This window comes from Equus asinus, chromosome 25 (genome assembly GCF_041296235.1).
Source record: "Equus asinus isolate D_3611 breed Donkey chromosome 25, EquAss-T2T_v2, whole genome shotgun sequence".
NCBI lineage: Eukaryota > Metazoa > Chordata > Mammalia > Perissodactyla > Equidae > Equus > Equus asinus.
Window position 1 is genome coordinate 33,692,680 of NC_091814.1, and position 144,179 is coordinate 33,836,858.

At 39.9% G+C, this 144,179-nt stretch overlaps 1 protein-coding gene across 7 annotated transcripts; it reads right to left on the bottom strand.

The window, feature by feature from the left end:
* Window positions 1–13,140: 13,140 nt before the first annotated feature.
* On the bottom strand, window positions 13,141–90,178 carry LPGAT1 (lysophosphatidylglycerol acyltransferase 1). Of its 7 annotated transcripts, none has more exons than XM_070496833.1 (9): window positions 89,626–89,877; window positions 89,186–89,377; window positions 88,057–88,317; window positions 55,537–55,655; window positions 51,280–51,375; window positions 48,320–48,593; window positions 45,276–45,402; window positions 21,500–21,606; window positions 13,141–19,394 (listed from the first exon to the last, which is right to left on the bottom strand). In XM_070496833.1, exons 3-9 carry the CDS (start codon window positions 88,292–88,294, stop codon window positions 19,243–19,245), a joined length of 1,113 nt encoding a protein of 370 aa, XP_070352934.1. In that variant the 5' UTR covers window positions 88,295–88,317; window positions 89,186–89,377; window positions 89,626–89,877; the 3' UTR covers window positions 13,141–19,242. The 7 variants fall into 7 exon arrangements, with proteins under 7 accessions (XP_070352934.1, XP_070352930.1, XP_070352932.1 ...); XM_070496829.1 differs by having other exon boundaries at window positions 88,057–88,321; window positions 89,626–89,759; XM_070496831.1 differs by lacking the exons at window positions 89,186–89,377; window positions 89,626–89,877 and adding an exon at window positions 90,031–90,178 and having other exon boundaries at window positions 88,057–88,321.
* Between the last annotated feature and the right edge of the window lie 54,001 nt (window positions 90,179–144,179).

Consider the following 144,179-nt stretch of genomic DNA (forward strand, 5'->3'; position numbering starts at 1 on the left):
TCTGTCTTGCACACACATACACACAGTATTGCTGTAGAGGGAATAAAACTTCGATGGGGAAAGAGTGCTGGGGCAGGAATTTAAATCTGGGATCTATTCCCACCAACCAGCTGCATGACCATAGGCCAGTTAATTTCTCCTCTCCAAACCTTGGCTTCCTAATTTATAAAAAGAGAATAACAGTACCTGTCTTTCTTGTTCCACAAGAGTGCGGTGGAGATAAGGTGTAAGAAAAGGGTTGAATAGTGTTCCCTCAAAATTCGCGTTTACGTGGAACCTCGAGATGTGACCTTATTTGGAAAGAGTATTTTCAGATATAATTAATTAAGGCTCTTGAGATGAAATCATCCCGGGTTTAGGGTGGGCCCTAAATCCAGTGACTGTGTCCTTATAAGAAGAGGAGAGGGCACAAAGAGACACAGAGAAAACGGACACGTGAAGATGGAGGCAGAAATTGGAGTAATGCATCTACAGCCAAGGGATGCCAAGGATAACGGGAAGCATCAGAAGCTAGGAGAGAGGAGTGGGATGGTTTCTCCCTCACAGCCCTCAGAAGGAAACAATCCTGCTGACACCTTGATTTTGGACTTCTGGCCTCCTGAACGGTGAGAGAATAAGTTTCTGTTTTAAGCCATTCAGTTGGTGGTAATTTGTTATGGCAGCCCTAGGAGGCCAATACATAAAAGTAAAGTGGAATACATAAAGTAAGATGAAAAGTGTGAAAACTGCACAGTATCATGGGACAAAGGATGTTATTATAATAAGCATAGTGAGTACACAGAAACCGATTAAACTCATAGTCATTGAGCCTTGATCTGAGTGCTGCCCGGATCTGTCCCTGTTATGTTATTGCCACAACCATAGCCTTAACCCAGCCACAGCCAACTCTCATCTGTCCCAGCCTGGCCTGCAGCTTGGAAATCATCACTGACTCAGAGGTGGAAGTTAAACTGGCTCGTACCAGCTCTGGATACTGTCTATTGAGTGCTTGCTTGGGTGCCTCCATTGTTCTAAGCACTCCAAAAGCACACTGTGTGCTAGGTGCAGACGGGGAAACTGAACACAATTAGTAGGTGGCAGAGCTAAGATTTGAACCCAAGTGGTCACGCTCCAGAGCCTGCGCGTTAACTACCTCACCACACTGCCTCCAGGCAATGGGGATCACCCCTTCCAGATTTATTGGGCACACACAGCTATTACCACAGCCTTGGGTTGCCAGCCTGTCCTTCCTCCTCCTCGCATCTCCTCCCACCTCCTCTCCCATTATATAAGGTGACGACAGGCTCTGAAAATCCTCATGTTCTCTAATCCCACTCCTCCTCAGGCTAGGCCCTGCCTTTGGTCTCCTTATTAGATGCTCAGGCCCCATAGCAAAAATCATTTATGTAAGGGAAATGAGCTGGTCAGAAATGTGAACCAGCTATTATCCAGCTTAGGTACTTACTTAGTGTCAGGTGGGACGGGAAAAGGCACTGGCGGAGCTGTTGATGGGTGCCAAGCTGGGCGTTAGATCCTGTTACTCACCTGGGAGCTCGGTCCCCAGCAGCTTCGACAGAACAGGCCTGCAGGGGGTGCCTCCAGTCTCTAAGCCCTGAGCATCTCAGTTTTTCAGATTGCCTTTTTATCACTCCCACAACCACAAACTCTCAGCTACCTCTCAGCCTCTATCCTCACCCCGTACACGCTGTCCTCAGGCTCAGACTCTCCCTGCCACAACCCACTTCTGTCTGAATCCTATAGGGGTTCCCAACCCCCCACCCACCCTCAGTGAGCTCATCCAGTCCCCTCACATTGGCATTTACCTCTCCAACTCCAACACCCCCTCTAAGTTTCAGATTTATGTTTTCAATGACTTACATGACGTGTCCTGGTAAATAGCTAGCAAACGTCTGAAACTTAACATGTTCGTAATTGTCCTGTTCCAGTCATCCCCGTCTCAGCAAATGAAACCATAGTTCATGCAGTTGCTTCAGCCTGAAAACCTAGGAGTCATCTTAATTCCTCTTTCATCTTCTACAGTTGATTCATCAGCCAATCAAGTTTAACTCTTCCTCCAAAATATAACTTGACCCTGTCTCCTGTGCTACATCCGTGGTGGAGGCCACGCCCCTCTCAAGCCTGGACATTGCAGTCATCTGCCAACTGAGCCCTGCTTCCATCTTGGTCTCTTTGATCCATTTGCCACACAACAGCCAGGTATCTTTGAAAAGCCATGTCAGTTTCAGTTTCATTGCTCTGCTCCAAAAGCCTCTGCTTCCATGGGACTCAGAATAAAAGCCTAAATCCTTGTGTGGTCCTCAGGGACCCTCCCTCTGGCCTCCTCTCACACCACCCCCCAGCCACACAGGCTCTCAGTCTGCCCCCAGCCATGCCCAGAGCTTTCCGATACAAGGGTCCCTGGGAATGGTCTGCTCAGGTCTCAATGGCTGGCTGCCTGCTTCTTGTCAGGCAGATCTTAGCTTAAGTGTCACCTCCTAGAGAGGTCTCCCTTAACCAGCCCCCTCCCAATCACACGCTAATCCGTCTCCCTGTGTGACCTCCTTCACAGCACTCATCCTAAATAAAATTATCGTCCTTTCTCATTATTTGACGTAGTTATGTTCTATAGAGTCACCGTGAACAATGAACTAGCAAATATTGAGTCATTGGGGAAACATAGGTTAGGTACCTCTGAGCCTCTGGCCATGGAATTTTCAACAACCCATTAATGTCTCACCTTGTTTTATGTGTGTTTCTGTTTAAAGACACTTTATTTAATACATTTTGTTCATTCATTAACATCCAACTCAGCCGACCTCACTCACGCCTGAAGAGAGCTTATCTGACACTCATCTTTTCTCTGCAAGGTACTTCCCAACCATTTTACAATAATGAAGCTTCAGCACCAGACAAGGCTTCAGCACCATGCTTGGGGGCCATTTTAAACAGCGAAATCACTGAAAAAGGACAAAAATGCAAAAAACATGGCACTCAATAGGCCACAAAAAGGACCCTGGTTGGTAGTAGGAGAACTAAAAAGAGAAGGTTCCACCTCATCTGGGAACGTACACGTCAGCCAACTCAAAATTTTTGCTACTCTGCAGTTGTCCACGAATGACTCCGAAAGTGCTGGACGTGTTGATCTTGGGGTTGCAAATAAGCTCCAGCAAGTAGGTGAGTTTGCAAATATGGAATCTGCAAAAAAGGAGGATCTGCTGCATTTTACTCAGTCATTTTCTGTATCTCCTGACTAGAACGTAAGCACCAGGAGACCTTGTCGGTTTTGATCACTGCTGTATTGCCAGCACTTGGCACCAGTGCTGAGCACCTGGCAAGCACTCTGTACATATTTGTTGATGGAAAGAAAAATTGGAAGAAAGAAAGGAAAGGAAGGAGGGAGGGAAGGAGGAAGGACAGAAGAATAAAGTCCACGTTGCTCTCCACTCAGGATTACTGGTGATGCCTTTGCAGGGACCTCCTGCTCCCAGAAAGACCATGGGGCCGCCACCCTCCTCGTCCCTTCCCAGCTCCCCCAAGGTTCTTTGGCTCCTTCCTCTGTTCAGAGCTCCCCTTCTCTGGAAAACTCAGGCAGAGCCTGCCCTGCTCCTGACTCTGCTCTGCCTAGCCCCATCCGCATGGCCTGTCTCCACCACCGGATCCAGGCATGCCTGCCCCTCGGGAAGTCATCAGCTTCATGCTTTGGAAAGACTGCCAATCCTGGCTTTATATTTTTTCATCTTTCCCTGCTTCCATCTAGGAGCTTCCTGGGGGTGGTGGAGGAACAGGCCACATGCTTCATCTGTCCACCTCCCCGGTCCTGTTCTGTCGAGTTCCCAGAGCACGCTCCTACCCTGGGCTCAGTTCCCCAACCTCACAGCCGACCAGTAGTTGATGATCAGATTCTCTTCTATTCTCCCCTGAGACTCTTCTGGAAGGTGAGAGTACAGAGCTGTCTGACCTTTCCTTTTAGCTGCCTGGAGGCATTTGCATCTCCCTCTGTTTAGCTTCCATTTCGGTCTCTCCCAGGTGGAGGGGAAAGTGTACCGGGCCAAGAGTCAGAAACCCTGACTTCTGATATCAGACCTACCATCAATTAGCTCTGTGACCTTGGAGGTCATTTACCCTCCCTGGCCTCAGTGTCCTCATTTATTTTAAAAAGAGGGTAAGCTCTCTCTTCCTCTTGTCTTTCGTGACCATCAAATAAGGTAAGTGTGTATAAAAGTGCTGTGCAAACTATAACGCTCCCTTCAGGGGCATGTATTTCAGTGTTATTTTATCCTTGGTTCTCTCGTCACTGGAACACTAGAATACAAGTGGCTTCAACCCTGAAGACATTCCTTATCTCACATAAAGAAACCTGGAGGGAATTCCAAGATTCAGCAGCTTGACAACGTCCAGGCTCTGGGTTAGCTTCTCTACCAGGCCCTTGGCTGTCTCCTCACTAGATAACGGCTGTAGCTGCTCCAACCCTCAACCTTTCACATCAACAGTCAAAACAGGAAGGTGTGGGCCACGGGGGGAGCTGGTTAGAAACATGAACCAGTTATTACGTGGCTCAGATACTTAAGGTCACGTGGGACGGGACAAGGCACTGGGGGAGTTGTTGGTGGGGAGGAGGAAAGAGGCTCCCTCATTTCTCTCTCTCTTTTTTTTTAATCAAGGAAGAGGAAAATCTTCCCTGGAAGCCCCCAGTAGACTATCCCTCAGATTCTATTGGCCAGGACTTGGCCACACTAATAAACTGATCACTGGTATAGAATGAAATTCTAAACCAATCATGGTTCATCTGCGGTTCACGGGTGACCCATGAGAAAAATCGGGGTTCTGCCAGCACGGCAGGCGGGGAGACAACATCACCTACCACACCCTCTCCTGGCCTCCTCCGCAGCCCCCCCCCACCGCTCCGACATCGTCCTCTAGTCCCCACCCTGTCCCACACTGTCTCATTCCAGGTTCTGCACTTTAGGCCCTGCTTTGCAACTTCCTTCTGGTTCCTGCCATCTCTCCCAAGACTTCTTGTCATTTTCTTCTTCTATTTCTGGGACTCGAAGTCCACTCCCCTCCTTCCTGTTTCTTCTTTCTGACCCACAACAACCATCACTGTAAAGGTGACAACCGCCTGTACCCCCGGCTAGTAAAAGGATGAGTCTTTCTCTTCGTGCACTGACTTTGTCAGAAGATCCAGAAAACATTTCAGGATCTTATCTGTGCCTCCACATCCACACTAGGCCTGATGGATGGATATGTTATGGCATCAAATCGGAAAGCCTTTTTTCAATAACGATCTCCGACATTTACGCAGCCCTTGAGCATTCTAGCTCAGCGTTGTATAGACTCCCTTACTCCAGCTTGACCCTCAGGAGAACCCAGGAGGCAGACAGGGCAGCATAACAACCCCTTTTGTCAGATGAATCACGCGAGGCTCTAGGAAATCCAGGAGTTTTCCCAAGGCCAAAGAGCTGCTGGGAGTTGGATCTGGAGATCAGGAGAATTCCTGGCTCTGGCCCAGGATTAAGCGCCCTTTTCATCGCACCATGATCTTGAGACAGCTCACAACTGGCCTGTTTGAGCGTCCAGTTTAGATTCCAGATAAGCAGGAGTTTGCCAAGCTAACAAGCTCCACTATGTGTGCCAGGAAGGGAGCGTAGGAACTGGTCCGATGCGATGCCAGGCACACGACAGCAAACAATGGTTATTATGTTACATTTACATAAAATTCCGTTGGTTCAAAATTCCGCTCATTTGATCTCACAACACCCCTGTGAGGTGGATGTGGCAGGACGGATTATTGTGTGCAGATGTGGAAACCGAGGAAATTTGACGTAGCTGGCCAGAAAGAAGGGGAGCTGAGACCTTACCCTGCGATGCCTGTTTCCCAGGCCTGGACTCTTCCCCCTCATGGATCATTGACCATCATAAACAGTGTGCCTCTGCTTGTAGGTTCGGGAATCCCGGCCGGGCAGTTTGTCAATCAGTTGCTCAGAACAATGAGGGAGCAATTAGGGCCTAGAAAGTGGTTTCGAGGAAATGTGGCCAAGGGAAGAGGGCTTGGCACTGAGCCAGCAACCCCGGCTGAGCCCAGGACAGCCTCAGGCCAGCGCAGGGAGAGCCCCCAGCAAGCCTGCGGGCAGGAGGGGACTGAGGAGAAGGGTGGCCGGGGGGGGGGGGGGGGGGGGGGGTCTCCAATGTTCTCCTGCCAGCAGGGAAGTTTCACTCTGAATTCTTCCCTCAGTTTCAAGGCTCCTTCTCTAGGAAGCCTCTAGGTGTTAGCCCCTCCCCTGCAGCCCTTCAGCACGGCCACAGCTAATCTCTGTGAGGCCATCTGGAGTAGGTCAGCATGCTGTGGGAAGGCGGACAGAGCTGTGTCCTTTCTCCCCTCCCTGGCCTCCTTGCCAGTCCACTCAGTAAACAACACACTCAATAAACAACAGCTGACTGACCCCACCCCACTGGCCCACTCTCCTGTGCTCTGGTGTTGGTTCCGTGGTGTGATGGGCAGGGGTCGGGTAAGAGAGTAGCTCAAAGAATGGACAACTGCAGTCAGTGAGGAAAACGGAGGGGGACAGAGAAATCCACAGGAGAACAATGCAAATGACATTTTGTCCACGGATCTTCTTGCCACCCCCCTGCCCCTATATTCTACTGGGAGCTGGTCCCTAGGGAAAGCTGGTGGCCCCTGGACAGACGCCTTCGGTGTCCCTCACTATATTCCCTGGCCTGCTGTTTTCAGCTGCCATTGTGGTGAATGGCTCTGGTTCCTCACTTGGGCACATTCCACCGGAAGCGCTCGTCATGAATCATTCTCCTTTTGGCCTTGGGGCTTCTCCAGTGCCGGGGAAGCCTTTCCCATCCTCTGGAGGGGCAGTCCAGAAGTCTGAGGAAGTTAATGGCCGCAGGGGCAGCTCCCAACCAAAGGGGGACAGGAGGTGGCGGGTAAATGCCCAGACTCCTGCAGAGCTGAGCTCCCACTGCCGACGCTGGGAGTCTCAATAAGGCTCCCTAATATTGGCTTTTCCTCGTCCCTTTTCCTTTCCTGTCCTTTCCATGTTCTCTGCTCCCTAACTCATTCCAGGGACCATCTCTCAAATAAACTACCTGCACCCAAAGCCTTATCTCAGCCTCTGTTTTAGGGGGAACCCAAACTAAGACTCCCCTCAACTGGCTGAGCGCATGGTCATCTCTGCCTGTCTGGGCAGCTGTAGCTCCCGGCGGCCTTGCCCACCTCCCAGGTGGGTTTGGTGAGGTTTTACTAAGGGCAATAAAGGAGAAGAGGCTCTGGGCTGGTGACCCATTTACATTCCTGTAGCAGTTCCCCCTGTGACTGTTCCCCTCTCGAAGCAATTGCACACAACCCCCTGGAAAAAGAGTGAACCACAGTGGCTGAGAGGACAGGCACAAATAGGCCCCTGCCCTCCCCCCGAGGCCCTGCACAAGGAGCACCCACGCGCCTGGCTCTTCCCATTCCTCGTTTCCTCCTTGGCAGTTCTGCTGGCAGGTCTGACTTCGTAAATGTGTGACCTGCACTTGTTTTAATGCTCTGCTGTTGCCATCTTGAGATTCTTAAAATTTTTGAACCAGAGGCTCCGCATTTTCATTTTGCACTGGGTCCCACACACTGTGTAGTTGGTCCTGCCTCATGGTTTGATGCTTGGGGAGAAGCCTCTGCAGGGATGAGAGCAAAATGCACCCTGTCCTCCGGCCAAGCTGAGCTCATTGTTTCTTGCCTCCTCTGAGCACAGCGGAAAATGAAGGCACAGTGGGAGCTTTCATCTCAGGCCCTGTTGACAAGGGCCCATGCAGGGACAGGCCTTAGGGGCCAGCTGGCCCAACACCCACCAAGAGTTGAGTTCTCTCTCCCAGCACCCTTGGCACAGGCTCATCCAGCCTCTTTGTGATTCTTCCAGTGACAAGAAACGCCGTGTTTCACTGCTGATCCTAACTCTAACCATCCCTCACTCTTGTGGAGTGTTTTAAGGTTCTCCAAACCCTTTCACAGGATCATCTCACTGCATGCTCACCAGTCCTCTGTGTGGCAGACATTTCTAAAGAGTAGAGATTGAGAAATTGCAGCTTCCAGATTAGCAACCCTTGCTGCCTTTCCCAATCAGCCTTTTCCTTTCCTTCTATCAGCAATTGAAATCTCACTTCGTCTAGGAAGTCTTCACCCTATCAAAAGAGAACAAAACTCCTTAATCCTTTGTACTAAATGGTTTTCCACCCTGGGCTGTAGGTAATGTAATGCCTTTTCTCAGACATGCTTCACTTCAAATAATAGTCACGAAATGACATGAGCTGAGCAGCCTTTTAATGAACTGAATTTTGTTTTAAATGTATTAGACTTCTATTTAAAGATGGAGGTACAAAGCAGGATCACAGAACCTCCCTCCTGTATTGCTCAAAGAAATGACACAGAAATTTAAAAACAAAACAAACACACAATAACCTCCAACAGCCAAAAAGTCAATCACACAAGGAAAGAGGGTAGAGCGCATGCTCTTAAAAGGGCTAGTCAAAGAAAGAGATGGAAGCTTCTAGAACCATGTGATTTTGTCCCACCCCAGACAGGGGAAATACTTCCATTGAGAAAATCCTGAGCACTTCATCAATGCCCTCCAATTCGGAGGGCAGCCTCCTGAGGCAATGGGTTAGTGCAAAGAACTATCTGAGAGCGGAGGTCCCCAGGACCTGGGACCCGAGTGGGCAGGAAGGGCTGTCCTTGGCTTGAGGTCTTCTTGGTGGCATGCAGGGTTGAGAGGAAGAGCTGGAGCCCATGGGAGGAGCAGCCCAGGTGGAACGTCTCACCATGTGGACCCACCAGTAAGCACACTCTTGTACCACCCAGATGGCTGTGGCTGCGTGTGGCAGGCGCTCCTTGAAGGACATGCTTGTTGATTCTCACTTGCTCAGCAGACCTAATACTTTCCTGCTTCCATGGTTTATATCAAAAAAAGGCCTTTACTTTCATTTTCCTTTTGTCTGTGGTTTTCAGATTCTTTGTACCTATGTTTGCACCCAGCACCACTACCACTCTTCCCCACCCCCCAACCCCAAGAATAAATACCTTTCAAATGAGAAACCCATGGGGCACTTCCGCTTGGGCGGGTCTCTCTGTGTTAGACTTTACCCCTGTGGTTAGACAGGTAGCTACCAGTGGGCCTGGTGAGGTACCCCTCCTGTCGTTCCTTTCTTCCCTCTTTCAGTAAAGAATAAGTCAGTCTGAGTCAACGCTCCTCCTGACACACCAGGTTTCCCCATCACTCAGACATGATTCCAGTTTATTCCAATTACTATTCCTGATCTTAATCCGTGGAATGGATTCTGAAGGTTGAGTAGTCAACTATTCCATTTCTCTGCATCCAAAGAGAAACTGCTTTATAAATTCCATATTCATTAACTCATTCAGTCCCCTTGCCTTTCTTAGTAATCCTTTAGGAAAACAAAGCTAGGTTCTCTTCATTACTGGCCAGCCCAGGACTGCTCCAAAAAGTGTCTTGCCTGGGCAGGCACAGGTCATCTCCATGAGTCATTGTTCATGCCAAGCTTCCCGCCAGATGATGGCTTCTAAGTATTTCCACACCTCCTCTAAGAGACCTGTTTCATAATCTCAGCTTTGCCCACCTTCTCTCTTGTGGAATTGCCACCTTCTGGTGTCGATGCTCCAAAGAAGTTCTGTGAATGGTGGGCTGGACAGCCAGTTGGGTATCAGGCTGGGGAATCAGAGGCTCTTAGGGCCAGTTCAGGCTTTGAAATATCACCTCTTATCACCTCCTCACACCCATCCCCAGCAAAGCTGAGCCTCAAACCCATGCCTGCTGTCCCAGCTCCATCTCAAGTTCCTCTGTATTCCACCATAACACCTCAATAACCATAAGCAATATTTCATTTTCATTCTGCCCACTTCCTTTTGGTACCAAATTCCTAAGAATTGAGTATGCGGCACTTTTGACTGGAAGATAAAATGTCAGTTCTCAAGACATGAACCTTAGAATCTTCTGCAACAAGAAAGGAACAAGTTTTCTAAATTACTGTGGCTTCCTGAATCTTTAGGATGTCCTCAATGTGTCCTTTTATACTTAGGATCACATGAATTATACATAGAGAACTATGGGCTGGTGGATATCTTCTAACTACTGGAAATTGTATTTCCCTCCCTTTTGATAATTAGTTTGAGGTCTTCACCACAAGTGACATCATGTCTCAGATGCAAAAATAGGTCCCTATTCAGACTATGTAATGTCTTCTGTCTGGCAGGTCCTATTTCCTCTTTATACCCTAGTCTCCTTACCTTCCTAATTGGCTCTCTGACCTCAAAGCTTTTTCTTGTTGCTGTCTGGAGCCTAGATAATTAGATATAGTCTGACCAGGTGAGGTTAGGAGTTTGGCTGTGCTGAGAGCGTTTCAGTCCACCTTAGAAACCCAAAGGACCCAGGGCTCTGGCAAATGGGAAGGTGGGTATTACAGCCTATGTGACAAGGATAGAATTCTTCCAAACCGAACCAGTCATTTGGACCTCAGGCACAGCAAGGTGTGGGAATAATTTGCATCCTCTGTTAGACCCAGTTGGGGTGGCATAAAGCAGCCTCTCTCACTGAGTATTCGGTACAGTGTGCTTCACGTACATGCTGTCATTCAATACTGAAAAGAACTCTTTGAAAGTTTCCCATTTAACACACGAGGAGAGTGAGGTAGAGATGATAAAAAACTTGTCAAAGGCTTGAGATTCAAGCTCCTGGGCCAGGTCCTGGGATCTGCCGCCCTTCTGTGGGCTCCTACGTGGGCAAGCCCTGTAACCCAGCAGCCGCTGTGATGGAGGGACGTTTGGGCACCAGAGGCAGCCGTGGCCCTGAATTTATTACCTGCTGCCAGTTACATACCTGGAATTCAGAAATGAAAGGAACTACTATGAGATTGAAAGCTCTATCCTCTTCAGTCTGAAACGAAGGCGTTCTCTTTATCTTCTACCATATAGGGCAAAAATATAAACAAAATACATTTCACTTCCATATCCAAAAAAGATAAGAAGTATGGATTTCAGACTTTTTTAGTGGCTAATTGTATCTTTGCATCAGCTGAGGGGAAGATAAAAAAAAATAATGTAGGGCTTGAGAACTACTATGTTTACTTTAAAATTGAGGAAAAGAAAATTATAGAAGCTTTTGGATCCATCACCTCTTTAACAGGTGTACACAATCCTTTCGATTTAACTCTTATTTACTAAAAACAGAAACCCAAACAGAGGCAATCTGCTGTTTGGAGAAAAACATTTGAAGGGGAATCAAGAGACCTGGTTCTAATCCCTGAAATTCTATTAAGTAGCCATTTGATGCTACCAGCAATGGACCAAAATTGCATCAGAATGAAACGCGCCATCTCAAACCAAGGTGATTTCTAAAGTTCCTACTAGCTCTGAAATTCTAAGGGCCAAAGAGTTATGATCAAGCAATGCCAAAAATAATATAAAGATTACTCCCCAACAAAGCCTCCACGCTTTTAATAGGTGCCCTTTGATTAATGTGATTTATATGCATGAGTGATAGATCAACAGATCTAATTCTCTTAAAGTATTTGGAAACTCAAAAAATTTCCAACTATTGACACTATGGGTGAACTTGTTAAAGTGCGAGAACTCTTCTAGACCCATCTTTAACTATTCAGATAGCTGAGGAAGTTTTTACTGTCATAGTTGGTCTTTAAAGATGGCTCCCGACGGGCCATGGCTCCCGGTACTCACACCCTTCTGTAGACCCTCCCACATTGAATCTGGACTGGCCCTGTGACTCACTTTAACCAAAGTGATGTTGTGCCAGCCCTGCGTCTAAGCCAAGTCTTGGTTACTTCTACTTTTGTGCTTTTTGGGAGGCCTGAGCTGCCATTGCTCTCACTGTCTCACTCTAAATATATCAGAGTTCAAAACACACAAAACAGGCCCAGATGCCTGGTTTCCAATGCCATCCTTTGTCCTTATTGAAATGTGTACATATCAGGGAAAGATAAAAGCCCTATTGTGGGCTCTAGATGCTCTGATTAAAAGAGGCTCCTTGTCACCAATATTTTGAATTGTGCTTTTGTTGGGCATCCTGGAGATGCCTAATGGCTGAGAGGCATGCTTTTCTTCTGCCAAGAGGGCTGAGCACCTGAAATGGCAGGTGTGATCCTGCAGGGTGAGCCCTCAGGGATGGCAGTCGTAGGACAGAGTGCACACGGAAGCCGGTTTCCTTAAGACCATCGTGTTTGAACACTCCCTGGGGTCCTTGTGTGTCAGGGCTGTGTGCACTTCTGTGTAGACAGCAGCCTTTGGCGTTCCCTTTGTCTTCTAACTTTCCTGGGTTCCTCTACCCAGTACTCCAAGCTTCTGATTTCTCCACTTCTAGGTACCTATTTTCTTTTCCCTCAAATGTCCATCAGCTGGTCCCAATACTGTGTTAGTTAACTCGTAAAAAACTGAAGACACTTTTCAGGGAGTTTTTGCATCAAAAATGAAACAAAAGAGGGCTGGACCAGTGGCGTAGCGGTTAAGTTCGAGTACTCTGCTTTGGTGGCCTGGGGTTTGCAGGTTCAGATCCCAGGTGCAGACCTACATACCACTCATCAAGCCATGCTGGGGTGGCATCCCACATACAGAACAGAGGAAGACTGACACAAATGTTAGCTCAGGGCCAATCTTCCTCACAAAAAAAGAAACAAACAAATGAAGATGCAGCGGTTGATATTTTGGGGGAGGTATCCCAGCCCCATGATTTCTCAACGACACCACTAAGACAGCTGCTACAATCTCAGATGGCCCAGTGGTCTCTCCTGTGGGGTAACAAACAGTGAGAACTTGACGACCATCTCTAGAGTGAGTCTCAGACCTAAAAGGCAGAAAGTATTTCAAGGAGAGGCGACAGGAACTTTCCAGGGGAAAACTCAGGAACGAGCTTTGCAATAGGCTCAGGCTTTCTGGTGAAAAACATTGTTGCAATTTCTTCCTTTGTGAAATCGGTTCAATCATACCTAATTAAGAGCAGCTTTCTGCGTATGAAAGGAGCCTGTCTCATTTCCAGGGCTTAGCCAACACTCCTCCCACATTCCATTTCTGTGTGTCTTTATATGTGATTTGGATTACTGATACCTCGTTTATGTTTCTCAAGCCTCTAAGAGTTAGGAACAAGGTGATCCAAGTCCTGAGAGGTAAAAATTTATTGATTTCTATCATATCAGCATATTGTGATATGGTCACACCTGCTCATATAGCTAACTTTTTCTTACAGCCAAAAGAGGAATTTTTTTCCTTTTAAAAATACATGTTTTCAGCAGGAAGAAACATTTTAAAAACAAGCATTTTCATATTAAGTGGAAATTTAAAACAATGGCTTTTTTTCCCCAGCTCATGAGGAATAGGGCTGGTCAGCACTAGATCTCTGAGCGCCTCCAATGTGCTTTCAGGCCTCTGCTTCCAATTTGTTCTTTGTCTTCCACAGAAACCACTTTAAGGGGGAAAAATTACAACTCACCAAGACGGCAGCCTAAATCCAGACACAAAAAGAAGAGGTAGACTGAACCTTAACCATTTAACTTGTTCAGCAGATTGTATAAGATATTTTAATACATTTGAATTCTTTCAGTGGGATCAAATACATTCTTCAAACAAATATCTAAACAATAAATGTTTTAAATGCTCAAAACAAAATCTTAGAGATGGCTCTATCAGTTTACTTAGCTTTGAGCAATGAAATCACAGAACCAACTTTAGAAATATGCAAGCTTCCCACGTACTTCAGGAAAAGTTTGCTTTTGTCAAATTCTTCAAATCGAAAGCACGCTCTGTAGGACTGATGCTAATGCTTTCTCAATCTCTAAAGCCCCCCCGCAAGGGTCAGTGATGGGAATTTCCTGAGAGCAGAGTATAAACTGTGAGAAGTCTATTCAACACTAACGGTTTAAAAAAACCTCACAAAATACGACGGGGCAGTGGTGTGCTGGAGACAGCGCCTACTGGCTCCCAAGAGTCGATGGTTCAATTTCGCCAGCAGTTGTTAAACAGCTGTTATTTAAATTAAATTATATAAGCTTACAATTGGTGCTGAAGCTAAAAGTGGTTCACTTTAATGAGTATGATTTGCGCAAGGATAAGAAATAGTTTAACAGATCACATACCAGACAGAATGACAATATATTTGAGAAATAAGTGGATTAGGATGTAATTCCATTTTTCAAGTCATGGTTGAATTGCAGTCATAGGTTGGCTACAAGAGTTCAGCAAAAATCAATTAAAACATCTTGGGAGAATCAATTGGCTATATGGAATTTACAAGAAAGCATGTTTTATTATTATTATTTGTTAATTGTGTTATATATCCTTGCTATCAGCAAAACTTATAACAAACTTATGTACAATTGTACATATAATTTTTATTCCAAGAGAGAAGACTGTTAAACATTTATCAGTACACCTCTGGATGCGAAAAATGGGGTGGGGCCGGGGGAGGGGTAGTTTAAAGCCACAGAAGAAAGTACGGTGTTTTTTCATTTGGTTTTTCAGTTTACCCTCAGCATCCAGCTGCCATGGTGTGCTCTAAGTACACGCCCACAGACGTTAATGCCCAAACACCTTCAGTAAAACACAAACACTCCCTCCCCACTACTAAGAATTAAAAGCACTTTACTTGAAAAAAATCAACTTTATTTTTTCTAGGTTAAAAAAAAATAGAACCAGCTATTAATTTTTGTCAAGAAAATGCTTCTTTTGGTGTTCACATCTAAATTTCTGAAAAGGTGATCTGGTTACTAAAATAATCCCAAATGCATTCATAAACCAGATCCACATGTGACCAGCCCTTTACAAAAATTAATGACAGTTGCCACAGCCTTTACATTCACTCTCATCATACATTACAACATGCAGATACACAGAGAAAGAAAGACAGGCCAACAAGCTGAATAAACATTACGGCATTGTATAAAATAAATACAACTTTGTAATAACTGTAAAGAAAATGAAAGCACTTAATACGACGATGGCGGCTCCAGGTATAACTGTTTCATTACCCGGTCATGAAATAAGTTACTGTAAAATGCATAGACTCCTTACATGGAAGAATTTGTGCATCACAGTCATGTCTTCAACAGTTTTACACAATAAAAATAAAGCCATTCAAAATATGTGTGCATATTTTGCAACTAGAATACACTTAAAAATTTTTTTTTGCTCTTTCAGCTGTTTTAAAAAAATATTAAATGTAAAAATCCTCAAATGGAAATTTTGCAGAAAAACCCACATTTTATCTTCCATATGGCTAGAGTCACCCTCCCCCAACAGTTCAGCACCCTCAGGTTATTCACAGGGTCCAGTTCCTAATTGCTGGGGATCAAAGCAAAATGATTACAATAGAGCACCAACCAGTAGTCATTGCTACTGCTCCAGAGAACACCCGGCCCCTTTGTGATCTAGAAATATCTAATTTAGGTAGTTTTGGTCCCAAACATATTAGCCTCTATCTACCCCTTATAAAATGAACCAGTACACCTGCTGCCCAGTGCTGCTTTTGACTTTGCCTTGCAATGTGAACAGATGTAAGGTTCACAGCACTACATGGCAAAAAATAACACGAACCACTTTTATCCATCCTTCGTGGACCAGAGCCGACATGCTTGTACTAGTAACTCTGGAGTGAAGTCCTGTGTCATGGCGAAAAGAATTAACTCTTCCTACTCAGCAGTGCAAATACAATTTTCTTAAATATAAAAAGAATCCAATTAGACTATCCATGATTAAAGACTACTTCCTATGATGATAACCAGGTCCCACTTCAGAAGAGTCTTTAGGGAAGTGATTGTCAAAAGAACGTTACTAGACAAACCCACATGAAGTGAGTGACACGAGCAAAGAATGGAGCGGCCTTCTTAACATCAATCACATGGTATCAACACCAGAGTGACCTTCTGACATTTGCATTTGGTGATCTAACTTTTCATTTTCATAAAAAGGCTTGAGAACAACTGCAATACCACTACCTATTCCTTTCCTGGCCTATGGATTATTTAGGTGTCCGTGTTTCCTCTTCCTGAAGCTGTCTGTCTTTCCAACTCTTTTCATTACTCATTAACATAATCATAAATATACAGGCAAGAGAAACTAACAAACAACTCAAATCATTTTTTTTAATTAGTAAGCAACCCTAGAAGAAAAAAAAAGTTTGATGAGAACAAAAACTCAAATTCCTAAACACAATTCGATTTTTTGGCTTACTATGACTTATTACTGGATTAATTATCCAGTAATCTCTAGTTCCTTTACTGTGGAAAATTAAGAGTTGGTTGTAATATTGACAACTACTTAATAATATGACAGCTCTGAACTCATAGCTACATATTTTTTAAAAAATCTACTATTTAGAGTCAACTAATTTGTTTGCCCACCCAGAACATCATTTTCCATTCTGTGACTATTCTTTACCTTCCATTGGCATAGAGGTTTCTCCACAATATCTGTATATTTCAACAACAATAACAGTTTCTGAAGTTAAGAGCGAACTGCTGGGGTGGTCACTTCTGTAGCCGCCGCCCCTGCGCGTGGCCAAGCGGATGCTCCATCACTGTGACTCGCTGAGACCAGCATCCAGCAGCGAGTTCTCAACCCTCGCTGCTGTGGGAATCTAGGCAGATCGGCTGAGACCAAAAAGTGCTGAGATTTTACAAGCTACTGGTATAAAACTGGCAACGTTTTATTTCCTTTCTCCTTGACAAAATGTATATTCTTCAAAACTCCTTTCATCTCACTTTGCAAAGAAAATACAGATTAGGAATTCTTATTCAGTTCTGTACAGTGGCACATTGCTGCTTCCCTGACTGCCATATGAGAACACTGATTCTCTCTCGACATTTCGAACACAGGCAGGAGAACTCCAGTTACTGATAAGGAAAGCACTATCAATGCTCTCAAACAATCGTATTTTGCAAACAGAAGAAAGAGAACATGTTGATAAAGAATCAAAGAGGGATAGGGCAGATCAAATACACATCTATTTACAACTCACAGGTCTATTTTCAGAAATTAACTCACACATCTATTGGTATGTCACTGTGGAGACTGCTGAAATAAGTCTGCGCTAAAAGTAAAGCATCACACAGAATAATTTGTGTAATGTGTCCAGTACATTAAACACTATTATATTCCTTTGGAGCACAGTGATGGTGAGAGTGGCCCTAGGTCACATTTACGTATGCGTTTCTCTTTGTTGATAGGAGAGCCGGCTGCTCTCCCTCTGACTTGCTTTAGCAATGAGAAAAAGGTCTATTAGCCAGAACTGTGCATGCCATACCTGACAATGAGCAACTTATCCCCCAGATGGCTGAATATCTCTCAAATGAATAATTTCAATTCATCCTGTAATCTAGCAGTTTGCTGGGCCTCAAACAGAAGCATCTTTAAGCTTCTATTTGGCCTCCTATCATCATCCATACCTCTAAATGGAGATTGGTTTCACCCACTCACTGTCACCACAAAATACATAAGGAAATGCTTAGGTTTCAAAAAACATTGCATCTTATAACAACCATTACAAAACCAAACATATTAACACTGTCCTCCGCGTTTTACCAGAGCTCGTGTAACACGCAATGAGGTATTTCAGTTAACGCTTCATTCTCTTTCTCATATGCACTGAGTTAACCTAAAGATGAAGCTGCGGTGGGCTTTTATTTGGTGTTGCTTTACCTTTCCCACATAACTGGGAGAAAACTCACATCTTTTTAGTTTTTTTGGTTTATTTAAAAATGAAAACGTTAGCCTTTATTTTTATTTTCTGTCCTACTTCTCAAAACTGTCATTTGTACGATTAGCAGCAACAGGGGAACCTACGCTGCTCACATGACAGGAAACTATCACTGACTTACTAGGATCTTAATAGTCTTGCAATCCCAAACCAGAAAACACACTCTGACTCTACAGTGGGAGTGCAGGAGACGGACGGAGGCAGCGCCAGCACTTTCTGAGAAGAGTTTGGTTCTCCTATGAGGTAAACCACAAGAACAGAGTGACAAAAACAAAAACAAAAAAATGTTTTCTAGAAATAGACACTTAACTTTATCCTCTTCAGGAGCAACTGGAAGAGACTGGGAAGCCTTTCCTCGCTGGTCTGTCTTCTAGTTACACCACCTTGACACGGGCAGCAACTTGATGTGATGCTGGAACAGGGGGTCTGGGGGCGCCATGTGAGAACTTGTCACTGTTCTAAGCCAGTGTCTGCCTCTGGCTCTTATCTTTCTAAGCCTATTTGACCTTAAATTGATCACTTAAATGTTGCACATTAGTTTGTTTCAATCATCCCCAAATACATTTGGTGCTAATATGCCAAAATGGAAAAAAAATGCCTCTGAGCCACAGGTAGAGGCCTGCCATCAGTGTGGCACCCAGGGCAGCGTGGCGCTGGAGAGCATCAGTGCACAGGCACACGTGCAGAGACAAGACAGCCTCTCAAGAGTCCCACTCACTGATCACACTTACATTTGTTTTCAGGCTATATTACTAATCCTTTGCAATATCTGATAAAAGTGCATTTTGTAAAAGACAATTATCCATCTACGATATGTCTTTTATACAAAAAGAAAAATCAAGTGACCCCCTCCTACAAGGGAAAGCACTCGTGCATGTAAACACGGTGTGGGACTGAGCCAGCCTTTTTCAAGGACACATTCTAGTACCAGGATGTGTCCAGTGAACACTGCTTCCCCTCCCCCAGAGCCTGCCTGACACTGAACCTCACTTAGCTGTTGAGGACCAGAGCGTCACTGCAAGCCTCGGGGAAATAGTTCTTCAGAATGTGCCAACCAGCTCCCCTCAAGGTTACTAGTAACACAGCAGGAGTTAGAACGAGGGCACTCGTCAGCCCTGCGCTAATAGAGACTACTAGCTAAGAGGAACGAAGACAGCTTTCTGAGCTTGAACTAGATTATCAAGTATACCTGGTGGCAACAGAATCTCTTTCAGACAGTCTTCTAGGATGATTTTATGATTTCCTCTTCTCCAAATGTGATGTTTGCCTAAATGTGTGGTAGAGCGTATCTTTTTAAAACACAAAGAGTCCTTAAAATATATTAGCAGGTCATTATATTACTGATCCTCATTTTAGTAGAGTTTTAAAATATCCCAAAGGGGGACAAATATTAATCCATCCATTGAATTTCTTTTGCTTTTTTTAAATATTCTGATTTGCACATGTAAAATAATGCACACTTATGAAAGTCTGAACTCCTATGGTGACTTTGACAAGTCCAAGTCAATTCCTAAAACAGGCAATGGTAAAAATACTGAATGATGTTGTACCACATATAGCCTGACAAAAACGTAATAGACTGTATGAGAAATATCCACATATTGCTGAGGGTCATCTCCCTGGAAACAGCTTCTTTATGGCCCTTGAGAGGTGGAAAAGCCCCTAAAAGACAAGATAGAAATATTACTTCGTTTTACTGTGGTTGTAGGTCTCCTGGAAGACAAGTTGAATGTTAGTTTAGAGTTTCTGTTTTTTGTTTTCTAAAGCATCTTCTGTGACTTCCCATTGCTCTTGATGAGAAATCTCATTTGAAACACAATTTTCAAACTGCTGATCTCCTTCCTGCCTCTAACCCTCTGGCCTTCTTCTCTCTGCCTGGCATGCTTCTCCTTCACCTCAGTGAACGGCAGTTCAGCTGCATCCCGTCCACTGCCTCAGTACCACCACCTCCCCTACCCGTCAGTCACTCTCACCTCTGTGTTTATTTCCTTCTTGGCACTTTCCACAGTCTGTAATGATCCCAACCTATCTTTCTTTTTTCTACAGACTTGTCTACTGTCTGTCTCCCACTGGAATATAAGCTGCATGAGAGCAGGAACTTTGGTTGCCTTGTTTCCCACTGTATCCCTAGAGATTTCCACAGTGGCCAGGACACAGGATGCGTGAAATCAATATTAAATAATTTCAAAATAGCATAACTTATACTAATTCCTCCATTTACACGTTAAATGTTTTTGCCACAAAAAAGTGGTTGTAAATCACTGACAGTTTCAAAAGGCAATATGCTTTATGAAATATATCTTAATAACAAAAAGGAGAAACACAGAGTAAACAGATGTCTTCAAATTCTTTCCTGGAAAAGAAAGCCACAGCATTTCAGAGCAATATTACCTAAGGTCATCCTGATAACGCTCTACTGCATTTCAGATAGTCTCTGTCCTCGCTGATAATCCCATAGGGTAAGCTGATTTCTGAGAGGATTTGCTTCTTACAAGCAATCTACAGAGAGGACTTTCAAATTTCAAGGTCTATCATGCAAACAGCTCTCTTATAAAGAGGCTTCCATTACTGTTGCTAAAATTTAGGACAAATACCATAAAGCAAGAGCCTGAGACTGAAAAAGAAGAGAGACCTTCGTGGACTCCTAATCACCTCATGCCTTGTTATACATCCATCCTGTCTGATCTTTAAAGAAAACTTGAGAATAAGACCAAGGACTGCACACAGCGGAGAGGGCCATCTTGTTCCATCAGTCTCACTAGGCATTCTAAAGACACACGCAGTGGCCAACTCCTGTCCCATTAATGTGCACTACTCCACAGCCCAGAGTCAGAAAGTTAAGATCAGGAAGGAATCCTGTTGAGGGCAAAGTGAAACAAGCCTAAACACAAACAAAAGCATTAAGGGTAATTAACAGTATCAGCCTTTGCTCAGCATCTGGCCTTTGACAGTCTGATTTAACATCCACTTTAATTCCGGACCAAAAAAGTCTAAGTGGGAAAAAAATAGGTCCTTCTGTTAATCTAAAACCCCATGGCCAACCTCAGACCTGGGACAACTTTCTCTTCACCTTTTTTTTCTATTGTAGGCTCTAGAAAATAGGCCTACAACACAGCTATTTGTGAAAGGTCTTTGGTAGTGCCTGGAGCTCTTTCCTAACTCCCTTTCTTCCTCCTCTCTCCATCTCCCCTAGGTGTTTTTCACTGCATCATAGTTTCACAGAATGTAGAGAATATGAAGTATAGAAAATAGGATAAATAGACTTTTTCTCCTATCGAGAAAAGTATAAAGGTATATCCATGAACCTTAAAAAATGAACTTTATCCCTAGGTGTAAAGAAAAGAATAAGCATGTAAAAATGCAATTAGAAATGATCTCAAATGACTGCAAGATGATGGTATTATTTCAACAATCAAGTATGTACAATGCCAAAACATAAACCTGATCTGCTGTTTCTTAAAACAGCCCATACAACTGTACGTGCATGATGGCGGTCTTCTACACGCTGTGCACTCTCCTGACTTAGATCCATTTGTACAACAGTTTACTCATCAGTTGATCTTTGCAACACTGGCTGATGAAGTAAGACCCTGAATAAATTCAACACAAATTTTTCTTTATGAAAATTGTAAGCTGAACTTCTTAAATACAGAAATACGTTGATTCCTTTAGGGTATCTGAAGAATTGAAAGATGATTATCTCCCCTAAAGCAGACCTTTGGAACTAGGAGTAGCTTCAGGAATGTATGTAACAGGACACTGTGTACCTGTTTCATAAAAATGCGATAAGAGGTCCTCTTTCTCAGTAAAACGCTGATAGAGCCAGTTGGTAAGGTCATCAGTCTCCAGGGGCACATCTTTAACTGGAAAGACCCTATTAAGAGTTAGAAAAAAAGGGCAAAAACTACTTTAATTCCGAAGTTAAAATCATTCACAACCACAGGTTAGCTTTGGTGATTGAGAAGCAGAAGAAGCTATGGACTCCCTTCTTGCTTTTGCAAAGGTTGGTTTCTTCAGCTTCTCAAGATATCTTGTTTTCTTTTTAGTTGCAGCTGATTATACAAGACAATTCATTTATTTATTCATTCATACATTTACTGGCCTATTATAGGTTAGGTCCAGTGCTAGATGCTGAAAACATACTCTTAGATTATCCTACATCTATGAACAATTATTGAGATATAATTATGCCCTCCCATGTTTGTGAGTTGAAGTAGGAATGATATTCGGAACAGATGAAGTTTTAAAATGCAGCTACTTTAGGACACATTTAGAGTAGTCAAATCCTAGGCCAAATAATGCATCTTAGCAACGTTCTTTTGGTGCGAACGTCTCAGAACCAGACAGCATCTGCCTAAATTGGTGCCTTTTCACTAATTATATCAGAGATACTGGTTTCGTGAGCAGGGCCAACTCTTCCTGATTGGGAGTGGTCACTGGAACGTGATTCTGAAGATTCCGCAACCGTGTCCTGACTCCACAGGAAATAGACTGGGATGGTTAGTGATGCACACACATTGGAAGTGAGAACAGAAAGGGGCAGCGGGACTAAGTACTAAGTATTTGCTTACCTTAAAAAAAGAGTTTCTTTTTCTTTTTTGTTTTCCAGTTTTGTGGGGGGTTTTCTTTAGTCTTTTTTCTTACAAAGGGACACAGGTTAAAAAGTCTGCAAAGGTTTGTTTGTATGAAAAATAGCAGTGCCTTTCATTTCTTCCTCCCCAGAGGAATCGATTTTTACCTCTTTTAGCCCATCATCTTGATATTCATTGCCACGTTTCTTCTTTACATTTAGGGCCTATCTACTGACTTCTCACTACGGAAGACGAGGATTAAGCTCTTTCATCCCCGTTCCCACTACACACGCACATCCTTCCCACCTTCCCAAAGCAGCTGTATGGCTACTTTAGTAATTAGCACAATATCATATATTTATATAAATATAATCATGTAAATATATTCAAAGCTAAGCCATGAGTAATAGCTACTCGTCAGCCATGCTGTGGTGGTGACCACATATAAAACAGAGGAAGACTGGCACAGTTGTTAGCTCAGGGCTAATCTTCCTCATCAAAAAATAAAATAAAATAAAAATACGCAGACTCCTTCCAAGGCCTTTTAATACTACGTAGCATGGTCGTTTGCACACAACTTGAAAAAAATCAGAAGGAACATTATTTAAGAATCACATTATAACCAGATCCCTTTCTCATGTTATCTAAATATTTAAACATCAGACTGGGGGTATTTTCACACCCAAATTTAAGTATTACTGAACAGGAAAAAGAAGAGAGGAGAGAGGGAGCAATGTGGTATGAAAAAATCTATCAAAAGCCAATTTCAAAAAAAAAGAAAAATCACAGTTTTGATTAAAAATTTTGCTTTCAAAAATTTGAAAGGGATCAGAGGTAACCAAAATATAGGTTTATTTACCCAGAAAATAACTTTCTCATTCTTAGCCATCTTTCTATTCCTCAGAATATTGTGCTACATTGCTCTAAAGTAGAAACATAGAAGTGTTTTGGTTTATCAGATATTTTAATGGGGTAGGAGATCCTAAGGTCCAGAAACGTCAAGTTTCAACATGATGCTATAAAATCCCCCAGCAGAATTAGATTTTCTCTTGATTTGAAAGGGCTAACAAAAAAATAGATGAATTAAAGAATGTCATAACTTTTAAAAAGAGAAAAAATGCTGGAAATGCTCACACTACATAAAATCATCCTACAGGCTAGTATTTCTTAGCCCTTTTACTGCCTGTACTCCTAAGCAATCGAAAGATCTCTTTCAAACTAAATATCTCACCTCCACACTCTCTCACATTCCCATGTGCCTCACTAAGTGAGGCAGTGGGGCTCCCTGGCTGAGATTCCCTTCCACACACAGTGGGGTTTTGTTTTTTGTTTTTTAACTCTTGGAGAGTCTTTGCTTTTTAGGAAAATTAAAGTAATACCAAAAGGTAATGTGGCATAGTGATGACGGGTACACACTCTGGAATAAACCGCCTGGGGTTGAATTCCAGCTCCACTACTTGCCAGCTGTGCGACCTTCGGAAAATTGTTTAACCTCTGTATGACTTAGTTCTCTCATCTGTAAAATGGGGCTAATATTATTTACCTTACAAGCTGTTACACATATAATGTGCTTACAACAGTACTTGGCATAGGGTAGTGGCACCACTTGGCATCATTAGCGCTGGTGGTGGTTGTGAAATGCCACATCACTCACGGCAAGCATTACTGTGCTTCAAGCTCTTTGAGTTCAGCAACAGTTGCAGTGAAGAGACCACACCTGAAGTTGTTATGAGGGGTTGGCATTCCATGACTATTTTCATACAGTATAATACTTTACACATACAGAGTGGGTGTTTGTCTGTGTGTGTGTGTATATGATATACACACACATATTCATATACACATACCATTGAGAGAATAGTGAAGCCAGCCTCAAGCCAGCCATATAAAAGTAAGATAAATAGTTGTTATCAAGTACTACAAAGATGAATTCTATTTTTTTTTTCTTGAGGAAGACTAGCCCTGAGCTAACCTCCATCTGCCACTAATCCTTCTCTTTTTGCTGAGGAAGACTGGCCCTGAACTAACATCTGTGCCCATCTTCCTCTATTTTATATGTGGGACGCTGCACAGCATGGCTTGATAAGTGGTGCGTAGGTCCCCACCTGGGATCCAAACTGGCAAACACCAGGCTGCCAAAGTGGAGTACATGAATATAACTGCTACGCCACTGGGCCAGCTCCAAAGACGAATTTTTGACAGAGATCCTAAAGACTCTTTAATATGAATATTGATATAATCAGAGGAGTACAGATAAGGAGACAAAATTTCAAATGAGAAGTCCCTGGGCTATTTAAACAGGTTTGTCTTTCCATCTCTTCAAAGGGTAACTTCTATCCTTTGAATTATAAGAAACTCTCAAATTAGAAATAATATTCCAAACATCTTATTGTTTCCTCTCTCTCCTCTCCCCATTTTAACTAAGAACGCAGATTCCTATGGGGGAAAGTTACATAGGATACACAAGATCCTAAGGCTGCTTGACAGACTACTTCACCTGCAGTGTACATGAAATACGACAGAATTTAGCCGTTAGGCAAACATATTTCTAGGGAAAAATGTTCTCTGTGTTCACCATACAATGCTGAGCTCACATCTCCTCACCCTGCTATGTCTTTGCTCCTCGGCTGCAAAGGACCAGACTCCCTGTCTCAAGCCACTATCTCCACTTAAACTGGGTTCGAAAGGGACATGATTAAAAAAAAAGTCAGTTCTGTGAAGTAGCTTTTCCTAACCTCTTCCCTTCTCTAAGAAATCTCTTTAGGTACCTAAAGCTACCCTAAAGAGCCATAAAACAGCCATTTACATGTAAGGATTGAATGTCTATATTCACCAAGCAATTTTATAATCTTAGTTTGCAGGTATGAAGATGAATTAAAGCAAACAGTGACAATTTTGTTTTTACCTTTTCTATATTTATACTTTCAATTTCTTTTTTTTGTCATATTGTCTGACTAGGACCTCTAGTACAATGTTGAAGAGAAGTTGTGATAATGAGCACCCTTGTCTTTCATTCCTGATCTTTCAGGAGGAAACATTCAACACTTCACTGTTAAGTATGATACTTGCTGTAGATTTTTTTTTTTTGTAGATACCATTAATCAGATTAAAGATATCCCCTTCTATTTCCATTTGCTAGGAGTGTTTTCTTTTTTATCATGAATGAGATTTGCATTTTATCAATTTTTTCCATCTAATGAAATGCTTGTATAATTTCTCCCTTTATTCTATTAATGTGATGAACTAAACTGATTGATTTTGAATGTTAAACCCAACTTTCATTCCTGGAATATATGCTCTCGTACACAATATGATGTATGTTTTATATATCACTGGGTTAATCTTGCATTTATAATCATGTAAGAGATTTTCCTGTAAATTTTCCTTTCTTACAATATTCTTGATTCAGATTTTGGTATCACAGTCATGCTGGTCTCATAAAACAAGCTGGGAAGTATCCTCTCTTTTCTATGTTTTGCAAGAACTGTACTTAATGTTGTTTCATTGTCTTTTTAATGACCATAGGATCTGGCATGATGTCCCCTTTTTCGTTCTCCATATTGGTAACATGGGCCTTCTTTTTTTCTTGCTCAGTCTTACCAGGAGTGGATCAATTTTATACTGTTTTCAAAAAGCCAATTTTTTTATTGTTGTTATTTTTCCTACTGTATGTTTTCTACTTCAATAAGTTCTCCTTTTTATTCTCTGCCTTCTACTATATTTTTGGATTTCATTTGCTTTTCTTTTTCTAACTTCTTGAGATCAATATTTAGATCACTGATTTTTAGTTTTTTTCTTTTCTTCATTTTTTTTGTAAAGAAGATTGGCCCTGGCCTAACATTTGTTGCCAATCTTCTTCTTTTTGCTTGAGGAAGATTGTCACTGAGCTAACATCTGTGCCAATCTTCCTCTATTTTGTATGGGGGATGCTGCCACAATGTGGATTGATGAGCAGTGCTACATCAGCACCTGGGATCCAAACCTGAAAACCCTGGGCCACTGAAGCAGAGCACACAAACTTAACCACTATGCCACCAGGCTGGCCTAGTTTTTCTCTTTTCAAAGAGAAGCTCATTTTAAGGCTATACATTTCCTCTAAGCACAGATTATGCTGTATCCCATGAGTTTTTTTTTCCTGAGGAAGATTCACCCTGAGCTAACATCTGGTGCTAATCTTCCTCTTTCTGCTTGAGGAAGATTAGCCCTGAGCTAACATCTGTGCCAATCTTCCTCTATTTTACATGTGGGTCACTGCCACTGCATGGCTGACGAGTGGTGTAGGTCCGTGCCCAGGATCCGAACCCAGGCCGCCAAAGTGCAGTATGCCAAATTTAACCACTAGGCTGGCCCCCCATAAGTTTTTATAGGTTATATTTTCATTATCATTTTGTTAAAAATATTTTCTAATTTCATTGTAATCTCTTAATACATGGTAAACATTAAATTCCTCTTATTTCCTATTGATGAACAGTTTCTCATCTTTTGTTATTATAAATAATGTGGCAATGAATAACATTGTGCAAATGTCCATTCATATGTGTACAAGTATATCTACAGGATAAAATTCCAGAAGTGAAATAGCTAAGTCAATTGCCAAATACATCAGTAATTTTGAAAGATGCTGCTACACTGTGCCAATTTATATTCTGACTAGCAATTTATAAGAATGCCTCTCACAGAAAGATTTTTAAATCTGGGATATGCCAATTTGGGACATATACTAGAGATTCATCTATGAGTTCTCTTTAAGAATATAGATATCTTGTGTTTTCAATATTAATCTTAATAAAAATATTCTGAATCATACAGATAAACATCTTATAACTAAGTACCACCATGTGATTTCAGTGCCTATATTTATAGTCACTTTGGCACCGTGCAGTGCCACTTGAAAAGGAATATGCCAGAAAAGCGAATGGGGGTACACTTAAGAGCAAAATCTATTCTTTTACCTCTTCTGATTTGAGATTTAGCTGTAACTCTCCCTGTGACTTTTAACATCCATTAAAATAAAACAAGAGAGAGGTTCTGCTGCTTGTTAGTTCACAGGTAACAGCTATAAATTCTGTACAAAACGCACAAAGTAATCAGTGGGAGACTCTGGAGGGTGACTAGAAGGGGCAGATACTGGAGGAGGGTCAGGACTTAGAAAACAGGAGAGGCACTGGGCAAGTGTTCCAGTTTTTACAGCTTTTTACGTGAGAATAGTTCCCAGCTTGTGCTGCGCAGAGAGGCTCCATCTTACACAGAAACATGCAGTCTTACTGGTTGAAGAATCAGAGCACAGAGATGAGGCCGACACAGCAGTTGGGAAAGTGAGGAATGCCAGAAAAAAGTCAGCACAGAGTAGAAGCCGCGACCTCTGAGTAGAAACCCCCCAAACCCCTGACTGACCCCCGAACCATGGTATGTGGCCGACTCCAAGCAAACAAAGCCCCACAACTCTTGGCCAGCACAGTTCTGGACACGAGTTCTTTGTGTTTCTTTCAAATTAAATGTCCGTAAATATTTGGATTTTTAGGAAAGTCAGTTAACTTCATCCTGATACTAGAGGAATGTTTTAAAATTACAAATTTAAATTTGAAAATTAGATTTTACTTTTTAAGTGAATGGCACTACAAATTACTGACTTTTTATTTTTAGATAATACTGTATTAACACAGTTTTGCAATATAAGCAGCACTTTTAAGCTATTCACCTCTATTACACTGAGTAGCAGCCACATGGTTTGGGGAATTATTTGCATTACTTTTTAACCTCTAAAATATACTATTTCTGTAAATGTGACATCAGACACAATCAACCTAAGGATAACTTAGCAAGAGTCATAGGGCTAAAGAATATCTTGAAATAGTACTTAAAACATTTTTTAACGAGAAAAGTAAGGCTAGATTGGGGCCGGCCCAGTGGCATAGTGGTTAAGTTCACGTGCTCCACTTTGGGCAGCGCAGGGTTTGCAGGTTCGAATCCCGGGTACGGACATTACACAGCTCCTCAAGCCACGCTTGGGTGGCATCCCACATAAAACAGAGAAAGACTGGTACAGATGGTAGCTCAGGCACAATCTTCCTCAAGCAAAAAGAGTAAGACTGGCAACAGATGTTAGCTCAGGCCAATCTTCCTTACAAAAATATAATAAAAATAAATTTAAAAAAAATAAGGCTGAATTAAGCAGGAAGTTTAGGTTTATCAATTAAACTACTGAACGACTGTGGTGAGGTTGGTAAAGTATCTACTGCTTTAAATGGGGGGAGTGTGGGCATGGGGCTCTGTTTTGACAGAAAACCTACCCCACCATCTGCCCTGAACAGCCTGGACATTCTCTTGGTGGGAGACGGCCACGAGGGCAGCCCAAGCGCTCCCTCAAGGGCAATCTACTTCTATTACTCCGATTGTTTGGTCACTGTGGGATTAAAATATTAAAACAACTAATCCCCTAACATGGCAGAGTATCAAATGCACTGAATACCAGTCCTCTTGGGATCAAATAAAGGGAGTTCTTGTGGGATATAAATAAATAAATAACAGAAATAAATCTTTCCAATACCAATAGCTATCTAAATGAGAAACTAGCTCCTTATTTTCAAGTAACAAAAATTCTTACTATCAGTAACCCAGAAAGTGCTCTTGAATACACAGTATTCTACCAAAATCCATAGAATCAGATTTAAGAGAACTAGATAAATTACACTTTCAAAAAAGGACATAAAATACTGCTCAGCAGCTGCACCTCTATACATTTGAGTTAGAACAGCTGAATTTTCATGCCACCAAGACTCCACAATGTGAGCTAACAGACAACACGGCTAAACCCTCAATTTAATTATGCCCAGAAGCCAACAACACACAAGGAGCTAATGAGCACTGAAGAAGATTTTGAGATAAACAGTTCCTGCTTTCAAAAACCTAATAATCTAGCGGAGGGATACGAAAAGTAAACAAATAATCTAAAACCAGAATATGGTGAATGTTGTGTAAGGAGGTTAAAGAATTTCTGTGTAAGTTTAAAGGAAGGGGTGTATGTGTCTACTTATAGCACAGGATACATGGACAAGGCATCACTTAAGTTGACCTAAAAGACTAAGGTGGATTTAAGAAAAATTTTTAACAAAGTAACAATATGCATATTGTTTTCAAAAGTCAGAGTACTACAGGGCTCAGGATAGAAAGTAACAGTCCTATTTTTCCCCTCCTCAGACACCCGCTTCCTAGATGCAATCCCTTTCAACTTTCTTTTGCTATTCACCTCCATTCTGCTTATTATCATGCTGATACCACTATTTCCAGATTATCCAATTTAAAATTTATTCACTGACTCCCTATATGGAAGACAAGGATTTGGCTCTATCACACACCTTTGTCTTCTTCGACTTCAGCTTCCTCCTCCTCCTCTCCTACAGAGTTAATCATTCTTTCTCGGTGCCAAATCTGTCCTGAGTAACTAACCTGATTAGTTTATGCTGTTTATTTTCTTATGTGTCTGTTTCCTCTATCAGACTGTGCTATATTCATCTTTGGACAACCAGTGTGTGAATTAGTGCCTGCTCCTTCATGGGAACTCAAGTTTGCTGAACTGAATTAAATTGAGAGTAATCTGCCAGTGTAAAACTTTATGAGGTGCCATCAATACCATGGGCATAGTTAATTGACACCATCAGGGTTAGTGTGACAAAAATAACTCAGAAATGCAGAAACTACCTGTCACCAAAAATAGATTTACAGACAAGAACAGATACTGTCAAATTTAACACATCAGAATATCTCCCAGCATTCAATTCCCAGAAGCTTTGCCTTAAGCCATTGTCCTGGGGAAAGCTGCTCAGCCCTCATCCTCAACAGACCAATATTTATAGCTCCCCTGGATCCACTAGAAAGGCTTAAAAAAACCCCACTCAGCTATCTGAAAACAGTATTCAGCAACTCAGATATAAACTTTTAGCCACATTAATACAGGGATAAAACAAGGCTCTAAGGTAGTGAACCTGGGGTCACATAGGAGAGAATCTTGAGGGACTTCAATGTTGATGTGGAGAGGGAGATGGCCAGTACTCAGCACCTGGGCCACTGCGTCCCTTCACAGTCAGGGATAATGGACCTAGTACCCCCTGCCCAGAGCCTGCTCCTTCTAATAGTCTAAGCCACAGCAAACCAACACGCCACATGAGAGTATGAACAATGAGATGGCGTTGCTCAAATTTATTTATTACATCTTATTCGTGTTACATCTTTTGAGACTCATTAAGATGTTGAACAAATGCTTGCTTAATGAACTGAACTATCCACTAAGTAAAACATGACATTGGTACTTGCTTAAGAGAATCACTATTATGCTTTCCATGAGTCTAATGATTTATAAATTTTTTATTAAGAGTTTATTTTTGTAGAGCAGTTTAAGGTTCAGAGCAAAATTGAGGGGAAGCTACAGAGATTTCCCCGTATCTCCTAAGGACTTTTTAAAACTTTTTATTTTAAAGTATTTTCAGACTCAGAGAAAAGTTGCTAAAATAGTACATTCACATGCATGCTTCACCCAGCTTCCCTAAATATCAAGATTTCCCAAATTTACTTTATCTTATCATTGTTTCTCTCCATATATACATCTACATTTTTCTGACATATAAATGATTTTTCCTGTTTTTGAAAAGTACAGATATTATGTTCCCTAAATACTTCCGTGTGTATTTTCTAAATACAAGGTCAGTCTCTTACATAACCATAATGCAATGATCAAAATCAGGAAATTAGCACTGATAGAATACTATTACCTAATCTACAATCTACAGATTTCATTCAGATTTTGCCAACTGTCCCACTAATGTTTATGAAAAAAAGAAAGAAAGAAAGAAAGTAGGTACCGTGCTTTAGGAAGAGGAATATAGCAGTAAAATAAAAAAGAAAGACTGAAGTGGGAAACCAGTGTCAATAAAGGGATATTTAATAAGTACATATACGCCCAGTAAGAGCTTATGGGGCCTGAGCTAGACTGTGGCATTTAGATAAAAAGAGAGAATACAAACAAACACACAAGCAGAGTGATCTTTCATGGGAACTGGCGCTGAATATGAGAGAGGATAAAATTAAAGAGCAGCAGTGTCAAAGGAACTCCCAAGTTTTCATTCTGGGTGAGGGCAGAACAATGTTAACAAAGACCCCACTTGGAAAGCCAGGAGATGAACTTTGTGTGAAGAAAAATGAGTTCATTTTTAGAAATATTAGGTTTGAAGAAGCAAAACGGTATCCAGGTGGAGAACAGGAAGGTAAGCGAGGGTTTGGAAAGACTGAGAGCCAGGGGTCCACCTAGAGAGGAGCCGTTTCTCTCTTTATACATACTCTCCTGTTACGAACTCAACCTCCACAGGAAAAAAAAAGAGGACTAAAAACAGGATCCTGGAGAAGGTCTATATTTAAGCAATCTGTCAGAGACAGTGTGTGTAAGTTTGTGTGGAGATAGACAGAAAGATAAATAGGGATCATCAGTGGGAGTTATGCTTAACCGTTAATCAATTAAAATTTAAACTCTAAGAATTTTTTCCAACAAAGCTAAATTAAATTAGAAAACAAAAAATATTTTTTTAAAACCACAGCCACTGTGCTTGACCCTGAAGAGATCTGAAAGTGAAGACATCAGGAGCCCCAGGGGGCCAAGGAGGCAGGGAGAGCACTCTTCATTTCTAAAGCTCACTATAGTTCTCTAAAGCACATTATGTCCAGATTCATATATTGAAAATAACCTGGTAAGTTAGATTTATAGGTTATAGTCTTGGTTCTTTACTATATTAACAGTAAAAAATTTGTTTCAAGTATAACTTCTTATCAATATTTGAGAAGAAATTAAGCTTATCTTCTAACTAAAGGATGGAGATTTTATTTTATTTGAAATGATGATTCACATTTTTCAGATCTTCAATTTCATTACAGAAATACATAATTAAATGCACCATATAATCAAACCTCAGTTAAGATCACTTACTTAATGTCTCCAGCCTCCTGAATGGTGCCAAACCAAAATGTTTTATTTTCTTAAAGGAAAGGGGGAAAAAAACTGCTGGTGCAGAAAAGAAAAAAGAACTTGTGGGTGGTGTACATTAATAAAGGCAGCCGAGTAGAACTAAAAACCTGAAGATTAAATTTAATGTGTAACTCTCCACTTTCCAACTGGAAGCTCTGAATAGCAACTGATAACTAGAACTTCCCACCTTTTCCAGGGAAAAGCTAGGACACAAGAGGCAAAGCAATAGAAAACAAGAGATGATAAGAAAAGCAGACCGGAAGAAGAAAATTGTTAGCAGAAGTAGGGGTGAAATAAGCAACAATTATAAGCAATGATAGAGAAAAGCCATAGCATAGGAAAAACTAAAGATAGGACACTGTTTCCTTCCTCTAGAGGAAAAAAAAAAAGCCACTTTTAGTTCAAGAGGCAATCTTAGGACCTCACTTCCAGAAGAGTGATTTTGTGGCTGGAGCTGAGGGTGGTAACCCTCTAATGCATCATTAGTACCTGGCATGAACCACTTTAGAGTTATTCACAGTTACTGGGAAAAGGTGACCTGAAACTAGGTCCCCATTAGGTTGAATAACTGATTTTTACTATGTTAATTTTATTCCACTTTATTCTAACTTTAACACCAAAAAAGTCTAATTATAGAAATTTAAGTTTCTGAAAGCTCACTTTTTTATGTGCGTGAGGAAGATTCGCCCTGAGCTAACATCTGTGCCAATCTTCCTCTATTTTTGGCATGTGGGATGCCTCCACAGCGTGGCTGATAAGTGGAGTAGGTCTGCACCTGGGATCCAAACCCGCAAACATGGGCCACCAAGGCAGAGTGCATGGAACTTTAAGCACTTGGCCATGGACTGGCCCCTTAAAGCTCACCTTTAAATTATGGATAAAACACTAGAATATAAAAACCCAGACTATATAACTCGAATATTTCAAGATCCATGATTTAAAGGGGTAAAATCTATTTAGTGTCTATTAAATGGTATGCATTTTAAATGTGACTTATTAAATTCTTATAACTACATGATGAAAATGCTTTTGTTGTGATTATTCAAATGATTATTTAAACCAAAATTCTAAACTGCAAGCTTTTCCTTTTTCAATTAACTTTTTAAATTGAAGAGTTAATACATTCACATTGTAAAAAGAACCTCAAATACTGCAATGAGAAGTAAGACGCCCTGCCCAGAGGCATTCACTGTTGACAGTGGAATACCAACTATACGGCAGTCACTGCTGCCTTTTTTGGGGGGAGAGGGGACAGGCAGCAATTACTTTTTGGACTTTTGTTTGTTTGAAGTGCTGCATGCTAAATATCCAATTAACTTATAAGTAATGCTTTATTATACTGATTTTAAGATGTCTCCCAATTTCAGAGATGTTAAAATGTGAAAAAAAAATCTTAATTAATGAAATATGGTATAGGATTTCTTGCTTATTGTGTTTTTTAGAACTTAATTCTGGTATCTAAGAAGTGATGTGACTTTATCTCTATGGGATGGGCTTCAAATATCACCTTTATAACCACCAACTATAAGAAATATAATTAGAAAATCATCCTGACTCCACTGTCACGCATTACAGATTTCCAAGGGAAGACTCTCTGGCGAGGAGGGAACAGCCAGTACAAAGAGCCTGAGATGGGAACACCCTTGGCACATTCAAGGACAGCAAGAAAGCGGGTACAACCAAAGTGGAGTGAGTAAGGGGAAGTAACAGGAGATGAGGTCAGAGGGTAAGAGCGGGTCAAACAGGGCCTTAGACACCATGTAAGTCTCCTTGCCTTTTTAGATGGGTAAAGCCATTATGGGATTCTGAACCCAAGATTGACATGATCTGACCTAGATTTTAAAAAGATCACTCTGGATATCACATTGGAAACAGACACTAAGAGGGACGAAGGTAAAAACAGAGCGACCAGTTAGGAGGTTGTGTAGTGACCTAGGAGCTAGGTAGAGGTGATAGTGGCCAGGACAAGGGTGAAAAGAAGTGGTTAGATCTAGGATATATATGTGAATATAGAACCAAAAGGATTTCCTCAGTGAGTAGATGTGAGATGTGAGAGAAAGAGAGGAGCCAAGGATGACTCCATGGTTTTTGATGTGAGCAACTGGAAGGATGGAAGTTGCTATCAATAATGAGATGCAGAAGGCTACAAAGGAGCATATATTGTTAGGAAAATCTACAGGTTAGTTTTAGAGATGATTATTAGTCATCCTACTGAAGAAATCAAGTGGTCAAATACAAAATTCTGTTTAGCTTAGTCCTTTGAAGAAATACAACACTTTATTTAGCCATTCCTCTACTGCTGAATATTTATGTTGTTTCCAATTTTTTACTCTTACAAAAATGCTGCACTAATATCCCTGTCTTTCTCTAGAATATGTAGTCCCAAGTATAACTGTTATGTCACAGAGGACTTAAGATACCGCCAAATTGTTCTTCAAATTGGCTGCACCAATTTGTGTGTCATTTTCCCTACAACCTTACCAATCAATACTTGATAACTGATGAGCAAAGAACAGTATTTTCTCTTATTTTGTATTTCAATCATCTTTTCACATATTTTGATTTCTATGAATAAGGAAGTCTTTTTATATCTTGTCTTTCTATTGGGTTTAAAAATTATTATTGATCTGTAGAAACTCTTTAAATACATATTCAATATTAATCTCTGTTGGGTCTGGCCTGGTGGCGCAGCAGTTAAGTGCACATGTTCTGCTTTGGCAGCCCGGGGTTCACTGGTTCGGATCCCAGGTACGGACATGGCAACACTTGGCAAGCCATGCTGTGGTAGGCATCCCACATATCAAGCAGAGGAAGATGGGCATGGATGTTAGCTTAGGGCCAGTCTTCCTCAGCAAAAAGAGGAGGATTGGCAGCGGATGTTAGCTCAGGGCTAATCTTCCTCAAAAAAAAAAAAATTAATCTTCCTTATATGCATTTCAAACACCTTAACTTTGTTTATGGTGGTCTTTTGCATACTCCAGTTCTTAATTTTGATGCATTCAAATTTATATTTTTTCATGATTTATGACTTACAATTTTTGTGTAAGAAAGGCCTATCCTACTGTGAGGACATTAGGAGTATCTTCTATTTTCTTTCAATACTTTAGAATCTCATTATTGATGTTGAGATAAAAATCCATCTGGGATTTATTTGGGGATATGGTACGGGGTAAAATTTTAATTTTATTTTCCCCCATACATAGAATCAATGGTCCCAAACCATTTCATTTATTGAAAAATTTGCCCTTTCTCCACTGATATGTGCTGCCTACTCAATCATACACAAGTTCCCAAAGAAATCCAGATCTTCCCATCTTTCCATCGATCTGGGTCTGCCCTTATACTATACTGTTTAAATTACACTAAGCCTTGATATCTGGTAGGAAGAATTCCTGTTTCGTTTATCTTCAAAGCTATCTTAGATATTCATTTATCTTTATTCTCTCAAATGAATTTTAGAACAATCTTGTCAAGTTTCCATAAAAACCCTCCTGGATTCTCATTCTAAATCCTTCCAAATATAATGTAATGGAATTATATTAAATTTATAGATTAATTTGGGAGAGCTGACATCTTTACAGTTTTGAGCCTTCCCCTCTATGAATACAGTCTCTCTATCTGCTTATTCAGGTCTTTCATGTTCTTCAATGAAATTTTTATATTTTTCTCATAAAAGGCTTATATATTTTTTAAAGTTTTATTGGTAGTACTTTATAGTCTTCCTGCTTCTGAGAATAGTGTCTTTTTTAAAATTACATCTTCTATTTATTGCCAGGATAAAGGGATACCATTGATTTTTCTGTGATGATTTTCTATCAAGATTGCTGACCTCTATAAATAGATGGTGAACTCAGTGTCTTGGGTTTCCTATGTAGATGACTGTGATGCTTAACTTTATGTGTCAACTTGACTGGAGTAAGGGACGCCCAGAGAGCTCGTAAAACATTATTTCTGGGTGTGTCTGTGGGGGTGTCTCTGGAAGAGATTAGCACTCAAACCAGTAGACTAAGTAAAGAAGATGACCCTCACCAATGCAGGGGGCATCATCCAATGCACTGAGGGCCTGAATAGAACAAAAAGGTGGAAGAAGGGGGAATCTGCTATCTCAGCTTGATACACATTCCTCTTACGCCCTTGGACATTGGCACTCCTGGTTTTGGGCTTTCAGAATCAGAAGGGACTAACACCATCACCTCCCCTTCTCCCTCCTTTCTCAGACCTTGGGACTCAGACTGAATTAACCATAGGCTATCTTGGTTCTCCAGCCTGCAAACAGCAGATTATGGGACTCCTCGGCATCCATAACCATGATAGCCAACTTCTATAATAAGTCTCCTCTTATTGATCTCTCTACATATCCTATTGGTTCTATTTCTCTGAAGAACCCTGACTAATAGAACTATCAGTGTATCAATGGGTGATTTGTAGTTCATTTTTCAATTAAGTTTAGAACATTTCCAACACCTTTATAGTTTAGGACACAGCGGGTGAAAATCCTTTTTAATGGCTCACCAAACAACATAAGACTATGGACCTTCTTATATCATCACTATGACAGTATCTCAGGCAAAACCAATCCTCTTTATGTGTTATTACATGCCAGAAGAGGCCTAAATTTTAAATTGAAATTCCTGACATCATTGTTTGGGGTAAAAGGGCTAGAATGAGGAGGTATCATTTTTTCCCTCAAAGCATTGGATATATTTGTTTTAAGACATTAAACTAATAACAGCATTCAAAAACTATTCTGACAGACAACCAGGCATTATATGCCTGCTGACGGAAGTAAGCATCACCACTTATGAAGCATTTCTTGTCAAGCAAATTCAAACCCCAAACTGATGAAGTTTTAGTATCTACCCAGCAATTTACAGGAAATATAGAAGTCAGGGAAACACACAGGATACAATCAGCAAAACCAAAATTATCAAAACTCTACAGGGCAAATAGTCTCAAAAAATAAACTATAGCCTCAAAAAATAAGCTATAAGAAAAAAACAAAAGAGAGGGGGGGAATCTATAGATAAAAGGAAACAAGAGATATATTAAGCAATTATAATCTAACTGAATCCAAACTGTTCAAAAAAGTCATTTATAAGACAATCCAGGAAATTTGATAACTGACTAGATATTTAATGATATTAATGAATTGTTATTAATATTTTTAGGTATGATAATGTGTAATGTTTTTTTACAAAAAGAATTCATACATTTTAGAGAATACATAATGAAATATTTACAAATGAAATGATATGATGTCTGAAACTTGCTTCAAAATTATCCCATGGGATCTGGGAAATAACACAGAAGAAACAACATTCACCATACATGGATTTAATTAGTAAGTCTGAAATTTTCCAAAATAGAAAGTTTGGGAGGGAAAAACCATTTCTAAAATTATAACCCTTAAAACTTATAAAAACTTGTGACGTTTTTGTTTTCTTATTTTAGGAAGCAAGGGAAAAAACCAGAAAGGAAAGCCAAAATGATATATTAATCACAAATATATATAGGTTTATGCATAAAGTTACTAAAATATTATACTCTGTTTTTAAGTGTTGGTAATTTTTCTCATAAATAATTTCCCCCCATCTCTTTGACAATCACTCTCGCTATTTAGATGTAATTCTAATAATGTTTTCCTATCCAACATTAGAACTAACAGGTTAAATATATCTACTATAAAGGAATCCAAAACATGGATGGGGGAACTATACGTAAGTACTAAGTAATATACTCAGCATAGTATTATTTAAAGTCAAGAATAAAACCTGAAAAGTCTATGATCAATACGGAAATGGGTAATTAAAATGTATCCACTAACCAGGATTTTGGAAAGCCACTAAAAATGTAAAGACTTTATAACAATATTTTCTAATACTTATAAAATCTGTAATCTTAACACCTAGTAAATGTATAGTACATTATATGTTCATTAAAATGCTATGGGGATAAAGTAGAATACTAATAACTTTCATGCATATTACAACTACATTAAAACTACACTACAGTTAAAACTAAACTACAGCTACATTAAAAACATACATAAGAACAAATATTAAAAGGAAATATAAAAAAGGAATTTTAGGTGAACATGCTGGGAAGGAGTTTTTCCCTCTATGAAATATTTTTCATAAATTTATTTTTAAAAATAAAGGCATACAATTAATATTTTATGAAGTATACAATAGAGAACACCTAATAACATTAAAGAAATTTAATCCTTTAACCTCAAATCTAAAATATTATCAACATCCCATCAAAAAAATTATTAATGAGATGTTTCACATTCCTTTTTCCTACTAGTCTTTAAAATCTAGTGTGCATTTTACACTTACAGAACATCTCAATCAGACAAGCCACACTTTAAGTGCTCAACAGCCATAGGTAGCCTTTTGTGCTATAACTGGACAGTGCATGTCTATACCATGAACTTTAGCATTCATACATTCAATTAGTATTGCACTTCTACTATACGCCAGCATTGTTCTAGGAATATAATTGTGAACAAGACAGGTGAAGCATCTGCTCTCATGGAGGTTACTTTCTAGACAGGGAAGGTAGACATCAATGAGTAAACCTTTAAGATTTCCAATAGTGATTGAATTTTTAAATAAACACGCTACCTTCACCCTAATCTTATGCTTCACATCAGCGCATTTTAATATCAGGTTGGAGGATTATCATACCTACTTCGTAAACACGAAACCTGACGCCTAAATAGTGATATACCATCTCATACCTACCAGAGTTGCAAAAGACCAAAGGTGATGACTTTGACAGAGATGTAGAAAAAGGTGATCTCTTACATACTGCTAATGAAACTGTAATCTGATACAACCACTTTGAGAACCATTTGACTAACCCAGTCAAGGTAAAAATGCACATACCCTATGATCTAGCAATTCCACAGCTGGGCACATACAGATCTTGCTTTAACTCTCACTTATAAGTATACGCTTAGTGAAACAGGTATAAGAATGTTCATTGTGACATTGTTTATTATACTAGCTAAAAGACTGAGAAAATAAGTATCCAACAATAGCAGAATGAATAGACAATGTGTGACAATCATATGACAGGAATAGAACAGTTAAATAGTGTTAATAGTTCAAATGAACAAAAGGGAGCCAGAAGTGTAAAAATAAAAAGACCCAGAATGTAATATAGAGTGGAAAAATACATGTTGTAAAATCATATATCATATATGGTAATATACATTTAAAAAATACACACAACAATATTGTATATTATAAATGTATCTGTGTAATAAAAGTATAAGGACAGGAAGGATACACAAATTTATGATGGCAGTGGCGTTGTGGGTGGGAGAGAAGTGGTATGGAACAGAGAAGGGGAGCGATGGGAACTTCACTAGAAATGTTTTGTTTCTTCTATTAATAAAAAAATCCTGAAGCAAATATGTCAAAATGTTAACATTTGCCCATTCTTCTAGTGAGCATATTTTCTTTAAAAATATTGGTTAAATATTCCTTCTCTGAATTAATTTCCCCTCCCCAAATTGAAAATAAATTCTTGCCCCAGTCTGTAATTGAATCCTTCTCCAAAGTAACCAAAGTTCCAATCAAATTAGATCCGAAAGCCACACCTGTGCTGTTAGTAATCTATCTATGCCACTACACTCATGGTTATATCTGCTTTTAAGATTTTTGAAATGAAAATATAAGCTACTTCTGCACAAGAGAACCATCTTCTCTAACTCACTGTCCTAATTTGGAGTAAAGTAGACACTTATATTAAGGACAGGGGTTACTTTTGCTTTTAGCCCTATAAACATTCCATCCCTGTAACTAAAATCTAATTCATGTTTCACTTTCCTGTTAACTCCTTAACAGTGGCACACTGTGCCCATCGCTTCTTTAATAGGAATAAGCTGTCTGCTAGTGGGACAGTGATAGAAAGGAGAAAGGAGGAGGAAAAAGTTGTTCCCCTCAAATGTTTCTCATAGTTAAGCCTTAGTTCCTCTTTTAAAACAAGCTTTACTTTTGAAAAAGATCAATAATGCAGTTCTATCCATACTAATGAAAAATATTTCCCCAGTTAATATATAATTAGGGGAAGTAAAGAATAAGAAAAGACATCCTTTCTCTTAAAGTAATAAGTGGCTTAGATGCAATCCATGGGGAATGCTAATTTACGAATACTGGACTTATCAATAACCCATATACACTTCATGTATCTTAATAATAATTTGTAAGGTGCTTTGTAGTTTTTAAAACACATTTTTATCAGTATACCATTTGGTGCTCAAACAATGCATTCACAGAAGCAGGGGCTACCTCTGGCCATCAAGGTCCTAGGATGGATTGCCTGAGGAGCTCAGTGATTAGCAAAGTGATCTGGGTACTTAATCTTCATTTACCACAAGTTTTCTAAGGAGTAAGCTCCAAACACTTGCCTTAAAAGTTTGACTTTTGAAAGATAACGCTACCTATTTGTAAGATTGGATCTAGTATATAACCGTGTTACAAATTTTTACTTTCTCATTTATGTGGGATTTTAGGAAAGTATTCCACAGCATATAATTACATGTATACTTAGGGTTCTCTTCCAGAAATCCTAAAAATCAACATAAGCCTAAGAAGTTACTTGACAATATAAAGAACTGCTATTGGAAGACAAAATAGTTTATTTCAGAACATTTAAAATAAGCTATTGCATTCTTAGGCTTTTTCCCTAAGCATCAGTACAGAAACTTAAAATCTAGACGAACCTTCTGCTGCACATTCCAGTAATCTAGATATTCTTTTCGTATTTCAACAAAGACCAAGTGTTTTCTCAGCACTTAACTGTGCTGACACATATGACTAGAGTCACTCTGTAGGGAAAACACCTTTCTTGCTCAGAGATCCCCATCCACCTGTCACAGTGTGTTCCAATGAGGTACAGAACAGGTAGCGGAATCTACTTGGTGGCCTTGACGATAGTTTCCAAGAAGAGAAGAGAAATGTATTAAGGAAATAAAAAATGGCCCAACCACTGATTAATGCTAAATAAACAATGCCAACTGTATTGCTTCCCAAGTGGATTCCGATGGTCAGGAAGGTGATCGCCCAATAACAGAGAGCCCGAGCCCTCCAGGGGCACGTTCTACGGCGCTCAGCAGGCACCAGGATGTTTTACATGAGAAAGGACAGTTACTACCTTCCGTGATATGACAGAAGTACCTAGAATATGATAGAAGTACTTCCTGTATGTGGAAACTTAGTACCGATTTAGTACTTATGAATTGTTAAACTTCTTAACCCGTTTGGACTTTCAACGTGGAGTTTCTCTTAGAGTTAGATTTCACTTAATTACCACCACCTCCAAATGTGCTTGGACGTGATCTAAAATGACCGCCCTTTAAGCAGTACTAGCGTTCTAGGATTCATCTATATTAGCTCTTTTCATAACCTTCTACTAACTGCATTATTTCTTTTAAAATAAAGAAATTAAAACACACGGCAATATTCCAAGTGGGATCTGATAAATGCTGAACAGAACAGAATGATTACTTTCTGACTCTCACATGTTTACTCCTCCAGATTATACTGAAAAAAACTAGCAAGAGTACTAACTTGCCCAGCTACACCATAATCACCATGTGATCACTTCAATTAAATTCTCTAAGAATGAGGGCTGCTTTATTAAAACAAAAAAAAAAGTCAGCTGAGGTTACAAAGAAAACAAATACTTTCTACATCATGTGAAGCAAAATTGGCTTGTACCAATTTTGTACCAATGGCTTGTACTTGTACCAATGGCTTAACAGTAATGTTAACTGCGGGGAAAAAAATACATTCATGAATAGTTTTTAAAATCTGCCTATAGGTGAAGATAAGCAGGACAACATTAAGCAAAACTACTATTTTTCAGTGAACTTTACAGTTTCCAGGCCACCTTTTCCTCTCTCTCTGGGCACCCATTCCCCACTGTAAGCAGTCAATGTAGTTTTTCTTGCCAACTTTCCCACATTAAAAGAGGAAGAGATCTGACCCCAGTTATTTATATTATTCACATTTCTGTATATACGATTTCTAATGTTGTATTTTAAATCTATTTTAAATGGAAACATCTCATCATTGTTTAAAATTTTTAAGATATAACCAAATGACTAGAGAGTCTGAATAAAAAACAATCTTTCTGAGAACAACAACAAAAAACCAAAATGAGTAAAGACCATCATGTTTGTTTAAACTTATTTTAATGGTGTTACTCCTGCCAGGAAAAATCGAGGATAAGCAATAAAACAGATTATTTTGGAACTGAGAAAGCTGGGAGGTAAAAAAAAAAAACCAACCAAATGAAAAATCAACCTCTGTTTCCCTATGCCCAGGGTGCCCTGAGGGCTTAGAACAATACGGGAGGAGACCTAGTCGGTCCATGGCTGATAGAGGCGGTCGTGGGAGCTGCTAACGACAGGGCCCGCACCCTCTCGCACAAGCTTCTTGCGAATCCTCAAAACTATGCTAACAGCAAAACACCAAAAGCACCTCTGTTCTCTCTCGCTGCTTTCATTTGTCCTCCCTTTTCCACCTGAACACAGGTCCTTCCCTTTTCCCTTGGTTAGACAATGATCTCTATTAAATTCCTGTGAAGAAAAGAAAATACCTCCTCACCTGTCCCAGCACTCCTAGGGTATGTGTGTTACGTACGTGTATGTGAGTACAAATAAATAATTGGGCATAATTTGTACTTTAATTATTATTTTGGGGTATGATTCTATAACACAATTTAATCTCTGCTAATCTAACACATTAGAATTTTCTTTACTATTTCTGTCTGGTAATAAAGTCTCTATAAAGAAATATATTTCTGAGAAACTTCTATTTTATTAACAGAAGTATTTTTCTGTATTAAATTAACCATTCGTCATTTTCTACCTACTATTTGGTTTTGATTTCTAAATCAAGGGTTCTCAATTTTTTTTTTTAATTTCTTTTTTAAGATTTTATTTTTCCTTTTTCTCTCAAAGCCCCCCGGTACAAAGTTGGGTATTTTTAGTTGTGGATCCTTCTAGTTGTGGCATGTGGGATGCCGCCTCAGCATGGCTTGATGAGTGGTGCCATGTCCGCGCCCAGGATTCAAACCAGTGAAACCCTGGGCCGTCGAAGCAGAGCGTGCGAATTTAACCACTCGGCCACGGGGCCAGCCCCTCAATCTTTTTTAAAATCCTTTACCTATTTTAAGAACAGAGGGAAAGCTATGAACCTTTCCTGCAGAAAAGTGCAAACATACACAAAATATTGCATAGAGAAACGGGTTAAAAACTTCTACTTTGAGTGAATTTAAGAGGCTCGCACTTGCTCCTGTTAAAATAATTTTACTAAAAATGGACATTTCTTCTATTTCTAAGATCTCTTATGATTCCATTAATTTTTTCTGAGTATCTAAAAACTAAAATTTCTTCTATTTATTGGTTAAAAAAGAAAAACAAGGTCTACCATAATAGATGTTTAATGTTTTCTCCCCTGTCTCAGTTCTTTTTGGGTACGACATTCTAGGAAGATCTACATATATCCAATGAGGATACAATCCACATGTGTCCAATACACACAGATCCAACAGCCATGTACTCCTGGCTTTGGCATTAAAATTGAGCTTCATTTATAGATCACAATTTAAAAACTTACTGAAGTCTAGATATAGGAGAAATTCTTTCAGGGCCTTGGACATAATAAGTAAAATGGACAACATACGTGGAATGGAGTCAGAATAATCATCAAGAATTACTTCCTTACCTTACACATGAACTTCATAATTTGGCAAAGCAAGTCACACAGCAGAATCAACTGTAATTTTATGGTTATCCCTCACATAGCAAAAACCCAAACTGTAATATTTAAGTTTCAAAATTTGTTTCAAATTATTCCAACTCTGTACTTAAATTTGTAAAACTCTGATGATTTACACATATGAAAATATGCTGCCTATTTACTATCAATGGGTATGTAATCTGAGTAGTTTTCCTCTAGAATTGAGGGCTTTTATGGCAATTGTGATATTCCTTGGGACCAACTGCTGACTTTGCAACTTAGTTGCCATGGGTTGAGATCTTTGATTAGGAAATAGAACAAAGATAAATAGCTTATAAAGTGATCAAATCTATCCAGGCCTTATTAGCATCATGCTTTGATATAAATACCTAAAAACATTTACACGAAACTCTTTAAAAAAAGAATTCTACATTAAAAAATCTCGAGAAGCTGGCACAGAATATTCAATACATGTTTTCGCTGTTGTTTATGCAAATAGCACAGGCATACTAAAATATTAAAAATTTAGGGGCCAACCCTGTGGCCAAGTGGTTAAGTTAGCGTGCTCTGCTTCAGCGGCCCAGAGTTTCACTGGTTCGGATCCTGGGTGCAGATGTGGCACTGCTACTCAGGCCATGCTGAGGCAGCGTCCCACATGCCACAACTAGAAGGACCCACAACTGGAATATACAACTATGTACTGGGGGGCTTCAGGGAGAAGAAAGAAGACTGGCAACAGATGTTAGCTCAGATGCTAACCTTAAAAAATAATAAAAAATTTAAAAATGTAAGTCACAGCTAAATTATCAATTTAATCATTTAGAAAATCTTACATGACAATGATTTAAAAATAAATTCCATTTCTACTAACACAAATCTACTTAACCCAAATGAGTATATATTTATCTGTGATGTTTGGCCCTTTAAGTTAAATTAGTTTTACTCGAGAGCATCAGGCAATCAAGTAATCATAGGGCCTCAAGAACGCCATTTTTAGAGACTCTTATCACTCAGTGAAATAACTATTCAAATGATATTTTCATATTAAAAATTTAGCATAAGAATGATTTTGAGCCATTTTGGCTATCAATTAAAAATTTAATATTAAATATTTAATTAAATGTTTTAATATAAAAACATTCACACTATCCTGAAACAGTACTTTATGTTGGATACACGCTGAGTACTAACGCAGACTTCTCACCTGTAATGTACATGTGTGACCGTTGGTTTTCTGTATCCAAGGATCCAGGTTTGAATATCCATGGGTTCAGCTTTGGGGTAAGCTATGGTTGTATCTATTACCCACTGGAGGCCTTTTGATTTGCTATCTAAGAACAAATAAAAAAACAACTTAAAATTGGATCAATTTTTATATTATTTATAGCAAATAACACAGTATAGATTACTTGAGGAGTATTAAAGGATACTGACATTCCTTTTGCTTTAAGAAAACAGGATGAACTTTGGTGTTACTGTTCTTTATAAGCAATGCACTTAGGATGAAATTAAGCATTTCCTATTATAAATGAATGAATCTCCAACAAATCAATAAATAACAGAGCACTATTATTTATTGGATGTGCATCATTCAATACAATTAGGCACCATCAAGGTCTAATTTATATTTTATCACTCATAAAAACTGGCCTATAAAAAGCCAGAAGCGAAAGTATCAAATCACAAACTGAAAAACAAACCTCCAAACAAAACAAATCCACACACTAAATATAACACAATATAATACAAACACCAAGAATGTGATACTTGGGAGACTACTAAATATCAGAAAATAAGGAAATAAAGTTAAGCGTTTTATTGATCCACATGTTTGCCAGTTGCTGCTCTTGTTCAAAACAAGATAAAAAAAACTCCTCCCATTTTAGCTAGAGCTACATACAAATAACGCAATCAAACCTGTCTGCCTTTAGCGGGTATAACAGGTAACTATTGTTATGAGAAGGAATGTGGGAAGTTCTGTTTACTTCAGCCCTTTGCATGCTGTCTTTATTTCCAGAATGGAGTACAAAGCTGAGCAAGAACTGAGAGGGGAATCCTCAGAGAGAATGCTGATAGCTAGACTTTAACATGTAATGGTCTATCTTTTGAAGTATAAAGAGATCCCTAAAAATATAAAACTTATTTTCAAACATAAGTCTAAATATGCATTAGGAATCAATGATATTTTACTTTTGTATGTCAAATAATTATAAACTGGTCTTAAATTCTTAAAAAATTTTAGACAACATTCTGAAGGGGAAAAAAAATACCCATAAAAGAAACAAGCAAAAAAATAATAATTTTGAAGTAACATATTGCAAAAAGGAAAAGAGTTTACATAAACACATTTTAATAAGCTACCAGTGAGGTACACACTGAAATGTTCAGGGATCAAGTATAAGATGCATAAAAAAACAAAATATACATAAAAAGATGCATAAAAACGATGCATAAAAAAACAAAAACCAAGATGGACTAACGGATGTATAAGAAGGATGGAGAGAGATGATAATGCAAATATAGTAAAATGTTATAGGATCTAGTTGCTCAGCTCATGGACATTAACTGTAAAATTCTTTCAACCTTTATCTATGCTTGAAAATTTTTACAATAAAATTATGAGAAAAAATCACCAGAGATCAGTTTAATATCTATTAAAACATACAATAAACAAGCAAAAAATACTAATCCTTTTAAAGTTAATCAGACTGGATGAAACCATTTAAAAACAGCAGTCTTTATTAGTGCAACTAATCCTATTTGGAAGACCTTTGCCTTCAAGCTTTGACTTGGCTGACATTGCCACAGTGTCTCTAGCAGAGAAGCTATTCTGAACTTTCCTTTTCTATTAAAAGACTCTTTCAATTTGTCTTTTTAATAGACGATGAAAGATTAAGAGAGCCGACTGCCAAGCAGCTGCTTAGAAAAAAACAAAAGAAAGGAAAACTCAGTGCAATCTCACAGGCACTATTTCTATGTCTAGTCCTTACCGTCATCTAAAAACACATATTTCTGAGGGCCAATAATATCTATTTTTATTTTTTATCTAAAGAACATTAAAGGAAACAGCAAAATGCTACTAAGAAAACAGGCCTCGCGAGTTTCTTTCAGCTTTTTAGTTTACAATTTATCACCAAACTTCCAGCATCTTAGACAAACTTGTTCATAACAGTCTTCATGCTGTTGGCACAAATATTTTCTGCAAATCCTCACAATTCACCAGGCTATCTCTAAGACGGTTGCATTTTTTGGCGAGGTTTACTTTTTCCTGGCCATAAAAGCTATACATACTTATTATAAAAAAAAAATTCAGAGAAGTATTAAGAAACAGGAAAAAATCGTCCATAATGTTGCAACTCAAAGAAGCCATCACTGCTAACATTTTGGCATCTTTCCTTTCATTCATTTTCTACGGTCTGATTGTTTACATATTTGAGCTCATGTTGTTTTCATAAGAGTTGTATGTTCCTCCCATTCCATGAACATTACAGAACATAAGCATTTTTCCAAGGCAATAAAAACTCTCCATAAACATTTGTAATGGCTGTGTTGTATTCTGTTGTATGGATATCTGATAATTACTTATCCGTTTTCCTTTTTGCTATTTCCATTTTTTTGCTATTATAAATAACGCTATGATAAACTTCTCTGCCAGTATTTCAGACTATTGCCTTTGGACAGGTATTATTTGCAACAGAATAACTGAGTCATTTATCAACATTTTAAGGCTCTTAATAAATACTGCCAAACTGCATTAAATTTATCCTTTGTATTAAAAACAAACAAAAACTTTCTAAATTTGATAAATGGAAAAAATATATATTATTACTATTTTCATTTCCATATCTATGATTAGTTTTTTAAATTAGTCACTTCCACCCCTATATCTTTTAACCTAGCAATTCCACTTCTAGGAATCTATACCACAGAAATACTTGCACAAATGCATGAAGATATCTACACGGATGTTTACTGCAGCAATGGGAATGGCTGGGAGAACGGACAGGTAGGGTAGAGGAAGGACACTTTTGACTTCATGCATTTCTTTATTATTTGAGTACATTATTGTAAGCATGGACTACTTTTGCAAATAGAAACATTTAAAAATTATACTTTCATCTTTTCCCTAAGTATTATTTCCATTCGACAAAAATTATAAACATAGAAAAGAACAACAATGTTATCTTCTGGAACTCCAGAAAATCTTTTAATTCCAACAAAGGAAAAACATGCTAAAAATCATCCTACCTAATTCTTTAGTATCTCCTCCTGCTGGACTTCCATTTTCCTGTCGGGCTACAAGTGCACTCAAAATAATTTTTGTTGCCCCAATCCTTGGCAGAGTGACATGTGTAAGAAATGGCAAGTTGTTTTTCTTGGCAAACGTCTGACTTGTTTCTCGCCTTTTCCTGAGGAAGCCCCCTTCTGGGAACAAAACAATCCATTTTCGACCTCTGCTCCTGTAATTATTTTCCAGGTGCTTCTTGAGAAAAACCAGCTGTTGGTCACGATGAGATTTTCCCTAGAAGGCAGACACACATATAAGAAGTACTGGTACATTTGAAACATAAAATTAAATAGAAATAACAGCTTCTAAAGTAAAACCCAATCACAGACTAGAATAGGGATTCTCCTCCACTTCCTTCCCCTCTTGACAATAGAGGTGAAAAGAAATTATTAGCACTTACATAAATAAACCTTCTTTCTAAAGAAAAAAATTGCTCTGATTGCCTCTGAAAGTTCATTCCTGCATCAATTTAGTGACTATGTACTGAGTGCCTACTACTTGCCAGGCACTGTCCTACCCATTGGAGATAGAGAAGTAAGTAAGAGACCCTCGTGGAGCTTAGTCTAGTGGGGAAGACAGTAAACCAGGAGTGACTTGGAGACCGAAAAGAGGAATCCAGAAAAATTTGCAAGAAAGCCTAAACCCACAACTAAATATTACAAAGGTTCTTCCTTTCAGTATGATCAATTCGCTAATAATCTTCCAGACCACACAATTACAGAAGCTCCCCAAAATAATTTGTATGTTTTCAATCTTTAAATTATTCCAAATGCAAAAAAATCCTAAGGCAGTTTCTTAGCTAATTCACTGAACTGAATTATGATTAAGCTTTATTTATTTATTAAGTTCCCAAGACTACATGTAAAATATTTTTAACATTCTTGGAAATATCTTGTCAAAATTGTCCGGGAGCAAAGTCTCAAGAGATTTTCTTTAACATTAAGACTTTTTTTTCTCTCCCCTCCCTCTATGTTATAGACTTTTATTACCCTCTATCAGGGAAAAAAGTGTTGTTCTTTAGAAATGAATTTGTAAATCTCTCTGATATTTTGAAATACAATCTTTAAGTATACAAAACTTTACGTTGTAATAAAAAATGAAAATGTTTTGCAGTACATTATTTTCTACTTTTATCCCCTCAAAGTACAGGGATAATTTAGTAAAATTTAGGCTCTTCTTGATGCTGAGGATCATATTAGGGTCAATTGTTATCCTACACTAGAAATTCAATGACTTCCTTAGACTCTCGCGATGAAGGGGCTCAGTTGGTTTTTCCTCTGGATTCCTCTAGACTGCTAAGCTTCAATTGTTGTTCTGCTGTCTCCCCTTCCCGTCATACTCTGAGACGTTAGGCTAGTTTCTTTGTGAAGTTGTTCTGGTCACGTTTTACTTCATCTCAGTCTTGTGGCCAGTCCCCATTGCCACTTCTTCCTGAGGTTCCAGTGCGTGCTTCTCTTCCTCTCTCTGCTCAGAAGAACCAAGGGTATTTCCAGAACAAACTAGATAATTGCACAGCATGTGAAAAACAAAAATATGTTCTGTACATAAAACTGTCTGGAGTCAAGTATATTGGTTTTGTGACACCTATTTTAATAGAACTTAGAAGTTTCATACAACTTAGGAGACTCCAGCTATTTTCTGAATTTTTGGTTCTTAGAAGAGGCTTAATTAGATTCACCAGTTATTCATTAAGTACTTATTATGTGCAAGGCACTGCCCAATCCAGGTTGAAGTTGCTAAATATATAAATACCAGATAAGTGTGGCATTACCATACATAAAAACTCTCACATATTTCAGTTATCCATTTTTGAGCAAACAAACCATGTGATACTAATAGCATATCAGGGAAATACTATAATGTAGTGCTGATTTGGTAAGAGGATATGATTCTCTTTCCTACACTAAACTATTCCTAATGCTTCGGACCCATTCCCAACCCACATTCCTCTATCAAACCCATACTCATTCTTTAGATTAATGCCGAATATCATCTTCTCCTCTAAAGTTTTTCTGGATTCACAGAAATCTGATGTAATGACTTTCCCTATTATGAATTCCCAAAATATTTCCTCTTATGTATTTATTTAATAATCTCCCTACTGGTAATCTTATTTATTTAATAATCTTCCTACTGCTAATTTAGATACCTTCTGTATCATATAACAGTGACTTGTAAAGAAAAATAGTGTTAATAGAGATGATGATAGTGGTAATCATGATAAAGATGATGAAGAAGGGAACAGGCACTGTTCTGAGTGCTTACCATGTATTACTTCACTTGATCCCCACAGCAACCCTATGAGGAGAGTATCTATTATTCTCATAGCTAAGAAACAGAAGAGCCGAGAAGGTGGCAGGTGCTTGATAAATGTTTACTACACATTGTACTGTTTAGTTGGGAGGAGGAGGGTAGAGAATAGAATATTCACACTATCAGTATTTTAATATTCATGCATACTCAAATTCAGATTGAAATAAATGTTTTGGAGAACAAAGATTCAGAAGAAGAGCTCCGTGAGATACTAGAACTGGCTCTACCTATTACAATTGGGTTTGTTATGACTCTTTTTACTTTAAAGAATCAGTTTGGGGCTGGCCCAGTGGTGTAGTGATTAAGTTCACACGCTCTGCTTCAGCAGCCCAGGATTCACAGGTTCAGAGGCTGGGAGAGGACCTAAACATCACTCATCAAGCCATGGTGTGGCAGCATCCCATGTACAAAAAATAGAGGAAGATTGGCACAGACATTAACTCAGGGACAATCTTCCTCAAATAAAAAGAGGAAGATTGGCAACAGACATTTGCTCAGGGCCACTCTTCCTCACCAAAAAAAAAAAAAAAAGAAGAAGAAGAAGAAAAAAAAGAAAAGAATCAGTTTAATCAGTCTATCACTGTGAAAACAACTGCTCATTACTTACCTGTCTTATAAAGAAGTCTCCATGAATTAGAGAAACAATTCCAAAGTTTGTGTACTTAAAAATATGATCCATCAACCACATAATTTGGGCAACAACCTGAAATATTTCAAAAGAAATAATTAAATGTTAGAGAGAGTAAATCTGACTGTAGTCTAGCCAAGTCTCTAAGTTTTAAATACAATCTTCCAAGCTTACTCTTAATTAACCTAAATGTCTTAAATCTAATGTTATTCCTACACATAAAGTATAGCTATGGATTCTCCATGAAAAATTACAGGTCTTGATTCCAAGTCCTGGAATCCTAAGTTACAGCTATATATATCACTGTTAACAAATGAAGCAGAATTAACTTTTTAAATTTGAACTTAACGATTTCAAATTTGCTCTACCCTAAACAAAGTCTCTGGTAATTGTCATACAACTTGTAAAATTATTTTGAAACAATACAATGAATGGCTAAAGTTATCAAATGAGGGTTATACATTTCATTAATAAGCACTAAAACTTTATAAAATGTGACTTTATCTTAATGGTTAAAATATTAAAAGTTACAAAATAATAATATATATAAATATAATTATATAAACATTTTATATTTATATAAAAATCATATATAAATATATTTTATACAAAAATATAAAAATGTCCAAAATAAAGGAACATTAAAAAATCTCTTTAACAGAATGATTTATACCTTCTATCATGTTATGAAGAATATTTGTTAGCTTATGCAAGGCCATACTCTTTGCCAGGATAAAAATATTTATAGCGCCCTCAGTTCTTAAACACAAAAATATTATCCATTGCTGATAAAAGTTATTACTCTTATCCAGAGCAGAAGACTTTATTTTCAAGCAAATTTCAAAATTAAAAGTCATTGTAAACAGGGGTCTAATTAATGAATTGGTTAACTGTTCTTCCCTGCTGAGAAAACAGCATCCCTTGTGATAAGCCTTAAATAAATAAAGACAAAGCTACGATCTCAATCAAGAATGCAATCGAGCTCTACTTTGTTTCCTATGGGAATAGCAAATGTAAACATCTCTAAGCACTAAAGTATACGAATTTACACATAAGGAAAAAAATAAGCATTGACACCCACGTGCTGCTTTTACAAAAACAGTAAAAAGCCCACAAATAATATAATATTAAAGCTTCTGCCTTAATTTTTCAGCATCACTACATAGTTCAGTTACACAACTCCTCCATCAGCTTCACTATAGAAAATCACTTCTGAAAAATAAAGATACATGCCCAGTGAAGAACTGATTCCCCAAGTCTATTAATACCAAGTAAAATAATCACCAATCTCATTCTTCAGTCTTGTTTTGCTTTGTAATGGTGACTACTTTGTTTAAATGCATTGAGATTTGAACTAAATGGAATTTCTTGAAAAGCACCCCAAGGAACAAAACAAAAAACAAGTGGATTCAATCTACAAAACATTTGAGCTTTATTTTTATTTTTTTTTTTTTAAGATTTTATTTTTTCCTTTTTCTCCCCAAAGCCCCCCGGTCCATAGTTGTGTATTCTTCGTTGTGGGTTCCTCTAGTTGTGGCATGTGGGACGCTGCCTCAGCGTGGTCTGACGAGCAGTGCCATGTCCGCGCCCAGGATTCGAACCCACGAAACACTGGGCCGCCTGCAGCGGAGCACGCGAACTTAACCACTCGGCCACGGGGCCAGCCCCTAAAACATTTGAGCTTTAAACACAGTGTGAACTTCAGCTGCAATCTGTAGGGCTCTGGGTTTAAAACACCAACACTAAAGTCACTAGCTTTCATGTTCAACTTTACATTTATGGTGGATTTACAGCTTCAGTTAGAAGAGTTGCCTAACACAAATAAATACGGTACAAGAATCTAGTTATCTTCTGAGATTTGTATGAATAATTCTGTCCTATCTTATTTTAGGGGAAACATCACAAGTCAATAAATGTTTATTATATATCTAATAAAGTTCTTTTGACATAAATAAAAATTCTTAGTTTTATCCTCAATTGCCATAAAAGGGCAAGACTCTTTACAGATATTTATTAAAAAGGTACCAGCACATTTAGAAAATACAATTAATCCTTTGTTTCATATTCCTCAAAAAAGTGAGTCAGCAGAGAGAAGCTGCCTGGGGCAACACTGTCAATGTTTCCGAGGGCCGTCACTCAGCATTTTGTGAGGTATTTCCAGAGACAAAATTGGTCTACATCAATTATTCTTTATCTGGAAGCACAGATTTTCTAAATATCAAAACCTCTAGAGAGGCTTACATGAATGACTTCCATTCTTTTCCATATTTCTGAAATGATGGCAAAGTCAACGGTTCTCCAGTTTAGAAATCTGTAAGGACAATTTTGGTGGTCAGAATGACTAGAGAATGCTCTTAGCAGTTCGTGGGTGGCAGCCAGGTACAGAGAACCTCTGGCAATGCCCTGGACGGTTCAGAAGACAGTGCTGTCCTACTGAAACGCTAACAGTGCCCCACTGAGAAACAGTGACGGTGCTACAAGGAGTCTTCTGAATTCAACAGCTACGTTACACTCAGAGCACCACTAAACTAAGATTTTTTTAACTGGACTACAATTTAGCATTACCCTTTCTTTCTTTGAATGGACCCATGGAGTATGCAAAAAATCAGGTAAACATTCCTACTTGTAAATGTAAATTAATACTGCTCTTTACGTATCAGGCAAGAGGTAGAGATTATAATGCTTCCAGTTTTATATTTCTCAATTACTCCTTTATGAAAGAAGGTAAAAAATGATTCAAGATTTCAAGTTATTCAGGAATATCAGGTCATCATAAAAAATGTACAATATAACTAATCTGAAAATAGAAACAAAATTACTCTGGACAGAAAAGTGAAGCTAAGACAAACTAACCGAAATCTCTTTACAAAAGCAAACAAACAAATAAAATTCTCCTTTGTCCACATGACTGGCGAATTTCAGATGACCTAATATTCTGGTTGACACAGTTATTGTCTACGACAACTGGAGTTACAGTAGTAAAGTTAGGCATACTTATACTGACCATTTTAATCATTCTTTGAGATTCAAACACAGTGATTCTTTTTTAACAATTCATGATTCTGAATGTAAGAAAGGATTGAATTTATTCCACATTCCAGGAAGATTATGCCTCTGCTTTTCAGATAAACAAGAAAAACAGATTCCACAATAATCAAACGTGTGCTCCTTTACTCTCACCTCAATTTCTGACTGCTGACCTACTGAGGCAAAATCTCTAGCACCTAAATACACTAGGCTTATTCCTGCCTTGGTGTTTCGGCCAAGACTGTTTAACTAAGGAAAAAGGCGCTTCCTTCACCACTCTAAGTAAGTTCTACTCGTCCTTCAAGGCCAAGTTCATGTCTTCTTCCTTCCACAAAGTTTTCTATATCCATCAAGTACACAGCGAGCTCACCCCCCACTGAATACTTCTCACTTTGCTATTAAGTGTTGTTTGCTATACCCTCCCTCCACCTACCATGGGACTGTTGGCTCCTTTAAGAGTAGGAGAGAGTCTTACAGGATGGTGTTCTATACTTGGAGTTACTGACCATGAATATGAAGCACTTAACAAACATCTATTGATCTGCTTCTTTACTATGAGGCCAAATATTAACTCCATTAAATTTATACACTTCCTATTTATTTAGTTTTCTATGAATATAACCATTTTAACTTCTCCTGAGATGCTGAAGATAATTTATTTTAAACCCACCTAGTTTACTGATATATTTTAGTTATCAGTATAAGCAACGTAAAATCAACAGTTCAAACAAAGCCTTAGTAACACTGAATAAAATGAGCCTAATATCTTTCCTTCCAATTTGCTTTGTAAACGAAATTCAAAACAATATTTACTTTATTTTCTTTTGGCTAAAGATCCCCAAGATCACCTAATGCATTGACCACATTTACCAATTTTTTAGTAATACTGCCGTTTGTGTCTGTATTTCCCAAACTGGCAACCTACCACTTCACCTCAAGACAGCCCCCAATTTAAACCATATTTGCTTTCATCTCAGTAATTTTTTTAAAAAACAGCTTTATGGAGGCCACCTTATTCCAGTTATGTTTTTTAAGTCTCTTAATTCCTCTCCTGGAGGGGCTTAGAATTATCTATTTTTTCTTTTTAAAATTTTCTAAATTTTCCGCAAAAGTATACACATTAAAGTTGAAGTCTATGTTCCAAACCATAGTGAGGTCCTGGAATTGCCTCTTTGTTAACCTCCCCTTTCCGCCCTCAGGATGGCTTACCAGTCCTTTGTCCTGGAGGCACATCATCAGAGTGCACACATCTCCTGTTGCCTGATGATTCACCAACATAACTGCTTCATCTTTTGAAATTGCTTTAATATCTTCCCCCCATTCCATCACTGTAAGAATAAAAAAGCTGTCATTTTAAAGATTTTTACAGTACTAGAAACCTTATATTAGAAAAACTGTGTCCATTAATGATGATGTATCACCTAGCTAAAACCTTCAAAAGTTTAGAACTAAGTTTATTTCCTATAAAAGTCAGGACATTGATACAACATTTTCTAGAGGCCCAAAATATCCATTAAAATGTAAAATGGTCATTCCTTTGATCTAGAAGTTTTACTTCTTAGAATTTATCCTACAGACACATTTGTCCAAATAGGCAAAGATATATGAATAAAGAATGTTTACTGCAACTTAAATGTTCAACAGGAGACTGGATAAGAAAATTATGACATAATGGCAGAGTGTAAATCCATTAAAAGAATGGAGGTTATCTCTACACCCTAACCCAAAAGGATTCATTATCAAGTAAACAAAACAAATCACAAAACAGTGATGCCATCTTTTTAACAAAGGAATAAAATCTAAATGTTGTTTAATACATTGAAAATTGTATTCAATTCCCTGGGGGAATGAATTCCAAACTATTATCATTGGGAGGTGGTTTCTCAGAGCCCTTCAAAATCTACTTTATAATAAAATCTGCAAACGTTACAAAAATATTTAAGTATTTCCATTTTAAATCAAGAAAACTAATAGAGATTTTACAGCTATTTAAAATCTCCAGATGAAAAGTCATTGCACCAAAACCTATATGTACACTCTAAGGAAAACAGTGGTATCTCCATGTAGTTACGTCTCTTTTTATAGTAAATTTACTTCACAGAAAAAATAAAATTGAGCATAAGTTTCAAACATCAGGATTCTACAAAGAAGTGGTTAGCGTTCTTCAGATGTCTGACACAAATTACCAGAGGCTGATTATACACTGCTGTTCACTCATCTCACTCACTGCCAAAAGGAAAGCAGTCGAGACAGCTGTGTGTAACAGTGCTGGAAGAAATAGGGATGGGGGGACCCGGGGCCCACGAGCGTCACCTCCCTGAGCCTCCCTCCTTCTCCAATCACCCTTCACTGTCACCCCAATAGAGTGGAGCTCCTCATAACATAGTGGAGCTCACAAGAGCTCATTTGAGAAAAGGGTTCTGCTAATTTTTTTCTTTCTATTAAAACCCATTTAAGCAAGGCATTCATTCATTTTAAGGATCTTAAAATTTTGTATTAAGGAAATTTTCAGCTGGGCTGAACATATATTAAGTTGTGATACCTATGTGCAAAGTGAGGTATTCCAATCATTCTATGAGATGTTATTACTAATACTCAAATAGCTTTCAACGTGGGAAAAAAATTTTATTTAAAATTTTTTAAACAAATGCGGTACGGAAATTACAGTAAGGGATGTCTAATAAGCCTTAAGGAATACACGTAGGACACTGGGAGAGCCTAGCCTCTTGAAAGAGGCAGCAACATCATCTTTCCTTCACAACTTTCCTGTCCCAAGCTCCCTGTTCAGTTCGTCTGACAAGCCAACTTTACTGAAACATGTTTAAACAGCTACTATATCATACACTGCTGGGGGGAGTATAAACTGGTACGACGGTTTTGGAAGTCAATTTGGCAATATATATCAAACTAAGAAATGTGACCATCTTTTTACTTAGTAATTCCACTTCTAGGAATTCATCTTACAGATATACTTATTCATGTGCAAAATGACACATATGCAAGGCTACTTATCGTAGTATTGCTTATAAGAGCAAAGATGAAAACTAAAAAGAGAGACTAGCTCAAATTCATAGAAACTGAATGTGGTTTCCAGAAGGGAGAAATGGGAAGTTGGAATAGTATAGGGTTTCCGTTTTGCAAGATGAAAAAGTTCTGGAGACTGGTTACACAATAATGTGAATATATATAACAATACTGAAATGCATACTTAAAAACGGTTAAGATGGTAAATTTTGCTACGTGTATTTCATCATAATTAAAAATAAAAATGGGAGACTAGGAAATAAATTACAAAATATCTATGCAATGGAATATTATGCAATCATAGCATTTGTATACCAATATGGAACGATACACTATAATAATGGAAAAGTGTCGAACAGTGTGCAAAGGATGCCACCAGTTGGGTTTTAAAAAAGGATGGAGGAGAATATACTTACTAAACGAACACTCCCCATATCATGCCATTATCGACAACCCTTCAATGGAGACACCAGCCCACCCCCCCGCTTCGTTCATTAATTCATTCTTCACTCAATAAATCAGCATCAGGCACTGTTAGGTGTTGTGCATATAAAATAAGTAAGAACAAAATAATAGCAGTTAAAACACTCAAGAAAACTCTAGCTTGGTTCTATAAACATTGGGCTATTAAGATGTAATGTGGAAAGTCTTCTGGCTCCACATCTATGTAAACAGATGTTTCATAACCAAGTATTCCTTTAAGGCAATCTCTGCTGCATGAATGGACAATACTAGATCCTTAGGCCGATGCAATGGGAAAGCATATATGTAAATATAACTGCAAATAAAAATAAGTTTTTTACATAAAATGTATCTGACCTGTTTGCTCTATATAAAGTAGAGAAATCTAGTAAGTGTGTTGGTTTAAATCTCAAAATGGAAATTGAATTTAGAACCCTCTCTACTGGGTTGAATAGTGTTCCCCCCCAAATTTACATCTAGCCAAAATCTGTGAATGTGACTTTATTTAGAAACAGAGTCTTTGCGGATGTAATCAAGTTAAGATGAGGACTGGGGTGGGCCCTAAGCCTAAATCCAATATGACTGGTGTCTTGGTAAGAAGAGGGAAATTTGGCCACCGAGACACACAGGGAGAATGCCATCTGATCACGGAGGCAGAGACTGCAGTGATGTGTCTAGGATCCAGGAAGTATAAACCATCACCAAAAGCTGGAAGAGGCAAGGAAGGATCCTCCCCAGAGCCTTCAGTGAGAGCAGGACCTTGCCAACATCTTGATTTCAGACTTCTAGCCTCTGGAACTGTGAGAGAACGAATTTGTGTTGTTTAAGCCACCTCGTTTGTGGTACTTGGTTATGGAAGCCCCAGGAAACTAAGAGACCACCCCCCTCAACTTTTCCCATCCTTTCTCTCTCCTTTGCATTCTATTCCTCACCAAATTACAGGTTTTTTCTTATCAAATATAGGAAAAGAATAACTGCACTGTACTTTGAACATCTAAACAGACATCTAACATTATGTATTATAAATGGTTCTCAATGTTCATTTCTATAATACTTTCAGGGTATAAGCATTAAGAGTCAATCCAAAACATATTTGATCTCTCAGCCATAACTTTGCCAAAATTTATCTTCAAACTAAATGTCAATTTACTAAGACTCACATGGCATACTAAATCAAACAAGTGAAGGTAGCTGGATTGACTTTTTATTAAGAAATTATCCTGAGGTAGCAATAGAGTCACGTTGAATTTTGTAATAATCTAAATTTTGTTCAACAATGAATTAATTTCCAATATCTGCGGTATTCTTCTTTTACCATACTTTTACCATACCATTACATATTTCAAAGATCATTGTTAGAAAGTTATATAATTAAGAAAATCAAGATAAAAAGTGCCTATAGAGAGCCAGCCCTGATGGCCTAGTGGTTAAAGTTCGGCACTCTCACCATTTCAGTGGCCTGGGTTAGTTTTCTGGTTGCAGAACCACACCACCCATCTGTCAGTAGCCACGCTGTGGTGGCAGCTCACACAGAACAACTAGAAGGACCTACAATTAGAATATACAACTATGTACTGGGGCTTTGGGGAGGAAAAAAAAAAAGAGGAAGATTGGTAACAGATGTTAGCTCAGGGTGAATCTCCTCCCTCCCCCCAAAAAAATGCTTATAGAGAAAAAGCATTTATTTCATGCTCCTTAGACCATATCCTGCTATCCCAGAATCAGTAAGTATAATAATGGAGCCAGTTTCTTAACCAAGGAATAGAATTATTCACATGTTAAAGAACAGAAGCTATGGATGCCTGCCAGTTCTTACAACGTACTTGATTAAAACAAAAATATTTTAACACACTGTTCTGTGAAGTGAATTCTCAAAAAAGAATTGGGTCAGGCCCACTATTCTCAAAGGGAATGAAGGACAACTGAATAAAAGCTGGAAGAAAAGTTCTCTAGCTGCAAGCAAACTTTTAAAATTCTTGTTAAAAACCAAAGCCAAAGATTACCACCTTCTGCACACACGCGCACACACACACTCTCTAACATCTGAATAAACCTCCCCCGAAGTTATAGACTACAATTGACCAGGATAGTTCACATCTCAAAAAGAAAATAAAAACAACAATAATCCATCACAAATTCCTTAAAGACAGTAATGCTAAGTCCATCATACTGTCCCACAAAACAGAACTAATATGAAGACAGGTTGCTTAATACATGACCACAATAGCTTACATTTCAAAGTTCAAAACATTATGCTTGCAAGCTGCTGCCACAAATGATTTTACCATTCTGTGCCTCAGTTTTCTCATTTATGTAATATTAATAATATCGTTAATGCCACTCAAACATTGTGAAAATGAATGAGATATAATTGATAGAATCATAGAGATCCTGGGTAATTGGATTACATGACGAAGTCACTTTTGATATCACTATTAACTGAAAGAGTCATATGCCTACTGTGTCGTGTAAGGTCAGATATTCTAATATGAACAGTAAAGATCACAGAGCAACAAAAACCACAGGAAAGAATCTCATGTAGCTCAAGAAGTCTGGCTTTCAATAGCCCACCTTGGAGGTAGACGGACTGGATTCATCCAAAGTTAGGGGTCTGCAGAACAAATGGGGCAAGACACAAAGGGAGTGAGGACATTAATTAAGGGTGCCATGAGAAAGTATTTTAAGGTACTGATTAACGGAAGGGAGATTGGTGAGGACAGGAACCAGATAAGGGGGTGATTAACTAAAAGCAAACGGAGGGAGGGCTATTATAATAGAGAGGTTGTTGGCGTCATCAAGCGGATTCCAACTCCTAGAGACCCTGAGTACAGCAGAGCTTTTTGTGCCATCCTCTCACCTTCCAGCGCTCTATCAGAAAATGCTCTGCTGCTATTCATAGAGTTTTCCTGGCCAATTTTTTTGGAAGTTGGTGGCCAGGTCCTTCTTCCTTGTCTGTCTTTGTCTGGAAGTTCCACTGAAACCTGTCCACCATGGGCGACCCCGCTGGTATTTGAAATACTGATGACATAGCTTTCAGCATCACAGCAGCTGCCGCAGTATGACAACCAACAGACGGGTGGCTTAGTTCCCTGACTGGGAAACCAACCCGGGCCTCAGCGGTGAGAGTGCCGAGTCTTAACCACCAGACCATCAGGGCTGGCTATGATAGACATACTTGACACCATTCCCCCATCTCCACCCTGAGCAATCCTACTCAAACTCTCAGAAGTAAGCCCAGACATTTTGAGAAAGCCCCCTGGATGAATTTGATGTATACTTGTAAATAAGAACCAGTGGAATTGAAATATTGATGAGTTTTATTTTTTTAAAGCAAGTATACTGAACACACTAGGAAACTGTGGTCAGTGCCTCTTTTTGGCACTTAAAATTTAAGAGGTTAAATTTGAGGAGGCAAGGCTCAAGGTGTAGCTTTTGGAGGGGCTACTTATCTAAAAGAATAACAGGAGCATATAGTATTAAATAAATATACAGTTCAACACTAATAATCTTAATAGCTAACATTTATAGAATGCTTCTATGTGCCAGGCATTAGTAACTAGTAATTTCTTATTTAATCTTCACAAAATCCCAAATGTACAGATACTATCATCCCCAATTTGCAAATGAGGAAAATGAGACAAAAAAGGTGGGGGCCAGCCCAGTAGCATAGTGGTTAAGTTTGCGTGCTCTGCTTTGGTGGCCCAGGGTTCAGAGTTTCAGATCCTGGGCACAGATCTAGCACCACTCATTAAGCCACACTGTGGTGGCATCTCACATAAAATAGAGGAAGATTGGCACAAATGTTAACTCAGTGACAATCTTCATCAAGCAAAAAGAGGAAGACTGACAACAGATGTTAGCTCACGGCCAAGCTTCCTCACAGAGGAAAAAAAACAAGGTTAAGCAATATTTTCAGTTACCTAGTTAAGAAGTAGGGGAACTGGGATTCAAAACCACTGTCTCATGCTGTCACTGTCTGTACTCTACAGGTCAAAGAATCTTGAGGACAGTAACTTGGATAAATTTCCCATATAGCCCCTGAAGTTGCCCATGATTATGGCAGGAAGTAGAGTGGACAATCCAAGTCCCAAAGTCCTCAACAAACATGATTGGTGAATGGTAGCAATGGGGGGGGGGGCGGTACAGAAGCGTATAGACAAAGAATCAAGTGTTTTTTGCATGACAGTTGACTAATAACCAAGAATAAAAAGCCAATGAGTATCTAAGAAAAAAATCAACATTGTCTTTGGGCCCAGAATGCAGGCATCTTAAGTTCGATATGCTCAATACAGAACCAGCTCTTTCCCCTAGTCTTCTCCATTTCAACAAAGGACACTGTCATTCACCCAGTCAACTCAAGACAAAACCTACAACCACCTTTGATTCCTCCCTTTCCTTAATTCGCCACAATTAATCCCTCTCTAAGCCCTGTGGACTCTACCTCCAAAACGCATCCTGCAACCTCTCTGTATGCCCTGCGTTACTACTATCACTCTAGTTCAAGAAACCAACAACTTTCCTGGACCTCTGCAGTGATCTCTTAGTCTTCTCACTTCCATTCGAGCCACTTGCTCCAAAGAAAGCTTCAGGACAGAGTTTCCAATTCCAAATACCAATAAAATCAAAACGAGCACTGGCAAGCATGGAGTAAGGAAGAGCAGGAAAGTTGAAAATAATAACTGAAATTAACTCTGACTGGTATTGAGATTTGCTTTAAGTTAAACTTAGACTGTTTTCAAAAGGGGAGCTATCAGTATCTTGGGAGAAGCAATTTTCCTGCAGCCATTAGCACAAAACTCTTAGCACCCCTGGCCAACAGAGTCTGTTACAAACCAGAACACCCCACCCATTTCAAAACATCCCACCTGCATCTCCACCCCATTTAAGAACCACTAAGTTAGAGAGTTGGAAATGAGTTAGGTCAATATAAGCCTGTATAAAATCAGTGCAAGGCTAAATAACAAATGAGAATAGTACAGACAACATGAAGACTAAGCAAACACATGCCTATTAGAAACAAAGATCCCTGCCTCTGATGCCCACCTTTCACTCGCTCTGCCCCCAGGATATGGAAGCCAGGAGTTAGGAAGAGTCTTCTCTAGGAAATCTAGCCAGCTCTAGAGAAGAGATCTAAAAATACTGACACCCAGGGTTCTCCAACGAAATACTCCAACCAGATTACCCTACAATGAGGCTCAGAGTGGACAACAATCCTCAGACTCTAGCAGTGCTATCAGTCAACTTTTTAGGCTCCTACTCTTAAAAAAGAAGAGATAGTCATGTAGTATCAGATACCCCAAAAAAGCCCTTAATGTTAAAGATAGAAAACAAAACAAACATAAAAATAAAGAACCTGGAGGAAACAGAGACAACACATGAAAAAGAAAACTTCAAAAGACACCATTAATATCTACATTGAGGTCAGAGATGATGATGATGTGATAACCATGAGACAAGAACAAGATGCTTAAAAAAAAAAAGGGACATTCAGAGAAAAAAAAAAAGACCTGTTGGAAATTAACATGATAGCAAAAATGAAAATCTTAATAGAAAGATTGAGAGATAAAGTAGGGAAAATCTTCCAGAAAGTGGACAAAAAGACAAGATGAAAAACAGGAGGGAAAAGATTTGAACATTAGAGGACCATTCTACAAAGTCCAACATTCAAGTAACAGACATTCTAGAAAAAAAGAAGAGAGGGAAAAAAAGTCAAATAAATAATTAAAGAACATCTGAGGATGTAAATTTCTAGATTGACAGGGGGCATCCAGTAACCACTACAGTGGATGAAAACAGACCCACACCAAGGCATACATACTCATAAAATTTCAGAACAATACAGCCAAAGAGAAGATGTTACAAACATTCAGAAAGGAAAAAGAGGAAACATACAAATGGGAAGGAATCAGATTGGCATTGGACTTTTCAACAGAAGTCAAAAAATAAAAATTTATAGAAAGTTAAAAGATCAAGGAATTACGGTTTCAAAATCCTGAAGAAAAACTATTTCCAGCCTAGAATTCTCTACCTAGTCAAACTATCCATCAGGTATAAGAATAGAAAAAATATTTTCAGGTGTGCAACAGCTTAAAAAACAATCCTCTTGTTTTCAGGAAGCTGGATGATGTGCTCTGCCAAAACCCAGAGAGAGGCAAAAAGAAAAAGAATTCTTAAGACGATAGAGAAGAGAGATCCCAGGGTGTTAGCTGCACACTAGACAGTCCAAATTGGAGCAAGTTAGAGGTTTCCAAGAAAGAATTTCCAAAAAGGTGAAATTGACAGAATAGCGTCTGAATGACTTAAGGAGAAACCTAAAGTTGACAAGGAGTTTGGGGTTGAATTAGTGACTGTTTCACAGAAAAGTAAGCAAAGAAATAGATAAAATTATTAACTCTAGAGAAAAGGTTGTGTAGGAAAGGGAAAGTAAACACAATTTTACTATATGGCTCTGCTATGAACAGATTTATATATTCATAATAAAGAAAATCTCTGAATATTGATATAAACAAAATTACAGTAAAATTCAAATACAACCTAGAAAAATTATTCTTTAAGATACTATTTAAAAGTAGAGTGAAGGCTAATTTTTTCTAAAAGTACATGGTTTCTGAGTATTAAAATAATATATGTTCTTTGTAGTAAATTAGAACAATATTAAACAACACAAAGAAGAAAATCACCCAAAATCCCAATATCCAGGGATAAGAAGATACTATTAAAATTTTGTAGTATATCTTCCAGTGATTTTTCTATATGTATAAAGATAAATGTTTTAAGCCAAAAAGGAATGATACGTAATATATCATTTTATACCATTTTAAATTTAATATATCATGTAAAATAGCTGTCATTAAATATTTTTCCACAACATGATTTTTAATGGCTACATAATAATTCATTACATGTTAGCACTATAGTTTAATAGTTTAGTTTAATAATATGGTTAATTCCCTAATGATGGGTAATACCTATCAATTACAGAAAGTACTAGACAAAGAAGTATACAAAGCAAAGAACTATGTGGTTTCTGCTCTAAAAATTACTGTGACTTTCTTAAAACAAAGAGTAAAAATGTTTCTTCTTACAAATGTTAAGTTACCAAAACAAATAAAGTAAAAGCACAAAAATTTATTTGGTGAGGTAATGGAATTGCTCTATATCTTGACTGTGGTGGTGGCCACATACTGCATATGTCTGTCAAAAACTCATAGACTGTAAACTACAGGGGGTGAATTTTACAGTATGCAAATTATACTGCAATAAACCTCACTAAAAAACATGCAAAAATTTAGAAGACACAATGACTTTTCAATATGTTCTTTGAGTCAGTCAGTAAATAAATTCATACAGAAAACTAAAATATTTTTTGGATGTAATAAGTTCTAAATGGATAATACAGTACCAAAAAAATCAAAAGAGCAGAAGTCAATGAAATCAATAAAATGGGTAATGGAGAAAATCAATGAAACCGAAAAGGAGTTCTTTGAAAAAGTCAATACGATTTGTAAACCTCTAGCAAAACAAAGAAAAATATAAACTACTGTCAGGAATTAAAGAGAAGATATCATTACATATACCACAGACATCTTTTAAAAATTTAAAGGTATACTGCGAGCAACTTTACAAACACAAATTTGACAACTTGAATGATCAATTCCTTGAAAATCACAAACTCATCCAAGATTAAATAACTACCTGGAATAGTCTATCTCTAGTAAAGAAAGTGATTTTATAGTCAAAAACCTTTCAAAACATAATTCTTCTGGCCCAGATAGTTTCACTGGAAAATTCTACTAAACATTTAAAAAAGAAATAACGCCAATTCTATACAATCTCTTCCAGAAAATGGAGAAGAAGGAAATAGCTTCAAGTTTATTTTGAGGTCAGCATTACCCTGATACCAAAACCAGAAAAATACAAAAAAACCCTATAGACTAATATCCATTGAAATCCTCAACAAATATTAGCAAACAGAATCCCAACAATATACACCATGACCAAGTAAGGTTTATCACAAGAATGCAAGGTTGGTTCAATATTAGAAATCAATCAATCTAATTCAGCATATTCACAGGCTAAAGAAGAAAAACGTTGTAATCATATTGCTATGGTCTGAATGTTTGTGCCCCAACTAAAATTCACATTGAAATCCTAAACCCCAAAGGTGATGTTATTAGCAGGCAGGGCCTTTGGGAGGTGCTTAGGTCAGGAGAGTGCAGCCATCATGAATGGGATCAGTGCTCTTTAAAAGAGATTCCCAGGAGCTCTCTAGCTCATCCCACCATGTGAGGGCGCAGCAAGAAGGCTATGAACCACAAAGAGAACCCTCGCCAGAAGCTGAGCATGCTGGCACCTTGATCTTGGCCTTCCCAGCCTCCAGAACCGTGGGCAATAAATTTCCGTTGTTTATAAGCTATTCAGCCTGTGACATTTTGTTATAACAGTCCGAGTGGACTAAGACACATATGAATTGATGCACAAAAAGCACTTAATAAATTTCAATATCCATTCATGATAAAAAGCTTCAGTAAACTAAGAATAGAAAGGAATGTGATAAAGTGTTTCTACACAAAACCTACAGCTAACATAATATTTAATTGTAATCATGTATGACTGCTTTCTCCCTAAGACTAAGAACAGGGTAAGGATGTCCAATCTCACTTCTCTTATCTAACATTATTTCAGAAGTCCTAACCAGATCAATAATGCAAGAAAAAGAAATAAAACTCACACAGGTTGGAAAGGACAAGATAAAACTGCTCATATTCACAAATGGCATGACCGTCTACATAAAATATCCCAATTAATCTACAAAAGGCTCCTATTATCAATGTGAATTTTCAAAAGTTGCAGGACACAAAGTCAATACAAAAATATCAATCATATTTTTTATACTAGGAATGAACAATAGGAAATAAATTTTTTTAAATCCCATTTACAATAGCTCAAAAAGTATACTTAGGTATAAATCTAAAACACATGGATAGTTATCTGTATGCTGAAAACTACAAAACCCTGATGAAATAAATCAAAGAAGGCCAAAATGAAATAAATACTATGTTCGTGGATTGAAATATTCAACACAGTAAAGATGACAAATCTCCCACAAGTTGATCCACAAATATAATACAATTCTAATCAAAATCCCAGTGAGAATTTTTACAGGTACAGACAACTGGATTCTAAAATTTATAAAGGCCAACAAACCAGAATAGCCAAAATACCTCTGAAAAAGAGGAATAAAGTTGGAGAAATCATGCTACCCAATTTTAAAACTTACTATAAAGCTAAAATAATCAAGATGGTGTGGTATTGGTGAAGAGACAGACACACAGATCAACAGAACAGGAAAAAAAAAAAAAAACAGAAATAGACCACACAAATATGGTCAAATGATTTTTGACAAAGGTGCAAGGTTAATCCAATGGAGAAAGAATAGTCCTTTCAACAGACAACTTTAGAAAAATATGAAACATCAATCCATACCTTATACAACGATTAATTCCAAAATAGATAACAGAGCTAAATGTAAAACTTAGAACTACAAAACTTCTAGAAGAAACCATAGGGAAAAATCTCCATGACCTGGGGTTAGGCAAAGTGTTCTTAGACATGACATGAAAAGTACAATCAATAAACAAAAAAAAAAATCAGTAAATCGGACTTCATCAAAATTTAAATCTTTTCCTCAGCAAAAGACATTGTTAAGAGAATGAAAAGACTTGGAGAAAATATATGCAATCACATATCCAACAAAGGATTTGGATCTTTGTATTCGAAATATAAACAGAACTTTCAAAGTTGAGCAGTAAGGTAAAAAACCACTCAATCAAAAACTAGGCAAAAAACTTGGACACTCACCAAAGAGGATATAAGGATGGCAAATAACCAAACGAAAAGATGTTCAACATCATTAGCCATTAAGGAAAATACAAATAAAACCGGGATGTGCAACCACTACACACTGATTAGATGACTAAAATGAAAAATACTGGTAATATCAAGTGCTGGCAAAGATGCAGAAAAATGAACTTGTAGACACTGCTGATGAGAATACAAAATGGTACAGCCATTCTGGAAACAGTTTGGCAGTTTCTTACAAAATTAAAAATACACTCACCATTTGACCCAGGAAACCCACTCCTGGGTATTCTCCTTAGAGCAGGGGCCAGCAAACTTACTCTGTAAAGGGCCAGCCACTAAGTATTTTAAGCTTGGCAGGCCATATATAGTGTCTGTTGCATATTCTTCTTTTGTTGTTGTGTTCTACAAACTTTTACAAATGTAAAAGCTATTCTTATTTCACAGGGCCATACGAAAACAAGCTACAGCAAAATCTGGCCCATGGGGCATAGTTTGTTGACTCCTACCCTAGAGAAGTGAAACTTTACGTGAATACAGAAGCCTGTGTATGAATATTTATACCAGCTCTATTCATAACTGCTAAAAACTGGGAACAACCCAAATGTCCTTCAGTTGCAAAATAGTTATAAACTTTGGGACATCCATGCAATGAAATACTACTCAGCAAAAAAAAGGAACATTCTAATGATACATGCAACAACTTGCATGACTTTCAAAAGCACGCTGAGTGAAAGAAGTCAGTCTCAAAAGGTTACACACTGCATGACTCTATTTATATGACATTCTTGAAAAGAAATGATTACAGTGAAAATTATAGAAAAGATAAAATTGTAGTGAAAAAATACCACCTCTCCCTCAAAGTAGCCTGGTTTAAATTAATTTTGTTAAACCATTGAGAGTTGAAGTACATAAGACTTTACATCTTAAATTTCTTTCTACAGTATGTTCCAATAAAAGCATTTCACTCTGTGCAAAATCCTCAATTTTGCTCAAAGTTTTGTTTTCTCAACTTTTTAAATAGTTGCTTTTATTTACCTATAAGTTGACCAAGAGAATGCTGTAATAAACTCAGAGATTAGAATTTAAATCAAAGGTACTTTAATTTGATTCCATGTGCAAAAGTTTAAAGCAATGGAATTAAGTAGAATCTGCCTGAGGTTCCTAAAATGAGTAACTGGAAGAAGGGAAATTCTAACTTCTCCTAAAAATTATACCAAATTGCCAGGAAATAAGTGTGCAATGTGGGTACCTCTCTGATTTGCTACTAGAGCTAGTTTTAGAATCAAACCATTATATTTGGTAGGGATTTTGATTTTAATGAAGTTTAGATCTAGAAAGGAATTCAGAGATATCTGAATCCAAATCCCTCACTTCACAACTATTTTAAATCAAATAAAAGAAACAGAACTCTTAGGCTGCTCCTCACCTGACCGAATTAGCTACAGAGAAAAACATACAGATGGTAGGTATAATTAATTTACATCACCTCCCGCTGACTATCCCCCAAAGCACTTACTGATGTGTTCATTCATTCAGCCAGTTTTATTCTCTTCATAGAGAAATAAGGTTCTACCATTATGGGGGACATAAAAGTACACTGGGATTCCATCAAAGTAACTAACTCATGAAATTCAACTATACGAGCTTAGCAAAAAGAAAAGAAAAAAAGTAAAAGCTGAGAAAAGAGAGAAAGGAAGAAGAAAAAGACTGACACAGAGAACATTTTAAATAGTGCAGGCAATTCTGCCCGCCTTTCCACTCAACAGATGTGTGCCCTGGAGTAAGCCTGAGACTGGAATTGTCAATCTGCTGTTCCTTGTCATTTTCAGCTCTCATGTGCCTATCATCATGCCAGCACCTCGCTGAGCCGTATAATTTTCGTTTTTTGAAAAATACATTTTCTTCCATAAAAAACTTAAGCAAACTTTTCAATTGATTTAATATAATCCCTGCTCTCAAGAAGTTTGCTCACTTATTGGGAGTAAAGACAGACTGGGGAATAATGTATTACACGTGAAAATATGTATCACAGGAGACAGGAAAGGAAAAAACTACTGTGAGCTAAAACATGACGGGAAGAGATACCAAAGACACGGGGGAACATGGCCTGGGGTAGAGACCTTCTGGAGCAGGGTCAGTACTGGGAAGAATGAGAAATAAGGTTATATCTGTAAATATGAGGTCAGATTATAGAGGTTCTTTTAAAACTCAGATACTAGAATTTAGGCCAGGAAATATAAAATTTCTCTTTTGTCACCAGGCAGGTGACAAAAGTGAGGGAAGTGGGCTTCCTCTATGGCTGTAGGGAGAAGTGGGACTGTATTAAAATAGGGAGCACGTGCTCTGCCCCCAAAAAGGGCAGCTACTATCCAGCTCCAGTCTCTTGCTGACATCTGGGAATGTGGACCCAGGTTACCACATCCTCCAATTTTCTAAGAGTAATTGGAAATTTGAGAGTTTTTATTAAAGTTAAGGAAGAGGAGATTAACAGTGGAGGAGGGTTCCTGAGCGAGCAGGAAGGAATGGAATCCAAAGGAACTGGCTCTTGATAGAAAGGACATTATCACTGTAACAGGAAGAATAAAGGAAACGAGCACCAAAAGATAAGGTTGAAAAGGTAGGCTTGGGCCAGGTTACCAGTGCATCAGAATCCTGCATTTTATCTTATAAACCACAGAAAGCCAGCAGGTAAAAGGAACTGACAATATGTGGGATGGAGGGAAGGAAGGAAGGGCTGTGGGAATGAGGCAGAGTAGTTGTTTTTTAAATGGGGGGTATTTTTTTTAAGATGAGAATGTCATTAGTATCTTTATATCCTGGAAGACAAGAAGCCACATGTAAGGACTTGCTAAAAGGCCTGACACATCAGACGTTCAATTGAGCTAAGTTTCTCTTCTCACTGGAGGCATTACCAGCAAACTATGGTTTGCACAGAAGTTAGTCTCCTTGTTGCAGAATTAAGTAAAAAGGCTCGAGAAAGGCTTTTCTTTTCTTTTCTTTTAACAGTAAGTCCTATCAGAAGACAAATAGTTCCTACAGGAATCAGAAAAACCAACTCAGAAAGCAAACTATAAATTGAAGAATCTAAGGTCAAAAGAAGAAAACATCATTTCAAGACTGGTATCAACAGGATGATGAATGTAAGAACATGACATAGAGGAGAGAATAAAGAGACTACATAACTGGAATACGCCATAGGTGTAAGGTTCTTCTCACTGAGCAAGGAATTGAAACCTGGAGTCCATGGGGTCCATATACGGACTTCAAGGGAGTTGTGAGCCCCTTGAAACTATTTGTAAAATCATGAGCATGTGCAAAGGTACTACAGTAAGACAAAAAATGGCCCCTACCCCCACCCCACAAGCTATCTATGTCAACTTCCAAGAACCTATGAATATTACTTCATAGGTAAAAGGTGATTAAGTTAAGGATCTTGACAGGAGGAACTTATTCTAGATTATCCAGATAGGCCCCAAATCAGTGACAAGTGTCCTTATAAGGACACACTGAAAATAGCCATAGAGAAGAAGAGGTGGCAATGTGACCCTGGAGACAAAGGCTGGAGTGATACAGCCAAGCTAGCAATGCCTACAGCGCCGGGAAGCAGGCAGAGGCAAGGAATCTCCCTCCAGGGCCTCTGCAGGGAATGCGGCCCTGCTAACACCTTCCTTGATTTGAACTTTTGGCCTCCAGAAATGTGAGAGAATGAATTTCTGTTGTTTTAAGCACTTCGTAATAATTTGCTATGGCAGTCGCATGAAATTAATACAGGTGCACTTTCATGGGAGGAGAGCCCATAACTTTCATCAGATTCTCAAAGAGGTTCTTACAAACCCCAAAAGGTAAAAGAACTTCTATTGTGAAGGATAAAGCAAAACTGTCTGTAAACAAAGGAACTAGAAATTTTTTAAAAACCTGTAGAATAAGTCATTACTTGGATAAGGTCCCATAGTGAGTAAATGTTGAAATAAGAAAATAATAAGCTGTTTCTGACATCCAATACAATACTCATTTCGTTATCTCTTGCAGTTCAACCCCACAAATGCATTGAAAGGCAGGGATTCCCAAACAACTAAACAGCTTGTTAAAAATATAGATTCCCGGGCTCCATCCCAAGGCACTGAATCAGAATCTCCAGGGTAGAGGAATTCATAAATATATATTTAAAACTCCTCTGATAAATTCACATGTGCAGCCAAATCTGGGAACTACTACTGTAAGGCAGGGGTCAGTAAACTTCTGTAAATGGTCAGACAGCAAAAATTTTAGGCTATGCAGGCCAAGAGACAAAATTGAGGATATTATATAGGTACTAACATAACATATCAGTCTTCCAACAAATTTCTACAAATTTTTTATGGACCAAATTCAAAATATAAAAATAACTGAATACAACTTTTTGCAATACAGGCCTACTAATGAAAAGAAGGGAATTCTTTCTTGGGAGGGGTAACATTCCAGTTAACTAGGGTTCAAAGTCAGTGTTTCCTATCATCAGATCATTGCACATGGTCATCTGTAAAAAGCAGGAGAGGACTTGGAAAACTAAAGCAGTGGGCTGCATTTGGCCTAAGGGCTGTAGCTTCCAAACCTCTGCAGAAAGGTAAAGAAGAAAGAACCACAACCCCTGCCCTTAAGCAATAGACAAGTTAGTTAAAGAGACAGAAAGAGCAAAGGTAAAGCAACAGTGGAATACATGAAGTGGAATTCTGGACGTTTTATGTTGTGGAGCAGTGAGTTCAAGCATGAACAGCCTTTTTCAATGTCAAAAAATGTGGCAGATATCTAAGATAGTAGTTCTTTTAGCACTGAGGGAAAACATCCATGACAAAAAGCAACTATAAAGTCTATAACGCTTTAAAGGGATTTCTTATTAACCAAAACAGCAGCTACATATACTTGAAAAATATTAACACATATTTACAAGACCCATTATTTATTCATCCACAGATGACACTTAATACGTGTCTGGATCCTTGACCCCTGAGAGAACTCTGAAGCAGTGCAGGAAATCTCCACCCAAAGGTTAGGAACCACAATGACAGACTAGATGCTCAAGAGGTTCAGAAAGAAGGAAACAGTGGGAAGTGAGTAGAGGGGAAGGATATCATGGGGTTAGATAAGTAGGTAGATGTTTTCAAAGAAAGTGAAGAACAAATTTTAGGGAAAGGAAGACTACCAATGAGAAAATGCAGAGGGGCTGAGGGAGAGCCGCCTTACTAAGCAAGAGTTTGGAATAGGACCAAATTATGGAGCTCTGCCTCACCGCCTGCCTCTGCCACTGGAGCCAACGTGTGAGTGTTTCCCATGTACGCAGCCCTGATGAGCATTCTCTCATTCAATCTTCACTAAGAACAGCTTCCTGAATACTTCAGCCGTGTAAGTAAATAACCCTGGTTTCATCAGGTACAACTCTAAGTGAGTCGAAATCTAGACTTTTCCATCTTAAAAATAAAAAAAATTTGAAAAGCTTTCTCGTGACCCAATTTCTTTCCTGCATCTATCAGCCTCTATTCCTTCAGGGCCAAACTTCTGGAAAGGCATATGTTCATGTTTGCATTTTATCTCCTCCCACTGATCGTTCATCTCCAACCCGGTCCAATCTAGTTTCCACTTTTACCACCTCAGAGAAGCTGCTCTTGCCAAATGCAAGAAAAGGATGCATCAGCTCTCATCCTACAAAACATAAACTCTCAGCGGCATTCCTCAAGCCCCTGTCCTGAACACTGCTGACTCCTGACACCACACTCTTAGGGCAGGCATTCCCTCTATTTCTCCAGCTGCTCCTTCTTAAGCTCTGCCATCCTCCCCTCCCCTTCCTCCAAATGTTGGCATTCCCTCAGAGTTTGATCCTGGGCTGGAATCACTCAGTACTTAGAATCTCTCTAGGCGATCTCATCCATCTCCATGGCTTTAAATACCACTGGTAACTTCCCAATCTATCTTTCTAGCTTAGGTTTCTCTTCTGAGTTTCAGCCTGCATATCCATATGTCTACTTCAGAGCTCCACTTAGATGCTTCTCACCTATCCTGTGCTAAATTTTTATCTTTCCTCCCAGCATTCCTCCTTCTCTGGGCTTCCCTATCCAACCAGCAGCTCACACCAGAAACCTCAGGGTCATCCCTGTCACCTACCCTTCTATGCATCCTCTATGTCCAATCCCTCAGCACGTCCTGAAAATTTTCCTCCTATAACACTCTCCAATTTAGAAGGTCACTTCTTGGGGCCAGCCCTGTGGTAAGGCGGTTAGTTCGCACGTTCCGCTTCAGTGGCCCTGGCGTTCACTGGTTCTGATCCCGGGTGTAGACATGGCACCACTTGGCAAGCCATGCTGTGGTAGGCATCCCACATATAAAGTAGAGGAAGACGGGCACAGATGTTAGCTCAGGGCCAGTCTTCCTCAGCAAAAAGAGGAGGATTGGCAGCAGTTAGCTCAGGGCTGATCTTCCTCAAAAAAAAAAAGTTTACTTCTTTCCATCTCTACTGCCATCACCCCTAGACCAAGCCACTGTCACCTCACCTGGTTAAGGTGAGAATCTTACAGAGGTTAGCCCCTGCACACTCTCACTTCTTTCTAATCCATTTCCACAAAGCAGAGTATAGAATTACAAGTATGAATCTGATTTCATCATTCCCTTACTTAAGATCCTTGAATAATTTCCTCTTAGGATAAATTTCAAATTCTTCATACACTCAATGGATTTTGCTTCATCAGCTCCCCACCCCACCCCCACACCTACCCTTCTCCTCCTCCTTCACTCCATGCTGTCCCCATCTGACCTTCCCTTAGTTCCTCAGATAGGACAAACCCTTTGCATCCTCTGTGCATGCTGCCCCTCCCCCAGCATCTCTTGGTCGACTCCTGTTTATTCCTCAGGTCTCAGTCTCAAGAGCACTTTCTCAAGGAGCCCATTCCTGCCTGATACCACTGTCTCCAGATTAAGGCCTCTGTTACTTACTCTCACAGCACCCCCCACCTCGTGCTTTGTAGTCCTTTGCACAGTTCTCATTACATGGTTATCATGTGACTCCTATTGTCTCCCACGCGAAAAAGTCAAAAGTCAACTGCAGAAGAACAGGAGCTGTGCTGTTTTATCTGCCACTGCTCTCCCACCACGAGCACAGCGCCTGACAGAGAAGGCGCTCAAATATTCGGTATTAGAATAGGTGGCTGAATTAATCAGAAGGCAGTTCACATAAATTGCTTTGAAGCAATTCACAATTTATAAACATAAAATTTAGTTAATATTTTAGTTAGACTATGGCTTAAAGTACTAACTATACATTACTTTTGAGGGATTAAAGCAGGAACTCTATTGAGCTATAATATTAACTAAACTTGAGTATCCTCCAATATATTTCTAAAACGATCCCATAAGTTACCTTTCATTCACTTATACATACCTTTCCCCCCAAAGTTAACACAGTTGTTTTCCTAGGCATTAATATAATAATAATAATAATAATGTTATTTATAGGTCACCAAACACCATGCTATTCACTTTATAGTTAAGCTTCATCAGAAATAAATATCATAACCTCAATTTTTACGGACGAACTGAAGCTTAGAGAAGGTAAGTAACTAGATCAAAGTTATACAGCTAGTAAGCAGTGGTAGCAGGACCCAAACTCATACTAACTCAGAAGTCAATGTTTTTTCCTAGTACATCATGCTATCTCTAATATCATATTTATTTAGCAGTATCTATTATTTGTTAAAAACACAACATCTCTATATAAGTATTTGAGGCTTAAAAGGCTATAAATGATTATTTAGCCTGTAAAATGACTGCTGAATTCAACCTCTCACATACAGAAACCAATTCTAACCCACTCATAAAAACCAGCAGGGGGGTGGGGGGCCAGCCCTGTGGTGCAGTGGTTAAGTTTGGTGCGCTCGGCTTTGGTGGCCTGGGTTCACAGGTCCGGATCCCAGGTGCAGACCTATATCACTCGTCTGCCATGCTGAGGCAGCAACTCACTTATAAAGTGAAGGAAGATTGGCACAGATGTTAGCTCAGAGCTAATCTTCCTCAAGTGAAAAAAAAGAGGAAGATTGGCAACAGATGTTAGCTCAAGGCTAATCTTCCTCAGCAAAAACAAACAAACAAAATAGCCTAGCCTGAAAAAAAAAAAACAGCCAGCAACTCTTATTCAAAATGACATCCTTGTTCCTTATCCATGTAATCTATACTTCCTTCTACAAAATAAATTTAGCTTCCAGTTAATTTTCTTCTCTGCAAGGACCTCAATTAACTTTAAAAAATGGAACCATCACATTAGGGGAAAATGTGCATATTGATCTCTGTTTTTTAGAAAATGCAGGTGCATTTTGGACACGTAGTTCACAGCAAACTCAACTATTCCAAAAACCATCCATCAAAAGAAAAATTATGCCAAAAATCCTTTTGGTAGAAAATCTAGATCACACTCTTGGGTAGAGTATTTCACAAACCAACAACTTTGCTAACTGGCAATAGGCAGTCAATAACCATTTGATTGACCAATCACACAAGATACTTCTGCAACTAATGTCCTATTTCCTTGAGAGGGCAAGCATTGTTATTCATAATCACAATATTTCTAAGACAATTCCTAGTGAAACACGTAAGCAGTAAGTATTTCCTCAACGTAGAGGTAGGAAGGGGTCATTTAACCCAATTATGAATATTAATTCTTGAAAAACACTGTTCTCAGTGAACACTTTTAAATCCAAAATGGTTTTAAACTAGGATTTCTGATTAATGAACTAACCTCATTACCGAAGTCATAATAACTAACAAAAAGGACCGTGCATTTTTAAAGAATTAAAATATAACAAAATATACTTAATACTCAAAACTGATTATAAAACCACAGTAATAAAGAGAGTGTGGTACTGGCATAAAGAGAGACATATAGATCAATGGAATAGAACTGAGAGTCCAGAAATAAACCCATACAGCCAACTGGTTTTCAACAAGGGTGCCAAGATCATTCAATGTGGAAAGAATAGTCTTTTCAACAAACAGTGATAGGACAACTGGATATCCACATGCAAAAGAATGAAGTTTGGACCCCTACCTTACACTATACAGAAAAATTAACTAAAAATAAATCAAAGACCTAAATGTAAACATTAAACTCTTGAAAGAAAACATAACTGTTAATTTTCATAACCTTGGATTAGGCAATGGTTTCTTAAATATGACACCAAAAGCACAAGCAACCAGTGAAAAAATAGATAGGGTGTAGTATACAGAATATAGAAAGAATCTTATGGGCAAAGGATTTGAATAGACATTTCTCCAAAGATATGCAAATGGCTAACAAGCACATGAAAAGATGCTCAACATCATTAGTCATTAGGGAAATGCAAATCTAAACCACAATGAGCTACCACTTCACATCCACCAGGATGGCGAAATTAAAACAACAACAACAACAACAACGAAAACCCAGAAAATAATAAGTATTAGTGGGGATGTGGAGAAATTGGAACTCTTCTACATTGCTGGTGGGAATGTACAATCGGAGAGCTGCTATGGAAAACAGTTTGGCAGTTCCTCAAAAAGTTAAACATAGAATTATCATATGACCCAGCAATTTGATTCGCAGGTCCAAGAGAATTGAAAACATATGCTCTCACAAAAACTTGTACACGAATGTTCACAGCAGCATTATTCACAGCAGCCAAAATGTGGAAACAACCCAAATGCTCATCAACTGATCAATGTATAAACAAAATGTGGTCTATCCATACAATAGAATACCACTCAGCCATACAAAGGAATGAAGTACTGACACGTGTTACAATATAGATGAAACTTGAAAACATTATGCTAAGTAAAAGACCACATATTGTACGATTCCATTTATATGAAATGTTCAGAATAGGTAAATCTGTAGAAACGGGACATAGATTAGCGGTTGCCAGGAGTTAAAGGGAGGAGGAATTGGGGGCTGACTGCTTATGGTTTTGGGGTTTCTTTTCGAGATAATGAAATGTTCTGTAATTAGCAGTGATGACTGTACAATCTTTGTGTCTACACTAAAAACCAATGAATTGTACACTTTAATATGGTGAATTTTATGGTATGTGAATTATATCTCAATTTAAATACATATATTATAGGGGCCAGCCCCATGGCCGAGTGGTTAAGTTCACACGCTCTGCTTTGGTGGCCTGGGGTTTCGCTGGTTCGGATCCTGGGTGCAGACATGGCACCGCACATCAGGCCATGCTGAGGCAGCGTCCTACATAGCACAACCAGAGGCACTCACAACTAGAATATACAACTAGAATATACAACTAGGTGCTGGGGAGACTTTGGAGAGAAGAAGAAAAAAAGAAAAGAAAAGAAGATTGGCAACAGATGTTAGCTCAGGTGCCAATCTTAAAAAATAAAAAAAAAAATCTATAAGCTTAAAAATATATATATATAATATATTCTTAACACTAAAGCTATACTGATCATAATTTATTTAGTCTTTTGATGATTCAGAAATATCTTGCTTTATTTAAATTTACAGGTTTTTTTCCCTTAAAGTGTCAAATAATGCAAACTTCTAATTAATAGCATATGCAAAACGAGTCACATACATGATTCATAATGGTTTCTTAAAATTTAATGAGTAAAACAAAAGTTTGGGAAAGGTGTTTTGCTAGCAAAACTTCATCAGATCTATAAACCTTAAAAAAAGTATAATCTCATAACTAAAATTTATGCATGCTTTTTACAATACTATTTTCCAACTATCTCTACTATAATTTAAAGAAAAGAAATCAACTAGACTTGCTTTGTTTTTCATATTTAAAAGTATGAAGCGGTGAGCCCAGCGGCATAGTGATTAAGTTTGCATGCTCTGCTTCAGAGGCCTGGGGTTCATGGGTTTGGATCCTGAGTGCAGACCTACATACCACTTATCAAGCCATGCTGTGGAGGCATCCCACATAAAAAGAAATACAGCAAAATTGGCACAAAGAGGAAGACTGGCAACAGATGTTAGCTCAGGACTAATGTTCCTCACCAAAAAAAAAGTATGAAAAGCAAAGAGAAAAAACTAATTTGTAATAATCTAGATTTTACATGATTATATTCAGAAGAAGAAATGAGACCTTCTACTAATTAATGAGTGCACACACTGCAGGAAGCATTTCACCAGGTTACTAATATGGTACATGAAACTTGAAAGACCTTCTGACCACAGGTCTCACTAATGGCACTTCACTTTCCAGTTCCATCACAAGCCTCTGCTATACGAAATCAGCAGTTGAAGTCACTAACAAATTTTCAGTTTTAATGGTAGAACTCATTAGTTTATAGGTACTACTAAAGTATATAAATGCAAAACTATTTTATGCCTAACAGAAATAAAATAGTAATTATTAATTTGAGTTTTTGTAAATGACCATCACCTAAGCCTCTGGAGTCCAGGCAGGTAATAAATGAGCCAAGCAGATCTAGAGTAAGACAAGGAAAGAGTGGGATCCTGGGTGACCAGGAGAGCAGAGGCCCCATCTAAAGCCAGCAGCCATCACTCAGCTCCAGCAAACTGCTGCCAGACGGGAATAAGAGCCCAGCATGGCCAGATTTCCAGTTTCTCAAGAACTAGAAATCTTTGTTTCATGTTTTGTAAAATCGCTCTAATTTTGAAATGTTGGCAACAAACAAAAAAACAAGTTGAAATAATGCAAAAGCCAAATAAAGCACATCAGATGCTGAGTATGGCCACTAGTTTGCAAACTCTGAAAATAAACCCTTGAAATTAGTTTATAACAAGTAAACTATAAATATAAATATTTTATATATATAATATACTTTATATACAACTAATATATATTATATATACTTAGTATATACAATATACTATAAACATATTCATCAAAGTTTGGGAGGCACTGCTCATCCTTAAAGTTTTCAAGGTGGTCCACAGACCAGACCCTTAGAGAGTAGTATCATATTCTATTTCATTCATATTCCTTACTGAAGTATCAAAGATAACTCACTTCTTCCAGTCATTTGGTGACATTTTCTTACTGTAGCCAAGTAGAAATAGAGTGTATGTCTCACCTATACTCCACTGATAATTAGTCCAAGGATCAAAACAGTTTAGGAACCACTGGGATGAAAACAACAATTGGGGAAGCTATTTCCTGCTTTTGGACAGATCTTAAAGAAATTCAATTAGGTGGTAAAATTGGTCTCCATTTTATAATAATCAACTAGTAGTAAAGCAGAATGGGGACAGAGTCGTCCAAATAATAATTACATAGTTGAACAGAAATATTGTGTTGAACGTTCTGGTATGGTGGAGTTACAGACATGAATCTTCCTGGAAAATACACATAGCAACAAGGAGAAAGGAAAAAGAAAAAATCTCACAAAATTCCTTTTTCAGCAAACCTAGGAGAAAAATAAAAACATAAAAACTCCAAAATACATGAAATCAGGGCTGACATCAAACAAGGTTGGTATTGACAGAATCTATGCTGGGAGTGGAGAGCAGAGATAGAGACGGAGGGCGTGGCATGTGATGAGGAGGGCCTGGTAATGGCAGATCTCAGAAAGCAACAGCAAAAATGCACTTCCTTAAGGAGAAGGGTTTCCATCGGCCTGCTGGGGCTGTGTTCCTCCAGTCACAGCTGTAAAGAAAGAAGTGGGAAGTCTAGAATTGATGGCAAAAAGCCTCCAGACTCAGTGTGGTCTGGAGAGGCAGAGGACACGAGGTGACACAGAGAAACACACCCAGGTGCCATACGTAAAAAGGAATATGTCTGAGGCAGAAATCTGGAAATCTACCCTGGCCCCAACCACGCCTCCTACCAGTGACTGACTGAGGAAAATCTAATTCATTAAATTACAAGGAACAAAAAGGTAACTGTGTCAGTGTTGACGTAGAGACACTATATGAAAAATGGCATAAATGAGCAGCATAATGTACCAACTGCCAAAGAATGCTCACTAGAAAAATATTACAATGGAGAAGATAAAAATGGTAACTAAATATTCTTGCACGAATTTAAGAAAATCAGTGAAGTCACCACCACTATGAAGAAGATCACAAAGCACACATATAAGAAGCCAAAGAAGAAATGTCTAGGGGCCAGCCCGGTGGCACAGTGGTTAAGTTCGCACGTTCCACTTTGGTGACCTGGGATTCGCTGGTTTGGATCCCAGGTGTGGACCCACACACCACTTGTCAAGCCATGCTGTGGTAGGCGTCCCATATATAAAGTAGAGGAAGATGGGCACGGATGTTAGCTCAGAGCCAGTCTTCCTCAGCAAAAAGAAAAGGATGGGCAGCAGATGTTAGCTCAGGGCTAATCTTCCTCATGAAAAAAAAAAAGAAGAAGAAAAAATGTCTAAAACAACAGGAATAGAGGAAGCATGAACTGGCAGAACTCAAGAAAGAAACAGAAGAGTAGACAAAACCATGACAAAAATGAAGAAGAAACAGAAAGGACGACAAAGAGAAGAGACATTGCAGAAGACACAGTAAGAAACATTAAAGATAGAAATAAACAAACAAAAAAGTGTTTAAAAGGATTAGAGAGAAAATAATAGATAAAAGGATATACAAAGAGGGATCTAACAGACATAGAATTAGGGTCACCAAAAAAGAAAACCAAAACAGTCAAACAAAATAAAGATATCATTAAAGAAAACTTTCCTGAAATAAAAAATAGATTTGAATCTACACATTAAAAGGGACACATGTGCCAGCATATCCTAAGCCAGCATATCCTAGTAGAGTTACTAAATATTAAAGAGAAAGAGAGAATCCTTTGGGCAGATAAGCAAACAAGATCAACTCATTAACAGAATGTAATAATATATCAGATAAACAGAACATAAATATTCTAGGTCATAACAATGTATAAGTGCAAATAACAAAAATTGGGAGAAGGGAGAAAGTGAGCAGGTAGTATAATAAGCTTATGATTACCTTGATGTAATAGCTGGGAGTCAATGGATAGCCTTAAAGTTCACAAATCAAATAAGACAAGTATAAGCATACATAATAATACAAATGCAAATACTACTGTGAATAAATACCATCGGCTACTGAATAAAATTGGGTGATGAAGAAGTGAAAAGGGAAGAGAGACGAGAGAATTTTAAAAGAATTTTAACTTTGTTTATAAAAGAGAACTAACAGTTACTATCAACAGAGAACTAAGAATATCATATAAAGTAACCAGTAAGACAAAAACACAAACTTTCCTAAATATCAGAACAACCAAAACACAAAGAAAAACAGACTACACAGTGAAAGACTTAAAATTTATATATATAAAAATAGAAAACATAAAATAAAACACAATGACAGAGCCCAGACAAAACATATCTGACATATCAATAAATGTAAACGGATTCAACTCACATTAAAAGAAAGAGATTTTCAAGGTGACTCATAAATTAAAACCTAACTTCATGTGCATTTCTAGAGACAATCTAAATCAACGTAATTTTAAAAATCTGAAAACAAACGAATGGGCAAAGACATGCCAGGCAAATGTAAACAAGAAGAATGTAGGCATTGTTTTACCCAGATCTTCCTGACTCCAGAATCTGAGGTCTTAACCACCACAAATACTGCTCCATGCACTTCCGTAACAGTGCATGTGGGTAAGTGTGCATGAATGAATATACTTTATATATTTCAAAAAAATCTATCTAAAATAAATTACTCAATTACATATGATCTTTAAAATAAGACCAGATACCAAATTTACAGTACCACCAGATTGCTGAGTTTAAAGCATTCAGTAATATTTACTTTTAATGATATATTTTCCATATAAAAATCAAAACACTGTACTGAAAACTCCTCGCCTGGATTTATGTCAAGATCAGTTGTTGCCCTAACATCATGCACTAACTCCTCACTCGGATGACAACCTACTGTCAAGCACTCAAAAACTAAAATTCCAGTTGAATTGTTCTCTGCAAGGGTAGAGACCGAAGGAAGCAGGATTTTATCATATTTACAGTATACTACAAATACTTCCACTGAAGCAACAATTTTTTTAGCCTCCTGCAGAAATCCATAGCTATGATATTGCTTTCAGGTGTTAAAAGAGTTGTATCTTCAGAAAGAGATTTCATGGCTCAGAAACAAAAGAACATATGGGTAGTAAAAATTAAGAAACACTCTAGGAATATTATATAAAGGTCAATAATGGCTCTTTAAATACAAAAATAAACCTGTGGCAACATCAACTCAGTTAATGTTTAAGGGGAAGTAACTGAGAAACCTCTGTGTTCCAATCTCAACATTAATCACAGAAAGAGGCGGGGGGGTTTAAGAAAAGTACCAACCTGATAAGACTGGTTGAGCATTAAATGATTGAAACACTCAGAACACTGCTTGGCTTATATTTCAATAAATGTGAGCTAATATTATCATCACAAAGATATAAATTTCAAACTGACACATTATTCAAGCCTTTTAAATCTATTATGATTACTGATGATAGAGTTAGCCCCACAGAGAAATATTTCCCTAATGGAAAAAAAGAAAGGAATTTAAAGCTGCTCCTTCCTTAAATTCCCTGTTCTCTCTCTGCTACCACCTACCACTGATGCGAGATGAGGAGCCCATCCTCTTTTAACCCACAGTACATCTCCGTTACAGCGCCAGACCAGGAAGTTTTTGTTGGTGGTGCCCTGTCTTCCCCACCAAGGCTGCTGTGAACTCCTTGAAGTCAGGGATTATGTCTTGTGCATCTCAGCACCTGCAGGGCGTCTGTTCCCACACGTAATAGATGCTCAGTAAAGGTGTGTTAAACTAACAAATGTGGTATTGTAGGAAAAGTATATTTGTGTACGTATGTGTATGAAAAACACGATCCTGTTCAGGGTTTATATTTTGTGGATTTCAGTGACCTTGATATCAGACCTTTCAGGAAGGTAGGCAGCTAAGGCACCTCAGCTGGGACCAAGAAAGAAAAAAGGGATGGGTCAAGAAATACTTAGACACCTATGGAGCGTTCCGTGAGGATGAGGCAACGAACTGAGCTCTAGGGTTATAAAGACCACATCTCTGTCTGCAAAGAGCTCACAGTCCCCTTAGGCACCAGGCAGGTGAGGATCTCGTCCCTACCAGTGAGCAGAGATGATAATGTTAGATCAGGACAGCTGACTCCCAGGGTTCTCCTACATTGCAGTGCTCTTTCCACTGGAGCAATGCCTTTCCAGTCTTGGCAGGGCTCATAGAAAAAAATACATTCTGCAGCATTAACCAGTACAGAGACACACATTTCTGATTTTTCCTATTTAATTCTATTCTATTTCACATTTTAAAAATGTTCATCCTGACACATTAAATCCTGACTCAAAGGTTAAAAAAAATAACTGCTCTAGAAGATAGATTTTTAAAACTCTCTCTAGATCAAGGCAGATATAATTCCTAATAGTTTTTCTCACACAATGAATTTGTATCCCAGCAAAAAAAATAAAACACTATCAAATAATCAAATAACCCAAAAAGACTAACATACAGCCATAACAGCTGTCACTCGGCGAGTGGGAGGAAGCTAACCCTAATCTCCATCAGCTTTCCCTAAAACCACCCAGGTAAACACTCAATCTAATGGAAACAGCGTTTGCTAAGCAAAAGCAGCCTGGTGGCAAGTCCCCTAGCAGCCCAGCTCCCTTCCAGCCAGCCTGTGGCCCAAAGGACTCTCATCCTATACAGAAATTCCATAGCATCCACTTACGATGAATTTTTTTAAACAATTTTGTGCAAGAGATTTTAACTAAACATGTTTGTATGGGGAACAATGAATTTATTAACATAAGTGAATGAAGATCAAAATAAACTATTTTAAATAAACACATTTTATTAAAAAAAAAAAATCTGTCTGAAATTTGCCAATCTTCACTTAATCTGGGGAGGAGAGGGGGAATGTACTGATTTACCCCAGATCCGAACAAAGCATGCAGAGCTGGATCATTAGTTAAGCTAGTATCTCTTTTGGTTTGCCCTTGAAATACTAGGCCAAAGGCAGTACACAACTTTTCCTCCACACAAGGTGTGTGTATAGCACTTCCCACTAAAGGAAATGTGGTAACAACAATCATTACTGCCTAGTAGCAAGCTAGAGATGAACAAATCCCAATGTCCTCAGAGTTCATTCAAGAAATGTGTTCCCTGACAAGACATAAAGTCAGAAACAGGGAGAAAGACCAGAAAATTCCTTTCCATCTTCTGTCCATAGGCAGTACTTCAGCTCTGAGAACGCAAATTAGGTACAAGAATGTTCACTCAAGTTCTTGGGCTTACTAGCCTTACCATTCCCCATCCAAGGAGCATGTCTGAGTTTAAAGGACTCGTTTTTGTGACATTTGTCTCAAATTAAGACAATTTTATAAATCTTTAATAAATCTTCCTGTGTTCTCCAAAAGAAATCTGTTTAGAACTATGTTTCGAAAAATATTCTTTTTATAAAGATAGAATGCATTTCTCCTAAGAAAAAGGAGAAAGCCATACTTACTATAAATCAGCTCTAACAGAACTTTCTGTGATGATGGAAGTGTTCTCTATCGGCACTATCCAATACAGTAGCCACTAGCCACCTGGTACACAGCACTTGATGGTACAACCACCTAGCACTTGGTGGCTGGCATTAACTGAGAAACTGAATTTTAAATTTTATTTCATTTTAATTAGTTTAAATTTAAATAGCCACATATAGCTAGCAGCTACCATATGGGGCAGTGTAGGTTAGATAACCAACGTAAGTCCTCAGCAGCAGAGCTGAATAACTGACTCGTCTCACGCTGAAAGTCACAATTTGGAAAAATTCTATTTCACACCAATATTCAATTTGTAGTTTTCTAATTAATACTTAATTAACATTTACGGTTTCTTCAGAAGTGCGTTTTCAGCAAAGTTTAGCAATTTTTATTCCAAAACATTAACATACTAGATCTGCTGAGCAGAATTCCTTTGGCAACATTCAATTTTTCATCTGTGAAACTGAAGCACAGGGAAAGGAAAAAGAAATCAAGCCCACCCTCCTCTGGATACAAAGGAAGGAATGAAATACATAATCCATACAAGGCTCAGATAACCTCCTAGACTCTTATGGGTACATCGGCTCATCAAGTTCTACTTATGTTTGCTTCTTTAGACCCAACTGTAGCTTTCAACAAAAGTCATTCCTACATTTGCTTGACCTCTTGACTGTGTTCTGTTACCATCACACCATGACCAGACCCTCTAAAAGTATTCTACCTATAGGAAAACCATTTAAAATATACACACTAAAATATTCTATATTTAAATGAGACAACCTGATCAAATGGTCAAAATGCTGTAGCCTGAAGAAGAACAGATGCTTCAGAGACACTAAAATATGCAGATCATGCCAAGACCACTTTTCAAGCAGGTGGCAAAAGAAACTGCGCAGTTCTACAGTCAGCAAGGAAGAGACAAGAAAATACGCTTAAAAATCCATTGCAGCCACGCTATGGCCATAGGATAACTAACTTTAACTTCAAGCAGCATCACTGCGCTCCTTACAATCTCAAGGTCAACGCCAAATCAATTTTTTTCAGCTTCTCATCATGCTAACATTTACACACAAATATACCACACACACAAGCACAAATGTTTAAATAATTTCACTGTTTAAATAGAACAAACTTCTAGAACTTGTATGTCAAAATACTGTGAGTTCGAGGCCACTACGGTGGTGTAGCAGTTAAGTTCGTGTGCTCTGCTTTGTGGCTCAGGGTTCGCAGGTTCAGATCCTGGGTGCAGACCTATGCAGTGCTCATCAAGCCATGCTGTGGCAGCATCTCATATACAAAATAGAGGAAGATGGCCACCAATGTTAGCTCAGGGCTCATCTTCCCCAGCAAAAAGAGGAAGACTGGCAGCAGATGTTGGCTCAGGGCCAATCTTCCTCACGACCGGGACCCCCCCCCAAAAATACCATGAGTTCATTAAAAACAAGCAAACTTAAGTACACTGTACAAAGACTAAAGTCATTGGTACCACATAGCACATTTGGAGAAGCTCAAACTATACAGACCAAAGCAATTCTAAGACAGCAGTGCAATTCAGGTAAGAATTCAGCACCATAGACCAGAACTTCATTTTTTCTCTACCACTACCACTACCACCACCAGGTCCTAAAAAGGAACTAGATGCTCACCTACTGTAGCCAAAGAGCAGTGGGATCTCAACAAGACACATGACAAGGAAGCAATGCATACACTAACCCAGGGGCTTTGGGCCTTGCAGAATAACAAATAGCATTGCCAGGAGAAAAGGCTTCAGCTGCAGCAACTCAGAGCACTCTGACCTAGCAAGAAGCTGTCGGATCCATAAAAACTGTGTGCTGTCAGTCCTTTTCTTGTGTATATGGATAAAATCTGCAGATGCAGCCCGGGCAGGAAAGAGGGAGATAGAGGATTTAAAATCGGGTACTCCCGTGCTGTTTGACCCCAAGAGTACCCTCCCCACTCTTCCAAGCTATGACCCACAGACTCCACTGATCGCAGCATCTGCAGCACGATCTCTATCAATTATGAAATTCTATGATAGAAGCGCTAGAAACCTCAATGCTTTTTTCATTATCTTAATTCTTAGGGGGGAAAAGTCAAATAAATATAATAAACAATACAGAATGTCCACAGCAGAGGCACAAGTTCTCAAAGCACTTAAAGTTTACAAACTGAAAATAAACACTATTCTTCATATAGTTCTTTAAAAGTCCACTTCAGAATAGTATTACTCCTGCTTCCCAAAATGCAACTTAAAGGCAGAAATAAAAATCTTAAGAACACTCAGATGATAAATTAGCTTAACACGGATGAAACATTTTTTTGTATTTAATATTCTAAGACATGTATGAAATAAAATATAGATTCTAGTAAACAAAAGAAACACACGTAAGAGAAAACAAAGTCATTTTTTGCTTGGCTTAAAATGTACACAGTACAATACTACATTAAATGAAAAAACTTATTAAACTATCTTAGCACAAATATGGCTCAATCCTTTTTCTAAATCCCCAATGTTGATGGGCTAAATACCTTACCTCTTCCTTTTATAAGCCCTGAAGTCCTATATAACCCACTCCTATTCCTCTAGGAGAGCTTCTGCAGTTTTAATAAACAAATGTCAATCACATTAAAACCATTTAAGAAATTTACCAATATGTAATTATGAAATTATACTTCTGAAAATATCATCCTTCCTAAATTACGATTCTGGAAAAAAAAACTCAATAGAGTTGTTTCCTATTTATTTTTTCAATAGTCAAAGCATAAAAGCATCTTCAACCCAAAGTGTCATGTATATTTAATTATGGCTCCTGACTTAAGCATAACATTACAAATTTGTTCATATACATTAAACAAAAGTGCTCTCACTCTTACCTGTATATCCTGCATACCATCCCCAAGAAGCCACCATTCCTAAAAGCCATTTATACATGATTCCTTCAATGTACCAGAACCGCTTACTGTCCAGCACTCGAAGGGGCTGAAGCATAATTACATAGCAGATGTAGGATGGAATAGCAACCAGGTTGTTGGCGACCATGAAGGCAAATCTCATCAGGGCTTTCACCAAGATCCAGCCCAGCCACGGAGCTTCTTCCAAAGTCACAGCCATTCTCACATTGGAGTCCGTCCTGTCTTTCTGAGGTGAAAGAAAATGTCATTTAAAAAGGAAAATGGCTTAAACGCATCTAAATAGTCATCAACACAGAAATCATCTTCAGCACAAAAATAAAAGAAAAATCGAGGGTCTAAGCCTTCCCGGTGGAGTACCTCGGTGATCTTTCCGGGAAATTCCAGCGGGAGACAGACAGCGAGGGAGGAGGAGCCGCACAAGGTCAAGGGAGCTGTTCACGGTGGCACAGGGTATGTCACAATATATGTAGCAAATGATAATACTATTCCCACTAACTAATCGGTGGCTGTCCCTGCACCGCTCTCACTGCAGTCTTCCGTTTGGACTTTAAGGGAGAAAAAAAGACCCGCTGGCTGCCGACACGTATCTCCAAACTGACGACACGAGTGGAGAGAAGACTGAAACATGGACCTCTCAATCAGATTTCCCAGGTGCTGAGAACCTCGGTACCCTCGCCACCCCCATCCCTGCACACTGATTCATTCCTTCAAAAGGTCTCTCAGAGGAGCCAAAAGAGTTACGCGAAAAATGTTCACTTGCGGCAAAAGGGTTTCCGTTTTCCTTTTTTTAACAGAAAAAAGGAGAGGGGCCTAAAAACGAGGGCAAAAAGGTGAGAGGAAGAAAGTGGGGGATAATGAGGCGAAAAGGAGGAAGGACAGGAGCAGGGGGAGGGAGCAAAAGCGAGAAGGAGGGAAGCGGGAGGGCAGGGATAAAGGGAATAAAGTCTCGGACCGAAGGCCAGGGAAGCGGGGATGATGAAGGAGGCGGGGAGGAAGAGGCGACAGCGCTCGGGGGTCGGGCGGAGCCCGCAGCGGTTTCCGCCGATATGGAAGGGGCCGGGGCGGCGGGCTCGGCCGGCGCCGGGCTCACCTCGGCGGGCGCGGGCGTGGGCGCGGGCGGCGGAGCGCGGGGGCGAGCGGGGCAGGCGGCCCGGGCGCGGTGCTGCGCAGCGGCGGCGGCGGCGGCGGGTGGGCCCGGCCGAGGGGTCGCGGTCATGGACGCGGCGGCGGCCGAGGCGCGGCGCGAGCGGGCGCGCGGGCGCCCTACTCCCCTCGCGGCTGCCTGCGGACAGAGGAACGGCAGGGACTCAAAGGCCGGACCTGTCACCGGGGCGGGTCCCGGGTAGGCGGGCGGATGCCCCGCGCCCCCGCCTCCTCCTCGGGCCTACCGCGCCCTCGTCCCTCATGCTGCCGCCGCTGCCTCCTCCCTGGGCCGCGCGACGACGACACCCCTTCCCCGCCCCCGGCGCCTGCCCGGCCGGCCCGGCCCGCCGCAGCCCCGGGGCCTGCGCCCGCCGAGCCGGGGCTTACCTCGGGCTGGCCGGGCCCCGGCCCGGGCTGCGGGAGCCGGAGGAGCCAGAAGAATGCATGGCCGGCAGCGGGGCCGGCGGAAGGAGGCGACGGCTGGGTCCGGCCCCGCTCCGGCTGCAGCGCGGCCCGCGCCCGGTCCCCGGCGGTGCCGAGCCTCGGTCCCCAGGGCCCGGCCGCCTTCGCCCCGGCCGGCGGGAGGAAGCGGCGGGAGTCGGGGCTGCGGCAGAGCCGCCCCCACAGCGCCCTCTAATGAAGGCGCAGCCGCCGCCGCCCGCGCCCCGGGTCCCGCTCGGCCGCGTGTCAGGGCCCCTGGGGCTGCCTGGCCCCTAGGCCGGGACCGCGCTGCGCCCAGGCCCGAGGAAAAGGCTGCTCAGAAAGGTCTAGTGCCTGAACACCAATCCTTACGCCACACGAGGAGAGCTTTGGTCCCAACTGAGAGCCCCTTTTCAGCCCAGACAGCCGTTTTTCATTGTTAGGGCTCTCTCTCGTCTGTCACACCGATCACTGCCCAAACTGGAAGCGGTCTTCCTGCGGACTGAACGTCCTCTTTACTGTCATAGTGAAACCCAGTTGCTCTCATGGCTTTTTTTCTGAATCTCTCCAGAGCATTAAGGTCTAGAGTGTAAACTCAACTCATTTTAAGTGCCAGAATTCTTGTTTCTGGAAAGCACCTGGAACATTCATGACCATTCCAATTCCCCATCTATGCTCCCACTCCTACCCCGTAAAAAAAAAAAAAAAAAAAAAAGGAATCCAGTGGGAATGAGTGGTCTACACGGAGACATTGAAATTTAATCAAGGAGGGAAAAGCACTTAGGCAGAGCCTGCTTTAAATGCTCAGAAAGCGGTGGCCATAGATACCCCTGGACAGACCTGGTCATTCCTGGGACGCTGTAGCTGCGCTCAGTTTCAAACACTGGACCACCTTTGAAATAGAGAAATAGCCCGCGTGAACATTCTCAAATGGCCTGCCTAAATGTCAGTTTAAAAAATAAACTTATAAAATCTCGTTATATCCCTTAATGACATTTGTAAATGGCAGCGGGGGGCACTTTTTACACGTCCCTAGTGAATTGCCCTAAGTCAGAATGCCACCTATTCTGCCTACTTTGAAAATGTTTGTCACTGCGTTTGCTTTGGACTCTCTACTGTTTCTCTCTCTCTAACTTCAGTTCCTCTTTGGTCCACAGGTAAAGGAAAGAAAATTCGTCTTATGCCTTATGAAAAATACTTTCTATTCCAATTCCTTTTGGTGATGAGGGAATACATGAAAGCACAGAACCTGGCTGAAATAATTTATTAGATTCCTTTCCATTTATTACTAATTTGTTTTTATTTATATATTTGTATACATATATTTACTTATCTATTTCACTAATATTATATTTTAACTGCACAGGGCATAAAAAGGCACAGGCCCTGTCAGGAAACTTTCCCCACAAGTTCAACCTATGTATAGCAATAGAAAAGTTAGATATGCCCTTTCTGTTGCTTGTATTCCATCTGAGAATTTAGGTGCCGAGGTAATAGCATCCTTAAATAAATCTCAGGAGAGAAATAATATATGTACCGTAGATTATTGTTCAAAGTATGTCAGTATATTCTTAAGTGAGTAAGATAGGTGAGGCACATATTTCTTCTGAGAGTCAAGAGGACTCCTCTGAAGATTCCATTCAGTCCATCCCATTTAGCATTCCCTGCATGCTGGTAAACGCTGGCTGACATGTGGAGAGAGAGAACCTACAACAGGATTTATACCTGGTTCCTGGATCCCAGAGCATCTGCCGGAGTGCCAGACACACCAGCACTTGCTGAGATGAAATCAGTACCAGCCAGCCAGGCCCAGAGGAGAACCAGAGGTTGGGCAGGACCTTGCACAGTGGGTCTCAAACTTTAGTATACAAAAGCATCACTTGGGGTGTCTATTGAAAAGATAGATTCTTGGGCCTCATACCAGAAAATTTTAATACACTAGGTCCAGAGGGGTCTGGGAACCTGCTTTTTAAAAAGTTTCATAGATGGTCCTGATGCAGGTAGTATTCAGACCTTGGTTTAAGAAATCCTGACCTAGAGGTATCCTGAGATAATCACTTCCTTTTCTAGACCCTTCATAACTTCAAGTCATTGATCGTGTCTGTTCTTATCTGTGTTAGGTTGCTAGGGCTGCCGTGACAGAGTACCATAGACTGGGTGGCTTGAACAATAGAAATTTATTTTCTCACAGTTCTGGAGGCTAGAAGTCTAAGACCAAGGTGCCTACAGGGTTGGTTTCTTTTGAGGCCTCTCTTCTTGTTTTGTAAATGGCTGCCTTCTCCCTGTGCCTTCACACGTCATCTCTCTGTGCCTGCATGTGTCTGATGTCTGTCTCTTTTGTCTCCCGATCTCTTCTTATAAGGATATCAGTCACATTGGATTAGACCCCACCCTAAAGACCCCATTTTAACTTAATTACCTCTTTAAAGCCCCTATCACCAAATGCAGTCACATTCTGAGGTACCAAGGGTTAGGGGTTCAATATATGAATTTTAGGGGGACACAATTCAGCCATCACATCATCCTTCTACTGTTTACACTGCAGAATTCTGCCATTTCAGTAGCTCCTCTGGAAGGGATGTGGAGGCCCTAATTGTGGTTATTTCAGCTGTTATCCTGACTGGCTCCAGGCTCATTAGACTCTTCTTGAAGCTGAGCAAACAGAGCAATACATCGTGTGCCACATGTAGATATGCCCTGTTTTGGGGTGGTGGTGTTTTTTTTTTTGTCCTTGGTGAATGAGGGGGCTTATCTTGTTAACTTTCTTAATCACAGCAGCACATTCAGTTTCAAGATAATTCCATCCCTACAATGGATAAGAAACTACCTTTGGACTGACTTCTTTAGGGAAAATTTCAGATGATGTTTATTTCTTGTATTTCAGAGTTCATTTTACATACATATTTGTATTCATTCACCTTGCATATAATACCTTCCTCTTGCCTATACTTTTTTTTGCCCTGCCACCTTTCAACCCACTTGGGCAGCCTCCTGAGGTTTCTCTGTAGCTTATTTCCATAACACCACAGGCAGAAGGATGTATCAGTGTTTTAAATGACTGTAACAGGAAGGTTGGGAAGGCCAGTTCTTCAGGGTAAACAGATCTGTTGAAAGTAAGGACCTTCTTCAATGACTAATTAGCTTCCAGCCACCTATCCTGCTACCTTAGAGCCGTGTTCATCAAAATACAAACATTAATTAAGTCAAGAATTTCAGAGCCATCATAGACACCCCAATAAGGGAAAAGGGAAAACAAGCAGACCCCACCCTATAGCCATAGGAGTTACAGTTTCAGTTTCAAAGGCCCACATTTGAACCACAAGAGGGTGGTCCTTTGAAAGAGAAATATGACTTCTCACATTTCCAAGTGTCTCCAGACATCTTAAAACAATCTAACCACAACACCTTAGAAGGTTTAATTCCACCCATCTGGTCCACATACACACAACAAATTAGGTTATAACCAGAGAGGAGCTCCTCTGGGCAGAAGAATCCCCCTGAGCCCTCTCTTTTTCCTAGTGGCAACTATGAAAACATTTCACCTATCTGTGCCGATTTCTGCACGAAAGCGCCAATGACCTGTTTCCTTTCAAGGGGGAACACCACCAGCAGTGTTGTAAGTGTGCAATGACTTGGCACAGGCCCACCACATCACTGGAAACAGTTGCAACCCAGAAATTAGGCAATCTTGTCCTTGTGCAAACATCATAGAGTACTTACTCAAACCAAGATGGTATAGCTTACTACACACCTAAGCTATATGGTACTAATCTTATGGGACCACCATCCCCTATGTGGTTTGTCATTGACTGAAACATCGTTGTATGGTGCATGACTTTATATAAAATGTATTAGGGCTTGTGACCTCAAAAATTTTTAGACAAGGTGACTCAAATCATCAGGACTTGACTGCAGCGTTATTTAAGCCATTTCAGCAAACTTTTGTTGACAAAGTTGACCCTAAACAGTATTGTGAAGTTGACAATTCTCTCTTCTTCTCTGTGCCCCTCTCCTCTTTAACAAAGTTCCCTTTTCCCCTCTTAATGATAAAGTGATTCCCAGTTTCCAAAGGGCACTGAGGACCCCATCTAAGATCCTCACTCTTCCAACAGACAACACTCTAAGCTAGAACCTTCTTTCTCACCTGTCCAACATGGAATTTCCCTGGCTCAGCTCTGTCTTTCCTGTCTAGTATGGTAAACTAATTCACGCTGAATTGCTTATGGCTAAAAACTCAGTTCCCTCTTCCTCAAGAATGAGTATTTTATAAAGGACTTTCTAAAACCCCCTAAGCTTTAATGCATTTCTAGTGGCAGGTCCTCAGGTACCGTAGTGGATGAGTATCCTTTTAAGATATTTTAGAGAAGACTATATTTCAGCAAGTTCTTCCACTGACAAATCCTATGAAGTCATGTAGTACACCTATGAATAAGACAAATTCAGATTTAAAATTATATTTGCCTAACAGAAGAACTAAAATGACAAATTATTGCCAATTATGTTAAAATAATAATAATAGCTGACATTTATTCATCACTTTCAACACACCAGGCCCTGTTCTCAGTACTTTACATGCATTAACTCATTCAGTTTTCACAAAGACCTCACAAGGACTGTATAGTTACACATATTTTGGATATGGGGAGATTAAACAGTCTGCCCTAGGACACTCAGCTAGCAGGTGGCCGGCTGGGACCTGATTCCCAGTTCTCAGGCTCCAGAGCCCATGCTCCTGACCATACACTACAGTGCCTCTCTAGAAGAGATTGGTAGAAAAGCTGTTCTCCACCAAGATAGACAGAAAGTTTCAGAAGGTGCTACTTTTTTCCGGTCTCATCTCTTACCACTTCCTCCTCGACATTCCCCCTGCCCCATGCCCCAGTGCCCTATTATACTAGCCACGCTAAGGTACTCACCATCTTGAAAGATGCACTGTGCAATTTCACAGATACAGGCTCACGCTTTTTTTTTTAATTAATTTTTTTTTAAAGATTTTTTATTTTTTCCATTTTCTCCCCAAAACCCCCCAGTACATAGTTGTATATTCTTCGTTGTGGGTTCCTCTAGTTGTGGCATGTGGGACGCTGCCTCAGCGTGGTCTGATGAGCAGTGCCATGTCCGCGCCCAGGATTCGAACCAACGAAGCACTGGGCCGCCTGCAGCGGAACGCGCGAACTTAACCACTCGGCCACGGGGCCAGCCCAGGCTCACGCTTTTTTTGTTCACGCTTTTCCCTTCTCTGTGTCTTTGTGATCATACTCATCCCTTGGGGTCCAGCTAAGATAGCAAAGGATCCATACCCCACTCCCATCCCCACTTCAAAATTCATTGCGTCTCCTTCTATATTTATGCATCTGTCACAGGGCTTACTACATCATAACCAGCCTGGAAGTTTTCTATTTCAGGTTCTCTGAGGTGAGGTTAGGGGTTCCAGATCACCTGTCCTTCTCGTTATTGCTTTCCCAGCGTCCGGCTTAGTGCCATATATGTGGTAGGAAACAAATTTTTGAATTCAATGTTTGTTTAATTTATTCAGACTAAATAATTTCTTTTCTTTTTTTTAAGTTAACAATAGGATACCTTGAATGGTAACATCATCATCATCATCCAAACCATAGCCAGAAGAAATAATGTTGCTGATACTTCATTTTAAATTTTATTTCAATCTTTTAAAAATGGTTGTTCCAGTAATATTCGGTGGTTAGAAGTACCTCATCTGAATCGCTAACTGTACAAAATAATATTACTCCTTTTATTATTAAAATATCTTTCTTCTTCCATTCTCAAGCTACCACCTACTCCCAATTCATCTTGAATAACGTGGTCATAGTATTTTTCTTAAGGTACCGTTTTTGACATTTCATTTTCCTGTTCAAGTTTTGACATCGTTTTCCCATGTCCTAACAAATCAAGTGGGAAAGTTTCTATATGGTTTACTTCAGGGCCTTCAACACTCGATTCCTCACTCATTCTCGTGTTTATCAACCAATGAGCCATTCACTGGTGTGTCTCAGTTAGGTCCACAGGGCTGAGCCTAGTGCCCCTGGGGCAGCAGACTGGTGGCCTCCATTTACCTCACACTATTATTATTACCATTTTCAATGAGTTGAAGGTTAAGAAATACTGTCAAATTCTACTTCAATTCCTTTACTTCCCAACCAATCTCCTCTAGTTTTAAAGGAGCACATTCTATAGCTTCACTTTGGCTCTTCCTCCTACCTAGAATGTCATCCTTTTTTCTCCCTGGCCATCTTTTACCAACCACAGGAAGCCTATCTTCTTCTCCAGGACTCCAGAGTCCCTTCTCTGAATAACCACTGCATGTATAGAGAGCACCACAAAGTTTCGACTTAATTCTTCACTTTCACACCTTCCTTCTGCATAGTTGTTGCAGTGTATAGCCACAATTAACTGTCCAATAGGAACCTGAGGTTCAGGGAGATCTCAGCATATAAACTGGACAGATCTGAGATGTTCCAGGTGCACAGTTTCATGGTAGCTTCTCCACGTCGCCTGTTTATCTGCTAGTCCTTCAATAGCTTGATCCTTTCAGTCATTCTGTCCTTCCACATTCCATCCTCCAGTTTAAAGCCAAATCCGCTTTCTTCAGCCTCTCTAGCCCCTTGGAAAAGCTAGGTCTTCTTAAGGGTCCTGGACTCCCCTTAGTTTCTGGACAAAACTCCTCTCTTCAGTTACCTGAATTTCAGCTTGGCAATTTCCCTGGACTTTGTCCACAGAGTTTCCCAGCACTGATTTCTTTCTGAGAACAGTGCTCTGATTAGCTGCTTTCAACTGGCTCCTTTCTCTTTCCTCTGTTCTCACCTTTCACCTCCTCAGGAGAGCCCACTGAATCTCATATCTCAAACTTTCTTTCATGACTCCAAGTCCGACCATTGACAACAAGCTCCTAACTTCTTCTAGACCCTTTTATCTCATAAATACTCTATGTTTTTGGGTTTCTCCACAAATTAAAAAAAAAGCAGCACTGGAGCATCTTTGTTCTGGTATTCAGGTGGTAAAATTCAGTGATGTTTGATGAGGGAGAGGAATCCCCCTGTGGAAACGGAACACAGGATAATTTCACTTATGAACAGGGGAAATAAGGTGTGGAGAAGCTGTGTGGCTGTTCATCATAGAATGTATCAGAAATAGAGCTGGTGTGGTCTTAAGGTGAACAGCTCTTCCTAGTTTACCCCGGACTTTCATCATTTCAGCACTCAAAGTCCCACATCCCAGGAAACTACTCAGTCCTGGTGAATGGTTGGTGACCCTATATGGTCTCCTGACTCCCGGGTCCCTGTGCAGTCCCTTAGCCGGGTTACAGAAGTCCAGCTTCCCTGCCCACCACACCTTTTCTTTGCCACACCTGCTCCCTGATGATCTGATACATCAGAGGTTAACAAGCCGTTCAGGGCCAACAGTGTGTTTAATGTTTCTCTAAAGCATAGTATTTGTCCTTACCTGGGTTAAATTTCCCCCTCTTATCCAGGTCTTCTGCAGTGCAGCTTGGCTCCTTCTGGGGTTCTCCTCAGCTTAAATCGTAAGTGGTTTGAGCAAAAATTTTCACTCTGCTCCCGTTCCAGCTGTGTATTTAAGGACCATTTGTCATCTTGGGGAATGAGCCTGTTAGCTAAGACTCTGTCGTAATGAAAATCATGGCACCTTGCATTTCTCCAGCATCTTGCAGTCAATGAAGCTCTTTCTCTCTCTCCCTCTCTCTCTCTCTCTCTCTCTCTCTCTCTCACACACACACACACACACACACACACACACACACACGCACACACACACAGAGCCCTTTGTTGAACGCTAACAATAACCCCCTGAGGCAGGCAGGTACTTATTGGTTGAAAGAAGTAAGAAGAAAGACAAGGAAAGAATTCTTTGTGAGCGGTTTTCTCTTGAAATGTCTTCAAGAGACATCTTCTAAAATATACTTTCAACTCCTATGTTTCTCTGAAACTGGACCTTCAAAACACAAGCTGAAGTAGAGATCTAAATTATTTGGAATCAGCTGCTGGCAACCACACAAGCCTTAAGAAACCCCAGAGTAGGGCTGGCAGGATCCTGAACCAGCTCATCCCTCCCCACACAGCCACTGGCAGGCTCTGGAGTGAGGGTCCCACCCTCTGTCACCCCAAAGCTGGCAGGCTCTGCCTTTCTACTGCCTCTCACCAGAATATTATTTCCATGGGGAAATGCAAACTGGCAAACATTCTCTTGAAATATAACCTGACTGTAAATTGAGAACTGTCAATAAAGAATACTTCATTTCTTGGTTTCCTGTTATATAGTCTTCTAAACACAAGCTCCTGTTTTAAGTACTATGAATTAGACAAAGCTACGGACAAATGTTAAAATGCTGCTTCTTAAAGTCCAAAGCCATTCAAGTTATATTAATTATATAGTTTAAGTTCTTATGCAAGATTTTGGTAAAGTTTCAGTAATGCCATGTTACATTGAATTGAAGGACATTCTTCCAAAAAGATGCCTACTCTATTTCAATGTTTCTTAAACGTGCCCAATCATAAGAATGCTCTGAGGTTCTTCTTTTTTTTTTTTTTTTGAGGAAGATTATCCCTGAGCTAACATCTGCCGCCAATCCCCCTCTTTTTGCTGAGGAAGACTGGCCCTGAGCTAACATCCATGCCCATCTTCTTCTACTTTATATGTGGGACGCCTACCACAGCATGGCTTGACAAGTGGTGCCATGTCCGCACCCGGGATCCGAACTGGCAAACCCTGGGCCGACAGAAGGGGAATGTGCAAACTGAACTCCTGCACCACCGGGCTGGCCCCTGAGGTTCTTTTTAAATTTTGGACTTTAGTGTATATAAGAATCTCCTGGAGAGCTTGTTAAAATGCAGATTCCTTGGCCCTGTCCTGGAGATTCTGATTCAGTGAGTCTGGAGTGGGGACCGGGGCATCTCCAATGTTAAAAAGCACCTTCAGGTGATCTGAGGCAGAGGCTCTGAAGATCTCTGCAGCCTTGGTATTTACTCTGTGTTCTGGCAACATCAGCATCTCCTGGGATGGGTTAGAAATGCAAAATCTGGGGCCGGCCTGGTGGCACAGCAGTTAAGTTTGCACATTCCACTTCTTGACAGCCCGGGGTTCATCATTTTGGATCCTGGGTGCAGACATGGCACCGCTTGGCAAAAGCCATGCTGTGGTAAGCATCCCACATATAAAGTAGAAGAGGATGGGCATGGATGTTAACTCAGGGCCAGTCTTCCTCAGCAAAAAGAGGAGGATTGGCAGTAGTTAGCTCAGGGCTAATCTTCCTCAAAAAAAAAAAAAAAAGAAAAGAAATGCAAAATCTGGGGCTCCGACCCAGATCTCCTGAATCAGGATCTGCATTTTAATAAGATCCCCAGGTGATTTGTGTGCACATAAGGTTTGATAAGTAGCACCCTACAATACAACAAACAACATCACATCAACTCAAAACTTGAAACCCAGTGAGAGCTATACACGGATAACCTGGAGCAAGCCTTCTTCTGTGGGGGCTTTTAATGTATACTCACATTAGATATCATTAGATAGATATATTTTCACGGAAGGGGGACGATGGAAGTCCCATTGTGCAGACTAACTTGCATTGACAAAATCCTGAATAAACTAGGGGTCTAGATAAGTGTTAGAGTATATAAACGAGACTTTTACATATTAATCAACAAGTATTTATTTATTAGGTGTCTCTATGTGCCCAGAATGTTGCTTCTCCCATTCTATTTGGGGGAAAGAAAGTTAATAGAGAGAGGCTTTTAGAAGCTAATGAAATGCCTCTATGCTATGTAGGTATTTGATGTTTGCAATTGAAGTTCCAGAAAGGGGGAAGTACACAGACTGGAAGAGTCAGCAGAACCTCCAGGGAGGAGGGAGGTGAGCTGGTCGGTAAAGTGGGGGCAAGCCTTCCCAAGGAGGAGAGAGCAAGGAGAGTAAAACTTAAAATGAGTGCAATTTGTCTGGGAGACAGAGAAGTGAACAGCCCTGTGGTGGCAAAGGTTTCAGGTGAGTGAATGGTGGAAAACAAGAAGGTTACGTAGGATGAAACTAAATTGTAGATAGTTTGAAAGTCAGAAGTAGAACTTGCTATAGCATGTGTTTGGAAGATGCTGATTATTTTCCCCATAGCCGTTCTTTCTTTCTTCTTTATGAGAGAAATTTTTTAAAAGTTGGGCCCATAGCTGACCAAAACATAGACTACTTTTCTCAGCCTCCTTTGCAGGGAGGTGTGGTCCTAGGACAATATCCTGGCCAATAAGATAGACACGGAAGTGTCAGCTGTGACTTCTCTAACTGATCTTTAAAGGATGGGGGCACATCCTTCAATACATCTTCCACTTTCCTAAGTAGGGATGAGGGTATGAGGGTACTAGAGCTCAAGTAGCCATTTTGGACCAGAGATGGAAGTCACAAGCTAGGGTGAGCAGACAGAAGCACTGGAGGAGTCTGAGTCCCTGAGGATCAGGCCATCCTCACCGCAGACTGATCTCCTCCACTCTCTTTAACATAAGAAAGACGTAATTTTACATCTTGTTTAAGTCCTCATTACTGTCCTTTGGACTTTCCTGTCATGCACGGCCAAACGTAACTGTAACTAATATGACATGGAATGGAAAGTCAAAAATACAAGGATCTATACATCAGGCACCATCCTGGTTCCATCTTTCATAAACTCTATGACCCTAATAGGTTAGTTATCTAATCTCTCTACACCTTTCTCTTCTCACATGTAAAATAGGGACAACATTCCTCAAGGAGGGTTGTGAAGAGCAAAGTAGATTAACTATATAAAGTATCTAGCACAGTGCTGGTGCACAGTACACTCCTAATAAATGTGCTCTTTCTAATTATCTACATGGCATATCAACAGACCAATATGGGACACAGTGATAGCTGTGGAGATTTAGAAGTTACCCCTATCTAGAAGATCAGCAGGGCAGTAATGAACTTCATGGTTGGCAAGGTGAGTAGACTGGAAGCAGGAAAATGCTTCAAAAATCTCATCTAGCCAGATATGGTATATATACACAATGGAATACTACTCAGCCATAAAAAAAGACAAAATTGGCCCATTCACAGCAATGTGGATGGACCTCGAGGGTATTATGTTAAGCAAATTAAGCCAGTCAGAGAAAGACGAACTCTATATGACTCCACTCATAGGTGGAAGTTAGTATATTGACAAGGAGATCTGATCGGTGGTTACCAGGGAAAAGGGGGGGTGGGGGGAGGGCACAAAGGGGGAGGTGGTGTACCCACAACATGACTAACAAGAATGTACAACTGAAATCTCACAAGGTTGTAATCTATCATAACATTAATAATAATATAAAAAAACCTCATCTAGCCCATGGCATTAGCAGTGGAACTGAAGCAGATATTTTCTGAGCCCCTTTTACGTCTCAGGCACATTCTGGAGTTAAAGCTGAAATGGTAAACAGAAACACACATGGTTCTTATACTCATAGAGTTTACAGCCTGGTGTGGGAATCAGACATTAGTCTACGAATGAGTAAGTATATGACAAACTGTGGTAAGTGCTATGAAGGAAAAGGAACAGAATGTTGTGAGAGCTTGTGTCAGAGGCGCCTAACATAGCAAGGTAGGATTAAGCTGAGATCTGAAGGATGACCTGAGTTAACTGAGTGAAGGGAGGCTGGAAAGTACATTCCCTGTAGGGAAATGAAAGGTAAAGCCCCCGAAGTGGAAAGGAGCAGGATGAGTTCTGATAATTGAGATAAAGCCAGTGTTCCCGGAGCGGTGAGCCCAAGGGGAGCCTAGGATGAGGCGAGCCGGAGAAGAAAGCAAGAGATAGGTCCTATAGGGCCTCATAGATCATTATAAAGAGTTTATCCCAAGGATGCTTGAAATGTATCAGAAACAAAGCTGGTGTGGTCTTACAGTGACCAACTCCTCTTGGTTTTGATGATGGCAAGTTTTGAGCAGAATCCTAGGGTGACCAACCGTCGCGGTTTGTCTGGGACTGAGGGATGTGGACTTTTCAGTGCTAAAACTGAGTCAGTCCTGGGCAAACCAAGGGCTTGGTCATCCTAGTAGTTTTCCATGGTCTAATTGTTTCTAGAGATCACACTCTGGCTGCTGTGTGAAAAACTAAGTGTAGCAAGACAGGAATGGAATTAATAAAACCAGTTAGATCATTGGAGTATCCAGGCAAGAGAAGACAGTAGCTTGGGCGAGGGTGGTGGCAGTGGAGTTGAGAAGAGGATGGATTTGAGAGAGTTTTAGGAGGTCACATCGGCAGGACATGGTGAGAGGTTGGGAACATTCCAAGATCACTTGGATTAACTCAAGCGTAAAAGTGAAATCTGGACTTCAAACCCCACATAGGACTACCCTGGTTATATTTTTCTAAGCACTGAAACACTAAGGAAGATTCAAGAGGATGTTGTCTTGGCCAAAGTATAAACTGTCTGGTCTAGGCCTTAGTTTCAAGAATCGAAGACAATAAAGAAAAAATTATGGCTCCTTAACTTGTTACATTTAGACAAATGTCATTTAAATCACCTCAGATCAATGTGTTCCACAGGAAAACCATCTTTATAGCCTAACAACCACTCCTAACCCCAAACAGACTTGCTATAAATGAAGCTAGGAACTCTTTCCCCTGGACATGCTCTAAAATGTTTTTCCTCCTACGAGAAAGTGTTCCACTAGTTACCAGGAGCTACTTATCTAGGCTTTATTGGTATGCGAACTGTGCTTCCAACAGTATTTCCAAATAATCATTTGCTTCTGTCTTATATCTTAACTCATATTTCTAAACTAAAGATAGTTAAGGAAATTATTATTTACTTACGATTGTCATTGTGGTTTTATGATAATTTTAACATTCTTTGCAAGATGTGCTGCCTTTTTAGCAGGAATAGCAAACAGTATATATAACCTTTTAATTGCTGCACTCTGCTTTGCACCAATAAAACTAATTGGTGGCTTTAGAAATAAGAGGTTAGGGTTGTGAACCAAGCAAACAATGATGAAAAAAGCTTGATGTTATAGAATCAAAATTTACGCTTAAACACTGCTCTGCTTTGTTTTTATCCATTTATGTAAAATCTAAAGTCTCTAATAAACCTGCAGGAACTTCTTTGTTAATGTTTTTTTACATCTGTAAAGTACAAAAATGTTTTCTTTGCAAAGTAATAATTAGCATATCTTAATATTATTCAATTCTACTCTGTAGGAACCCAATTATTTTACTCTGCGGTATTTAGCAGTTTTAACTTAACATTTCATTATAAAATCACTGAAAATAATTTTAGTGTAATAATTCTGAAAATCTTATGGCGGTGGCAGGAATGAGTGTAGATGATTTGGGGGTGAAATGTGTGTGTGGCAGGAGCAGGCATGCTTCTCTCTAAAGGCAGCAATAAATCCTGCCTCCAGCCCCAAGGGTGATTGATTCAGTCAAAAAAGCTAAAAGGCTGCCCCAAGATTTAGCAGCCCCTAGGAAGCAGATTTGGGGATTATGTAGCACCCACCCACCAGCAACCCACTGTCAGGGTCACCTTTGACCTTGTCGCCACCCAGGACTGCTTCAATTATGAAACCTTAAGCTCCGTTTTCCAGCCTTTGACCACGACCTGCTGTCCTTCCAGCTCTCACTCCCTCACTCCTGCTCCCTTGAAACTCCCCACCCTTCCCTTTTCTCCGACTCCATCTCTCTCCACTGGGGTTCTCTTACCTTACTTGTCACTTTAATTGCTCTTACAATTCCCCTCAACTTGCCCTTCTCGTAGTCTTCATGTTACATCTGCCCTGCAAAACCAGGGATAGGCCCTGAATCAATTTTTTTGTCATACCAGTTGGGTATGGGACTGTTGGGCTCACATGAAAAAAATCACACAGCTCTGTACAAAGGTTGATACAATGCAACGTGGCTTCCAGACGCAACCAGGCCCTCTGAGCCCCTTGGAAATCCTTTTATATATCCCTGACCAGCTTCCTATCCATTGGTCTCATTTCAAAGACAATATTCTCTTTATTTTAAATTTCTAATCTACAGTCTTTCCCTCAGTCTCAAGAGACGGCCTTGTCTCCCTGTCTCCTCTTCCCAACTGGAAACCTATCTGCAGCCACCTTTATGTGTTTTGATCACCTAGAGAAGTTTTAATTCATGTTTCTTAGACTCGTTAAATAAAAGAGTTACTAGGAATTTCCTTATTTTGTGTTACTATTTAAAAAGCATCAAAATGCTAAGTAGTGAGGAGTATCTATTGAGCAACTGCTATTTCTGAGAAGAAGGGAGGAAGAGGCACAGACCTAAAGGTTCTTTTTTTATATATATAAATATAGGGTCATATATGTAAACATATGGATATATATCCATATATGTATATAAAACAGCTTAATTGAGATATAATTCACATACCATATAGTCTGCTCATTTAAAGTATAGAATTCAATGATTTGTAGTATATTCACAGAGTTATGCAGCCATCACCAAAATCAATTTTAGAACGTTTCATCACCCCAACAAGAAATCCTGTATCCGTTAGCCGTCATTCCCATTTCCTCCCAAGGTCCCCAGTCCTGGGAAGCTGCTCTTCTCTTTTCTGTCTCTATGGATTTGCCTAGTCTAGACATTTCATATAAATGGAACCACACAATATGTGGCCTTTCGTGTTTAGCTTTTATCACTTAGCATAGTGTTTTCAAAGTTTGTCCGTGTTGTAGAATGCATTGGAACTTCATTTCTTTTTTTTTTTTTTCCAGGGAAAAAGTTGCCCTTAGCTAACCTCTGTTGCCAATCGTCCTCTTTTTTTTTCCTCCCCAAAGCCCCGGTGCATGGTTGTACATCTTAGTTGTAAGTCCTTCTAGTTCTTCTGTGTGAGCTGCTGCCACAGCATGGCAACTGATGGATGAGTAGTGTGGTTCCACGACCAGGAAATAAACCTGGGCCGCTGAAGCGGTGAAAGCACCAAACTTTAAGCACTAGGCCATCAGGGCGGGCTCCAGAACTTCATTTCTTTCTATTGTCAAATAATATTCCATTATCTGGATATACCACATTTTATTTATCAATTCATTAGTTGATGGATGTTAGGTTGTTTCCAGTTTTTTGGTTATTATGGATAATGTCGCTGTGAACATTTATATACAAGTTTTACATGGACTTCTGTTTTCAATTCATTTGGGTATATACCTAGGAGTGGAATTGCTGGGTCATGTGGTAACTCTGTGTTTAACCTTTTGAGGAACTGCCAGACTGTTTTCCAAAAGGACTGCACCATTTTATATCACCACCAGCAATGTATAAGGGTTACAATTTGTCCACATTCTTGCTAGCATTTGCTATTTTCCCTCTTTTTGATTATAGCCATCCTACTGTATAGGAAGTGGTACCTCACTGTGGTTTTGATTTGCGTTTTCCTGATGGTTAATGATGCTGAGTATCTTTTCACATGTTTATTGGCCATTTGTGTGTTTTCTTTGGAGAAATATCTATTCAAATGCTTTGTCCTTTTTTAATTGGGTTTTTTTATTGCTAAATTGGAAAAGCATATATTCTAAAAACAAGTTCTTTATAAGATGTATGACTTACAAATATTTTTTTTCATTCTGTGGGTTTTCTTTTCACTTTCTTGATAGGGAAGCACAAAAATTTGTAATTTTGATGATGTCCAATTTGTCTTTTTTCTTTTGTTGCTTCTGTTTTTGGTGTCATATCTAAGAAACCATTGCTTGATCCAAGAAACGATTATAAAATCTAAGATTTACATCTTTGTTTTCTTCTAAGAGTTTAATTTTAACTCCTAAATCTTGAGTTAATTTTTGTATATGGTGTGAGGTAAAGGTCCAACTTCATTCTTTTGCGTGTGGCTGTCTAGTCACAGTGGATGGCCTTGTCAAATTGACTGACCATAAATGCAAGGGTGCATTTCTGGATTCTCAATTCTCTCCATTGATTTATATGTCTTTACTTATGCCAGTACTGTGCTATCTTAATTACTGTAGCCTTGTAGTAAGTTTTGAAATTGGGAAGTGTGAAGCCTTCATCTTTGCTCTTCTTTTTTAAGACTGTTTTGGCTATTCTGGGTCCCTTGAAGTTCCTTATGAATTTTAGGATTGCCATGTTGATTTTACAAGGAAGCCAGCTGGGATTTTGATGAAGATTGCATTGCATTCATAGTGACCTGGAGAATCTTGCCATCTAAAGAATATTAAGTCTTTTCATTTGTTAAGATCTTCTTTTATTATTTTTATTTTTTATTTTTGGCACTTCTTTTATTAACATTATTCATAAGTATCTTCTTCTTCTTGATGCTGTTACAAATAGAATTGGTTTCCTAGTTTCATTTTCAGATTTTTCCTTGCAAGTATATAGAAATTAATTTTTGCATATTAATCTTGTGTCATGCAACCTTGCTGAGCTCATTTATTGGTTGTGATAGCTTCTTTAAGTAGATTCCTTGCAATTTTCTGTATAAAAGATCATGTCATCTGCTATCCACCTGAAGACTCTTGAGGACTGCAATAACTGCACTGTGGTGGGGCTGAGCTGTGGGGGGGGGGGGGGGTCTTCAATCCCTTCAAAATAGTGACATGTCTTTTGCTGAAAGCTTTCCATTTTTCTAGTTAGAAAGGATGAGTCTCTCAATAACAAAAGTCTTTGCTAATTCTCCATACATTGCATTTCACCTAGATGCAGCTGAAGAACACAGTTTTCCTTTTTACCTCAAGGGTTGCACTTACCAATCTACATAAATACATGAGATCATGATTCCAAAAAAGTGTCAGTATTGATCTCTTTCATTCAGAAAGCAGCAGGGTTTAATGGAAAGACTTTGGCCATTGGAATTGGAAGGCTAGTTTCCAGTCCAGCCCTGTCCACATTAGCAGTAAGTCTGATGCCTGCCTAACTAACTTCACAGGGTTATTGTCGAGAGTCCAGTGACCTACTTCTTCAGGCTTTCATCTGTGGGCTGGCTGTTTCCTCTGCAGAGGACTAGGCCTCAGAGGGGTGGCAGTGCCATGGGCCAGAGGAGGCAGGACCAGCTGAGCTGTACCCTTGGGCAAAGCCTACTTCTTTTCAGTCGAGTCACTATTTTGGTTTCATGAGGGATGACTCCTTTCCTAGTTTAACACTATGCTGACATTCAACCTCATTGAGGAAACACTCCCACAGTAAAGGTGGACCTATCCTTGCTAAAGGCATATCCAGACCTCACCCAGCCTGAAACCTGCAGGCTGAAAAGGATCCACGAGGTGGATGGGAAAATCACAGTAGCGATCAGGAAGAACAAATAGGCTGTGGCCTTATCTAAGTCACAGAGCCAAGGCTTTGTCACCAGGATGGAGGATTGGCAGGGAGAATTCCATGCGTCATCATGAACTCATCGCTCTGGCTGTACCACTGCTTCCTTCCTTAATATGCAATTAAGGATTGACTTCACAAGAGACAAACAATGTGTTGGCTATATGATAGCCAAAGCCTATAACCTTAGCACGTGGTTTCCCAGCTAGGCTCAATAGCATTGTGGCAAGAGTGTGGCCCTAGAGTAAGTTTGTCCTTGGATTCAAATCCTGGCTCCATCTCTTAATAGCATGTGACCTTGGCAATTTATGCTTAACCTCTCTATGCCCCACTTCCTCATCTGTGAAAAGAGTACATAGTAATTCATAGAAATTATTGTGAGAATTGAATAAAATATATACAGTCCTCACCACATGATAAGCACGTGATACATTTTAGCTATTAGGAGTAATAACAGCTTTCTTCCTCTAGGCATTTAATTGATTAAACTAAGAAAATTGTTTGAAATTCATCCCAGTGGTTTTCAAACTCTAGCATGCGCAACCATCTCCAAGAGTGATTTTTTTTTTTTTTCTGGAGGAAGATTAGCTCTGAGCTAACATCTATGCCCATCTTCCTCTATTTTATATGTGGGATGCCTGCCACAGCAAGGCTTGACAAGTGGCACACAGGTCCATGCCCAGGATCCAGGCAGGGGAACCTGGGGCCGCCAAAGCGGAGCGCATGAACTTAACCGCTGCGCCACCAGGCTGGCCCCTTGGAGCGATTTTTTTAAAAATGAAATTCCCAGGCTCTACCCTAAGAATGTCTGATTCAGTAGTCAGTGGCAGGGCCCACGAATCTGTGTCTTTAGCAAGTCCTGCGCTTCAGGATTCTGATTCAGGTGATCCACGGGCACTTTTTAAAAAGAACTATTCTTTTGATATAATTTCAAATTTACATAAAAGTTGCAAAAATAGCACAAAGAACTCTCATATACACTTTACCAAGATTCATCCGTTTTAAATGTTTTGCTACAGTTTCTTTATCAATCCCTCTTTTTTTCTATTTGTCTCTATACAATTTTTTTCTAAATCGTTTGAGAGTAGGTTGCGTATCATTCCCCATGGCTTCTTAAAACTTCGGGGTGTATTTCCTAAGAATAAGGATATTCTCTCTACACACCCACTGTTCAGTTACCAAATTCAGGAAATTTGACATCGATAAGATACTTTTATCTTATAGACAGTCCATATTCCAATTTTATCAATTGCTTCAATCATACCTTTTGTAGCAATGTTTTTTCCCCCATACAGGATACAATCCAGGGATCACATATTGTATTGAGTGTGACATCTGTTTTGTCTCCTTGAATCTGGAACAGTGCCCCAGCCTATCTGTGTTTTTTATGACATTGACATTTTTTAAAGAATAGAAGCCAATTATTTTACAGAACATCCCTTACTGTGGGTTTGGCTAATGTTTCCTAGTGATTAGATTTGAGTTATGCATTTTTGGCTAGGATCCTACATAACTGATGTATCCTTTTCAGACTATCCCCTCTGGAGACATATGATATCCATTTGCTTCTTACTGATGAGACATACCACGCTTTGAGAAATATTTGCCTAGCCACTTTCTGTTCTAAAGGCCTCAAAAACTAAAGTGGTCAAAAGAGGAAGCAAGACATTTACTATTCTGATTTTTCTAGTGATTGTTGGTTTGTTAGGGAGCTCATCTGTCTATTACTCAGGTACCTAAGAAGATCACATATTAACCACAGCTGCTATTACATTCAAACCCACAGCACACCTTCTTGTCTAACTTATACAATTCCCTACCTCTGCCCCCCATTTCTTTCTTAGTCATTCTGGATCATGACTTTGATTTTGTCATTACTACGGGTAATCTTTGTGATTTATCATATGACCTTACTAGACCTATCTGTGCTTTTGATGGTAGTTTGAGGGTAGTAGTGACAATTTAATTAATTTCTTGCATCACACATTTTATGAGGATATATCAGCCTCATCTTCAATGGTGTGCTTGAAAGTGCTCTCTTATTCTTCTTTATCTCTAAAACACACTTATCCACAAACTGTGACTGATATTTTACCTTATTACTCATATTTCCATGTAAAGTCTCTAGCCCTCTGTCTCAATATACCTACTTCATTGTTGACTATATAATTTTCCTGGCATTCATTCATTCATTCAATGAATAGTCCAAAGACTAAGAAAGAATATGATTTAAGTCTTAAAGAAGCTGGTGTTTACTGAGTACCAGCTTTATGTCAGCCCTATTACATATATTACCTCACAACAACCAGAAAGAAATGTTTGTGTTGCCACCATTTTACAGACAAGAAAACAGAATTAAATAACCTATCTGACACGAAACCACAAAGTGATAGAACTGAGATTTACTCCTAGGTCTGGTTAACTCTAAATATATTCTTAATGAGTACTGCCTATAAAATTGCAATGGTAAAGGTAGAGTGAACAAAATTAAGTTCACAAATTTCCGAACGCCAGAATTAGGTATGCCTCTCAAAATTGAAAGTGCAACTTAAGGTCAAATGAAAGCATTACCTTACAAAATGGCCAGGAAACTTAAAGTACTTTTACCCCTCAGGGCCTTTTGGGAGAAAACAAGAAGTTTCATAATAGATTCTTCTGAAAATTTTGAAAATATAGTTGAAGCCCCTGTGTTCTCTCGCCGGTCCCACCCGCCCTCCTTCTTCCTTTCTTGTTGGTTACTATTATTGCGTTTTTATACTTTGCATAAATAATGTCATTAAAAATATAAATGAATACAAATAAATGCAAAAATAGTATGCTATATGTAATATTGTACAACTTGGTATTGTCACCAACCACATTTTCAAGATCTAACATTTCTTTTTTTTTTTTTTAAGATTGGCACCTGAGCTAACAACTGTTGCCAATCTTTTTTTTTTTTCTGTTTTTTCTCCCCAAATCCCCCCAGTATCTAGTTGTACATTTTTTTTAGTTGTGGGTCCTTCTAGTTGTGGCTTGTGGGATGCCGCCTCAACATGGCCTGATGAGCGGTACCATGTCCACGCCTAGGATCCATCTGAACCAGTGAAACCCTGGGCCGCCCAAGCGGAGCACACAAACTTAACCACTCGGCCACGGGGCCAGCCCAAGAGCTAACATTTCTAATAAACATTTGCCTAATACACAATGTCTAAACACATATTTCGAATACATTTATTTTAATGACTGTATAGTATAAATATACCAAGTGTTATAAATTTCCACAATTTATTTGTGTATTCTCCTAATGAAAAACATTTGGGTTTATAATGGTTTCTTAGAGAAGCTAGCATTGATTGGAAAAAGCCTTATAAATTTTGAGATTAGCATTATGAATAAAGCCCCAAAAGCCAAAGAGGATAAAGGATGCCTGGAGTTGGCATTTGGTGTTAGGAAGACCCTTTGGCTTGAGCCTTAAGATCTCAAAAGAGGTCTCAGAATTAGACACTATTTCAACAACTATGTATTAGGAAAACACAGATAAATATCAAAGTCATGGCATATTAAAGACAAATTAATGTTACGTGTATTCTCACATGTACACATTATCCTTTTTGTTTACTTAACTAACTTTATTTTTTTAGAGCAGGTTTAGGTTCACAGCAAAATTGAACAGAAAGTACAGAGAATTCCCATATAACTCCTCCCCTCACGCTCACACACAGCCTCTCACACTATCAACATCCTGCACCAGAGTGAACATTTGCTACAATTGATGAATCTACATTGACACATCATTATCACCCAAAGCGTATAGTTTACTTTGGGGTTCATTCTTGGTGTCGTATATTCTGTGGGTTTTAACAAATGTATAATGACATGTATCTACCACTGTAGTATCATACAGAATAGTTTCACTGCCCAAAAAAACCTCTGTGCTCTGCCTGTTCATTCCTCCCTCTTCCTAACCCCTGGCACCCAGTAATCTTTTTACTGTTTCCATAGTTTTTGCTTTTCCGGAATGTCGTATAGTTAGAATCGCACAGCATGCAGCCTTTTCAGATTGGCTTCCTTCACCTAGTGATATGCATCTAAGTTTTCTCCATGTGTTTTCATGGCTTGATAGCTTATTTCTCTTCAGTGCTGAAAAATATTCCATTGTCTAGATGTATCACTGTTCATTGATTCACCTACTGAAGCACATCTTGTTGGCTTCCAAGTTTTGGCAATTATGAATAAAGTTACTATAGACGTTTGTGTGCAGGGTTTTATGTAGACGTAAGCTTCCAACTCTCTTGACTAAATGCTGAGGACCATGATTGCTGAATTGTATGGTAAGAGTGTGTTTAGTTTTGTAAGAAACTGCCAAACTGTCTTCCCAAGCGGCTGTACCATTCCGCCTTCTTACCAGCGATCAATGAAAGTTCCTGTTGGTCTACATCCTCATCAGCATTTGGTGTTGTCAGTGTTTTAGATTTTGGCCCCTCTAATAGATGTTAGCGGTATCTCATTGTTGTTTTAATTTGCAAGTCTCTAATGACATATGATGTTTAACATCTTTTCATATGCTTGCTTGCCATCTGTATGTCTAGTTAGATGAAGTATCTGCTCAGGTCTTTGCCCATTTTTTAATTGGGTTGTTTGTTTTCTTATTGTTGAGTTTTAAGAGTTCTTTTTATATTTTGGATAACAGTCCTTTATCAGATGAGTCATTTACAAATATTTTCTCCTGGTCTGGCTTGTCTTCTCTTTCTCTCGACATTGTCGTTCACAGAGCAGAAGTTTTTAATTCTAATGAAGCCCAGCTGTCAGTTATTTCTTTCATGGATCGTGGCTTTTATGTTGTACCTAGAAAGTCATCACCATACCCGAAGTCATCTAGATTTTCTCCTACTATGATCTTATATGAGTTTTATAGTTTTATGTTTTACATTTAAGTCTATGGTCTATTTTGAATTAATTTTTGTGAAAAGTGTAAGGTCTGTTTCTAGATCCGCTTTTTTGTACAACTTCCTGTTGTTCCAGCACCATTTGTGGAAGAGACTATCTTTGCTCTGTTGCATTGTCTTTACTCTTTTATTAAAGATCGATTGACTATATTTATTTGGGTCTATTTCTGGGCTCTCTATTCTGTGCCATTGATCTGTCTATTTTTTTCACCAATACCACACTGTCTTGATTACTGTAGCTTTATAGTAGGTCTTGAATTTGAATAGTGTCAGTCCTCTGACTTTATTCTTCTCCTTCAATATTAAATAGGCTATTTTAGGTCTTTTACCTCTCTATATAAAATTTAGAATCAGTTTGTTGATGTCCACAAAATAACTTGCTGACATTTTGATTGGGATTTTTTTTCCTGTCTGATTGCATTAGCTAGGACTTCCAGTGTGATGTTGGAAAGCAGTGATCAGAGGGGACATCCTTGCCTTGATCCTGATCATAGCGGGAAAGCTTTGAGTTTCTCACCATTAAGTATAACGTTAGCTGTAGGTTTTTGAAGATGTTCTTTATTAAGTTGAGGAAGTTCCCCTCTATTCCTAGATTACTGAGTTTTTATCATGAACTGGTGTTGGATTTTGTCAAATGTTTTTCCTGCGTCTATTCATATGATACTATGATTCTTGTTTTTTAGCTTGTCGATGTAATAGATTACATTAACTGATTTTCAAATGTTGATCCAGCCTTGCATACCAATAATAAATCCCACTTGGTCATAGTATATAATTCTTTTTGTACATTACTGGATTTGTTTTGCTAATATTTTGTTGAGGATTTTTTGCATCTATGTTCATAACAGATACTGGTCTATAGTTTTCTTTTCTTGTAGTATCTTGCACTGGTTTTGATATCAGAGTAATGCTGGCCTCATAGAATGAGTTAGGAAGTACTTAATCTACTTCTATCTTCTGGAAGAAATTGTAGAGAGTTAGTACAATTTCTCCTTTAAATGTTTGGTAAAATTCCCCAGTGATTCATCTAGGCCTGGTGCTTTCTATTTTAGAAGGTTATTAATGATTGGTTCAATTTCTTTAATAGCTATAGGCCTATTCAGATGGTCTATGTCTTCTTGTGTAAGTTTCGGCACATTGTCTTTAAAGGAATTGGTCCATTTCATCTAGGTTATAGAATTTGTGAGCATAGAGTTGTTCATAGTACTTCTTTATTATCCTTTTAATATGCATGGGATCTGTAGTGATGTTCCCTCTTTAATTTCTGATATTAGTAATTTGTGTCTTCTCTCTTTTTTTCTTAGTCTGGCTAGAGGCTTATCGATTTTATTGATCTTTTCAAAGAACCAGTTTTGGTTTTGATGATTTTCTCTATTTCTTGTTTCCAATTTTATTGATTTCTCCTCTAGTTTTTATTCTTTCTTCTGCTTACTTTGGATTTAGTTTGCTTTTCTTTTTCTAGTTTCATAAGGTGAAATTTAGATGATTGATTTTAGAGCTTTCTTCTTTTCCAATATATGCATTCAATGCTATAAATTTCCCTCTAGGCACTGCTTTTCCTGCATCCTACAAATTTTTTTTTTTTTTAAAGATTTTATTTTTTTCCTTTTTCTCCCCAAAGCCCCCCGGTACATAGTTGTATATTCTTCGTTGTGGGTCCTTCTAGTTGTGGCATGTGGGATGCTGCCTCAGCGTGGTCTGATGAGCAGTGCCATGTCCGCGCCCAGGATTCGAACCAACGAAACATTGGGCCGCCTGCAGGGGAGCGCGCAAACTTAACCACTCGGCCACGGGGCCAGCCCCAAATTTTGATAAGTTATATTTTAATTTTCATTTAGTTCAAAATATTTTAAAATTTCTTTTGAGATTTCTCCTTTGATTCTATGTTATCAAGAAGTGTGTTGTTTAATCTCCACATATTTGGGGATTTTCCAGCTGTCCTTCTGTTATTGATTTCTAGTTTAATCCCATTGTGGTCTGAGAGCAGACATTGTATAATTTTTATTCTTTTAAATTTGTTAACGTGTGTTTTATGACCCAGAGTTCAGCCTATTTTGGTGAACATTTCATGTGAGTTTGAGAAGAATGTGTATTCTGCTGTTGTCAGATGAAGTAGTCTATAGATGTCAATAGTATCCGGTTGACTGATGATGCTGTTGAATTCAACTATGTCCTTACTGATTTTCTGCCTGCTGGATCTGTCCATTTCTGATAGAGGGGTGTTAAAGTCTCCTACTATAATAGAGGGTTCATGTATTTCTCCTTATAGTTCTACCAGTTTTTGCCTCACATATTTTGACACTTTGTTGTTAGGCATATACACATTAAGGATTATGTCTTTTTGGAGTATTGGCCTTCTTTATCATTTTGTAATTTCCCTGTTTATCCCTGATAAGTTCTCTTGGTCTGAAGTCTGCTCTGTCTGAAATTTGTATAGCTACTTCCCACTTTCTTTCGATTAGTGTTAGCATGGTTTGTAATTCTCCATATCTTTACTTTTAATCTATATGCGTCTTTATACTTAAAGTGGGTTTCTTGTAGACAACATATAGTTAGGTCTTGTTTTTGATCTACTCTGATGATCTCTATCTTTTAATTGGTGCATTGAGTCCACTAATGTTCAAAGTGATTTTTGATGCATTTAAATCACATTATTATAGCCTCAAAAAGGAGTGGAAACTGCAAGTAAGAGGAGGATAAGAAGAAAGAAAACAGGCTTTAAGAACAATTGAGCAAGAAATAGAGACAAAGTAGGATGCCAACCACAGGTGAGAGAAGCCATCCAGGTATTGCTAAGGTAACATAAAATGATGGTGTGTTCTCACTCACGGTAATGGAGGGCTTAAGGGCAGGCAGGTGGAAGACTGGATGTTAACTGCTGCAGATATGAATCTAGTATCATGGTTATAATCAAGGGCATGACAGTTGTTGAACACAGAGTTTCCAAGCTGCAAGATGTGCTGGGTTTGAATAATGGGTTGTGTAACAAGAGTGTCCTAAATTAAAGAAATAATGACAAAGAGAGAGGATCTAGAAAATTTAAGGGAAAAGAAAGTGATCAACGTAGATTCAATGAGGATCAGAAGGAAGGAAGCTAATGGAATTCTTCCAAGTTGATTTAAGAATGTCAAAAGCATTGATATTCTGAAAGGGGAACAAAAAGGCGTGTGATGTCGTTAACAAGGAAATAGCATGTGTGATGACATTAGGGACAAAGCAAACAAAAACAAAATGATAAGGTCCCCATAATAACATTAATATAATAACTAATATTTATACAGTATTTATTCCATGACAAGCACAACACTAAATATAGGCGTTATCATATTAAATCTTCACAGCAACACTATGAAGTAGAAACTATTTCCTACCATTTATAGATGAGAAAACTGAGATTTTGTGACTTTAAATAACTTATTCAAGGTCGCACAAACTCAGGTCTGTCTTATTTCAGAGTTGGAGCATGTGTTTCCACCAAATTCATAGTATCAGTAGTAATTACTACTTAATAAATATCACGTATGTGTCAGGCACTTTATATGTTCAATCTTTGTTTCTCACTACAACCTTGTGAAGTAGGTTTAAAGAATTCCTAGGTATTATTAAGTATCATTACCCTATTAAATATTAATAGTAGCATTATAACAATCCTGTGAGGAAGCTGTACAGTTATTTATAGGATATTACCTTATTAATTATTAACAATATCTTGATGGAGAGTTACATTCAGAAGTATGAAAATCTGATATTGAATTCTCTTACAAGCAAACCATCTATAACATCTCTGTTTCTTCTTCTTTTCCTCTTCCTTCTCCATATCCTTCTCCTGTGATAATGAGCAGTCGGGAAGAGTGGATAGACTGTGGACATCAAAGCCAGACAGGCCTGGCTCAAACAGACTTGGACTCAGATCTCAACACAGTTGGGAACTGAAAAGACCTTATTATCAGGGACACAACTGATGCTCTAACTCCTTTGTAACCTTCCCTTTAGAGGCTGTGGATATAGCAGCTTGTTTCTGGGAGAGTGGGGGCAAATCTCAGGCGTCTAACTTGTATTAGACAGGTTAAAAGAGAAAGCACAGAAAGAGGTAGTGTTAGAAAATTAACATAATTCTAAGAAAGATCTAAACATTGCTCTTTGCAAATAACAAACCTGAGGATTTGGAAGAATAAGACAGCAACTTCACATAGGAAATATGGGTTCCTAGAATTATGGACTATGACAGGGAAGACTTTGGGTTTTGGGGGGGGGAGGAAGACATACTTCTAAGGTTACACAACTTGTTCTCACTGCTTAAGGGGTGGTTTAAAGTTCTGGTTTGAAAATTATTCAGACTTGTTGCTTTTTCTCTTACCATTGCCTGCTTTGGACCACTTCTTTATCCATTTGCAGGATTCTCAATGAGTGGACAAGGAAAGGGAGAAGAAGATGAATTTATGTCCCAATAGAAACTTTGATAACATAGTTGATAAAAGAATATGGAAGAGGATGAATCACTGGTTAAAATTTGTTTTCTAGCTTAGTTGAATGATTCAAACCCCGATGGTTAGAAAAACACTTGGAGCCTGGGTAGAGAGTCTGTTTGTTCACTGGGATGACTTGTTTGATTAAATTGTCAGCTAAACACCCCTTAGTTTTTAGATTGCCTTGGCCCTGATGGTTTATGATATAAAGATTAGAGCACATGCAGCCATACTCTATGGATAACTGGAACACAGGTAGGGTGAGGAGTTGAGTACAGTTAACCAGGGGAGTCAGACTAGAAAACCCCCTCTTCTGCCTTGTCCCTCATGCCATCACACATGCTATAGTCAATCTCCCCAAAGACCTCACCCCAAACCTCTATGCCAGAGGAATTCTGAATGAAAAGGAATCTGTCCTTCTAGAATGAAGGTACAGTACTTGTCAAGAATCTTGGTTCTAAAATGATAGCAGTAATAATATTGATAATATAAATACTATCTATTAAATGTGTTAAAGGTGAGAATTCATGGAAATAGCCTATGTGATCCTTGATATATCTGTCTAATCTTGAGGGACAAAGCTCATAGTCAAGTAGTCCTCATCCTAGTTCTGATAAAATGAGTATCTGGCCAACCCAAATTGTGGGGGTGACTTGAGGGTTCAACTCTTTTGATTTCACAGGTCTAGAAAACCCCTAATTTCATCCCTTTATCTTAGCTGGTTCCATGATGCTTCCATGGGCAACCTCAATGATGTTGTGAAGAGCTGAAAGGTCCACCTCCATTTTCCATCCACAGAATCAAGATAGCCTCTGTTTAGTGGCCCTTACCCTGTGTCAGCCTTGGCTTCATTTTCTCTTCCTCCACAGTTCCCAATATAACACAGGTGGTTCACAGCTTACTCCCCACCCAGTTCCAGCTGTTCCTCCTTATATTTAGTTCTGGAGCCCTCCTAACCAAGGTAAAGAATTTGTCTTAGTTTATTTGAGCTGCTATAACAGAGTACCATGGACTGGGTAGCTTATAAACAGCAGAAATTTATTTCTCACAGTTCTGGAGGCTGAGAAGTCCAAGATCAAGGTGCCAGCAAGTTCAGTGTCTGGTGGGAAGCTGCTTCCTGATTCAGAGCCTGCCAGCTTCTCACCGTGTCCTCATATCACAGTGGGGCCAGGGAGCTCTCTGGGATCTCTTTTATAAGGGCACTAATTCCATTCATGAAGCGTCCACTCTTATGACCTAATCACTTCCCAAATGTCCCACGTCTTCATACCATCACATTGGGGATTAGAATTTCAACATATGAATTTTGGGAAGACACAAACATTCAGTGCATAGCTGAGTTCACTATTTACAGGCTTAGTCTCTCCCTACAACCTCATCTTATGGGGCTGAGAAGTAAGCCTACTCTTTAAGCCCTGGAATCTGGCTCTCTAGTTATGGCTGTTGGGTGCCTGTGTGACTAACCATTGCCTGGTTCCTTTGGTTTCTGGGCAGACCTGGGACTCAGTGTTCCTGAGGAATGCATGGAAGGTGATTGTGCTGACCTGTGAGGCACACCTCTCCTTGCTGCTTGGCCCCCATCACCCCATCCTGAGTTTTGATCAGTTATCCTGCTCAGGATCTCAGTGCTGAGGCTGAAACCAAAGCTCAGCACAGTTGTTGGAACTACTTGTTTCATGATCAGGGTAACGTTTCCCCAGACTTCAGTTTTGGCTGCAATCTCAATTGCCTCTTGCTGTGCTCCCTGCCCACCTCAGACCTACCTTCCAGTGCCAAGTTTTCTGAAATTATGATTAAGGTAACTGGGCCTTGTGGGCCTTGTGCCTGCTCTGCCCAGCTTGGCCTCCATCTAGAGAAGTGTGCTGCAGCAAGGGAAGACCCAGAGGTAGATTTCCTACAAAGCTTGCTCAGGATGCTTAAACTTCAGGGCCCCTGTGAACGCTGGGAGGTGTAGAGTATTCTAGACGGAAAGGAAAGCCAGATTGTTATCAATTTGCTGGTAGATTGCCTGCAGTGATCTCAGAAAAAGGAGATGTGAATCTCCAAGTCACCAGTATTTTGCTGTGATTTCTTTACTCATTCTAAATGAATATTCACTTCGATACCTAATTTTGTAACTTTTATTCTTTTTGTAAAAGAGGGATCCCCAAATTTTATAAGCTTCAATTCCCACGAAACCTGGATCTGCCTTTGGGGAGACCCATGCCCAAGCCCCATCTCCAGAGACTATAATTTCATTGATCTGGGGTGGTAGATCTCAGCTGCAGTCAATTTTTCCCCTTACTGTATATTTAGCAATGTCTGGAGACTGTCAGTTATCACAACTGAGAGGGGGGAGGTTTGCTATTGGCATCTAATGGGTAAAGGCCAGGGATGCTGCTAAATATCTAATAATGCACAGGACAGCCCCAAACAACAAAGAATTATCTGACCCAAAATGTCAATAGTGTCACAGAGGAGAAGCCCTGATTTAGGATGGGGCTCTGAGCATCAGCATTTTTCAAAGCCTTCCCAATTAATTTGAATATACAGACAGGGTTGCTAACAACAGTTCTACAGATAATATTAGCTAACCTTTAACCACTGAGTACTGGGATTTATTCCCAGACAGTTGGGCTCCAAAGCCTGAGCTGTTAACTAGTATTGCATACCCGAACGTATTTAACTGACTGACCTCATCCAGCTAGAGAGCTATGCGAGAAGGGAGGCAGAGCCCCTGGAGGCTCCTCTAGCCACAATTCTGTCTTGCCCAACACTTGGACATGAAAATGAGAAAAGGACTCAAAGGAGGTACAGCTGAGAGGCAGGGAGAAGCGTGGAACTGCTTTGAATTGTATGCCAAAGGATAGCCCCCTAGTTGAGGGTATGGGTATTTGTTCCGGTTCCTCAGATATGTCAATGTCTAGATCAATTTGCTGGATGCAATTTCTTAAAATGAAAATCTTATCCGGAAATGGTAGACCCATGTTTGGGTAAGAGTTCTAAAAAAAGTCCCTTGGCCCATTAGACTATAAAGAAGAAATAGTAATTGTTGCTACCACCACTGTCTCTAGAGCAGTAGTGGGCTGTGTGGCAATGTACCTTTTACAGATGGCTGTGTTTAATTGAAAGCCATGCCAAGCAGCTGTTAGAAATGCTGACTACCAGAATGGGGAAAGTACTGCCAAATGAGAGGAATGCAGACAAGTTCTATAGAAAAATGGTAGAAATATATAACCTGAAATGACTCTCTCTTTATTCACTGTTATAATGTGCTCAAGCAGAAAGTACCAGAACTTTTGGACATCTTGGTCCAACTTCGAAAAACCAAGATGAAGAAGACAGTTTCTGCCTTCAGGGCAGGGGATCTAGTGGAGATAGGACAAAGATGCAAGTATTTCTACAATAAAATAGACCATGGAAAGAGGTACAATAAAGGGCTACTTCAAGCTCGGAAGAGAACCCCATGCCCCACATGAGAACCACAGCTATGGCCAACTCCTTGATGTCAGCCAGGTGAGACTCTAGTTGTGCCCTGCTTGAACTTCTGATTTACAGAAACCGTGAGATCATAAATTTGTATCATTTTGAACTGCTAAGTTTGTGATAATTTTTTATACAACAATGGAAAATGGATACAATGAATTACACTGGTTGATTTTCGTTCTTTCTTTCTTTTTTTAAAATTTTATTTTTCCTCTTTTTCCCCAAAGCCCCCCAGCACATAGTTGTATATTTCTAGTTGTCGGTCCTTCTACTTGTGGTATGTGGGACGCCACCTCAGCATGGCTTGATGAGCAGGGCCATGTCCGCACCCAGGATCCAAACCAGCGAAACCCTGGGCCACCGAAGTGGAGTGCACGAACTTAACCACTCGGCCAAGGGGCCGGCCCCAACATTAGTTGATTTTCAAATGCTAAACCAACAGTACATTCCTGGGATAAACTCTATTTGGTCATGATGCATTATCCTCTTCTATATTATATATTGTTAGAGTTGATTTGCTAAAATTTTGCTCAGAATTGTTTACATACATTCATAAGGGACGTGGCTTGAAGTGAAAATGTAAGTAGAGGTGGGAAAATGTCAGAATAGGTTTGGAAAACAATCTGGAGTTTAATTTGGCTGGATAACCACATATAGGAAGTCAAGTGGTAGGGCATGCAGCTGGAAAATCATGGAGTAGAATGCATCCTTAATTTGGGAGATGAATTAAAGAGCCACTGAAAGTTGTTGAGGGCCATAACCAAATGAGCAAGCCAGAAGTAGTGTGTGGTTCAAAGTGCACCAAATAGGACCTGGAGGACCGTAGGGAGGGCCTTGCAATTGTCTAGTTAGAGGTCACCAGAGCCTGAACCTGGGCATAGTAAGGGAGAGGAGAGGAAGCAGGAGATGGAGGAGGAGATATATCCCTTAGCACTCAGCTTAGATGTTAGGTGGGCTCTGCTCTCTTTGGACCCCTGAAGAACATCAGCAGGACTTTTTCCATCATCTGGTGATTGGAACCAACCACTGAAGGCAAATCTGAGAACTACTGATCCAGCTCCCTGTGTTCCCGCTGGACCCAGGCCTGGCTGGTTGGCTCCAGAGAGTACACAGTCATTAACAACGGCCCTGGAGGCCCAACCCAGAAGGACTCCAAAAACTGGTTTGAGTCTGCTGTCCACTCTGGGATGGGAGATGGTTTAGCTGAATTGATGAAACATGGGAGAGAGGACAGCGGGGCTCAGGCAGCAGAACTATGTTCTCTCAATAAGGGCTGGAGGCGTCTCTCTTGGGTTTGTGGTCCCAATGCAGGATCAGAAGCAGAGGCTGATAGGAAGGACTCCCCTGGAGGGAGCCCTCACCAGGCCTGGAGCTTATCCTACCTCAGAGGGTAGAACAGAACGGAGCAGGCTTGGGGGATGTAGCATGTTGGACATCTGTTCTTGGTTCTTTGCTGCATGCAGGCTCCCTAGGAGACACCCTATATTTGTGAGTACATTGGTGCAGTCACCCCACAATGCCCTCCAGGGAGCTGCCTCTAAATTCATTCTTTCTCCAAGATGAGTGCCTTCTCTTTCACAGCGGAGGGAGGTTGCAACAATGAAATGCTGGCATTAGCTGGGAGGGGATTAGTACATAGCTTATCTGACCATCTCCTTAGTGGCACAGAAAGCCTAGAGAGGGATAAAATAATGGGCTGGGATGGACTAAGAAGGAGAGGTCAGAACACATCTGAGAAGCTGAACCAAAGAAGTGAGGATGGGCGGGATGAGGGCACAGGGGTGACACTGACCACGAGATGAGATTCTATTTCACAGTTTTGCTCAGAGCTCACTCTGTGGCTCTATATTACTCTCCTTCACATGCCCTGCTATGTTGGTTTTGATTACGTCCACTAATTCTTGGATCTGCCTCCCTTCAACTTGTGAAGCGAGCTTCATTTTCCTCCCCATGACTATGGGCTGGACTTAGTGACCGCTTCTAATGGACAGAATATGGCAGAAGTCATGGTGTCACTTCTGAGACTAAGACATTGTGACTTTTATCTTGGTCACTCTCTCTGGGATCACTTGCTCCAAGGGAAGCCAAATGCCATGTCGTGAGGAGAGGGCCATGTGGCATGGAACTGAGATTTCTGGCTGATGGCTGTCTGAATTGAGCCATCTTAGAAATGGATCTTCTACCTCCAGTCAAACCTTAAAATGAGTGCAGCCCTGTCGCCATACTGACTGCAGCCTCATGAGAGACCGTGAGCACAATCATGCTGTTAGCTGCTCCCAAATTCCTGACTTAAAGAGACTGAGATAATACTCGTTTGTTGTTTCATGTTTTTGTTTTGTTTTTGAGGAAGATTAGCCCTGAGCTAACATCTGCTGCCAATCCTCCTCTTTTTGCTGAGGAAGACTGGCCCTGAGCTAACGTCCGTGCCCATCTTCCTCTACTTTATATTTGGGACGCCTGCCACAGCATGGCTTGCCAAGCTGTGCATAGGTCCGCACCCAGGATCCAAACCGGCGAACCCTGGGCCACCAGAGTGGGAACATGTGAACTTAACCACTGCGCCACTGGGCCAGCCCCATGTTTGTTGTTTTAAGCCACTCAATTTTGTGGTAATTCACTATGCAGCAATAGATTATTATACCTTCCAATAGGCCTCAATTGAGCTGTTTCAGATCATTATAATTCATGGTTCTCATCATGGAAGAGTCTGGCAATAAAGATAATTAAGTAAGACCCATCTCTGTATTTTCCAGGTAGGAGAATGAGGCCCTATCTAGAATAGGACTGCAGTGCTTTGCTTTATTTGTTTAATTTTGCTTACTTGAAGTCACAGTTTTGAACCTTGGCAGAGAACAGTATGTGTTGGAGAGTACAAATTTGTGCAAAGAACTGGGAAGGAAACCATGCTTCAGGTTGTGTTTTGTTTTTTTTTTTTGAGGAAGATTAGCCCTGAGCTAACATCTGCTGCCAATCCTCCTCTTTTTGCTGAGGAAGACTGACCCTGAGCTAACATCCATGCCCATCTTCCTCTGCTTTATACGTGGGACGCCTGTCAGAGCATGGCATTTGCCAAGCGGTGGCATGTCCTCCGGGCTAATGGAAACAGCTTTCCCATGGATTTACCGCTTAAATTGCAACATGCACCTTTCCAATTTCATAATTCTGCTCAGTTACGCCCCTTGAAATTCTCTATCTTAGACAAGACATAAGGGGCGTGACTGAGCAGAATTATGAAATTGGAAAGGCGCATGTTGCAATTTAAGGGGTAAATCCAGGGGAAAGCTGTTTCCGTTAGCCTGGAGCCATGTCAAACAGAAAGATAAATCTCCAAACTGAGAAAATTACCCATTGCCTTGCCAGAGGGTGGAGCATCTTACACTTTCTCCATCCACTCTGATCTTGGAAAGGTTGTTGTAGGTTCATTAGTCTTGACACCCCCACTTGGCTTGATAGGAACAAAAATTTTTGAAAATGGGAGGCACTGTCTTAGCAAAAGTGCCATTTGGACTCAGAATTCTAGGGTGATCTTAGGTTGGTTTTTTCCTGGACCAAACAGTCAGGTAAGCCAGTCCATCAGTGGAGCAGTCAGTGAACATATGAGAGAGGCTCCTGTGGGCAGCTCTCTACCAGTGTTATCAGGGGCTTCCTGACCCTGAGGAAACCATTAAATGTTGGAGCTAGAAGTGATTGGTCACTGGGACTGCAACTCTGGAAGTGCTGGGGAAGGAGATGATTGCAGTCATCTTAACTCCTCTCATCTGCTCCATTCTCCTTCCCCATCAGCTGGAATGTGTGATTCCATCACTTTAGCTCTTCTCTAGAGTCAGGGGTGGGGGGCTGGCACACACCCAGGGACCTCAACTTCCTCGGAAAAAAAATTTCCTTTTTCCCTATCAGATGTAGTCCCTGCACCTTCTGAATGCTCACACTACTACATCTGTACCTTCATTACAGCACCATGATGTCACATCACACTTTGTGTCATTGTGTTGTATTCTCTCATAGTGAACACTGTGGTGTGCTACCCAGATCCCACCTTCGTGGCCAAAACATGAATTCCCCCAACTTCTGGGGATGCTGCCTGCTGCAAGCTCATAGCTGAGTCCCTCCCCAGGAATTTCCCTCCACAGAAGGGAGCTGTCTTGTCCAAGGTTACTCTCCCTCCCAGGCGGGATGCCTGCACCCACTGACATTCAATAAAGAGGACAAAGGCACATCTCCCTTGCCTCAATTCAGGACATCTCTGAAGGGCCATCTCAGCTTCAGAGCTCCCTGTGAGATGGGCTAACTCCCGCCTCTGTCCAATCCTGGTTTTCTCAGGCCGTCACAGATGTTGTTCTTGAGAACACCCCCCGATAAACTTCTTCATCCGAAATCTCCATCTCAGACCCAGGGGACCCAATCCACAACCGCCCCCCATGAGACTGGAAGCTTATTGAGGACTAGCTGTCGCATTCTGTGTGTCTACCTTCTCCTTCTGTCCTGCTCCGTCTCCCTAGTACCCAGCACAGTGCGGACAGAGTAAACTCTCAGCCGATTTCTGGTGGATGGGGGACAGATGATGACTTGGACAAAGATTGGACTATCTATTCTCCTTCTCACCAAATAACTTCTTGTCTCTAATATGCAAAATCTTTACCAAATTTACAGAGAATACAAAATACATACAGTCTACAGAATTACTTGTGTAAAGTGTTTCCTGGGGAAATTCACTTTTCAAAGCCCAGAGAATGTTTGTGTATATTTAAAATGAGGACGTGTAGCCCAGGCTCACTTTAATCTTTCGGCTTCAGGTGAGCAGGTCTTGGCAGAGTCAAGAGAGGGACCATAAAAATCTGTTTTGTCTCAGGCACCCTGGTAAAATTTTCACTGTTGATGAAGAAAGTCAATAACTCATTCCAGTGACTCTGCTGGTATTCTAGAAAGACCTACTTAACTAAAATCTTCTCTTGTTTTGCCCACTTGGCTAAGTGTTTATCAGTGGCAGTGACTGTGGCCTAATTGGCCTATATTTTCTGCTCTAATGGGTCCCAGGCAATGTTCCCAGCAAGAGGTTGTGAGGCTTCGGTCCCATGTCCCCAGGTGGATTGGCATGTCTCTCCTCTAACAGCTTTCTGCTCTGCTTGGTTAACCTTGCGGTCCCACCGTTACAGCTGCCCTTCCAAACCCCTGGGGGGATGCCAGAGGATGCTTGTTTGAACTAGATTATAGATTATACAGATCCAGGAGGATACGGTTCTTAGTTGCACTGTTGTTAACAATTATTTTTGTATCCCCAGGATTTAGCACAGGATTTGGCTCAAAAATGTTTGAAAGAATGAATGAACAGACAAAAGGATGATTATTGCTCCCCAGGATTGTGAAACCCCAAAGGTGGGTCAGTCTGTCAATCACGATGCCTTTCTTCATTCTTTGCAGACAAGAAGCATGGCCTGAGATCCTTAATTCTTCACCCGGAGCCTAATGACCTTTATAGATTTGCTTTCCTGCACTTTTCCCTTTTTAAATGCAAACAGCAACACTGTGCTTCACAGGGGCAGGAGATTCTTAGCCTGAATCACTCTGTTATGTTTGAGCCCATCCTTGGCACTACTTCCTGGTCACACAGGGCTCTCCCATTCCCAGATGGGCCCTGCCCCCACCTCTTGGGTTTCACTTCCATCAAAGACCTCCTAGGAAAGTCTGGTGTCTTCATCCCCAGTCCATGCACTGTTAGCCAGGCTCAGCTGACACAGGCCTTCAGTTCTCCCTTCCCTAACCAATGTTTCTAGTGGGACAACCCACACTCCACACCCTAGTCCCAGGGGAACTCCTCCTGAATTCAGTTATGTTAATATGTTCATCAGATGAGACTCCTGTTTTGTACATCCAGGAACCTTTCATTTTTTGGTCTTTAAAGTGGCTTTGCATATCTCTGCTCTGCTTTATTGATTTTAATTTTATTTCTTTTATTTCAAAACCATGAAGCCCTCCTCATGGTTCGCCTCACTGCCCACTATGGTTTCCTCTGGGGCCCCTAAAACAGCATATGAGGGTAGCTTTCCTTCTGAGCGTTCGATGCTGTTGACTGTTCATGGACCCACCCTGGGCTATAAGGTCAGCACCCCTGGTGAGCCACTTCTTTTTTTTTTATTTTACTTTTTCCCCAATTTCATTGAGATGTAATTGACATACATTGTGTAATTCAAGGTGTACAAAGTGATGATTTGATACACACATATATTGCAAAATGATTACCGCAATAAGATTAGTTAACACATCCATCACCTCACATAATTACCATTTTGTTTTTGTTGCAGTTGTGGTAAGAACATTTAAGATTTACTCTCTCAGCACCTTTCAAGTATATAATACAGTATTGTTAACTACAGTCACCATGCTGTACATTAGATCCCCAGATCTTATTCATCTTATAACTGGAAGTTTGTAGCCTTTGACCAACATCTCTCCCCAACCCTCAGCTCCTGGCAACCACCATTCTACTCTCTGTTTCTATGAGTTCGGCTTTTTTAGATTCCACATACAGTATTTTTCTTTCTCTGTCTGACATATTCCACTTAGCCTAATGCCCTCTAGGTTTATCCATGATATTGCAAATGGCAGGATTTCCTTGTTTTTCGTGGCTGAATAATATTTCTTTGTGCGTGTATAAATATATATACTACATCTTTTTTATCCATTCATCCATGGATGGACACCTAGGTTGCTTTCATATCTTGGCTACTGTGAACAATGCTGCAATGAACACGGGAGTGCAACTATCTCTCTGAGATAGTGATTTCATCTCCTTCAAATGTATACCCAGAAGTGGGATTGCTGGACCATGTAGAAGTTATATGTTTAATTTTTTAACAACCCTCCATACTGTTTTCCATAGTGGCTGTACCAGTTTACATTCCCACCAACAGTGCACAAGTGTTCCCTTTTCTCCTCATCTTCACCAGCACTGTTATCCTAGTGAGACACTTCTGACCTGGCTTTTCCCAATGCCCTTTCCTCGTTCCCTAAGTACTGGCTGACTCAGCAATCAGGTATGGAGTGCCCACCAAGAGTCAGGCTCAGAGCCACCTCCTTGGGATACAGGATACATACATCTTGGTGGTTCCTACCTTCAGGGATCCACAACAAGGGATTCATGGTAATGCAATGTGGTCAGTGCAATGACAGAAATACCCATTTAAGAGAGTAGAAGAGGAGCCTCAAACTAGAGAAAAGTGGCTTAGGGAGGTTTCCTAAAGATGACTGTTAGGTCTTAAAGGATTAGTAGGCAATAGCCTGATGATGAGAGGATGAAAATATTCACTTATGACTCATCCAACAAGTGTGTACTGGGGACCTGCCATATGCCAGGGAAAGTTCTAGGTGCTCGGGAGACAGCAATGAACAAAACAGAAAGTCCCTTCTCATTAGCTCTACTTCTAGTGGGAAGAAACAGACAACAAGCAAAATAAATACGTAAAATGTATAGTATGTTAGAATGTGGTAAGAGTTGTATAAAGACAAATACATTAAGGAAGGGGAGTCAGTGTGTATGTGTGAAAGGGGGTGATGTTTAAAATACACTAGTTTTAAATATGGTAGCCAGGGACTGCTACTACATTAATCCCAGTTCCTTTCATCCTCATTGTAATAAACTATTGTTTATGTATAGGTATATGTATTCGTTGTAACTATTTGCAAAGTGCTTTTACATCTATTAGTTCATTTAATTCTTAAAATGATTCTTAAATTTTAAACAAAAATTAAATAAATTTAAATAAAATTTAAATAAAAATTCTAATAGTGACTCCAGTCATATTGGGTTCGGTCCCACCCTAATGGCCTCATTTTAACTTGATTACCTCTTTAAAGAGTCCATCTCCAAATAAGATCACATTCACAGGCACTGGGGGTTGGGGTTTCCGCATGAGCATTGAGTGGGGCGGGGAGATGGAGAGATGCAGTTCAACCCGTAACACTCCCCAAATTACCAAAGTCTAGATTTCACAACAAAGATAACTGTAAACTGCTGCTGGCTGACTCAGTGAGGCTAGAGACAGGAGATGTGCTATGCTATGCACAAGTCACTCACAATTCGTAAGGCCGCTTCCCTAGGACAACTTATCCAGAAGTGAGGGGGCTTTACATGAAGGGTTCTGTCTGACTCACTGAAAAGTCAAATATTTTGATCTTTAAAAAAGGACCCAAAAGATCTAGATTGAATTAGACTTTGATCCCAAGTCAGCCACCTCTTTTACTCTGAGTAACCCTCAAAAGTCCTGTAGGTTCATTTCAAGAACAAACAAGGCCTGGGCCAGCTACTAAAGCAGTAACTGAAACTGAAGAGGAAGAACAAGAGAGAAAGGGTAACTCAGGATGGACATGAACCCAAGGAGAAGGAAGGAGAGTGTTGAGGAAATAGGAAAGAAAAACCTGGTCAGAGAGCTGCCAGCTGCCTCATGTCGCCTCAGAAATTACACCTCCTCACTGGAGATTACAGTAACATATGCAGATATGTTTTGAAAGGTTAAAAGTGTTGCACAATTGTAAAGTGTTCTAAGGTTATTAAGGTAAAAGTTTCTAAGGTAGAAACACTGAGGCCTTGTACCCTTTGGAGACTGGTGCTCCAAGGTTTTCTGGCAGCCTGCTTCCTGCTCTTTCCTTCATTTAACTTTTTAGCCACAAATAAAATATCATAACTGTTCTATGAGTCACCAACATCCATCTTCACTGCTTTGAGGAGTTTGCTTTTTTCATCAGCAGGTGTGAAAAATTTCCAAGTCACGTTGACCTCCACACTAACCTAACTGGGAGTATCAGGTTGGAACGATGCACTTTACCCTGACAGCCTGGCATGATTCAATCCAGAAGGCAAGAGAGTTGGAATAGGCATCCTTGGCTCTCAGATCTCGTATCTCACTCCCGCCTTGGTCTAAGACCCCTGCGAAGAACAATTCAACTGTGTTCCAGAGCCTTCCCACCAGTGATTCTCAAAAGCTACCCAAGGCCGACCCGATGAGCTTCAAACTGAGCCCAGAAAGCAAGTCTTCCTTTTAGTCCTTTGGGATGAACTATTTTCAAATCCATACACTCTTGTTTCTATGGACAGCTAAGACTGACTTACTAATAGCTTGCTAAGTGAATTATTAAAGGTTAATCTAATTTGGAATTCATAAACCAAATCAATGAGCTACCAAATTTTATTCAAGATTCTAATTTAATATTCCACCAAGAAGTTTGGCTTCTGAGGAAAGCTCTCATGGAGTCTTGCCCACGCTGACATTTTCTGGACCAGTACTTTGTCATTAGTCTACCCTCAGTCTTGCCATGTGTGGATCAAGGTCTTCGACTGCTGCCATTCTTGCTTTTAATTATAATTTACTGTTAACTTAGCTTTATCCTTATCAAGTGAGTTGTGATTTGTTTGGTTAACTTTAAAATGACGAGTGTTGCATATTTGCTTCAACTGTATTTTTTGGCCTTTAATTTTCCAGTAATTATACCTAAAGACAATTATGCATTGCAATTTGAATATGAATCATTTATGCCCTAATTGCTAAAGCGCATACGCACTTAATCCCCCAAAAGATACTTTGCAATGGCTCCTCAATAATATCCTTGAATTATTTTTCCATTGGTATGTGAGAAAGGATGGGGTTGATGGGCTGTGGGCTATTTTGCCATAGCTTGTAAATGGCCTGTGCAAACTCCTTTCCCTTGGTAGATGCCTGGATAATAAATATCTGCACTCGCCCTTTTCTCACCCCTACGCAGCTGCAGGCTCACTGCAGTTGTAGCAGGAAGTGATGGAGGCCACCTGCTCAGGTGGCAAGGAAGTCTCTGATTGGCCAGATCTGGGTTGCATGCCCATCCCTGTGAGGGGAGAAAGGTTTCGTGATTGGCAGTCCCACCAGAATCTTCTGGTGACATGAAGAGAGGAGATTCCCCAGAGGAAAGGGTATTTCTAAACGGTATTACCAAAAATAGGGATTTGAGGGGTGGGGGAGCTGAATTTGGGCAAACAAAATAGCAACTGTCCATCTTAATTGATGGGATGCCATATGTAAGGTGACAGTGCCTGGTACTGAAATAGACATTAAGCCAAGCCACCCATTTCTTCCTTCTTTTGGCAGCTCCCAGTCCCTCTGTTCTTGGTGCCTCGGGCCTCCTTCCTTAAATATCCTCGGCCTAGCCACACCCAAACTCACTTCTGAGACTGTCCGGGAACTGCAGCCACAGAGGGCCGAGAGGACCCTGCCCCACTTGACCCTCTCCAGGACCAGGAGAGAAAATACGCTTTTGTTCTGGAATAGAAGGTTCACAGGAAAATCAGAAACCTGTAGTAGAAAAAGAAAGGAAAGTGAGCACTAAGGGGCCGTTATAAGGCCTCTTCTCTTCGTGCTTGAGGGATCGCCAGCTGAGGCACAGCAAGTCCCATTAGAATTAGTAGCAGGGTTCAGAGAGGTGCTGATAGACTGACACGCAGCGTTTATTTTCTCTGTCCCCTCCGTGCTCTCCTCCTGCCTTTTCTCTTCTCTGCTGTTTCCACAGTCTCAGAGGACTCCAGGCAATGTGCCTTGCCTCACCAGAGGCTCAGGACAAGGAGTTCTAGAGCCAAGGACTGAGGTGTTTAAGCAGGAAGCAGAGAGGGATTGAACGCAGGCCCAGATAAGGCCTGGGAGTGGGAGGCACACCAGGTTTTCATCCAGTAACCTGCTCCGTGAGGCTTTTCTTTGAGTCAGTAGCAGAGAAGACACGTTCAGAGGAGGGTTGTCTACAGACCAGGCTCCAGAGCATGCAGTGACTGTGGATCCTGACAAGTAGGATTCCTGCCAGTAGGAACCGTTTCTCCTAGGATTGGGAGAGGTAAACATCTGCACAAGGATTTGTGCCGAGTCCTTGTCTGGTTTTGTTTTTTTTTTTTTCACTGAAAGCATATTTGAATAAGACTGCAGGTGCAGAGAGAAGGAAATAATTTATGGTTTCCTAACTGGTGCAGGAGGCTGAGCACAGGAGAAAGTCAATGATGGGAGTTTAAGGACCCCCTTCCGTGCATGTGTGATATACAGGAAAGAGAATGAGATATGGAATCAGCAGATCTGAATTTAAAGCCTGACTCAACTTCTCACTCACTGTGTGATCTTGGACAAGTTACTTAGCTCCTCTGTGCATCAGTTTCCTCATCAGAAAAAATGAAGACAATAATACCTCACAGGGTCGTTGTCAAGATGAAAGGAGAAAATACTGTTAACGTGCCATTCCGTTTCTCCAGATCTCCTATCTTCTCCAGGAAGATGTAGAGTGTAATTATTAAGAGCTCAGACTCTGGAATTTGACAGAGCTGGATTCAAATCTCCATTTTAAATTGCAAATAGAGATACTTATGTATAAAATGATGAGATGTCTCATATCTGCTTCAAAATAATGCAGGAAGGGGAGAGCCAGTGGGAGTGTTGCAGGAATAGGATTAGCCATGAGTTGATAATGGTTGACGCTGCGTGATGAACACATGGGGATTTATTATATCAATCTGCCTACCTTGTATATACAGGCAGTCCCCCTTTGCAGGTTCTGTTATGCACAGATTGCAGTTATCATGGTTTAGTTAAATAATACCAGTCTCCCCACAACACAGCTCAAATTTCAGTTACCATGGTATACTAACTGTGAGTAATTGCATAAGGTACAAACTTTGCTGTTAGCTCTTAGTGCACAAATCACTGCATAAGAATCAGATGCACATCATGATCAGTGATATACCACATCACTTCTTTCAAAGTCTGTTCAGTGGTTCTTGGTTGCTACCCATCTGTTGTTGAGTTCACATGCAGACAGGAAAGCATACGCTGAGTTGCTTCCTTGTCTCCTAGTAATAAACCCACGTGACATTTTACAAAAATGGATAATCAAAAGTGAGAATTGGCCAACAGAAATGAAAATGCATCAAAGAAATGAAAAACGATAACATTTAACTGAAATTCAAGCTGAACATAGGTGGAATTGTAGAGAAATGGCTGACTGTGGGGATGTCGACATTGTTGCCATTCCAGACTATGGATGCAGCCAGAGGAACTGAGCGAAGCCACACTCATGGCCGTAAGTGGTTGTGATGAAAAGGATGATGATGTCCCAGAGGAAGTGACACCAGGAAAAATCTTCACATTGAAGGCACTCTTAGAAGTGTTTCACAACATTGAAAGCTCAGAGGATAAAATATTGGAAGTTAATTCAAACTTAGAAAGGAGTATGACAGTTCACGTAGGCACAGAAAAGATGCTCAGTCTGAACTGCATGTTACGTGATGAGAAGGCAAGCACTGTTCAAACCGCCCTTGATATGTTTTTTACAAAGAAATAAAACACTTCTATTTTCAGTGTTTCAATTACAGTGTACTAAATAAATACTAGCTTTATTATTTTTTCATTTCCCTATACATTTACAACTGACAGTAAGAGAATTTTAAATGTTTTGACAAAAATGTTTAAAAATCACAAAATCATTGTGATTTTTCTCATTGTTTATTAAGATCGCCTTGCATGGTTTCAGCTTGCACGGCTATTTTTACAGTCCTGTGCTGTTGTGGAAAGTGAGGACTTTCCATTTTGACATTTTTGATACTGAATAGTTTTTTTCTCATCACCATTCAACCACTTTCTTATGAAAATTATTTAACCCTTCTGTGCCTCAGTTTCCTCAACTGTCAAATGGGGATAATAAGAGTACTCACTTTGCTAGCTTATTGGGAACATTTAACAAGTTAATGCTTGTCAAGTACTCAGCAGAGTGAATGACATAAATAAAACATTCAATGAATGTCGGCTGCTGTTATATTTACAGGTCTGGACCAGACAGAGAGAGAAGACACTGAGAGGTCAGAGTGTTGACGAGTTATAATAATCACCACAGGTATCATAAGACGCTTCACAGCAATTCCTATTTGCTCACTTCCTTAAAATGCTGCCTTAAGTACTTCACAGAAGGATTTTACACAGCTTTTTCTTGAGGAGCCTCCAATTCTGGATAAAGGCACACTGATATAGATCAGTGTTTCTCAACATTTTTTTCATTATTACCACTCCTGCCTCAGGAGCCTTTTTAGACATCTTTTCCCTATTCACCCCCCCCGGAATTTTCATGCATAGATAGACTGTATATCTGTTCATGTACTGTGTGTGAATTTGTGTTTTACACATAAAAGGACTCAAGTCCTCCCCCAACCTATTTGTTGTCTTCTTGGGGGGATATCATTGCTGTTGAGAATGCATGATGTAGATGAAAACGTAGCAGACGTTGATTGCCAGTTCAACGTCCTTATCGCCAAACTCCCACTTCTCCCCATTGCTACCCCACCCCCCACCTCCCAGCCCACTGCTTTCTCCTTTCTAAGAGAACTCTAATTTTTTTTTTCCTTTAATCCACTGTCTTCCATTTGGTTATCTACTTCGTTAAGCCAGTTAAGTAATCCTGTCCACTTTGCCAGTGCTTTTGCTAGTTATTAGTTAGGAGTGGGTGTGTGATACAATTCAGAGCAACGAGATGTGACAGCTGATCTGCCGGTGGCTTTGGGGAAAGGTTTCTTCTCTAATAAAAAAGGACACACTAGAGATGATCTAACATTTCCACTTGGACCTTGTCAGGTCTAGATGTGTTACTTAAACTCTGACAGTTATCTTTTGCCCATCAGACGAGGTAGCTAAAGGACCTAATTGACCTGCTGAAGATACAGAATGGTTGGAAATCACCAAGGTTCTTGATGACACAGAGTTGCTGAGTTAATCAACCCTGGAGCTGCCCTACCTTGGGACATATTGTTATTTGAGGTAATACTTTTTCCTTATTGCTTTGGCTTGCTGAGTCACTTTCCAGTTACTTGTAGCCAGAAGGACCCCAGGAGATGTAGGGGGCAGAAAAGAGCTGTGGACAACAAAATAATTTTGAACAAATATTTTAATAAAATGTCAAGGTATCCACATAAATTGAGGATCACTGCATTTTGGAAATAAGGACTGGAAACACACTCTTCCATTCCTGAATAACTTCATCTTTGTTCATAGCTCCAGCACCCAGATTCTGGAGTAGGTGGGTTTGAATCCTACTCATCTATTGATCAGATAGATGGCCTTGGTGAGTTACTTTTTTGAGCATCAATTTCCCTTTTAGTAAAATCGAGACAAGACTATCTATACTGGATTGTGAGAATCAGAAAAAATAATACCAATGAAATGCTTAGAACATGTCTGACATATATATATTATATTTAATATATAATAAAATAAAAATTATATATAACATATAAATATATTTATTTAATAAAATGTAGCTCTTATTCTCGTCATTTCTCTTATGTTGATGGCTTCCAACACAACCTCTCCCTCTTTGTCTGGTCCCAAATTTTCTCCAGATATTTTCACTTGGACGTTTCAGTGTTACTATAAATCTAACTAATTTCCTGCCTCCTTCTTCTAAACTACACTTCCTGTCCTGTGCTCTGGATCCAACACTCTTAGCTCAGAATGTAGTTCTACTTCAGTGTCTTTCAAAAATGCATCTATCCTGACCCAGCTCCTTGATCCCTCAGGTGCTATAAACGGCCTTCTACTCTAGTCTCCCATACCTGTCCCTTTTCATTAAGAGTAGATTACGACCCTGTCTTCCCCTCTAAACTATAAGCTCCCTGCAGACTGAGACTGTAATAGGAAGATGGCACAACATCCTTTCTACCATTCCCTGATTGTACTCTAATTTTCACTCAAGTGTTTACCCTCTGGCCTGTTACCTTTGGGGAAAGATGATCCCAGCCTAAAGAGGTGGGTTTTTATTGCCTCGAGGTAGTCTCATGCTGCTTGCAAGGCAATTGACCAAGGCCTGGGTTTCTGAACCAATCAACGCACAACATTTCTCTTGACTTGGGGATTGATTTTGAAAGGAGTGTGTGGCCCTGTTGGACCAATGAAATATCAAGTGAACTCTGCCAGGTGCTTCTGGGAAAGAAGCGTCTTTGCTTTTAAAAGTGAACCTCCATAAAAGCTTTCCTCTCTTTTGTAAATCCTGGTGTCTAGAAGAGCCCTTTGCCACAATGTGGGAAGCCAACTGGAAGATAAGGCCAGTCCACAGAGGGGAGATGACCCAGGAGCCACTGAATTAATCCAACCCTGAAGCCTGGCCTACCTACCTCTGAACTTCCATTTACATGGGCCAGAAGAATTGCTTATTAAATTGGAGCCTAGTTCTCTGTAACTTGCAACATGAAGAGTCCTGACTGATACAGGGACTCTTCAACTTTGCATCCACCGCAGTATCTGTCACGCGGCAGACCTTCAATAAATGCTTGTTGGGTTGAGGGAGCCCATGATTCTAGTACAGTTCTCTGGATCTTGCCTGCAGAGCAGTTTTCTCCACATGTACCCATTATTTCCTCTCCTCATTTGAGTTTCTGGTGGGGTAAGTTATTTTCTAAAACAGAAACAGATCTTCCTGAAGTGACAGAAATGTTCTTGTCTATTCAGTCCAGCTCTCTCTTGGAAATTCCTTGATGAACACTGGCAAATTTGAACTCACTGACTTTTTTTTCCAGACTTTGGGCTGCCATGTTTTAGATTTCAATTGTAGTTCCCATTTCAACATACTTTCATGAAGTTTTAAGCTTATTACGTCCTGGTGATAACTTTGGGATCACCATAATCTAATCAATAAGCTATCTATAAATCACATTTTAGGATGGGTTATTGTTATTAAGTATTCAATCATGAAATATTTGAGTTGCAAAGTCCCCTACTATGGAATGATATAATTTCTAAGAAGTTTCCTGTTGTTTATTTTCTTCATCTCTGGATGTGGATTATTAAGAGCTTTATTGTCAGTGAATAATATTTCTTCACTTGACTATCTTATCCTTTGTCTAATTTCCTCCTGCCCCCATCATTTATTGTTTTAAATGGTACTCCCCTATCTTAGAGACAGCAAATAGGGCTGGAGATTGGCACTGATCCCAAAGCAGACATCTATAGGATGCCCAGGACCTAAGAAATGGTCTTGCATGAGAGAATCATCTAACCACATTGGCCAACACTGTCCTTGGCCAATTAATTATATCATCTCTCAGAAATTCTGAATGTGAACCATAGATAGAGAGGGATATAGATTGAGGAATGAAAAAATTAAGCTGAACCACAATAAAATTAAGTACTTCTGTTCAGTAAAAGATCAGATAGAGAGTGAAAAGATAAGCCACAAAGTGGGAGAAAATATTTGCAACATTATGTAAGTGATTAGTTGTTACATAAAAGAATTCCTAAAATTTAATATAAAAGAGACAGACAACCCAATAGCTCTATCCAAAAGTTTTGAATAGGCACAAAAGGGGAAACCCAAATGGCCAATAAACAAAGTGAAAAGATATTCAGCCTCATTAGTAACTGGAAAATGTGAATTAAACCCGAACAAGACACTATTATACATCCACCAGATTGGCAAAATTAAACTATCTGAAAATAACAAATGTAGACAAGGGTATGAAACAAAGAGAACACAGATACACTGCAGGAGGGAGTATAATTGGTACAATAACTTGGAGAGAGTTTGGCATTATCAAGTACCTTATGGCCCATCAATTGCACTCCTAAGAATATACTCCAGAAAAATCTGTCCATGTGTGCACCAAGAAATATGTAAAACAATTTCATAACATAATAGCAAAAAACTAGAAACAACCTAAATACCTATAAACAATAGAATGGATAAATAAATGATGGTGTATTCTTACAATGGAGTACTATTGGTCAATGAAAATGAATGCCCAATAGCTATATGCAACCGCATGGTTAATCCAAGCTGGCAGGAAGTGGTAAAAGAGTATGGAAGAGGTCTGTCCATTGTCATTTGTGGCTGATGATTTTGCCTTCTGGGAGGTTCTTCTTCATCTATCTCCCTCTCTCCCAACATTTGAAATGAGCTTTGGATTAAGCCCTTTTTGGAGCTGTACAAATTTCACAGCTGGCTTCCTGCTGGTGCAGATGTTGCGGTCCAAGTGTTGCTTTATGCCTTAAACACCAAGAGACTTTTTTTCACAAGGCTTTTAGTTCCTTTGGCTGTGTAACTGACTCAAAAACTAAGAACGCTTCAGTCCGTTCCATGAGCTAGTCACTACTCCCAAAGTTCTTGTCTGAATATAGTTCTTAAAGCTGCTTTGTTTCTTTGCTTCCTTGATCAATCAATGATTTTTCTCTCTCATTTTATTGGTGGCTACCTTGAGTCCACTGAAAACAGTAGGCTTCAATGCAAATTCCTAGACCCTTAGTCTCATCTTTATGGAAGGCCTGGGCTCTTGGTTTGGCCGAGAAGTTTTAATGGGCCTTTGAAAAATGCTTTGAGTAACTATAGTTTTATCTCTTCTTGTTTTGTATACATAAGCAATTGACTTTTCTACTTCTGGAAGGATCCACACTTCCTGATATTCTCTGCAATCTCACCAATTCCTGCTTACACTCTGTTGTAATTTCTTGCTAAAACACAGGAAAGAGTAGCTAGTATACACTAACATTGTGGTTTTATGCAACCTCTTCCTCTGTAGCTAGGGGCTTGGTAGGCAAGTGGTCTGGCCTTCAAATTATTGTAGATGACAATCTTGCCAAGTGTTTTTGCCTTAGCATAACAAGGACACTGGCTTTGCAGTAAACAATATCAATTTTCTTATCTCCTTTATCTTATCTCTGCTAAGCCAATGCCACATGTTTTGGGTTTTTGCAACAGCAATACCATACTCTGGGCACCAATTTCTATTAGTTTGAGTTGCTCTAACAAAGAGACTCATCAATAATCCCACACCATAAAGAAGACAGAAGTTTACTTCTTTCTCAGGTAACAGTGCAGGGTGAGCACTTCAGGCAGTGGGTGACTGCTCCACGTGGTCATTCAGAGATCCAAGTTTCTTGCACCTTGTTGCTCCTCCATCCCCTAGGCTTTGATGTTATCTGAATAGTCCGGATTGAGTCATTGCCTTGTTTGAGTCCCAGTGTGTGGGAAGGGGGAGGAGACACACCTAGGTCTTGGGGCACAGGCCTGAAAGTGGCACACACTCCTTCTGCTCACATTCCTTTGGTGGAAATTTTGCCGCTTGGCCATATCTACCTTCAAAGAAGACTGGGAGATATGACCAGGGTAAAGGAGAGAACAAATTGTGGTGGTGCACATGCACCTGCTACCTGATGGGCAAGGAGGGTGGTGAGCTCCCGGTGGTCACTCAGGTTCTTGTTTGTCTTGTTCAGGCAAGTTGGATAGTGCAGAAGAGTGACAGATTTCCCCAAGTCAATCGGGACAATTACCCAGATGTCTCTATTTCCGAAGAGTTGAGAAAATTCCCATCTGGGTTGCCACAACCAAAGGTCACTTATGTTGAACTATGTCCTGTCTGGGACTATGTCCACTGTCAAGAGGTGGCCAGCCACAAGGAGAGGAGGGAAATTGACAGGACAGTAAAGAAATCACCATTTGAGAAATTCCCTGTGGAAGAATAAGCACCAGGATTATTATTTTGAGCTCTGTAAAACAAACGCTAAACACACAAGAAAAAACCCATGTGTCAACACCAATTGCTTGTAAAGCCTTGTGCTAGGTATAAGAAGGAGAGGAGAGGAAGGACTTGGCTTTACAGGCCTCCAGGGGGACAGAGAGAAAACAGGGAAGCCAAAATTGTCCTAAAAGAAACATTAATTAGCAAAATAAAACATAGCATAGCCAATATGTCAGAGTGCAGAGACAGTGAAGGAAATGAATCTGGGAAAGAAATGAGTTTCTTTAATGATTCATTTACTCATTCAGTCATTCACTCCACAAACATTTATTAAACACCAGCTATGTGCCATCCACTGTGATAGGGGCTGGAGACACAAAGACAAATATAACACAGACCTTGCCCTCCCAGCCATAAGTGGGAGACAGGTGGCTAAGCAAATGAAAGCACACACATGTCATCAGAGCTATCATAACATCTGTACAAGGTTCAGGGATTCCAACCACGTGGCCAGTCTGTGGGCAGAGGCCAAAGGGAGGCTTCCAAGGAGGGATGTCAAGGATGACAGCTCTGACGAGTGAGTGAGCAGCAGCATACAGAGAGCAGGCGCAGGGTCTGAGGTGCTGGGGCAGCCACTATAGTCGTAGAAACCCAAGCTCCTAAAGCAACTGTTTCTGTGGCATGCCATTAACACCTGGGAAGTGACAAGTTAATAGGAAAGGTGCATGCTCAAGGGAGAATGTGATGATGGGGAACTACGGAACTGCATGAACTAGTTGGAATACTGCTGGGGAGCCCCCTGCCGTCATCAGGCAGCTGGTTATCAGACTGGTGATGCTTAATCGGCACAGGAACCACCTTGAAGAAGCAAAGAGCAAGCTCACCCACCACACTTCCTTTTAGGAAATGTTACCCTAAAACTGCCACTCTGGAGCAGGCAGAAAGGAGCGAGGAGGTCGCAATGGTTGGACTCTGGAAGTGGACAAACCTAAGTTGGAAATCCCAATGCCCCACTGTTTCAGCGAGATGTGAAATTACTTGTATTAGTAAGAATTTATTGGTTGCAAGTGATAGACACACAAGTTAGCATAAGTGAAAAGGGTCCATTTAATGTAAAGATATAGGGCTGCTCTTAATACCGGAGGGCAGGAAGGTGTCCAGGTCTCAGGAAGGACCAGGACCAGGTAAGTGTGTGGCTGCCCACCAGGAACCACGTAGTATACTCTCCCTGTCTCTGCTTCTCTCTGAGCTTGTGCTTTCTCTGTCTGTCTGTCTCTCTCCCTCTCTCTGTCTCAGCATAGCAGAATACGGCTGCCTACAGTATCCTTGTTTCCATCTTACAGCTCCCACCCCGTGGAAAGGCTGGATCTCTCTTTGGACAAAGTTCCAGAAGCCTGGGGGAGTCTCTGACTCAGCTAAGGACAGGAGAGCAGCGTTCATGCTGAACAGATGGCTGCTGGAAACTACCACTGTGGGCAAGGGGCAGTTGGAAGAGTTCTTGTGAGTTAGGCAGGCACCCCAAAGAAGATCAACCATAGTTCTTCACATCTCTGGACCCTGTCCCTGAAGATAATAGTCATTGCTTTACCTGATTATTCAACAGATTTTATGAGTTCATATATGTAAAGCAACTACCGTATAGTAGGTTCTTAGTAAATGGAGGTGATTATAATTATTGTATTTGTCAATAAAGATAGAATGTCATCTATTTTTGGGAAAGCCCAGTCCAGGAGACTGGCATGCAGCCTTCTTTCTTCCACCAAATCTGTTTACATTAACATAAAGATGTGGGACAAATCCTCTCTTCCTTTGCCTCAGCCCCCATCCTTCTCATCTCTCATCTCTTAGTTATAACTTAAAGCTCCCACCTCCACACCAGCCCCCTACCCAGACATCTTTGCTAGTACAAATCAATCATTTACTCTTTGGGCCCCTGTCACTCCCCCAGGTACTCATCTGTAATGACTATACTTAGGAGTGTTAAGTTTTATGGTGATTATATGTCTTTCCTCTTTATTAAACTTCAAACCTGTGGGCTGAGAGACCACATCTTAATACCCGGGACACGGCCACACGTCTAGTGTTCACTTGAATATTTGTTGGTTCATCATGTTTTCATAGCAAGGGCAATATCTGTTTATAGACTCATAAAAGGAATCTTGAGAACTCATTTATTTCGAGCCACTGCTTTTAGCCAGGGTAAGATTTAAGCTTCCTGAACAAATGACCATGTGATTTATTTCCACTCTCGCTTAAGCTGACCGTCATGCAAGCTGGGGTTTGGAAGAGGCCTGGTAGGTCTTCTAGGTAGGCACCTCCCCAAGGCAGGATTCCTGCCCTGAGACATGGGCATCTGGTCTCCACTTGAACAGGGAGCTTGTTGCCTTCCTGGGAAGCTCACCCCAGCTTTATTTTTTTACAATTTAGAGAGTTCTTTGTGTGAAGAATCTCAAATCTGCCTCTGTGTCACTTCCGTTAACTGTTCCTAATTCTGTAGGGCCAGAACTAACGCCTCTTCCCCATGACAGCCGTCCTCGCACACGGAATGTGGGCCTGGCTCACTATATCATGTCCCGGCTAAGCCTCTTCTTCTCTTCAACCCGAGTGTCCTTAAATCCTTCTCCGCAAGAGACAGTTTACAGACTCTTTGTCTCCCCTTTCACCCTGATATGTTGTGTTTCCCTTTGTGACTCCTTCTTAGAGCTCAGAATCCAGCACTGCACATAACATTCCGGCGTGGTATGACTGCTGAGGGGAGCGGGATTAGGACCTTTGTTCTAGATCTAGCTACTATGATTTTATTAATGCTGTGTAGGATTTAAGCTAGTTTTTTCTTTTTCCTTCTTTCTTTCTTTCTTTCTTTCTTTCTTTCTTTCTTTCTTTTTGGGATAGAACTGTCACAATTTTGGCTCATATTAGTTTTTAAATCTTCATATATTTTTTCAAACTATGAAAATTACTTTTTCTTATAAATGTAGTATACATTTCTTATGGAAAATTCAGGGGGGAAAAAGCAAAGTAAGAAAGGATAAAGGAGAGAATAACAAGCATATTGTAACCCTTCCTCTTAAAGCTAACTATTGTTTACATTTTGGTATATATTCTTCCAGATATCGTTTTCTATGCATAAACATGCACACGTTTTTACAAAAGTGGGGTTAAACCTCTGTGCTGCTAATTCTTTGCCACTCCTCTCATTGAAAGGTGGGGGTCTGTTTCCTCTCGCCTGTGGCTGGGCTGAGGCTGAGGCTGGTTTTAACCAATTGTGGAAGCAACACTGGGGAACTTCCAAGACTGGGCCTTAAGAGATCTCAGCTTCTGTGTTCATCTCTTGGAAGGCTCTTCTTGGAGCCCAACCAGCACGTGAGGTAGCCTAACCAGCCTCCTGGAGAGGCCCACATGGAGAATTGAAGCCTGTGTCTGAGAAGACCAGAGAGCTCCCAGATGGCAGCCAGTGTCAACTATCACCCATGTGAATGAGGTCCTTTTTTGGACCTTTCAATTACCCCAGCGTCCCTGTCAGTACCAAGGGATGTAGAACAATCAACTGAATCATAAGAAGTAATAGATTATCATTTTAAACAATTAAATTTTGGGGTAGTTTGTTACAACAGCAACAGATAATTGAAACAATTACACACAATGGCAGCAAATGTTTATACAGTGCTAGGCATACGCTCTATGTACTGGGCACAGGTATAAATATGCATAAACATATTAACTCACATAATCCTCACAATAACCTTATGAGGTAAGTACTGTGGTTATATATTATTGTCCTTACTTTATAGGTGAGGAAACTGAGATACAGGGAAATAAGAAACTTGCTCAGGTAAGTGTATAGCGAGTAAGTGATGGGGCTGGGATTCGAACCCATGCCATGTCCATTAGGTTCCAGAGTCTGTGCTCTAAACCTCCATACCCCACTTCCTCTCTGCTGCTTTCTCTCATTTAAGACATCATGAGCACCTCTCAGTGTCAATAAATATCAATTTACAAAATCATACTTAAGGGCCACCTATTGAAATCTTGATTCAATCATCCAAAGTATTAGAAATCTCTTCTAGTTTGGGGATTCTCTTCATTGGCTATATATTCTGATAAAGCCTTCAAGTTGTTGATAAAATTTGTTGCCTAGAACAGAGTTTAGGAGTCAGTCCCCTTGAACCAGCTGAGATCTCCTTCCAGAGTGACGTCTCAATGTCCTATTGTCTTAGCCACTGGTTCCCAAGCACAGGCTGGGAGATAGGCCATATAGAAATCGTGTGGGCACTTGCTAAAATACAGATTCTCAGGCTTTGCCCCAGACCCTCCAGTAATAGAATCTCTGTAAATGGGGCCCAGGAATCTGCATTCTAACAGTCCTCCATATGATTCTGAAGACAGCTAGGTTTGGGCACCATTGATCTAATCTCCACTTCTCCTTGTCATCCATATTGATGGCTCTGTCAAATCCCATGCCAAATTCCAAGCACACTAAGTCTGTGGGAATCCTCTGGTCATCATTCGAGGGATGTCCTGGCTCTGCTCTTAACCAGCTATATGATTTCAACTTTGCACTTTTTTCATCTACAAAATGAGGAGAATGGATTAATTATTATAGTGGATGCTGTGGTGTGCCCACACATCCCTTCTTCAAGACCGAGTCACTCATTCCCTCAACTGTTGGGAGTGTTAGCTGCTGACAGTTCACAGGTGGCCCAAAGTCACAACTCCTCTAGGAGTGTAGTCTGTATCCAGTGACTGGTTGATGAGGAAGTATGAAGACCCAGCCCCCAGCCTCAAGGTGAGCCAACTCTGAAGAGCAATCCTATGGGGTTGAGATGCGACCTTTGTTGTATCTGCATCACAGATCAATTTATCCTTCTGCCCAATTTCTACTCCCTTCACTCACTCATAGGTGTGGATCCCAAGGGCAATCCTCAGCAAAAATTCCTGCACACAATCTCCATCTCTGTCTGTTTCCTAAGGAACAGATTACCACAAAGACCTTTTGCTCCTGATTTGGATTGAATTGACAGTACAGACCTCTCCTCTCAGGACCTTTTCGACCATCCTGGGCTCTCTCAGCCAGAAGAACATTCTCCTCTTCATCCTCCTCCCATTCATTCTTCATTCACTGAACAAACTTTTATCGTACTCCTACTATGTGCCAGGCCCTGACCTCAGCCTGGGTATTCAGAGACTTGCCCATGTCTCCAAGAGTGGAAAAAAAGCAAGCACTTAGGAGCTGAATGGTTCCTCTGTCCCTTTGTCATTTGTTGACACTGCAGTTTCCCAGGCTGTGGGACTAGCCCATCTTCTTGCTCTGAACATGACCCAATGGGCCTTTTTAATGCCGGTCATGGTTGGTGAGGCTCCTCTTTGTAGGCGCTTTAGTCTTCCTGGTCTCATTCTTATGGTTTTGTTTCTCTTTGTATTCCCTTCTTAGCTTCTGGGTTCCTCCTCCCAGTTCTTGTAGCCGAGTTGGCCAAGGGCCAACAGAAATGTTTCCTTAATTTAGGACACTAGTGTCTATTTCATGCTTACTGAGCTTGGGGTAGTAGAAAATCTGAGGGGAAGGATTGTAAGGCTTTCCAGAAGGGTTGGGGCAGAAGTAAGGGATCAGAGTTCAAATTTTCATTCAATAATCCATCTAGGACCTACCTATCTCACGCAAAACTGCAATAAATCAGCCACATTTGCTGTTGCCACCCCTCTCTTTTATCAACTCCAGCCCCAGAGGGCATCTTCAGCTCTTTCTCCCCACTCCTTTGCATGGATTTGCAGCCTCCCTGCTTTCTTTTCTGCACACTTCCCCCTCGCTTTGTTGTCAATCATTTTCATTTTTCAGTTGAATCAGACTGAGTCATAAAGTGCGTTTTCCAGGGATTGTCACGTTTTAACCTTTT

Coding starts and splice junctions, on each gene's coding strand:
- LPGAT1 (XM_070496829.1), bottom strand. CDS start 89,311: ATGACCGCGACCCCTCGGCCGGGCCCACCCGCCGCCGCCGCCGCCGCT. Junction 51,376..55,536: donor GCCTCCAGGACAAAGGACTG/GTAAGCCATCCT, acceptor GAAATATTTCAG/GTTGTTGCCCAAATTATGTG. Junction 45,403..48,319: donor AGGAGATACTAAAGAATTAG/GTAGGATGATTT, acceptor ATTTGTTCTTAG/ATAGCAAATCAAAAGGCCTC.